Raw genomic sequence first — 121,896 nt, 5'->3', positions numbered from 1 at the left:
GTCGTGTCATCAGCGAACTTAATGATGTGGTTCGAACTGTGTGTTGCTACACAGTCGTGAGTCAGCAGTGTGAACAGCAGGGGACGGAGCACACAACCTTGTGGGGCCCCAGTGCTCAGTGTGGTGGTGCTGGAAGTGCAGTTCCCGATCCGTACTGACTGAGGCCTACCGGTCAGAAAGTCCAGGATCCAGTTGCAGAGGGAGGTGTTCAGGCCCAACAGGTTCAGCTTCCCAATCAGCTTCCCAATCAGGGGATGATAGTGTTGAATGCTGAGCTGAAATCTATGTACAGCATTTGAACATATGTGTCCTTCTTGTCCAAGTGTGTGAGGGCAAGATGTAGTGTAGTGGAGATGGCGTCGTCCGTTCAGCGGTTAGGACGGTACGCAAATTGCAGTGGGTCCAGTGAGGAGGCCAGCAGGGTCTTGCTGTGTCTCATGACGAGCCGGTCAAAGCACTTCATGATGGTGGGTGTGAGTGCAACGGGACGGTAGTCATTAAGACAGGACACAGTAGACTTCTTGGGCACGGGGACGATGGTGGTGGCCTTGAAGCACGTGGGAACGACGGCGCTGCTCAGAGAGATGTTAAAGATGTCGGTGAGAACATCTGCCAGCTGTTCAGCACATTCTCTGAGCACTCTGCCTGGGATGTTGTCTGGCAGAGTAGCTGAGTCAATTTTATCATGTTTATTTTGGGTGAACATTCTCGAAACTGCCTGTTTTTGTTATGGAAATTGTTTTTATTTTGTATATTCTATTTAATTTAAGGTGAATGTGATAAACCTATTTTTGTACAACAGTTCCAGACTACCTGTTGTATCAGGGGGCCATTAATTAAAGTAAAACACGTTAAACACATGCGTGGTGTAATAGTGAATTCCTGGCAGAAGCAGGAAGGCGCTGTTACAGGTGAGACGTTTCCTGATGCTCTCTGTCCTTATTGTAAGTTATTAAGTTTAAAGTCATGTATTTCATATCAAACTACATGAAAGCTAAACGCCATGCTGCTGCTGACGTGGCTCTAGCACGTGACAGAGATTTAGCCTCATTAGCATGTTGTCTGGCCTGCTACAGGACACTGGGAGGAAGCATGGTGCCATGTGCATGTACTGATTGGGGCTCTTTGCTGATTTTTTTTATAAAATAAATGAGAGAAATCAGAGATTGGTGAATCCAGCTTTTATCACAAAGATCAACAACCGTTTTAAAATCCTTAGCGGTCTGCGTTACCACCGGAGGGATGAATGGCATTTTTTTTTGTTCATCATGAAAAGAGCTTAAAATGCTCCGTCACTTTTGACATACACATAAGTGTAGTACATTATTTAAATCAGTAAAGGGTCGACTTTTATTTATGTACACTCAATATTAAGAAAACATCGTGTTTTTATAAAATAAATAAACAGGGTGCGCTTTCAGCCGTCTCAGTCTCCGACAATATCTTTCTGAAACGCGCCGCTAAAATGAACTGAAACTCAGTGAATACTGCACACACACACGAGAAATATATCTATAGAAAGATTAATGTGTCTACTTTTAAACTAATCAATTTAAAACAAATATAAATATTCTAAGTTTGTGATCCGTATAAATCCAAGGAGAGGTACAGTCTTTCTGTCTTACTTTATTATCTGATAATGACCTGAGACAGGACACGCCCACTTTATTATCTGATAATGACCTGAGACAGGACACGCCCACACACTATTCACAGGGAAACAGTCTGTGTAATCTACATACAGAGGGTTTATTACTCAATCTTAACACATTTACAGTAACCTCTGTAGCTTTCACCCTGTTCTCAGAGTCTCTGTGTAACGATACGAATCAACACGGCAGCTTTAATTATCTGATACTTTAAGTGTCAACAATCACCTACAAGTAATCAAGTAATCACCTACACCAACAAACATAAAATCAGAATGGAAAAAAGCTTTAGGCATGAAAATAACCTCATACAACCCCAACTCTATTAATGGTGCAGCTCCACTGGTCATAATGTTTTGTGTTATAATGTTATGACTGATTGGTGCAACTGCTCAAGAAATGATATAAATATTACTGTTCAGGTAATTAAAGTTGATTTCTCTCAGCTAGTGCATTTTTACAAACAGCTAGAGAAGTAGAGAAGTCCTGACATGTTGTAGACCATCTGATTATCACTGAATGAGAAAAGGAAGACATCAGTTTCAGCTCTCACAGATGTTCTTCAAAAGCTTTGGACTGTAAGAGTTTATCCTCATCATCCTCTATGTGAGACTCAGATCAGAACTAAAACCTCCTGATTCTGTAAAGAAAGAGAAAAGGACAAGGTGATCTAATTTAATCAGAATCAGTCATCAGATTCCTTACAAGAAACATCAGTGTCACACACACACACACACACACACACACACACACACACACACACACAATAACAGATTCAAGTGTACAAAAAAAAAATAATCTCCTCTGAAGTGTATAAAGAGATATTAAACCCCATAATCACTGTTACTGTGTGTGTGTGTGTGTGTGTGTGTGTGTGTGTGTGTGTGTGTGTGTGTGTGTGTGTGTGTGAGTAACTCACTCTAGTTTATCCAGTGTACAGTGTGGATCCTTCAGTAGAACAGAGAGCAGCTTCACTCCTGATTTTCCTGGTTTATTGTTGTTCAGATTCAGTTCTCTCAGGTGTGATGAGGGGTTTGACCTCAGAGCTGAAACCAGAGCAGCACAACCTTCACCTGTAATTCTGCAGTGTTCCAGACTGTAGAGAGATCAACAATTATAGATACAGACACACACAGGCAATTTGGTAATTCCATTTATCCTAATCTGCATGTCTTTGGGAAGAAAACTGGAGACCCAGAGGAAACCCACCAAAAACATACAAACTCCACACACACAGACCCGAGGCAGAAATTGAAGCCTAGAGGCACAAGGCCACAGTTCTAACCACTACATCACCAAACTGTATTCAAAATTTCATTAGTATTTGAAAGGTTTAAATAATAAAGTGTTTAATATTTTCTCAGTCTCTTGTTATACATCAGACTTGTTGCTCTACATTTTACTATTATTAGGTTTATACTATAATAATGACAATCAGATGAACAGAATGTGAAAGTGATGATCTGACCTGAGTGTCTCCAGTGTACAGTGTAGATTTTCCAGTCCTGCAGAGAGCAGCTTCAATCCTGAATCGTGCAGGTTATTGAGACTCAGGTCCAGTTCTCTCAGACTGGAGGAGTTTGAGCTGAGAACTGAGGACAGAACTCTACAGCTTTCATCTGTGAGATCACACCCACAGAGCCTGGGAGAGAAATGATGATACATCAGAACACTGACATCTCTCTCTTTCACACACACACAGAAGAAAGGGAGAGAGCGCTGTGACAAAATGGATCATGAAAAAAGAAATTATTAAAAGGGAAAATTCTGAACTCCCCACCCTCTCTCTTTCTCTCTGTCTCTAAGTGTGTGTGTGCAATAACTTCAACCAAACATTTCCTGTAGTTGCCGATCAGATCTGCACAACAATCTGGAGTAATTTTGGACCATTCCTCTTCACAAAACTGTTTCAGTGTAGCAATATTCTTGGGATGTCTGGTGTAAATCGCTCTCTTACGGTCATGCCACAGCTTTTCACTCGGGTTGAGATTGGGCCACGCCAGAAGGCGTATTTTGTTCTGTTGAAGCCATTGTTTTGTGAATTACTTGTATACTTTGGGTCATTGTCTTGTTGCATCCTCCATCCTCTTTAGAGCTTTAGTTGGTGGACAGATGGTCTGATGTTTTCCTGCAAAATGTCTTGATAAACTCTGGAATTCATTTTTTCATTAATGACAACAATCCGTCCAGTCGCTGAGGCAGCAAAGCCCCAAACCAAATGCTCCCTCCGACATGTTTTACAGTGGGGATGAGGTTTTGATGTTGGCGTGCTGTGCCTTTTTTTTCTCCAAACATAGTGTTGTGTGTTTTTTCCAAATAACTCAATTTTGGTTTCATCTGTCCACAGAATATTTTGCCAGTAATGCAGTAAAACATCCAGGTGCTCTTTTGCAAACTTCAAACGTGCTGCAGTATTTTTTTTGCACAGCAATGGATTTTCCTTATTGTAGATGTGTAAATATGTTAGCATGTGCCAGAGATTTCTGTAAGTCTTCAGCTGACACCCTAGGATTCTTCTTTACCTCTTTAAGCATTCTGCGCTGTGCTCTTGCAGTCATCTTCACAGGATGACCACGCCTAGGGAGAGAAGCAACAGTGCTGAACTTTCTCCATTTGTAGTCAGTCTGACTTAACGTGGACACATGAACATCAAGGCTTTTGGAGATACTTTTGTAACCCTTTCCAGCTTCATGCAAGTCAATAATTCTTGATCGTAGGGCTTCTGAGAGCTCTTTTCTGTAAGGCATGGTTCACATCAGGCAGTGCTTCTTGAAACCAGTAAACACAAAACTGGTGTGTGTTTTTAAAGGGGAGGACAGCTTTCAGCAACACATTCAATATCCTCACACTGATTGGACTTAAGTTTGGCTCACCCCTGGATCCCATTAGCTCTTGGAGAAGTCATTAGGCTAGGGGTTCACATACTTTTTCCACGTTTTCCATGTTTACATGTTATGTTTAATAAAAACATAAAAACATATAATTCTTGTGTAGTATTTTTTTGAGCAGACTGTGTTTTTCTATTGTTGTGACTTAGATGAAGATCAAAGAATTCATGCAAAACTCCACGTAATCCCATAGGGTTCACATACTGTTTCTTGCAACTGTAGGGAACTAAACCTAAGGGCTAATCACACTGAACAAGGAAGAGGTCAGGTGATCAGCACACAGGTATTAACTAGACAATGTAAAAGAGGAAATAATATGCACAACAGAGGTCTAAATAGTAAGATACACAACCATCACACAGTATATATATATATACATACATATACACACACACACGTGGTGGTCACACACATACTGTATAAGTACATACAGTGGGGGAAATAAGTATTGAAATACAACTTAATTCATAACATTTGTATCATGTGCTTTTTCTGGATTTTTGGTTGATATTCTGTCTTAATCCTTTACCATAAACCTATGATAAAAAATTATAGACCTTTCATTTCTTTGTAAGTGTGCAAACTTAGAAAATCTGTAGGGGATCAAATACTTATTTCCCCCACTGTACATATGCAACATGCATCAGTGCAATAATACCAAATATTTTATTTTTATTTTTTTATATAACATTATATAAAATGATTTTTGTACCAGCAAATAACATCCACAATTATCTGTAAAACTGCCCTCAGAAACAGAATGGCAGTGGCCTCTATTCTATAAATTATTTATATACATTTTAATTAGTTGTGCAAAACAACAGTGCAATAGAACTTAAACTGTAAACAATACAGCCTATGCAGCTTTAGGAAACAGTTGTGCAGTGATACACACATTTTAATGTAACTGCTCTGCACACAGAAAACTGAACTGCTGTTTATTTAAGCAAACGTGGCAGGTTTTTCTTTAAAAACCAAAGTTGCTCAGCTTTTTGTCTGGAGAGACGGTTCCTCTTCTCATTAAGAACATAAGACACTGCACTAAATAGTCTCTCAATGTCTGTGCTGGTGCTTGGGGCAGATAAATACCTGCGTGTAACCCGTATAAGCAATGGAAAGTGGTCTTTGTTCGAGCGCCAGTAGTCAAGGGGATTTTCACTTCTGGCAATGTGTACAATAGTTCAGCAGGATAACTTTCTAGTTATGAAGAACATTCAGACCAAAAGACTCGAGAGGTAACTACTCATTTCTGTTTCCTCTACATGACCTACGGAGGTTTTGTGATAATTTGCGCATGCATGCCCAGTAGAAAACGAACGAATCACTCTCAGAGACGACTCGTTCTTTTGAGTCACGTTAAAGACTCGTTCAAAAAGAACAAATCGTTCATGAACGACGATCCAGTGTTGCCAACTTAGCGACTTTGTCGCTAAATTTAGTGACTTTTTAGACCCCCTTGACGACTTTTTTCAAAAAAGCGCCTAGCAACAAATCTAACAAATCGTAACAAATATGTAATGTAATTGATACGTTTTATATTGGACACGTGAGGATGGATTAGGGAAAACACGCAGAATGCAAATACGACGTAATTATGTCATCAATATGCAAATATACGCATGATGTCATCTAACAACATTTGCCGACTTTTCGAACAGACTTTAACTACTTTTCATTTAAAGTAGTTGGCAACACTGCAACCATCCCTATTAGAAATACACACACTCATGTGGTGAAGCCGCAGCTCCGTGTGTTGTGTGTTTTTTCAATAATATCTTCACTCATCAGGCAGTCAAGGTGTTACACATACAGAACACACGCACACACTTACACGTATGCGCGTGCACACACATGCACAAGTGCACACACAAACACACACAAAATGCTGGCTGAATAAACTAAGTAGTGTGTATATAACTGTAAAATGATAACACACAGCAGAGGTCTAAGTACGCTCTAAAAATTATTCTTGTAAATTTCACAATAATAAAAAGGTTATGTTCCCTTAATAAGATCTCTGAAAATCACCTAATTGATTATTTGAGTTTGTGTTACGTTTCACGTATGTTTGTGTGTTGTGTGTTTATTATTTCTTCTTCCCTCTTGCTCTTTTGCCTTTTGTGTTCATTCCCCACACTTAGGTCCGAGGTTATTGGCTGACTGGGATGTCAATCATCGTTAACATCATGACACTCTCCCAATCTGCGATGTGCTGAAAGTATTTGAGGTGTGTGTGTGTGTGCGCGCGTGCCTTGCCAGCGTGCCATGTGCTTCAATAAGCTCAACCATGCATGTCTGACTTCCAGTTGTGTTTTGTTTCATAATGTTGTTTATGGTTTGGTTGTGTGATTGGATATTTCTCTAGAGTTCTTTTGAACTGTGTGTTTACACAAAGTGTGTTGGAGTTTGGTTTAGCCAAGTAAATGGCAAGCTTAACCCCAGTGTTAGGAAGCATGTTAATGCTTTGTTTTATTTCTTATTGAGTTAGTCAATTGTTAGCGTAGGTTGATTGTTGCACCAACCCTGTACTTTTGTTCTCTTATGTTAAGGAAGTTAGTTAGAGCGTCGCATGCGCTGAAGATTTCAGGTTTATTTTGTATTTCTTTTGTTAGTTAGTTCAGGATTTAGTAATAGGGTTTGTTTGTTTTGATTCTTTCTTTGATTTGGGGTGACACTCTCATTTAAATTCCATTTAATTTGATAACGTGATTAAATGACTTTATAAAAGCACTCCTGTTCCACTACTCTCTCTTCGTCTGTTTTACACCTCGCTGCAATCGTCCCCCAAATGTGGCAGTTCTCATCCAACGTGACATCAAGCACGTAACATTTATTGGTGGCAGCGGTAGGATGAATTGATACCGATAAACGGATATTTCCCTTATTAGGATGAGGTGAGACATATTGCTGCTGGTGTGATAACAGATCAATCTATTATTGACAGAGTATTGTTTGAATGGTGATTTGAAGACTTTTTGTGTCGAACGAAATCAGTATGGCCAACATTGATTTGGATACTTTTGTCAGTGCACCAAGTGTTGAACAATTAGATGCGTGTAAAAAGGATAATTTTGAGAGTTGCCAAGCACTTTCAAATTACAGTAAGCAGACAGCAGTTAAAACGGGATATTAAGACTGTCGTCATGCAGCATTTACGGGAAGCTGGTGTGCTGGTGATGGCTGATAGTCCACCTGACGCTGATGCTCGCTCTTCTGGGGCAGGCGAAGGGGAAGCGAGTGGAGCTGCCGAGGCGGAGGTGTTCAAAGCCAAAACTGCTTTACCGTTCCTTGAGCCATTTTCTCCGACTGCGTCTGAGTCTGGAGGTGACACACGCTTCAAAGTGCGTCTTGCGAGACACACACACACACACGTGGTGGTCACACACATATAAGTACATACAGTGGGGGAAATGCACTGTTAAAGTTTATCTGCATCACATTTATTTAAAATCAGATTCGTTCAAGTGTGTGACAAATTGTTAGAAGTTTTTAACAAACCTGAGTCTACATCTGTAGATGATTTGTCAGAAAAGTTTGCAGAAGTGTTTCCTGTCTGTGAAATTAATTACGCATGCTCAACCTTGTAAATTTGCTGATGCAGATGAGCTAGTCTCTACTTTAATGGCCCCTATGTTTGCAAATGATTTGTTGATGATTGATAATAAAATTGAAGGAAAGTCTGATTTAAATTAAGACAATTTACAATTGCATGTAACACGTGATAACCTAATTGCTGCTCTGACTTCACTTTGCCTAAATGTTTTTCTTCTGTTGTTTCCCTAGAGTGTAAGGGACTGCCCCTAGAGGGCACTGTGTTTGTCATAAATTTTTGTTTGTAGTTTTGTTGGAAGACCCAGTTTCCCAGAAGGCACCTCGGTCTGGTGAAGAAGGAGCTCACCTGAGGCAGCCAATTAGAGACGTTAATACTGTCTGGTGGGTCTTTTGTTTTGTTTATAGTCAAATTTGTTGACCTGGCTCTGAAGGCTTGTTTTTTGTGTTGAATGTACTTTCAACACTCAATTTTATTGAGTTTATCTTTGGGTTTACCTGTGTTTATGTAAGTATTGTGGAGTGCGATTAGTGTCTTATTATTTCCAGTTACTCCTGTTGATTTCTTCCTCGTGTCTCTAGTGTGTCTCCTTGTCGTTAGTCAAAGCTCTAAGCCTGTGTATGTTCTACGAGTGTGTGTTGTTCATAGGTGTGAGTGTGTTGCTCATAGGAGCGAGTGTGGGAGTGTGTTGCTCATAGGAGCGAGTGTGAGAGTGTGTTGCGAGGGCGTGTGTATCGTTCATAGGAGCGTGTGCATTGTGAGAGCGTGTGTATCGCTCATAGAAGCGTGTGTGTGAGAGCGTGTGTATCGCTCATAGAAGCGTGTGTGTGAGAGCGTGTGTATCGCTCATAGAAGCGTGTGTGTGAGAGCGTGTGTATCGCTCATAGAAGCGTGTGTGTGAGAGCGTGTGTATCGCTCATAGAAGCGTGTGTGAGAGCGTGTGTATCGCTCATAGAAGCGTGTGTGTGAGAGCGTGTGTATCGCTCATAGAAGCGTGTGTGTGAGAGCGTGTGTATCGCTCATAGAAGCGTGTGTGTGCGAGTGTGTGTATCGCTCGTAGGAGCGTGTGTGTGCGAGTGTGTGTATCGCTCGTAGGAGCGTGTGTGTGTATCGCTTATAGAAACGTGTGTGCGAGTGTGTGTATCGCTCGTAGGAGCGTGTGTGTGTATCGCTTATAGAAACGTGTGTGCGAGTGTCTGGATCGCTCGTAGGAGCGTGTGTGTGAGCGTGTGTATCGCTCGTAGGAGCGTGTGTGTGGGAGAGCGTGTGTATTGCTCATAGGAGTGTATGTAGACTGTCTCATATAAAAGTGTGTGCGTGTGTGTATCGCTCGTAGGAGCATAGGTTTTATTCCATCTGAAAGAGCTTAACTTATTTGTCCAATGTATGTGAGCTTGTATGTGTTAAAACTAGGGTCACAAAATAGTGCTTTTGTTAAGTGTCCCAGGTAACACTAAACAGCTGAACAACTTCACTTTTCTGTTTACCTCTGAGGAAAAAAAGCTGTATTTTGTTTGTTTATATCTAAAAAAATTTATAACAGTTGCTGCCCGTGCAGTTAGTGGCGGACTGGCCATCTGGAGTACAGGGAGTTTTCCCGGTGGTCCGGCTCAGTCAGTATGCAAATATATACAGGTCCTTCTCAAGACCAGTGCCGGGTGCCTCTCTTTACTCTCTTTACTGAATACAGCCGCACCATTTGATCCATAACATCAACGCCAACTTTAGTGCTGTTGTAGTAGGAAATTGTTTCAGGCAGTTTCTTTTCATCATTAAAAGTTGAAGCTGCCTGATGCATTGTGCTCAAAACGCATACATTTTTCTTTTGTTTAATTGGTAAATCGTGAGCGATATATTTCGTCCTTTCCCCAGGAAAAGCTCCACAATACGCATTACAACGGTGTCTGATTACCGCTGACCAGCCGCCCTACTGTCGTCCTTCCCTAGATAGGGAATTGCGTTCATGTATTTTGTAACTTGTTAGCAAACTTTTCTGGTTTATTGGCCATGTACTGCGTGAAACGGCAGCGTGGTTTAGTAGGGAACCACCACCCCCACCCCAACAAAATTCCTAGACGACCATTATTGTAACATTGTCACGAACCCCGTTTACTCCTCTCTTTTGTTTTGGTTTGTTGTTGTTTTTTTCCCCACGCGGTCAGATTTCTCTACACGCGGTCATGTTTTCTCTAGACTGTCACGTCTCTTCCCACGCCTCCGTACCGCCCCTCCCACACACACCGGTTCCCCATTCACAAATAATTTCTCCCGGCATTTAAGGAAGCGCAGCGCGCTTCCTTACTGCCGAATTATTGCGTGCTCCACAGCCCAGTTTTTCTCGCGGTTATTTTTCTAGGATTCATGTGTATTTCGACCAAGTGTTTTGTTTAACGGTTTTCGCTTATCGCTCTTCGCTTTGGATTTGTTAGACCTGATATCTGCTTCACAGACACCAATTCACGCTTCGCCCCTTGACTTTTGCTATCGTCCCTCGCTTCGGATTTGTTTGATCTGGCTCTGATTGCTCTCACGGATACCGACTCACGCTTTGCCCCTCGACTACGCTATTGTTATCACTTCCGGATTCCACACACTTCAAGACACCAACAGGTGAAACGACTCTGCTCTTCTCTATTTCTGCCCTGTGTGGATCTGCATCCAATTCTGTTTCCTCCTCTGCATAAACGACATCCAGCAGCCATCATCAAACATCAGAGCCTTACTGCAGAGCTGCACCTCTACGCTCCATTACAGTTCCACATTCAGTTGTATCCGTGATAAAGTGACACCAAGCACTACCCCCCCCCCCCCCCCCCCATCTCCTACACTTTCATTATTAAAGGTTTTCAAGTGTCATTCCACAGTGGTGTCTGCACTTGGGTCCTATCAGCCTGCCTGACCTCGCTCGGTACCCTGACAGAATAATTTGGCCAGACAATGGACCCAGCGGACCTTGGCCGTTTGAAGGCCGCACTGGAGAATCAGGGCGCTCTCCTTGGTTCACACCAGCGTGATCTCCAGTCAGTCACTCAGACTCTGACATCGGTTTCCGAATCCCTTGCTAAGCTCACGACCCAAGTACAACAGCTCCATACAACCTCCTCTCTGGCTGCCACTGTCATCCCACCACCTAAACCACGCCTTCCTCCGCCACAGGCTTATGATGGTGAACCAGGCACTTGCCGCTCCTTCCTTTCCCAGTGCTCGCTGGTGCTGGAACTGCAGGCCTCAACCTTTCCCACAGAACGTTCGAAAGTGGCTTATGTCATTACTCTGCTGACTGGGAGAGCAAGGGAGTGGGGAACAGCAGTATGGGATGCTCAGGATGCCTGCTGCTCTACCTTTGACAGGTTCACTAAGGAGATGAGGAGAGTCTTCGACCACTCATCCTCTGGCCGAGAGGCGGCTGGGAGAATACTAAGGCTTCGCCAAGGACCTCGTTCGGCTTACGACTATGCCATTGAGTTTCGCACCCTGGCGGCCTCCTGCAATTGGGACGAACAGGCCTTGTTTGATGCCTTTCTCGAAGGACTTTCCAAAACCCTCAAGGACGAGCTTGTCTCCCGGGAGTTACCATCTGATCTGGACAAGCTCATGGACCTCGCCGGACGGGTCGATGCTCGTATTCGCCTCCGACGCGATCGAACACAGACAGTCAGGAGTTCTCCTTCTCCTCCTACCACTCCACGCCCACCTACTTCTCCACGCCCACCTACTCCTCCATGCCCACCCTCTCGTCCATGCCCGCACTCTTCTCCTGAGGTACCCATGCAGATAGGTCGGACCCACATCTCCTTAGAAGAGCGGCAGCGGCGACGAACAGAGAGAGCGTGCTTTTATTGTGGACAAGCGGGCCATTTTCTCAAGGACTGCCCGCTAAAAAGGTAAGCCCTCCAGTTAAACTGGGAGTTCTGGAGGGCTCCACTCACAAAAGCCTCCCTGACACACGTTCATGTTTTACTGTTACCCTCATCCATGACAAGGAACCCCATGCCATGCAAGCCCTGATTGATTCCGGGGCGGATCGGAACCTGATCAGCCTCAACACAGTCAGAGATTTGGGAATCCCTTTACATTCTTTGAACCCATCCTTCTCTGTGCGAGCCCTAGATGGCAGCAGCCTCTCTCCCATTACACACCAGACGACTCCAGTGACTCTACGTATTTCTGGGAACCATGTGGAGGACATATCCCTCTTTGTCGTTGACAGCCCTTATTCCTCGATCGTTCTTGGCCGCCCCTGGCTTACTCTCCACAATCCCCACATTGACTGGGTTTAGAACATTATCCTGGGCTGGAGTCCCTCATGCCTCGCATCCTGCCTTCGTTCGGCTGCTACCCATTCTCCACCCCCCACCATGGTCGACGAACATCTTGATTACTCTGACCTCAAACTGGTCTTTAGCAAAGCACGAGCACTTTCACTTCCTCCTCACCGACCTTATGATTGCGCAATAGACCTCCTCCCAGGCACCACACCCCCCAAGGGGCGACTCTATTCACTTAGCCCACCAGAGAGAGAGGCCATGACCCATTACATCACAGAGTCCCTCGCCGCGGGCATCATTCGACCGTCCTCCTCACCTGCAGGCGCTGGATTTTTCTTTGTCAAGAAAGACAATTCCCTTCGGCCCTGCATTGATTATAGAGGCCTTAATGAAATTACTGTCAAGAACCGGTATCCGCTCCCACTCATGACCACGGCTTTTGAAATCCTTCAAGGGGCCAAAGTATTCACAAAGCTGGATCTACGAAATGCTTACCACCTTGTCCGAATAAGGGAAGGGGATGAATGGAAGACAGCATTTAACACCCCTACAGGACACTATGAGTACCTCGTGGTTCCTTTCGGCCTTACCAACGCCCCGGCAGTTTTTCAGGCCGTAGATAATGATGTTCTCAGGGATTTTCTGAATCTTTGTTTTCGTCTACCTAGATGATATTTTAATTTTTTTCACATTCCCTTGAAGAACATACAAACCATGTGCGCCTAGTACTGCGAAGGCTCCTCGAAAATAAATTATTCGTTAAAGCCGAGAAGTGTACATTTCATCAGAATTCTATCACTTTCCTTGGTTTCATTATCTCACCATCCATGATCCAGATGGATGGTAAAAGCTGTCACTGATTGGCCTACCCCCACTTCTAGACGTGATCAACGGTTTCTGGGGTTTGCTAATTTTTACAGACGGTTTATAAGAAACTACAGCGCCATTGCTGCCCCACTCACAACCCTAACCTCCTCAAGACTCCGTTTCCATTGGAACGAACAGGCAGAGGAGGCTTTCCAAAAACTCAAAGACAAGTTCACATCGGCCCCTATCCTTACTGTTCCTGATCCCGCCATACAATTTGTCGTGGAAGTCGATGCCTCTGAAACAGGGGTGGGGGCAGTACTGTCTCGGAGAACTCCCAAGGACAACAAGCTGCACCCCTGTTCTTGTTTTTTCTCATCGCCTTTCGCCTGCTGAGAGGAACAATGACATTGGAGACCAAGAGTTGCTAGCGGTAAAATTAGCCTTAGAGGAGTGGAGACATTGGCTAGAGGGAACTGAACACCCCTTTCTCGTCTGGACCGATCACAAGAACCTAGAGTATCTGAAAACAGCTAAGAGACTTAACGCCCGACAGGCCAGGTGGTCCTTGTTTTTCTCCAGGTTTAATTTCACCCTATCTTACCGCCCTGGAGCCAAGAATTCAAAGCCAGATGCCCTGTCCCGGCAGTTTTCTTCAGACCAAGTCTCCTCGCCCCAAGAGACCATTCTCCACCCTCGCTGCTTAGTGGCAGCCACATTACTACGCATCGAGAAACAGGTAAAACAAGCCCATGCCCAAGGCCCTACCCCAAGTAATGTTCCCCAAGGTCGTCTCTTTGTTCAGCAACCATGCGCACTCAGGTCTTGGAATGGGGACACAGCTCCAAGCTTGCTTGCCATCCTGGGGGCAAACGTACCCAGTTTATGATTCAACAATGTTTCTGGTGGCCCACATTAAAGGATGATGTCATCAGGTATGTGGCAGCCTGCGACTCCTGTACCAGGAACAAAGGCAGCAATAGGCCCCCGGCGGGCCTCCTTAGACCACTCCCAGTCCCTCACCACCCTTGGTCCCGCATTGCCATTGACTTTGTTACTGGACTACCCAACTCCAATAATGACAATTGCATCCTGACCATCGTCGACCGCTTTTCCAAAGCTGCCCACTTCGTGCCGCTCCCTGGACTCCCTTCCGCCAAAGAGACGGCAGAGTTACTTATTCTTCACGTTTTTCGCCTTCATGGTCTCCCAACGGACATTGTCTCAGATCGAGGTCCACAATTCACAGCAAAATTTTGGGAAGCGTTCTGCAAACTCATTGGAGCCACTCCAAGTCTATCCTCAGGCTATCATCCACAGACAAACGGCCAAACAGAGAGAATGAATCAAGAGTTGGAGGCAACTCTGCAGTGCATGACCTCTCAGAACCCAACCTCTTGGAGCAAATTTCTCCCGTGGGTCGAATACGCCCACAACTCTCTCCCAACTTCCTCAACGGGCTTGTCCCTGTTCCATTGCTGCCTGGGCTATCAGCCACCTTTGTTTCCTTCTCAGGAGGAAGAGGTAACAGTTCCTTCTGCCCAGCTTTTTGTTCGCCGTTGCAAAAGAACCTGGCTACAAGCCAGAAGACAACTCTTCCGGTCTGTCAAAAGATATAAGAAACAAGCGGACCGACGTCGCTCTGCAGCCCCAAGAGTCATGTTGTCCACAAGGGATGTACCTATAAAAACGATCTCTCGTAAACTCTTACCCAGATTCATTGGACCATTCACCATAGTTAAGATCATTAATCCCTCTTCTGTAAGATTAGCTCTACCTTCCACCATGCGTCGCATCAATCCAACTTTTCACGTATCCCAAATCAAACGTCTGATTCCCAATCCGCAGAGGCACCTCTACGCTCCATTACAGTTCCACATTCACGATTCAGTTGTATCCGTGATAAAGTGACACCAAGCACTACCCCCCCCCCCCCCATCTCCTACACTTTCATTATTAAAGGTTTTCAAGTGTCATTCCACAGTGGTGTCTGCACTTGGGTCCTATCAGCCTGCCTGACCTCGCTCGGTACCCTGACACATGTATGCACATATCAGAAATAATAATACTTATGTTTCAATTTAATCCAATGAACACAAAAATATGACAAAATGGTCATCTCTAAGCTTTTATTTTTTATTGATCATATGATTTGTTCTCTTTTCGTGGCATTAGACTTTAGTGTGTTCACACTGTAAGGTGTAAATGTGTAAATTTAACTAAGGTAAATGAAGCATGTCTTGAAACATAATGCAATAATGCAGATCAAACATAATACACCTGTCCATAAATAAAAAGGAATATTTAGAGCTTTATACAAACTATTTTTCACTTAAATACACAGATTAAAACAAGGAAAGAAAGGTGATGTGGACAAATGGAAGGAGGAAGGAAACGGAGACATCAGTTTTCGTTATTTTACAAAATCTGAATATATTCAGTAAATGTATGAATTATACTCAAATTATCAAATCCAACTATGAAGCCTGATTTAATTGGTACCATCTAACATTTTATTTTCAATTTATTTTATGTTTTGCTGGCAAAATACATTTTAGGCAGAGACGTCAACTCGGTCTTATTTTGTTTTAAAACCTTCAATACAGCCAATTCCACCATCAGCGAAACCGGTTTGATAACTTCACACCTATCGTGAATGAAAGGTGAGAAGAGGCATAACAGTAACTGGAGGGTTCTGTGGGGGTCCACCTCGGAGCGCGCTGTCACGTTGTATTCAGCGAATAGACTACAGGTCCTTCTCAAAAAATTAGCATATTGTGATAAAGTTCATTATTTTCTGTAATGTATTGATAAACATTAGACTTTCATATAATTTAGATTCATTACAATGGGAGCCACGTCAAACAGCCGCTTGGAGCATGATAGGTCCATGACAGGACCGTGACAGGACCATGCTCGATCTGTGCACGGAATGTGATCCCCCGCGATGACTTAGTTAACGATGCCCCGCCCCATAAACGCCCCCATGCGCTTTCTAAAAAGATGGTTGCAATGCTGTATAATTCCGCCAGATGGAGCATTGACTGCTTCAGTTAACTACAGTGTCCAAGCAGCCGGTTACTATCTTTAATATATAGAACATAACTTACGTCAACATAGTTTCATAAATAGATGATGTGGGGAAAAAAACGATTCATAAAACAAATTTAAATCACGCAATACACAACCCATGATGCTTATGCTATTTTTAATTGATTAAATAATAAAACTACTTATTGCAATATTTTTCACGACATCCTTAATAATACTTAAAGACACGGTAACATTTGTAATTTATTTATACCAGTCGTTGTAGGTACGGAATACAAATGCGGCCTATGTATAGTATTTTACATTACGGTGTATTTTATCTATTTCCATTTAATACACTGGTAGATAATATTTTGCTGCAAAGTAAAGATTAAATTTTAACTCCTGCTTGAGTTTGTTTTCGTTATATTTTTGATGTTTTCGCTGATGTTTTTTTTTCGCTGATAGTCAAAAATTGGCATAACAAATCGATTAATAACGCATAATATCTGGAACAAATATCTGTCCATACGGATTAGTATGTCTTTAGTCATTTAACCAGCATAACGTCTCCTACATCACAGATCTGATGGGACATTACTCACTTATCACTACAGTGAATAGATGCGGCAGCAGAGACAGATTAAAAACATTTACACTTGAACACAATACCAACAGAACTAAACAGTTCCAGAGGGTCAGTGCCTGTTATCAGGACAGGAATATTTTCCTGGTATATAATACCATATTTTCATTTGGTTTCACACGATTTCATGTGTTATTTGTTTGTGTGTGTGTGAGAGAGAAAGTGTGAGAAAGCGCGAGATTGTGATTTATCCAAGGTTACTAAAGCCTGGCTTACTACTACTAATAAAAATGATTTCAATGTAACCCATGGGTCTCAATCACAAAACCAGCCAACGCTGTAAACAGATGACACGACAAATTATATACTCTGAAACGTTTATTTGAACATTAAAAAATAAAAATATATATATATATATATATATATATATATATATATATATATATATAAACAATCGACTATTATTGTCAGGGTCAAGTTTACGGGGCTTCTCAGTCTTTCGTTAATTTTACTTCTAACCCGAAACCAATGTGGCTTATTCAAGATGCACTGTTTTATTGGACATGGCTGTTTTGTAATGTTCTGCAAAATAAACCCTGTCTATGGTTCGAATATACTGTGAACGTCTTAAAGTCACGTGTCTTCAGATCCTTCTGCGCTAATGTTATCATGGTGTAAGTTATTAACATATCGATATATTTCACTTGTGGACAAAATAGACCATGTCCAATAAGGAAAGTAATTTGTCACTACTCTTCTCTTACGCAGCACGGCTAAAAAGATAATAGAAATTACACCAATCCTGCTATGCTACCCTGTCCATACACAACACTGGCTGGGGAGATGAACTCAGACTTACTATTATTTCTTGAGATGAAATTAAGCTAGGATGAAGAGAACAGAAGTGAACAATATCTAAGTAAAGTATAACTGGAGCAGCCACAAAATGCCCCCGTGTAACTCTGATTAGGAAAAGCTCACAGACACCAAACCTGCAGCACTTTGGTGTAATTTTTATTATCTTTTTAGCCATGCTGCATAAGAGAAGAGTAGTTTCAATAACGTGATGTTTGATTGGATATTATATCATTTTCAAGTTTGATAGTGTTGATTTTAAAGTGCATTATACATGCGATGCGAAAAGGAAGTAAATAAACACGTAGGAATGCAAAGAGAACAGAGCTGCGAAATATTTAATGGTTGTTGCTGCTTTTCTTTGAAGATAGCGATTGTGTAATGGGGAGCAATCCGTAGCAGGGGTGCGTTTTAGGGCATAACACACCTCTGAAAGTCTTTTGTCTCTGTAAATGATTATCTTCGTTCACCTTCCAATCCCCCACAGCGCACACACTCTGTACATTGTTGCTATTTGTTGGGACACTTGGTTATACACAGCACTTTAATGTATGAAACACTTACTTCCTGGTTTGTTTTATTTTAAATATTGCTTATTACCTTTTCCCACAAAATAAACAATGTTATCATTGTGTAAATTATTAACATATTGGTGTCTTTTAATTAGGGACAAAAACAGACCCTGCGCTTGTGTTTAGGACTGATGCTAAACAGCTGTGTTTATAGGTTTATAAGATTTATAAGACAACAGTTAAAGCGTTTGTGGAGAGGTGTGCGTGTGCGCGCACGCTCCTGCATTTCTCCGTTGGTTTAACACGAACATTTGCAAGTCTAAAAAACCCCTCCCCCTTAAACACAAACTAGCACAGATACATATGATCAAGTGTTTAACTGTTGTTTTCATTTGTTTCTATGACCAGTAATAATATAATTATTATTATTAACAATAATAATAATTTATTATTATTATTATCATTATTATTATTAGCCCAACTCTTTGACTATTTAAAACAACGTTGGTTCCCATTTTTTGCACATTGAAGTTGTTGGTTCAAGTAAATGTATTTTTAAATACCCAAACAATCCCCAACAATTAAAACACGCATACATGACTTTAAAAAATAAAATGTATTCTTCCAAAACTAGTCAAAGGTAAAACAGTAATTTGTATAAAACAGGTAAATACATGTTTAATTTTTGCTTAAAGGTCATTAAAATACCCGGATAACACCAGCTGCATTTCATGCTCTATCTGGTTCTTTTATATTTAAATATATATATTTTTTAATATTAAAGATGGAACTGTTTAATTCTTTGTTTTCCCTCTAAAGTATCAGACGTTTTGCAATTTTATGTTCAGAATATACAGTAGACCTGACCAAACATCATTCTAAAGCTGTTGCACTGTGACGTCATCTCTCCTACAGCTCCCTCAACAGCTTGTTCAGGCTCCTCCAGTAGCTCCAAAAGGCCAACCATCATCCGTCTGACCCCCCAATCCTCCACAGCAGAGCTCTGATTAAAGACAACAGGAGAATTTAGTGAAGACAAAGATAAATAAACATTACAGAATATCTAGTTGTAATAAATATAAAAAATTATTAGTAAACCTACACCACAGAGTCTGTAAAATACTGTTTTTTTTGTTTTTTTTTTCGGGAATTCTGGAATGTAAATAAACTGCCTGTGCTAACTTTAACCAGTGAACTTTGTTAACGTTAACCACTGTCTGTCTGTATTATCGTCTGCATTAAATTAACCGAAAATTTACTTAATGCGCTTTTCATACAAATAAGTTAAGCGATATAACACTTGTATATATTAGTTCATCTCTGAAGCCAAACTATAACTTTCCGAGTACTGAAGCCCCCCACACCTCCCCACACACCTTCCCTCCCCCACTCCTTAACTGAAACACCTCAGAGTTTTTATCCAGCTCGTTTACTAAGCGCTCGCGCTACCGCGCAAAGTCACAGCCAAACTGAGAAAAATATAAACCCGGTTATGAGCATTTAGCTCGCTAGCTCCTGTACATCTATCCTCAGCTTGTGTCCTTCATAAACTGCATCACATTATATTCACAGAAATAACCTGCAGATTAACTCTTACCCAAAGAATAAATAAATGCTGAATTTATTCAGACAACACGCGGTCAGACTCTAAAGGCATTTTTATAGAGTACAAACACTCTTCATCCAGTAGTGCAGCCTTTGTAATAGGGGCATTTAATAGTATTTTCGAAGCTTTAGTGTCTTTTTTAGTTAAAGATAAGTGACATTGTGAGTTTGTGACACTGACAGTAAGCTGTAATGTTAACTCCAGACTTGGTAAACAGATCATTAAGTTATCTAAGGTCACATCTGACCGCTGCTGGTGCTGCCAGTAATTTTCAAAACGGCCAATAAAAAACTAAACAGAGAAATAAACTGTAAACTAATCCCAAAAAAATATATAAATTAAAACACCACTTACCGCGAATAGTCCAATCTTCATTCTCTAGTGCAGTTTGGTAGCGTCAGTTCGGAGGGGGTGGGTTGTTAAAATAACGTGATTGCAACTCAGTGCAGCTAAATTGCTGGCTTGTGTTAACGTGTCCTTGAGAACGAAGAACCAGGTAAATGCATAAATAGGGCTTGAATGGGCATGTTTACTGTGAAATCTTGACACGCCTTTCTCGAAGGAAAAGGAGGGGGGATTACGGCGTGCATAGGGCAGCCATACGCCATTCGCACGCCATTCGCACGGTCGCGGCTATTTGGCGTGGCTCCATCTGTACACACAACTGAAGTAGTTCAAGCCTTTTAATTATTTTAATATCATTAAAACCCAAGGGCAGGGTTAATATCGGAGAGACTGAGGAGGAGCTTCTTCCCGCAGGCGATAAGGTCTCTCAACCACAACCACAGCACTATGCAGAACTAACACAATCTTTTCATAATTGACCAAATCAATCAATCTTTTTACATCCATGGACACTATGGACAATTACACGCACACCTTCCTTCATATCTACACTACATGTTGTACGTTTACATCCTGGACCATTGCACAAAGACACTTTAATAACTTTGCACTCCTACCTTCACAACTACACTACATGTTTACGTTTACATCCTGGACCAGTGCACAAAGACACTTTAATAACCTCTGCACAAAGACACTTTGTTCTATGCATATTTGCACACCCAGTACAGTATATTTCAAATTGTACAGTATATTTCTATTTTTATGTACATCATATTTCTATTTTTATTTTTAGTTCTATTTTTCCTAGTTTAATTTAATTTTTCTATTTAATTTTCTATCGTATTTCTTTTATTCATATTTATTTCTTATTTGTAAACTTTAATTCTCTTTTAGGGTCACTGGCAGTCGTATAAGCATTTCACTACATTTCGTACTGTGTATGACTGTGTATGTGACAAATAAAATTTGAATTTGAATGAATATTTCATTTTTCAGCATGACCTGGCTGCTGCTCACAGTGCCAAAACCACAGGTAAATGGTTTACTGACTATGGTATTACTGTGCTCAATTGGCCGGCCAACTCTCCCGACCTGAACCCCATTGAGAATCTGTGGGATATTGTGAAGAGAAAGTTGAGAGACGCAAGACCCAACACTCTGGATGAGCATCCTGGGCCTCCATAACACCTCAGCAGTGCCACAGGCTGATTGCCTCCATGCCACGCCGCATTGAAGCAGTCATTCCCAAATGTTCCCAAAAATTCCCAAAAAGTATTGAGTGCATAACTGAACATAATTATTTGAAGGTTGACTTTTTTTTGTATTAAAAACACTTTTCTTTTATTGGTCGGATGAAATATGCAAATTTTTTGAGATAGGACTTTTGGGTTTTCATGAGCTGTATGCCAAAATCATCAATATTAAAACAATTAAAAGGCTTGAACTACTTCAGTTGTGTGTAATGAATCTAAAATATATGAAAGTCTAATGTTTATCAGTACATTACAGAAAATAATGAACTTTATCACAATATGCAAATTTTTTGAGAAGGACCTGTATGTATACTCAGCAAAAAAAGAAATGTCCTCTGACTTTCAACTGTTTTTACTTTCAGTAAACTTAATGTGTAAATATTTGTATGAACACTAAAAGAGTCAACACCATAAGACATAAACTAAAAATGTTTTACAATGTGTCCCTGAATGAAGGGAGGCTCAAAATCAAAAGTACCAGTCAGTATCTGGTGTGGCCACCAGCTGCAACTGGTGTGAAGTACTGCAACTCTTCTTCTCATGGACTGCCTATTGCGGACAGTCTGAGCACTGATGGAGGGATTGTGTGTTCCTGGTGTGACTCGGGCAGTTGTTGTGGCCATCCTGTACCTGTCACGCAGGTGTGATATTTGGATGTACCGATCCTGTGCAGGTGTTGTTACTTGTGGTTTTCCACTGCGAGGATGATCAGCTGTCCTTCCTGTCTCCCCGTAGCGCCGTCTTAGGCGTCTCAAGGTGCGGACATGGCGATTTATCGCCCTAGCCACATCAGCAGTCCTCATGCCTCCCTGCAGCATGCCTAATGCACGTTCACGCAGATGAGCAGAGACCCTGGGCATCTTTCTTTGGGTGTTTTTCACAGTCGGTAGACAAGTCTCTTTAGTGTCCTGCGTTTTTAGAACTGTGACCTTAAATTGCTACTTTCTGTAAGCTGTTAAGGTCTTAACGACCATTCCACAGGTGCATGTTAATTAATTGATTATGGCTAGTTGAACATGCATGAAAAACATTGTTTAAACCCTTTACAATGAAGATCTGTAAAGTTATTTGGATTTTTACATTATTGTTGAAATACACAGTCCTGAAAAAGGGACATTTCTTTTTTTGCTAAATATATATTAATTGTTGCATTTCAGAGGGAGTATGTCTGCAGTTTTATCAATAAATCTGCTCATATCTGCATGCGCTTTTATCAGCCTTTTGATCAACAGCACGCACTTTTACTTTGCAAAAGGCAGCGTTTATTGTTTACTGTATATTTAAAGTGCATACACACACTTGTCATGAGAGTTCTTTTTTTTATCTAAAATTAACCTGAAACTTTAAAAATTACCTGTTTTTTTTTTTTTTTTTATGAATTACTGTAAATAAACTACATATGTAGTTGATTTACCAGAAAGGGTTTTTTTTTTTGTTTTTTGTGTGCTAAACTAAACTTCAGGGTCAAGTAATAGCGATTTTATTTGAAAAGTATTTCATATATATATATATATATATATATATATATATATATATATATAAACAGTGGTGTGAAAAACTTTTTGCCCCCTTCCTGATTTCTTATTCTTTTGCATGTTTGTCACACTTAAATGTTTCTGCTCATCAAAAACCGTTAACTATTAGTCAAAGATAACATAATTGAACACAAAATGCAGTTTTTAAATGAAGGTTTACGTTATTAAGGGAGAAAAAAAACTCCAAACCTACATGGCCCTGTGTGAAAAAGTGATTGCCCCCCTTGTTAAAAAATAACTTAACTGTGGTTTATCACACCTGAGTTCAATTTCTGCAGTCATCCCCAGGCCTGATTACTGCCACACCTGTTTCAATCAAGAAATCACTTAAATAGGAGCTACCTGACACAGAGAAGTAGACCAAAAGCACCTTAAAAGCTAGACATCATGCCAAGATCCAAAGGAACAAATGAGAACAAAATTAATTGAGATCTGTCAGTCTGGTAAAGGTTATAAAGCCATTTCTAAAGCTTTGGGACTCCAGCGAACCACAGTGAGAGCCATTATCCACAAATGGCAAAAACATGGAACAGTGGTGAACCTTCCCAGGAGTGGCCGGCCGACCAAAATTACCCCGAGAGCGCAGAGACAACTCATCCGAGAGGCCACAAAAGACTCCAGGACAACATCTAAAGAACTGCAGGCCTCACTTGCCTCAATTAAGGTCAGTGTTCACGACTCCACCATAAGAAAGAGACTGGGCAAAAACGGCCTACATGGCAGATTTCCAAGGCGCAAACACTTTTAAGCAAAAAGAACATTAAGGCTCGTCTCAATTTTGCTAAAAAAACATCTCAATGATTGCCAAGACTTTTGGGAAAATACCTTGTGGACCGACGAGACAAAAGTTGAACTTTTTGGAAGGTGCGTGTCCCGTTACATCTGGCGTAAAAGTAACACAGCATTTCAAAAAAAGAACATCATACCAACAGTAAAATATGGTGGTGGTAGTGTGATGGTCTGGGGTTGTTTTGCTGCTTCAGGACCTGGAAGGCTTGCTGTGATAGATGGAACCATGAATTCTACTGTCTACCAAAAAATCCTGAAGGAGAATGTCCGGCCATCTGTTCGTCAACTCAAGCTGAAGCGATCTTGGGTGCTGCAGCAGGACAATGACCCAAAACACACCAGCAAATCCACCTCTGAATGGCTGAAGAAAAACAAAATGAAGACTTTGGAGTGGCCTAGTCAAAGTCCTGACCTGAATCCTATTGAGATGTTGTGGCATGACCTTAAAAGGGCGGTTCATGCCAGAAAACCCTCAAATAAAGCTGAATTACAACAATTCTGAAAAGATAAGTGGGCCAGAATTCCTCCAGAGCGCTGTAAAAGACTCGTTGCAAGTTATCGCAAACGCTTGATTGCAGTTATTGCTGCTAAGGGTGGCCCAACCAGTTATTAGGTTCAGGGGGCAATTACTTTTTCACACAGGGCCATGTAGGTTTGGATTTTTTTTCTCCCTAAATAATAAAAACTAGGGATGCACCGAAATGAAAATTCTGGGCCGAAAACGAAACCGAAATTTTTGGATGCACTTGGCCGAAAACCGATACCGAAACCGAAAATGGCTTCATTAAAAAACAAATTTAAAATATTTTCTTTTTGTTTGTATTAAAAAAACTACAAATTAATTAAGCAATCAAACTTTTATTGATAATAAATAACAGTAATAAGGCTGTTTAACAATAACAAAACTTGCTTCCAAGTGCTTCCAAACCGCCGACATACTCCGTGTTTGATGCGTAATGACAGCGCGAACGAGACGGGAGGATGGGAGAGGCGTGGCGACAATTTCGGCTTTTTTTTCGGCGCTTTCTTACGTTTCGGCCGAAACCGATATGCTATTTCGGCCGAAAATTTTCGGCGGCCGAAATTTCGGTGCATCCCTAATAAAAACCATCATTTAAAAACTGCATTTTGTGTTTACTTGTGTTATCTTTGACTAATAGTTAAATGTGTTTGATTATCAAAACATTTTGTGTGACAAACATGCAAAAGAATAAGAAATCAGGAAGGGGGCAAATAGTTTTTCACACCGCTGTGTATATATATATATATATATATATATATATATATGAGTGTATATGACTATCATCACAAGTCCCATTTTGAATTGAACACCAATCGTATTATGATGTATATTGGTCCAGAAAGTATGCCTGCTATGCTTTATAGTAACAGTCACACTTGAACTTACTTGTATACCATTGTTCCCTTTCAAAGGCTACACTCGATGCTGCGTGAAAACGCTATGGGAATATCTTTTCGTGTTGCCGGTTGTGAAGCATGTGTGTACAAAACACGCCAAATTTTGGCTTATATAACCTCGGTCAGGTGACGTCATCTGATTAGATGCACCTGCAGGTTATAAATAGGAGTGAGCCGGCAACATTCCTCAGATCTTTTTTTTTCACCGCATTGTGCGCGTGTGTGTCAGCAAGCATAACAAAAATAAGCAGAATTAAATCTATAAAACTCACCAGTTATTATGGCGGAGTTTAGAACTAGATGTCCCCCTCCTTGTGAAAATTTCCTTTCGGAGGGCGATATGCACACATTCTGCTTCGAATGTTTGGGTGAAAAGCACGCTCTCAAAGGGCTTAATGGAGAGTGTGAGCACTGTGATCTTCTCCCCATGAAGCTTCTTCGCGCGCGTCTCACGTTCTTTAGGGAACCACGAGCCGCGCTGCACTCATGGGGATCACAAGCAGATCTGGCCGAGGAGCGAGAGACGGAGTCCCTCCTTTCTCTCGCCCTCTCCCCCGATCCCGATGTCTCTCCTTCCACTTCACGAGCGCACTCCGGTGCTTCTCGCGGGTGTGTTGAAGAGACTCGTTCTCCTGCTTCTGTGGAAATGGAAGTTGCTTCCTCAGAACGCTCCTCAAAAGATGAAAGAGAATATGAGGAATTGCTCGAAGTTATAACGCGTGCAGTCGAACGACTGCATATTGACTGGCCACAGGAGCAGGTTCACCCAAAACAATCTAAATTAGATGACAGATTTCTGTCGGGTGGCCAGGAGATGGGGCCAAAACACCGCTCTCTCCCATTTTTTGATGACCTCCACAACGAGTTATCTCGTTCTTGGAGAAATCCTTTTTCTTCCCGTATTTTTGTACAATCGACTTCGTTTTATTCGAACATCGTTGATGCAAAAGCACGAGGTTATGTGGTGATGCCCCAGATAGAAGAGACGCTTGCGGGCTATCTCTCTCCTGGAACATCATCCTCATTAAAGAAACCAACACTTCCCTCCAAGCCGTGTAGAACTTCTTCTACCCTGGTAGGGAAAGCGTTCCAAGCAGCAGGTCAGGCCGGCGCTTCCTTGCACACCATGGCGGTTTTGCAGGCGTATCAGGCTGATCTGCTGAAAGATTTGAGCACGAGCGGCACACTGAATCATGACGCATTCAATGAATTACGCCGGGCTACTGATTTATCCCTGCGTGCGACTAAACAGACAGCCCGTGCAATCGGCCGTTCCATGGCCTCCTTGGTGACCGCTGAAAGGCACCTGTGGTTAAACCTGACAGGCATCAAGGACAAGGATAGAAGATTCCTCCTTGATGCCCCTGTCTCACCTTCCAGCCTATCTGGCGACGCTGTGCATTCCGTCGCCACTAGGTTCCGAGAAGCTAAATTGTATGAACAGGCTTTTGGGAAATTTCTCCCACGCCGTGCTCAAGAGTCGAGGCCCTCGGCCACCCAGCCTCGGCCAGATCTGAATCTCACCAGGCGAGAGGCACAGAAAGAGAGCGTCAGCAGCCGGGCACCCCCCCGTAAGGACTGGGGTACGGCTCGTCGCCCCCAACAGGCTGCTCCAAAAGATCAGATCGCCGCACTGTCTTCTTTTCAAAGACTAAGTCCTGAAGCCTACGTGCCCAGGACTGTGGGGGTGATCCCCCCCGGGGAACGGCACTCAACTCTCTTTCCTATAAGAGCATGCCCCCCCGGACACCCCCAGGGGGTCGGTGTTCAGTTTCCGCCGCCTCTGGTGTTTCGGACCTCACCGACCTCCAGAGATATGTTAGTGCCTCGGTTTTATCCTGCTATATTCCAGGATGCCGAACCACTAACACCCCCCCGCGCACTAAAACTTGTACCCCTTTCGGAGAAACTGGCAGCGTGGAAGCTACTGCCAGGCATATCTCGCTGGGTGCTAAAAACTGTAGAGAAAGGCTACAGGATTCAGTTTGCTCATCGCCCTCCGCGTTTCAACGGCGTGGTCTACACTTCCATGATACCGGAGAGAGCGCATCTGCTAAACTCCGAACTCCAGGCGTTGCTGGAGAAGGAAGCCATAGAACAGGTTCCTCCTCCAGACAGGGAGTCAGGCTACTACAGTCGCTACTTTCTGGTTCCCAAGAAAGGCGGGGGGCTGCGTCCGATTTTGGATCTTCGCGGGTTGAACCGCTATCTCAAAAAGTACAGATTCAAGATGTTAACCATCAATATGATTGTCTCGCAAATCCAACCAGAAGATTGGTTCGTGACGATAGATTTAAAGGACGCATACTTCCACATAAAAGTTTTGCCACAACACAGGAAGTTCCTGAGGTTCGCTTTCGGGGGAGAAGCTTACCAGTATCAGGTTCTTCCATTCGGTCTAGCTCTGTCAACCCGCACATATACAAAATGTATGGATGCTGTCCTGGCTCCCTTGCGACTCCAGGGCATCCGTATTCTCAATTACATAGACGACTGGCTAATCCTGTCCCAGTCTCAGCAGCTAGCGCTCCCACATCGCGATGTCGTCCTAGCTCATCTTCATTTGCTGGGATTGAGACTCAACGCTACCAAAAACGTTCTCGTTCCGGCTCAGAGGACAACATACTTGGGTGTCAGATGGGATTCGATCACTATGCGGGCACAATTGTCTTAGACTAGACCAGGAAGTGACTTTATCACTTTCAAAAATGTTTAGGCCTCATGGCAGCTGCATCCACGGTGATACCTTTGGGCCTTCTGCACATGAGAGCTTTTCAGTTGTGGCTAAGAGCCAGGGGATTTCATACAAGGGCCAATCACCGAAGGCGAATAAGGGTTACGCTCGAAGGACATCGTACCCTTTCTATGTGGTTCAGACCCCAGTTTCTCACCTTGGGTCCCACTCTAGGTCCGTCTTGTCGTCGCAAAATGCTAACGACAGATGCTTCCCTTACCGGCTGGGGTGCGGTCTTGGATGGCCGTCCAGCTCAAGGGCGCTGGAGAGGTCATCTTCTCGCATGGCACATCAATTGCCTCGAAATGATGGCTTTATTTTTGGCCCTACAGCACTTCCTCCAGCAGCTGAGAGGCTACCATGTTCTAGTGCGGGTGGACAATACATCGGTAGTCTCCTACATAAATCGCCAGGGCGGACTGCACTCATGCCGCTTGAACGAGCTAGCGCATCAGGTTCTGTTTTGGGCACAGGACAAGTTCCTGTCCCTCAGGGCGATTTACATTCCAGGGCACATGAATGTGGGAGCAGATTTACTGTCCAGACAAGCTGTGATAAATGGGGAATGGAAACTTCACCCCGACATAGTCAGCCAAATCTGGGAAAGATTCTTTACAGCAGAGGTGGACCTCTTTGCCTCCCAAGAGACAGCACAATGTCCTCTCTACTACTCTCTGACTCATCCAGCTCCCCTGGGTCTGGACGCAATGGCCCATACGTGGCCCAATTTACGTCTTTATGCGTTTCCACCAATATCTCTGCTCCCGGGAGTCTTGGCGAGGGTCCGTCAACACGGTTTGCGCCTCTTACTGATAGCGCCCCGTTGGCCGGCCAGAGTATGGTTCTCCGATCTAATATCTCTCCTCGATGGCTCACCTTGGATGATTCCAGTCAGGAGGGATCTTCTGTCTCAGGCGCAGGGGACAATATTTCATCCCCGACCGGAGCTTTGGAACCTTCACGTTTGGCTAAGTCAACTAAGTCAAGCTGGTCTCCCAGCCAGCGTTATTGACACTATTCTAGCCGCTAGAGCTCCCTCCACTAGAAAAGCTTATGCCCTCAAATGGAATGTTTTTGAAAGTTGGTGCATGACGAAGCAGGTAGACCTAGTCCACTGCCAAATTGTTTCAGTGCTGAAGTTCCTGCAAGATAAGTTGTCCTCGGGCTTGTGCCCTAGTACCCTTAGGACGTAAGTGGCCGCTATCTCAGCCTGCCACGTTCCAATCGAGGGGATTACTGTGGGAAAACACCCTTTAGTTGCCCGTTTTATTCGTGGAGCTAAACGGTTGAGGCCACCCACTAGAGCCACGACCCCTTCATGGGATTTATCTATCGTGCTCGAAGGTCTAATTGACACTCCTTTCGAACCACTAGAGTCAGCGCCGGACAGGCTTCTGACTCTTAAGATGGTTTTTCTTATGGCCATTACCTCTCTCAAGAGGATTGGGGATCTGTGCGCCTTGTCAGTCTCCCCATCCTGCCTGGACTTTGCCCCTGGGCTAGTCAAGGCCATTCTGCATCCTCACCCGAACTATCTTCCGAAAGTTCCATTTTCAAACATGCACCCTGTTGTTCTTGAAGCCTTCTGTCCTCCGCCTTTTACAGCTTCGGAGCAGGAGAAACTTCACCTATTATGTCCAGTACGTGCTCTTCGGATTTACGTCCACCGCACCTGCCAGTGGCGTAGATCAGAGCAGCTCTTTATTTGCTATGGAGGCCGCAACCGGGGGGCGGCCGCTACTACGCAGACCATGTCACATTGGGTGAGAGATGCTATTGCTCTCTCCTATGAGGCGCGTGGGCTCACTTCGCCTCTAGGAATCAGGGCTCATTCAACCAGGGGGATTGCTTCATCTATTGCACTAGCAAGAGGTATTCCCCTGCAACAAGTGTGTGACGCGGCGGGCTGGTCATCTCCGCACACATTTATTAGATTTTATAGTCTGGATGTTCCTGTCACTCCGGGCTCACGGGTCCTCGAGTCAGCTTCCCAGACATAGTTCTGAGACCTCTCAGCCTTGTGCGCACACGCTACACAATGCGGGGTCCAGCCACTCGCAGTGCTGCGACGTTGGTACTCTCGTTCCCATAGCGTTTTCACGCAGCATCGAGTGTAGCCTTTGAAAGGGAACGTCTCGGGTTACTTTGTTGTAACCCTGTTCCCTGAAAAGGCGGGAACGAGATGCTGCGTCCCAATGCCGCACTGCCCACGTGACCGGACGTCCGTTCAGACAATCAATCTGAGGAATGTTGCCGGCTCACTCCTATTTATAACCTGCAGGTGCATCTAATCAGATGACGTCACCTGACCGAGGTTATATAAGCCAAAATTTGGCGTGTTTGGTACACACATGCTTCACAACCGGCAACACGAAAAGATATTCCCATAGCGTTTTCACGCAGCATTTCGTTCCCGCCTTTTCAGGGAACAGGGTTACAACAAAATAACCCGAGACGTTCCTCTTTTAGGTGCCTGCTGATGGGATGGCAGTGTAAGCTCTGCACATTTGTCACATCATCAAAAGGAATTTCAATCATTATGGAGTGAAACATGGTACCTTTGGTCATGGATATTCAGTGTCCTGTCTTCATTTAGACTTTCTTTGCTCCTTTAAGACCTAAGAAGGCCTGTACACACACTTGTATGGATCCCACAGTTTGCAGGAAACGGAAAAGTGTGAAGGTGTGCAATCTTTCAGATGTAAAATGTGACTCAGTAGATTCTAATACAAAAGTCTACATTCCACATATTAACTGTATAATGCCTGTGTGAGATGTATTGATTGGGTATTGATTGTGAGACTGTTTACTAATAAAATCAATTCAGCTCACTGTTTTTATGATCTTGTTACGTGTGATTTGCAAAGTAAACCAGGTTGAGTTTAGACTTTATGTCTTGTTAAATTTGGCAAATGAATGTTTAATTTAAATGGTAACGTTTGTATTGATGCTTTGTTTATATTTTGATGTGATATAGATAGACTCCTCGAGTAAAGGGTAAATATAGTTTAAAAATAAACTAAGTGTAACATGTTAATGTGATAGAGCAGTATGAATTAGTAAACCACAGTTTTATTTTTTTTTTTAGAGTGTAGAGTCCAGTTTTGTTAATTGAGGCTCAAGTAAAATGTAGGAAATTCTAGTCTTGAACTATTGAGCGACTGCAGTCACAAACCCTCAAGGACAGATAACCAAAACTCCACAAACTAACCAGATACACAACCAACAAAGAGCACACACACTCACTCACTCTCTCACACACACACACACACACACACTTACACACACACACACACTTTAAATAAATAAAACTTTGCCTCCTCTAGTGTGTTTCCTGAGATTTGGGATTCTCTTGACGAGACATTACACATGTGGACCTGACCGCTGGTTAATTATTTTAAGTAGTTATTTAAGGATTTAGTATTTTACACCTAAGTGTATAAATTAATCTACAGACATCCCACAATGCACCTGTAGAGGGGTACATACACTCTATTTGATCTTCTGTACCCAGAATGCATTTTCAGGTAAAATAAATAAAACATGTGAGTTAATTGTGTAGTTTAACCTGATTATTAACAATTAGAACATTAGAACAGAATTAAATGTATCACTGATCATTAAATTTATATTTAAAATGTTTAATATTTTCTCAGTCTCTTGTTCTACATCAGACTTGTTGCTCTACATTTGACTATTATTAGGTTTATACTATAATAATGACAATCAGATAAACAGAATGTGAAAGTGATGATCTGACCTCAGTGTCTCCAGTGTACAGTGTGGATTCTCCAGTCCAGCAGAGAGCAGCTTCACTCCTGAATCCTGCAGGTTATTGTAACTCAGGTCCAGTTCTCTCAAACTGGAGGAGTTTGAGCTGAGAACTGAGGACAGAAATCTACAGCTTTCATCTGTCAGACCACACCAACACAGTCTGGGAGAGAAATGATGATACATCAGAACACTGACATCTCTCTCACTCTCTCTCTCTCACACACACACACACACACACACACAGTTTACATAAAAAGAAAATCAGACAAATTATCACAAGATTTAGTTTATTTTGGACCGGGGTAAAGAAATCATTAAAAAGGAAAATTTTGCTGCAGTGTTCATGGTCATGATGTGAATCTCTGACTGTAACATTGTGTGTGTGTGTGTGTGTGTGTGTGTGTGTGTGTGTGTGTGTGTGTGTGTAAAGTTTAAAAGTTTCGTATTTAAATAAACGAGTCTCTTGGTTTGTCCGCTGTGCTCGATAATCTTACTGACTCCAGGAAAGACACAGTCATATACGTACACACACAAACACACACTTTGTTTGTCAGAAAGGTAAAGACTTTGAGTATTTATATGTTTAGCCAAACGCCTGGTGGTATGAACCTCTGATCCCAAAAAGGACATGAACCATTTTAACACGTCCTGGTGAAATCCTGAAGAACAAAGAGTGGAAGTTGTACAGATGTTCATCCAGAGACGAACCAGGAGGTGTTAGAGAGAGAGACAGAGAGAGAGTTTTATACACTCTTTATTGTGAGATTATAGATATATATACAAATTATTAATATACAAATTACTGTCTCTGTTCTCCTAAGTGACAGTGGACTTTTTTTTTTCTCCGTACTTTGTAGTAGTGTTTTTACTAAGCGTCTTTTTTTTTTACTTCCGGCATCTGCAAGTGATTTAGTTGCTCCAAGAAAAAGGGGTTTGCTTGTTCCTCAATGTCCATAGGGGTGTGTGTGTGTGTGTGTGTGTTTGCTGCTCCCTCACTATCCTGTGCTGCTGCACTCAGAGTCTCACTTTGTGTTTTCTCTTGGTGATGGTGGTAGTGGGTTCATTAGTATGTTCTGTAGTGGGAGTCTCCTCTCTTTTTTTTCTGGGTTTAGCTGCAGTGTTTTCTGTCTGTGTTTCTTTGGGTGTCGATGGAGATGTGCTGGTCTGTTGCTCCTGTTTCTCTCCATTGCAGACATTGTGGGCGGAGTCAGCATTAGGGACAGGGTCACTGTCAGTGGTGGATTCTGTACTTGCACTGTTTAGAGTGGTGTCAGTGTTGGTGTCAGCGCCGGGTGCGGTGTGTTCAGGGTGTTCGACCCTCAGGTTCAAGCACAGCTCCGTGTGGACAGTTTAGCCTTCTATGTCCTACGTCCCCATACTCAAAACACCTCAGCCACTTCTTGGTGGCAATGACTGCTGTTCCCCTCTTTACACTTAAAAACTCTACATTTAATGTCTGTTCTTGGTTATTTAAAACCATTAAAATTTGTGTCCCAAAATGTGTCTCATGTTGGAGCTCTTACACCTGAGTGGGATAGCTCTCATAGGACAGACGAACTTTCCAAAGTGGGTCAGCTCCTTCATTATTGCCTTGCCTTAATAAATGGGGGCACGTTAGAGATCATCACTCACGACGCAGGGACAGACAGCGGGGTAACTGTGTACCGTGGATCCTCTCACACTAATTCCAGTCTTTATTATCGAGCTCACAAGATTCATATTTGTGAGAAACACAATCATTGCCTTGTTTATCTCGGAGGCAGAGTAGATACTCCCACACCCGACCTGCTCTCCCACCACTAACAGCACCTCCTCTACCTGTACACCGTCCCCCAGCACACACCTAACGCCATATCGGAGAGACAAAGTCTCCACACTAAACTCAGAGGCCATGGTGCCCTGCCCACTCTCTCTCACGCCAATCTATTAGCTCCATTTTGCTAACAACATTCACTAAGAAAAGAAAAGTGGTGAAAAAATGGACAGTCTGTCTAAACTCGGCAAGACGCCAAACAGTCTTACACACGTCTCATCACACCCAGCGCATGTAGAGAGAGAGAGAGAGGGAGAGTTAGCACCTTAAGATCATATTCAAGAGGAAGAGAGTAGAATTAACTTAGTGTACAGATGTTACTCAAGCGGTATTCTGGTTTTACTGCGGCGCTTGGCGGCATTTGGGTTTGTGCGTTTGCTGGCTTTTACTGCTGAGTGGCGCTATATAACTATAGAATGACTCCTCGGGCATCAGTTCATTCTCTGCAGGATTAATGAGCCGCAGCTCCTTTAGAGCTGCACGTAGTAGCGGATAAAAATCAAGTGAAACATTGTAGTTAAACGAATTCATAATCACAGAACTAAAATTACAGTACAAATGTAGAATTTTAATTCAATTATATCTTATTAGGATAAAATTTAATCGAAGTAAGTGTTAACATGGGAGCCATTAGATTTTATCATGTGTAAATGAAATTAGAAATGCTACGCATGTAGGTTTTCTTTTTGTCATCTTATATTTTTGTGTTCATTAAATTTGTAGTAGATTTATTACCTAAAATAAACGAAAATTAATTACCATAAAATTAAAACATTGTCAGGCCGTGCTACTGCGTCAGCAGATGTCGATGTGTTTTTGCCTTATTATAAGAATTAAATGCAGTAGGCTGTTATGATCATCATAATTCTAATTAATAAATAATAAAAACATTTTAACAAATTACATTTTCACATCCCAGCACCCCCGTTGCGCTGTATCACCGCCGCCAAAAACCTTATAAAATACAAGTAAAACATTAAACGAATTTATCATCACAGTACTAAAATTACAGTACAAATTTAGAACTTTAATATAGGGGTTTCTTAGTTTCATCGAATTTAAGCAAAGTAAATGTTAACACAGTGAGCCTTTATATTTTATTATGTGTAACACTCGCGTAACCAGAAAACTCTGGCTGTGTGTATCAGGAAATGTGGGTGAGTCACAGGTGTTGTCAGATTAATGGGCAAAAACTATATAATTAACCTATATAAGCTACATAGCCTTTATAAGACTTTACTTTTATTTAAGTGCACGCACAATGATGACAAAACGTTATGATGTTGTAAAATAATGAAAGCAAACAGGGATACAGCGCTATTCTGTATCGGTTTCAGTGAACTTAAGCGCGTCAGAAAATAAACCGAAACGCCGTGTATACTCGCCTCACAGACGTGAAAAATATATACTTACAGAAAGCAAAATGTCTGCTTTAATATAAACTAATGGAAAAATATTATGTTTTATGTAATTATGGATTATGTAATTCATAGGAAACGTGAATGACTGGCGCATCCACTGCTGCGGAGATGACGAGATGACATGATCACCTTCATAGCCCCCTCACTTTACTTCACTTCACTTTCTTAACCCTACCTCCGTTAAAACGGCGTGTTTAGAGAAAGGCTCGCCCGCGAGAGGCTATGCACGCGCGGTCCACTACACAGCAAAAATATGTTAGTATATTATGACTGAAATAAAGCGTACGTTTCACATCGCTTATTTAGCGAGTATAAATTTGATTTGTGTTTGTTGTATTTCTCGGGATGGATTGCGCGCGTTCGTCTGCATTTTGATCAAAACTCGGCAAAGTGAAAGAGCGCACACGCACACCGTGGGTTCACGCGAACATTTTACATTCGCTAAAAGGCTTATTCACAACCACATTTCAGCCATTCACACACATGCATTGTGCCGTGTTGTTGTTTGTAATCAGAGTATTTTATGAATAAAATGTAACTGCTGTTTTTGGTTCACGCTTTCATTTTGCACTTTTCATCTCTCTGCCGCTAAGAGCCGATAGGAGCAGCTTTGTTTCAGTCATAATATTCATCTATCATAAAGAGGGGCGACTTTTGCAAAGCAAACAAAATGTAAAATCAGTACCCCAGGAAAACAACAGAGCACAAATATATACTTGCTGTATAAACACTTCAGTTTTTAAAAGTAAAAGCGCACGCGATGTGAGGAGCTTTATTTCAGCCATTCATGATCAAATAATTATTCAATGCTGGACACAAACAGCAAAAAAAGCATAATTATTATTCTGGTTATTATTATAATGCTTTTATGCTGTTTGTGTTCAGCATTGAATGATTATTTAAAACTGAAGAGTCATTTTATCATAGAAAGATTATTACGTTGTGCTTGGACCACTGACCTTCTGTGGATTCCAAAATTGACATTGTTACTGTTTTTTAATGACTGGAATGGAAGAAATGGAAAGTTTCCATATTATACCATATTATAAGGAAATATTGTTTTTAATCACTCGATACACAACCCATGATTTTTATGCTTTTTTACAAATGGAAAATACAAATGGAATCATTTTATTTGGTTTCTTCTTCTTCTTTTTCTTCTTATTATATATTTTTAGATAAAATCTCAAATTAAAACATTTTATAAGCATACCAAAGAAACTTATTGTGTGTAGAGGTAACGTATGTTATGATAAGGAAAATCACAATTTCTTCCATTCCATGAATTAAATACGTTAACAATGTCAATTTTAGGATCTAGAATCCAGAAGATTTAAAATTTACACAAATTTAAGAAGAGGCCTGGAGCACTGCAGTTCTTTAGAAGAGCCTCAGATCCAAGAGGGTCTTCAAGTGGGGAGAGGTTCATTTCAGTTTCTCTGAATGTATAGACGAGAACAGCTGATTCACACCTGGGGGGTGAATTATTTGCATTTAATTGTTGTCTGAGATTGTAAAGCACACACAGTAACACTAAAAGAAAAACATCCCAGGATAAGTAGGAATAAGAGCCCCTGATTATACGGCATAAATATTATTTAGTACAACAAAATTCCTCCGCACTCTCAAAAAGCGCTGATTAGACTACGTAGGAAATTAAAGAGAAGAATTACGGTGGCAGCTCAATCCCGAGCCCAAACCTGATTTAAATTAAATAAACAAATATTGTAGATAAACAAAAATAGCCCACAATTAATAAAGCATTTTTTCAGTCTTATAATGCCCACATGACATTAAGCATTCCCCATCTTAATATTTTTTAACTATTTAAACCATTAAACTATTTATTTTACTGTTTTACCTATTATGATTTCATTTACTTTAATATAAATTTAAGAACAAGAACAATTAAACATTTTTTTTATATTATTGATTATTAAAATGTGGGCTGAAAAAACTGTTGTTTTCAAAAATTTAACAGATGAGGACAAAACATGACAAAATCAGTATGCTGGAGAAACTCCCAGGTGGGAAGACACTGCCTTGTCTAGGTAACATCAAAGAAAAAAAAAGAAAAAAAACTTTAAAATAAACATCAACATCCACCAAAGAGTCTGGAATGCAGAGTACAGGATGCGTCACACAGCCGCGATATTATACTATAACCGTAATATACCAAAGAAGATTAGAAATAACCAAAATATAATACCTTCGCTGTTTTAACAATTACAGACATCACAGCTAGCGGCAGTTTTCAGAAAATCTTTCCGCGATGAGGCTGCGTTAGGCCGGTACATAAGGCATGTACATGGGCATCGCCAAATCTCCGAAAACGTTGGGACCTTTTTTTTCTAAACAGACGCTATGTTTAATAACCGATGGAGCTTGTGAGCTGTAAACACATACATTCTCGCCTAAACAACTCTTAAAACTACACTTTGTGACACAGTAACAGTAATATTTTTAACATTTTACAGGCTGTTTGGAGAAACCAAAGAATAAAAAATAAAACTGTTGTTGGGTCAAAATACCCCAACCAGGTGTTTACAGAAACAACACAGTATTTTTTAGAGTGTATTCTTTAACTTATTCTGATGTTCTATTCTGAAAGTCTATTTTTCCAGTTATTTCTATATTTTAAGGTTGATGTCTTCAAATGTAACATTTTTCAAAAAATAATAACAATAAACCAGTTAATTCTTCGTACAAATGAAACTGTTAGCTAGTGAACATGTCTGTTTAAACAACATTTAACCATTTTTTGAACTCATTATTGTACAAATGTCAATAGACGTGGTGCTGATGTTTGTTGTATAAAGTACTTTAATATGAAAATTACCATCACTAGTATTTCTCGATACAACATATAATTTTTTAATAACTTAAGCTCAAATCATATATAAAAACTGTGTCAAATGAAAATGTCACTTTCTGCCACCTGGTGGTCGTTTCATGAATGACACGAAATGCGACTGATTTATTTTGGCCTTTGCCGTTTTGCCGCGACAGAGAGCGCGGCAGTAATAGACATTCACCTTGACTACCTACTGTATTTAAAAAATATCTTACAGAGTGTGTGTGTGTGTGTCAGTAACTCACTCTAGTTTCTCCAGTGTACAGTGTGGATCCTTCAGTAGATCGGAGAGCAGCTTCACTCCTGATTCTCCTGGTCGACTGTTGTTCAGATTCAGTTCTCTCAGGTGTGATGAGGGGTTTGACCTCAGAGCTGAAACCAGAGTAGCACAACCTTCACCTGTAATACTGCAGCGTATCAGCCTGTAGAGAGATCAACAATTATAGATACACACACACGTGTCCGTTCACTTACACACCCTGGTGTATGTATTATATGTTCTGTGTGTGTTAGTCCAAGTCTATATTAAACATTTATGTCCTGATGGTTGTTACAGTTTCGATTCTGTGTCTGTTTTTCAGATTCCTGCTCCTGTCTCACCCTGATGATGTTGTTCGCTGATCACCTGAACTTTACCTGTTTTTATATATATATATATATATATATATATATATATATATATATATATATATATATATATATATATTAACTATGTGATGATTAAGGGCAGAAATATACTTGATTTTAATTAAGTGTACACACACACACACACACACACACACCTCTAATGGCTGTTTCACACATCCTGTGTAAGTTTTGTGTTGAGCTTGTGAACGTCCTCAAAAATTAACATGACATAACATGAAGATACAATATGGATGTAAACAGTAGGGATATGGATGAAGTCAGCAGGAACATCAAAATGGTGGAAAGTTTAGAACAGAAGTTGTGTGACCAGGATAAACAAGTAAAATAAATGAAACATTTTTGTTATTTTGTTCAGTTTATCCTATTTATTAACCGTCCCAACATTAGTATAGAGCAGGAGTCGGCAGCCCTCGGCTCCGGAGCCGCATGTGTCTCTTTCATCCCTCTGCTGCGGCTCCCTGTGGCTTTGGAAAATAAATAATGAATATTTCATTTCAATTAAGTTTATTTTTGTTTCTTAGTTTGTTTTAATGTTAGTCTAAATTTCAAGATTAAGGTGATCTTTTAACAAAATCTGCGTCACAACCACCGATGTGTGACTCCCGCCGGTACACGATTTATTGAGCTTTTCGAGTCCCAGTTTTATTCAGATTGACACTGACTGCACGCTCCAGTACACGCCATAAAAGGGTGACGGCACACAGACACAGGACAACTTTTGATTGCTGCAGGTGGATTGTTTGTGGAAGTTTGACTTTTTATTTCATAAATACGAGGAGGAAAAATAGACATTCAGTATTTTATTTGAAAATAACCTTCAACTCAGCGTTTTTTTTTTTGTTTTTCTTTCTTTCAAAATGTTTTTGTTGCAGAAATAAGATTGTTTTTTCTCTGTAGCAGTTCATTAATATAACAGTTCATAAATAATTTTATACGTAAAATAAAGGTAAAAATAATTATATATTCAGTGTTATCTTCATTTTAGGTGTCAAAAGTATGGCGCCCCCCGGGGGTCATGTGGTAAAACAAAACACAACCGAACAAACTGTGCTCACTGATTACTAAACTAAACCCCATCGACATGCGTTTCTCTTAGCCCCGCCCCTGTGAAAACGGCGTATTCAAAGAAATGCACAGTTTATTAATCCACGCGCTCAGTTTAGTATTATTTATTTTACCACATGACCCCTGGGGGGCTTCATACAAAAAGGTTTTGTGTCTTCCGGTGTTTTGTTTTCATTTAAGGTTGCCGACCCCTGGTATAGAGTGAAATGTATCACTGATAATTATTATTAATTTATTAGTTTTCTATAGTGTTTATGCTGAGGGTGCCAATACACCACATGGCGCGCACACACACACACACACACACACACACAAAGTGTTTAATATTTTCTCAGTTTCTTGTTATACATCAGACTTGCTGCTCTACATTTGACTATTATTAGGTTTATACTATAATAATGACAATCAGATAAACAGAATAAACAGAAAAGTGATTATCTGACCTGAGTGTCTCCAGTGTACAGTGTGGATTCTCCAGTCCAGCAGAGAGCAGCTTCACTCCTGAATCCTGCAGGTTATTGTCACTCAGGTCCAGTTCTCTCAGACTGGAGGAGTTTGAGCTGAGAACTGAGGACAGAACTCTACAGCTTTCATCTGTAAGATTACACCAACACAGCCTGGGAGAGAAATGATGATACATCAGAACACTGACATCTCTCTCTCTCTCTCTCTCTCTCTCTCTCACACACACACACACGTACAGTCTGAATCTGCAGTTAAACATCTGAATATTTGGTTTGTATTAATGAAATCAACTGTAAATATTGACTAATTATGTATTAACATGTTTAATGGATGGAAAAACAACCTGAAATCTAACTTTTCTCATATATTTTCATATACATTTATGCACATTTAACTGTTTTTTTTATTGTGTGTGTGTGTGTGTGTGTCTTAAAATTTGTATCAATGAGTGTGGAAGAATTTGCAAGTTACAGAAACTAAAATTTTTCACTAAATCTGAAATTTAAATGTAAAAATGTAGAAAATAAACACTAAAACAGAAAAAAAAGAGTTATTTAATAAACAATGCTCTCTATTTAGTAAACACTCTCATTAGATTCATCCAAGATGTCGCCGGTGAGGTCGGCTGCTGTCACAACTGCTCCGGCCACCTTTTCTTTGTTTTTGTTTTTTAAGTTAGTTTTCAGTGTTTTAAAATCGGAAAACTTACCACCATGGAGTACATTAGTTATGATAAAGACACCCTTGTTTTTATTGGTATACAACGTACTCACAATTCAACGTTTTTAACTCCGGGTCCGAGCTGGCCGAGTGAGATCCTGAGAAAGAACAAAGGACGCGACGTGAAGCGGCGGACTCGAGAGATACAAGCCGGCGTCAGGAACAGGCTGAGAGCCCGTGCACACTGCACACCTCTGCCTAGCATCCTGCTCGCCAACGTCCAGTCACTGGGGAACAAGCTTAATGACCTCAGGGCCAGGGTAAAGTTCCAGAGAGACATACGGGACTGCAATCTCCTCTGCTTCACCGAGACATGGCTGAACCCATGCCATCCAGCCGGCCATGGTCTTCTCGGTTCACCGCATGGACAGGACGCAGGACTCGGGGAAGTCAAGGGGAGGCGGCGTGTGTTTAATGGTGAACAGCAGCTGGTGCAACAGCACGAGCATTGTTCCTCTTACACACTCCTGCACACCAAATCTGGAACTATTGTCCATCATGTGTCGTCCTTTTTATCTACCTCGGGAGTTTACATCGGTCATAATCAGCGCCGTTTATATTCCACCACAAGCGGACACGGACACTGCCTTATGCGAGCTGCAGAACCAGACACAGCACCGAGATGCTGCGCTTATTGTGGCGGGGGACTTTAACAGTGCCAACCTCAAATGCGCAGCGCCGAACTTTCATCAGCACATCACCTGCCCCACCAGGGGCGAAAGGACACTGGACCACTGTTACACGACAGTCAAGGACGGCTACAAGGCACAATCTCGCCCTCTGTTTGGTAAATCCGACCACGCCACCATCTTCCTCATGCCAAAATACAAACAAAGGCTGAAACAGGAAGTTCCGGTTCAGAGGGAGTTCGCGCGCTGGACAGACCAATCGGTGGCCGCGTTACAGGACGCACTCGAAGACTGAGACATGTTCAGAAACAGCTCCGATGACGACGTCAGCGTGTTTACGGAAGCGGTTGTGGGATTCATTGGAAAACTAGCGGACGATACCGTAGAGAAAAAGACTATCGGAACGTTTCGCAACCAGAAGCCGTGAGTGAATAAAACCATCCGCGACGCTATGAGATCTCGCACCGCTGCCTACAACACGGAACTCACGTCGGGGGACATGAAATCCGTACAAGGCAGCGTCATACAGCGTCTGGAAGGCGGTGAAAGAGGCGAAGCAGCGATACAGGAGAAAACAGCTCCAACAGAGTGACTCTAGGAGCCTGTGGCAGGGATTAAGGACAATAACAAACTATAAAACACCAACAACCGGTATGACGAACTGAACAACTTCTATGCTCGCTTCGAGGCTGCAGCTAAAGACGCTAGCGATGCTAATGCTAGCTGTGCTAATGCTAGCGGCGCTAACGGCTGCAGACAGGAAGACACTGCCAGCACCGGAAACGCGTTCATCTTCACCATTTATCTCTAAGATTCTGGAAAAGATAGTAGCGGAGCAGCTATGCTCAGATCTAGATAGAAATGGCATACATGAACTGTATCAGTCAGGATTTAGGCCTCATCACAGCACAGAGACAGCACTCGTTAAAGTAGTAAATGACATCCTATTGGCCTTTGATCAGGGTTGTGTAACTATGCTTGTATTACTCGACCTCAGTGCAGCTTTCGACACCATTGATCACGCTATTCTTCACAGATTAGAAAATGTAGTAGGAATTAAGGGTACAGCCCTCTCCTGGCTTAGATCCTATCTGACCCATCGTTATCAGTATGTAGACTTAAATGGTGATTATTCTGCATTTTCTCTAGTTGAGTTTGGCGTTCCGCAGGGTTCAGTTTTAGGTCCACTGCTTTTTTCCCTTTACATGCTTACTCTGGCCAACATAATCCGTAAGCATGGTATTAGTTTTCATTGTTATGCTGACGATACACAGTTATATGTCTCAGCAAAACCTACCAAGAAAAAACAGCTTACTATAATTGAGCAATGTGTGCAGGACATAAAAATTGGATGCTAATTAACTTTCTTTAGATCACACCGTAACTTTAGATGGCCTTTCTGTTCCATCAAGTGCAACAGTGAAAGACCTTGGTGTGATTATTGATTCCAGCCTTTCATTTGAAGCTCATGTAGATAACATTACCAGAATGGCATTCTTTTACCTCAGAAATATTGCCAGGATAAGAAATTTATTGTCGCTAAACGATGCAGAAAAACTAGTTCATGCTTTTATCACCTCTAGGTTGGACTATTGTAATGCCTTACTGTCTGGTTGTTCAGCTAGATGCATAAATAAGCTTCAGCTAGTCCAGAATGCAGCAGCGAGATTCCTCACTAGAACCAGAAGATATGAGCACATCACCCCTATCTTATCTTCACTGCATTGGCTCCCTGTGAAATTGCGCATTGATTTTAAAATACTACTCTTGACATATAAATCATTAAATGGTCTCGTGCCGCAGTACCTGAGCGAACTGCTAGTGTCTTACGAAGCGCCACGCCTACTTCGATCAAAGGATGCAGGCTGCTTGTCAGTACCGCGTTTTATGAAAAATACAGCTGAGGGCAGAGCTTTTTCTTACAAAGCCCCAAAATTATGGAATAGTCTTCCAAATAGTGTTCGGGACTCAAACACAGTCTCAGTGTTTAAGTCCAGGCTAAAAACCTATATATTTAGCCAAGCATTTTTATAAATAGATTTGCCATAGGTAAAGGAGCAGATCTGGGGGACTCATGGACGTAGAGTATTATGGTGAACTGGTATGTTTGGATGCTGTCTTCCTCACTCTCATTGATCACTCAGGTTTGCTGACGGTGAGGTGATTGTTTGCTTTACATCTCAGGAAGCCCTCATGTTTGGTTTCCTTCTGGCTCTCCCTTTTAGTTATGCTGTCATAGTTAGTCCTGCCGGAGTCTCTGCTTGCACTCTACAGTTAATATACATTCACATTATACATTGTGTGACTGTGACCATACCTAACTGCCATCTCTCCTCTTCTTCTCTTTCTCCCCCTCTTTCTCTTTCCTCTCTCCTCCTGTCTCCCCCTTTCACTCTTTCTCGCTCTCTGTCGAGCTACACATGTCGTTCCAGAGCTGCCAGTTATCCAGACTCCCTCTGCCCTCCGGACCTGACCGACCCATCCTGGTACCACGCTTCTGGTTGAAGATCTCGTCACATGGATGCCCCGTGTGTCTCTCTGAGATGCGTCAGGTGTCTGGGGATGATTCTCTCTACCTAGAAGATGGTTCTGGCTTTGACTGGTGTTGGCAACTGTTTCTCTGGGGACTTGACAGTTCGATAGTTCAGGACTGGAACTTCCTACAAGTCTACCTGGGTCTTCAATAACTACCTGGACTCCATATTAACATCAGTTAACATCAGCTATTATAGCTGAACTGCCTGCCACCTAACACACTGTATAAATGCAGATTATTTACTGCTTTCTGTTTCACCCAAATGAGGATGGGTTCCCTGTTGAGTCTGCTTCCTCTCAAGGTTTCTTCTTATTACCATCTTCCTTGCCACTGTCGCCCTTGGCTTGCTCACCGGGGACAAACTGACCATTTTGATTTATACAAATTCACATTTCATAAAAACGTAAATAATTTTTTTGATTGTGTAAAGCTGCTTTGCGGCAATGAAAATTGCTAAAAGCGCTATACAAATAAAATTGAATTGAATCACCGAGCATGACGTGAGGAGAGCCTTCAAGAAAGTGAACACCAGGAAAGCAGCAGGACCAGACAGCATCTCAGGTCGTATTCTCAGAGCCTGAGCAGACCAGCTAGCACCTGTGTTCACTGAGATATTCAACATCTCTTTATCTCAGTCGGTGATCCCCACATGCTTCAAAGAATCCATCATTGTTCCTGTTCCGAAGAAACCTCATCCTGCTTCTCTCAACGATTATCGCCCTGCAGCCCTCACCTCAGTAGTGATAAAGTGCTTTGAACGCCTGGTCAGAGACTTCATTTTTTCACTACCGGACACACTCGACTCACTACAGTTTGCATACCGCCAGAACCATTCCACAGATGATGCAATCTCTTATCTCCTCCACACATCATTTACTTACCTGGGGCCTCATGTACAAAGACTTGCGTTGAATTCATACTAAAACATTGCGTACAGACAAAGCTGTAAATGTGCGTACGCAGTAAAAAAAATCTGATGTATGAAACACTGCGTACGCAGAATCCCATACATATTCTCTTTGTACATCCGAATTAACGTGAAATTGAGCACACGTGCACGAGCACAAAACCCCTCCCTGCCTCCTCCTCCGTATAAATATGTTAATGATCCCACTTTGGCAAAATCAAACAAAAAAGCAATGTCAAAAACAAGCAAAAAGAGAAACTTCACAGAATGTGAATTGGAGGTGCTCCTATCAGAGGTAGACCGGAGAAAAACTGTGTTATTTGGAAGTTTGTCCTCCGGAAATAATAACAAAATAAAAAAAACTTAGCTGGAATAATATCTTTAAATACATCATTCACCAAGAAGCCACCCATCACGCACCCTGCCACCCTGGAGCCTCATCCCAACTATGCTGTTTGTGAGGATGAATGAATCATGGGTTGTCCCAGGCCACCTTGCCACAATATTTGTTAGGCGTATTTGAGCATCACATATTATTTGCACATTTATTAGTTGGAAATGTTTCCGATTCACGTATGCAAATTTGTCTTCAGATGGCGCCTTTATAGTAATGTGCGTGCAGTCGATCTCTCCGATTACATTAGAAAAACAGGCGATCGCTGCAAATTGCGCTTTAATGTTTGGCTGGTCAACTGCATGGTATGGTAACCTTATATAGGCTACCTACTAGACATGCGGATGATCCTGTCCCATACAGCTGGCATTGCACGGCTCAAAGACGACTGGCTTAACCCCGAGTGGTCTGCCTTTGGAAAGAACCAGTTGCCAGGAAACCAAGCATTGTCAGCACCCGTAAGGGAACGGGTAATGCATGGCTCCTCGCTGTCTCTTTTTCCGAATTTGAACCCAACTCAGCACAGAGCTCCAAGAGGATATCTCTTGGAAATCTAAAACTGATAATAAGCCAGTCATCATCGTGGGCCAGAAAATCACTGTGATCCCTAAAAACGTGTTCCCTTCGAATTCGGCCACTGACAATGTCCTCTAATAAGGCCAACACTGCCATTGCCATAGACTTAGGATTGTATAAATTGGCAAATGCTTTTATATGGTTTAAATCACATAATTGGTAGAAAAATATTGTCACTTTGTGTTAAATATTGTGTCACCCATTGTATCAATTATAAATTAATAGCAATGTTTTTCACGTGTTGGTGCGATACTTTGTAGTGTGCAATTTAACATAATTGCCTCTAGGAGTCGCCAACGGAAATAAAACAAACACACACAAGAAATACACGTACGTGTCAGGATGAACTAACCTAGGCGACCAGATGACTTAGCTTTAGCGATTAGCCCAATGTAGCGTGGATGGTAAAGTGCCAGTCGCGATTGAGTGGGCATGACAGTACGCCAGACATGAAGTTGGCGTGGAAGAACGCACATTCTCACATTAATTTTACTGTTAGTAAATCCGACCGTGAGCGTGAAAACTGGCGTAAGCAAAGTTTTTGTGCGTACGCAGCGTTGATACATGAGGCCCCTGGACACTAGGAAAGGGAATTATGTTAAAATGCTCTTCATCGACTACAGCTCTGCATTTAATACCATAATTTCCTTCACACTCACCACCAAGCTGGAGCACCTGGGACTCAGCTCATCAATGTGTCAGTGGATCTTCAATTTTCTGACTGGCAGACCACAGGCAGCATGGGCGGACATGTCTCAGCCTTACTCACTCTCAGCACTGGAGCCCCCCAGGGTTGTGTTCTGAGCCCCCTGCTGTACTCTTTGTACACCCACGACTGCGTGGCCACTACCAACTCCACCGCCATCATCAAGTTTGCTGACGACACTGTAATGGTGGGCCTGATCACCAACAATGATGAGTCGGCTTACCTAGAGGGGATTGTAAATCTGGAGAATTGGTGCCAGAGGAACAATCTCCTCCTGAACGTCAGCAAGACAAAGAAGCTGATAGTGGACTTTAGTACAAAGCAGGAGAGGAACTACCAGACTACCATCATCAACAGGAGCCCAGTGGAGAGAGTGGACAGCTTCCGATACTTCGGTGTTCACGCAGGACCTGTCATGGTCCTGTCACATCAACACCGTGGTGAAAAAGGCCCGGCAGTGTCTCTACCACCTCAGACGCTTGAGAGACTTTAGACTGCCCTCTAAGGTGCTCAGGAATTTCTACTCCTGTACCATGGAGAGCATCCTGACGGGAAACATTACATTTACATTTACATTTAGGCATTTGGCAGACGCTCTTATCCAGAGCGACTTACATTTTTATCTCATTATACATCTGAGCAGTTGAGGGTTAAGGGCCTTGCTCAAGGGCCCAACAGTGGCAACTTGGTGGTTGTGGGGTTTGAACCTGGGATCTTCCGAACCGTAGTCCAATGCCTTAACCACTGAGCTACCCCTATTACAGCTATTACGACCTGGTTTGGAAACAGCACCATGCAGAACAGACGAGCTCTACAGAGGGAGGTGCGATCAGCTGAGCGCATCATCCGCACCGAGCTCCCTGACCTGCACTTGATCTACAGCAAGCGGTGCTGAACCAAGGCCGATCGTGAAGGACCTCAGCCATCCCAACAATGGACTGTTCTCTCTGTTGCGGTCTGGGAAGCGATTCCCCTCCCTGAAGGCCAACACAGAGAGACTGAATAGGAGCTTCTTCCCGCAGGCGATAAGGTCTCTCAATTACAATCACACCACACAGGAGTAATATCTTTTAAACATTGACACTGACTGGACAATCATGGACACATTCATGCAATACATATTTACATATCTGAAGCCACTGCACATGTCACTTTTCATAAGTCACTTTATTCAATACATGTTTATCTGACATTGCACATGACACTTTGACACTTTAAAACATTTTAATGCCACTTTAAAACATTAAAAAAATAATAATATAATATTATATATATATATACATATATATATATATTATACCCATATTCCTATATTTCTATATTTCGTGATATTTTTTTTACATGCCCTTATTTGTACAGTTTGTTTATTTTACTAGTTACATTTATTTTCCTTTGTATTTTATTTCTTTTTTATTAATATTTATTCCTTATATATAGCTTTTATTTTCTTTTTAAGGTCACCGGCGGTCGTACAAGCATTTTACTGCATATCGTACTGTGTATGACTGTGTATGTGACAAATAAAATTTGAATTACTCCATGTTAGAGAAATACATGAATAAATAAATAAATAAATAAATAAATAAAGTTCATGTAGTTAGTAATACAGTTATTAAATCATTTCAAAATGTGATATTTATAAATGATTATAAAATGACTCACTCAGCTTTTCTGGATGCTTTGACGACTGGCAGCAGCTTCAGAAGACATTTATCTGATCTGTCATATTTACTTAAATTAAACACATCCAGATTTTCTTCTGAGTTCAGCAACACAAACACCAGAGCTGACCACTGAGCAGGAGAGAGACTGACTTCACTGAGACACCAGTGATCTCCTTTGTTTAGGTAATGTTGTACTTCCTGCACTAGAGAATGATCATGTAGTTCATTCAGACAGTGGAACAGATTGATGGATTTCTCTGGAGATGGATTCTCTCTGATCTTCTTCTTGATGTACTCGACTGTTTTCTGTTTGCTGTGAGAGCTGCTTCCTGTCTGGGGCAGTAGGTCTCGTAAGAGAATCTGATTGGACTCTAGTGAGAGACCCAGGAGGAAGCGGAGGAAAAGGTCCAGGTGTCCATTCTCACTCTGTAAGGCCTTGTCCACTGCACCCTTCAGGAAATCAGACATGTTTGATTTGTAAAAAAGATCAGACAGATCAGTGGTTTGTTGTTTTGTAGTCTTTTTGTTGATGAAGGAGAGAAATGTGTATGAAGCAGCCAGAAACTCCTGAACACTCAGATGTACAAAGCTAAACACCTTCCCCAGGTGAAGCCCAAACTCCTCTCTGAAGATTTGGGTACACACTCCTGAGTACAATGACGCTTCTCTGACATCAATGCCACACTCGCTCAGGTCTTCCTTATAGAAGATCAGGTTTCCTTTCTCCAGCTGCTGGAAAGCCAGTTTTCCCAGTGCCAGGATACTCTTTCTGGTCTGCAGAAGATCGGGGTCACATTTCTGATCGTACTTTTGGTCCTTGTGTTTGATCTGAAAGATCAGGAAGTGTGTAAACATTTGAGTCAGAGTCTTGGGGATCTCTCCACTCTTTGTTCCTCCCAACATTCTCTCTAGAACAGTGGCTGAGATCCAGCAGAAGACTGGGATGTGACACATGATGTAGAGGCTTCTTGAAGACTTCATGTGTAAGATGATTTTATTGGCCAGGCTCTGATCATTCATCCTCTTCCTGAAGTACTCCTCTTTCTGAGGATCACTGAACCCTCGTACCTCTGTTACCCGGTCTACACACTCAGGAGGGATCTGATTGGCTGCTCCTGGTCGAGAGGTGATCCAGAGGAGAGCAAAGGGAAGCAGATTCCCCTTGATGAGGTTTGTCAGCAGCACATCCACTGAGGCTAACTCTGTCACATCACACAATTTCTCATTCTGGAAATTTAGAGGAAGTCGACACTCATCCAGACCATCAAAGATGAACAGAACTTTGTTGACCTTACAGTCTATTAATTTTAATTCTTTGATTTCTGGGAAAAAGTAATGAAGAAGATCCATTAAACTGAGATGTTTCTGCTTCATCAGATTCAGCTCTCTAAAGGGAAGTGAAAACATGAAGGTCACGTCCTGATTTGCTTTTCCTTCAGCCCAGTCCAGAATAAACTTCTGCACAGAGACTGTTTTTCCAATTCCAGCAACTCCTTTAGTCAGCACACTTCTAATGGAGTTGTCTTTAAAGAGCTCATTACATTTAATGGATGTCTCCTGTGTTGCTGGTCTCCTGGACGCTGTCTCAATCTGTCTCACCTCATGTTCATTATTGATGTCTCCACTCCACCCCTTTGTGATGTAGAGCTCTGTGTAGATCTCATTCAAAAGTGCTGAGCTTCCATGCTGTAAGATTCCTTCATTAATTCTTTTACATTTATCACTCAGTTTGGATTTAAGGTTTCGCCGGTACACAGAGACGAGTCCTGATAAAAAGAAGGATAAAATGTAAACTCTATGATCATCTCTGTTGACTATTGATATTTTCATATCTGTATATCACATGTAATGTCAGTACTGATCCGTTATTATATTCTGTTGATAAAAGCACATCATTATGATATGTTTGTTTGTTTGTTAGTCTTTCGGCTGCTCCCGGCAAGGGGTCGCCACGAGATGTTTTTAATAAATTTACAGCGGTTTCCTTCCTCTAAAGTTAAATCAGTGGTTCTCAAACATTTTCTGTCATTCCCCACTTAAGGGGGTGGGCGAATTTTCAAGCCCCACTTGTCAACAAAATGATAACGAAATCGGCCAAGTTTACTATTTATTGAAATATCAATTTCTTAACCAATAAGATCAAATAACACCAAGTTCAAAACAAATAAAATACATGTGTAATTGTTATAACAGACTTACTTCGTCACTTATCTAGAGCTTTCTTTCAAAGAAGTCGAGTGGCTTATTAACGTGACTGGGGTGTGTTGTCAATAGCTGCGTAAATAAACCTGCAAATAAGATACCCACATATATTTCCTCTCTACATTGTCTTCAAGCTACAGCCGCCTTAAATTATACCGGAACCTAGAAATGCCAAACTAGTACTGCCTGATAAAATATTAATTTTTAACAAAAATACAGAAACATCAGCATACACATTGGAATACAGTAAATGAAATTACATATAAAATACCAAATGTTTCCTTATATATTGTTCCTCTGCAATTAACATGCCGACGTTAAACCGTTATTGTTACACTATGGTTCCACTTTTTCACTGATGTTATTTTACACTCAACAAAAATATAAACGCAACACCTTTGTTTCTTCTCCGATTTTTCATGGGATGGACTTAAAGATCTAAAATTCATTCCAGATACACAATATTACCATTTCTTTCAAACATTGTTCACAAATCAGTCTAAATGTGTGATAGTGAGCACTTCTGCTTTGCTGAGATAATCCATCCCACCTCACAGGTGTGCCACATCAAGATGCTGATCTGATATCATGAGTAGTGCACAGGTGTACCTTATACTGCCCACAATAAAAGGCCACCCTGGAATGTGCAGTTTTTTGCTTTATTGGGGGTCTGGGGACTCAGAACCGGTCAGTATCTGGTGTGACCACCATTTGCCTCATGCAGTGCAACACATCTTCTTCGCATAGATTTTATCAGATTGTCAATTGTGGCCTGTGGAATGTTGGTCCATTCCTTTTCAATGGCTGTGCGAAGTTGTTGGATATTAGTGGGAACTGGTACACGCTGTCGTATACGCCGGTCAAGCACATCCCAAACATGCTCAACGGGTGACATGTCCGGTGAGTATACTGGCCATGCAAGAACTGGGACATTTTCAGCTTCCAAGAACTGTGTACAGATCCTTGCAACATGGGGCTGTGCATTATCTTGCTGAAACATGAGGTGATGTTCATGGATATATGGCACAACAATGGGCCTCAGGATCTCAGTGCATTCAAAATGCCATCAATAAAATGTACCTGTGTTCTTCGTCCATAACAGATGCCTGCCCATACCATAACCCCACCACCACCACTCGATCCACAACATTGACATCAGTAAAGCGCTCACCCACAGGACGCCACACACGTTGTCTGTATCTGCCCTGAACAATGTAAACCGAGATTCATCCGTGAAGAGAACATCTCTCCAACGTGCCAGACGCCATCGAATGTGAGCATTTGCCCACTCAAGTCTGTTACGGCGACGAGCTGAAGTCAGGTCAAGACCCCGATGAGGACGACGAGCATGCAGTTGAGCTTCCCTGAGACGGTTTCTGACAGTTTGTGCAGAAATTGTCTGGTTATGCAAACCAATTGTTTCAGCAGCTGTCTGAGTGGCTGGTCTCAGACAATCTTGGAGGTGAACCTGCTGGATGTGGAGGTCCTGGGCTGGTGTGGAATGCACAAGCAACAGATCTGGTTGACATTCCTGCTGTCAGCATGCCAATTGCACGCTCCCTCAATGCTTGTGGCATCTGTAGCATTTTGCTGTGAGACAAAACTGCACATTCCAGGGTGGCCTTTGATTGTGGGCAGTATAAGGTACACCTGTGCACTACTCATGATGTCAGATCAGCATCTTGATGTGGCACACCTGTGACGTGGGATGGATTATCTCAGCAAAGCAGAAGTGCTCACTATCACACATTTAGACTGATTTATGAACAATGTTTAAGAGAAATGGTAATATTGTGTATCTGGAATGTTTTTTAGATCTTTAAGTCCATCTTATAAAAAATCGGAGCAGAAACAAAGGTGTTGCGTTTATATTTTTGTTGAGGGTAATTTACTTGTATTAATAATCGATTTCTTTACGTGTGATTGTTTAGTTTCGAGTTTCCGATCTTTATTGTCAATAAAGAAAAGCATGAATTAGAATAGGTACTTTCCTATTATTTTCCACTAATTCCCTCCCGTTCATTGCGCCCACCTGTCATGTCTGTATTCCCCACTAGAGGGGCGCCACACACTTTGAGAACCACTGAGTTAAAGTGATGTTATAAGCCCATGAGCTCTTACTGTTCTGCAGTGTGTTAGCGAGATCTGTGTGGTTCATGTTCTTCAGGACGTCCAGTGTGATCTTCAGCGCTGACACTCTGACACTGCTCTGATCCTCCTCATTCTCCACCTTCCTCTCAGAGCATGCTGGGTAATCTGGACTTAGGAGCTTCTTAAATCTCTTCAGCTCATTCTTTAACAGAGTGACGACTTTGTGCTCCAGCTCCTGATTAGAAACAGAAAGAAAAAAAAAAAAAACTTTATGATGTCATAAGAGTGTGTGTTTATTACTAAGTGTTAAATGTCTTTGTTGTCTGATTAAGCGCTGGGATTTTAAAATGCTGTATTTTATTCTAATCCTGTACAGTAGGTGTCCAGCTCCCGATTAGGGCGTAAATAACAAACAAAAACATACAGGTGAGTCAGTGAACATTTCTGTGTGCTTGAACCCAGTGAATACACTCGTGATCTCTCTTAGTGTTCTGTCACATTACAGTGAGAGTGGAATATATGTAATGATTACTCACATCACAGGCAGCTGACAGGTAGCGATATTACACACACACACACACACACACACACACACACACCTCAAATATCTCCTCTAACTGACTCTTCTCAGTGATGTTTGGTTTATTCTTCTGTGGTCTATGAAGAAACAAAACACTAGTTAAAAGTTTAACAAGGACTATAAATCATATTCATAACTACAAACACACACCCGTTAATACACAGATATCTGAGAGATGTTTGATTATGTGAGAGTGTGATTGATAAAACACTGCACTCATACATTAAACTGTTCTCACCTCAGATCAGTAACACAGTCTGTGTCTCTAAAAGATATTATCCGACCCATTGACTGGTCACTCTTCATGGACACACAGCTGGGTTCAGGTGAGTCTGATCTCTCACCCTGAATCAGACTAAACACACACACACACACACTGCATCATTACTACTGTTCTGTAGCAACACTGAATAATTAAACTAAGAATATTTAGTACTGATTTTTTCAAAATTCTTTACACAGCGAGCAAACAGAATTCTGTGAACTAAACTGTCAACACTTTTCCTTTCTATTGTCACAAATTATGATCATAATGTACAAACACACACAAACATGATTCACACACACATGAAAAACTGTTTACAACAGACTTTTCACAGATACACACCCGAGTCTGATCTGTTTAGTTTTTCACACCCTTCACTCACCTCTCGTCTTTCTTTGTGTTCTGTTCCCCACACACACTCATTTTGAGGTCGTATCCCCCAGGATTACACTCTAAGTTACACACACAGAGAAAGTGAGACCAAGAGAGGGAACAACAAATTGGTTCATCAGATATCATTTAGAAAGTTTTATATTATTATATTTATTTATAAATAAATAAAGGTTTAATGTGTGTGATATCGACTCACAAGGTTATAAAATCACATCTATCTGAATAAACCCAAACTGAGTATAAAGGAATCGGCTCTGGTACTGGTCCATTTTATAAAATAAATTATGAAATTAAAATATTCTATCAAAATGTACCAAAGAAAATGATTCAGTTTATAAAATATAATAATATATCCTTTTTTGCCCAATTTCCTGTTTTGTCCCCTTCTCTTCCCTTTTCCTGATGAAACTGTATGGAAGAGAAAACAAGTGCAATTCTCACTTAAAGGCTGTTTGTTCCTTTATGTGTCACAGAAAGAAGAGATTAAATGCTTCCAGTGTTCCAGTAAACCGCAATCTGTGTCTCGTATCTGATTCACACAACGCAGACTAAAGTCTAACTGGAGTGACCGGTTACACCTGAGCCGTTTACACTGGGGCGAGGCTAAGAGGAACACATTTAGATGGGGAAACCGAATTCCTCACACCAACACACACCATGTCCATGTCCACTCACACACACACCATGTCCATGTCCACTCACACACACACACACACACGCCATGTCCACTCACACACACACACACACGCCATGTCCACTCACACACACACACACACACCATGTCCACACACACACACACACACACACACCATGTCCACTCACACACACACACACACACCATGTCCACTCACACACACACACACACACACCATGTCCACTCACACACACACACACACACACCATGTCCACTCACACACACACACACACACCATGTCCACTCACACACACACACCATGTCCACTCACACACACACACACACACACACACACACCATGTCTCACACACACACACCATGTCCACTCACACCATGTCCACTCACACACACACACACACACACACACACACACCATGTCCACTCACACACACACACACACACACACACCATGTCCACTCACACACACACACACACACACACACCATGTCCACTCACACACACCATGTCCACTCACACACACACACACACACACACACATACCATGTCCACTCACACACACACACACACACACACACACACACACCATGTCCACTCACACACACACACACACACACACACACACACACACCATGTCCACTCACACACACACACACACACACACACACACACACCATTTCCACTCACACACACACACACACACACACACACCATGTCCACTCACACACACACCACGTCCACTCACACACACACACACACACACACACACACACACCATGTCCACTCACACACACACACACACACACACACACACACACACACACACACATACACATACACCCCATGTCCACACACACACACACACACCCCATGTCCACACACCACATACACACACACACACACACACACCATGTCCACACACACACACACACACCCCATGTCCACTCACACACACACACACACACACACCATCTCCACTTACACACACACACACACACACCATGTCCACTCACACACACACACACACACCATGTCCACTCACTCACACACACACACACAATGTCCACTCACTCACACACACACACACACACCATGTCCACTCACTCACACACACACACACACACCATGTCCACTCACACACACACCATGTCCACTCACACACACACACACACACACACACACACACACACACACACACACACACACACACCATGTCCACTCACACACACACACACCATGTCCACACACACACACACACACACACACACACAGCATGTCCACTGTCCCTCCCTGTCAGACACTAGAGGAGACATGGAGCGGATTTCTCCTGTAGTCCATGATGTAGTTTAGTGACGGTGTTACAGCTCAGTCATACCGTTTTACACCCATTAGAATTGTAAGGGTTCACACTGGCGCTTCATTTAATAAACATGTAGACAGTCTGAAATAACTCTCCTTACAGAAGGAACAAACAGCTAAGAAACATTTATTATCGTCTTATTGATCACAATTCCACTTACTAACAGCTGATTAACGAGGTTTAGCTTTAGCTTTAGATACTCACTGTGTTTCTCTCCTGTAGATGCGCTGCTCCCTGTCTTTATAAAAATAGACCCAAGTTTCAGTTACTTACTTTTAAGCTAGTCGAGCGTCACCTGTGGGCAGAGAGGGGCAGGTCAAACCAGCAGGTATCTTTACACCTGGGCCTCATTACTCAAATCTGTGTTTATTTTAGTTGACAGTGTGAGAGACCGAGCACAACACCTCACCGTCACAGACAGTTTATTATCTCTTAGTTTTATTTTTACATATTCGGATATCAGTTGTTTTTCAGTGCAATACTGTTTCCCCCAATGTTCCCTGGTCACACGCTGATTCGGATAATGACGTCATCTTGTGAGTGAACAAGCTTTGATTATGGTAAACAAAAAAAAAAAATTAATGAATTAATGTGTTTAATTTTTTCCCTTTTTCTGTATTTTTAAACAGAACTGTGAAGTTTTAAATTGCTGGTAATAAATGGTTTCCTGGGCAAATCCAGTTAACACAACTACTTTTTAATTCTTCATGTCTATTAGCTTTGTGTGACAATAGATGTGATATTGATTTATTCTAATTATATTTAAATTATACTTTATAACTGATTTTAACATTGTGCTCAAATTGTGAAAGACTGGTTCAGAGAGCATGAGATATGATGTCACACATAGATCGGCCTCCGCAGATTTCAGACCCTGACCCTATTGAGAATCTGTGGAATGTGCTGGAGAAAGCTTCACACAGCGGTCTGACTCTCCTGTCATCAATACAAGATCTTGGAAAGAAATTAACGCAACTCTGGATGGAAATGAAACAGATGCTGTGAGAGTGCATAAACTTATCGCAACAATACCATAGCAAATGAGTAATGTAATAATTTTTATTATTATTTTTAATTATTAGAGTTACACATGTAAAACCAATTGTACTATTATCCAGTCTATTATTGCTGCTAACCAACTATTGCAAAAAAAAAAAAAAATTCTATATTCAAATTCAATAGCTTTTTGTTTATTGAAGTTACACATATAAAACCAAATGCACTATGGTCCAGCAACTACAACAATTTTAATAATTATTTACTTATTTACATAAACAGTCACATGTGTTACGGAAGGACCGACACAACAAACAGAGTGAAGAGGAAAAACCCGGTCGGGTACTTTTATTTAGAATAATAAACTGTAGAGATGGTGATAGTGACTGATAGAATGATAGAATAAACCGGAAAGTCTTATCTGTGATCTTGATGGAGCTGGCGGGCGGAGGCGCAGGTAGGGTAGACGGGGCAGACAGGGTGTGGATTCTGGAGGAACACAGAGACGATTAGACGAGGAGATTAGCTTTTTAGCTTTCGGCGTAGGCAGTGTAGAGTCCTTGTCCGTATTGGAGTCCAGACAATGATTGAAGGGAAGTGACGTGTATATGTACGTGCGTAAGTGATGAGGTGCAGGTATGTGATCAGTATTCAGGAGATTGTGAACGTTGAATGTGGACGGAGCCTGGTGTGTCCGTGACAACATGTGTACCATCTATAGAAAAAAAATTTTTTGAATTTTTATTATTTATTTATGTGATACTTCTCGTAACAGAATCTATCTAAGTGCATTTGGATTTATTCATATAAAGTATTTCCAATAAAATTTTTTAAAAACAATAATTTATTAATTAATTTATTAAAAGACTGACTATGTTTGTTATGGTGTGAAGTGGGTCTCTGTAATCAAGGTAGAACCTTAACCTACGTCATTCACTTATTAGACGGTCAGTAAGTGACTCCATCACTATAAAGCAGAAATAAACTGTTTCTGAAAGATTAACTCCAGCAGGATTTAACAGAAGAGAATGTAAAAATATATTTAATTGTATTTGTTCTCTGTCCTTCCAGAGTAAAAGGATATGTGTTTTGTCATTTTTGTGTTTGAGTGTTTATTTCTTTAAAATCAGAAAATATAATCCTGAATGTGTAGTATACAATATGTTCCTGTAGTTTTCTGTTTTGTTTTTGTTAGTTTTTTTAATAAAGGAGATGTGCATTAATATTCAGTGATGGTCTGGTTCATGATCTAAAATAGATATGCCACAAAGTTTAAGGTAAAAAGCTGGAATCATTAAAAAAATAAAAAAGCAGTACCTGATTTGTCCAGTGTACAATTTATCTGTTACATAATGGTATAAACAACTCAACTACATGTAATGTTTTGTCTTTTGTAACAGATAAATTGTCAGGCACACCATTATCAACCACAACAAATCAGTGCATATTTTTTGCTGATATTGATGATAAAATAAAGAAAAGTGATCTTCCTTTTAATGTGTGTGCAGTTAATTTAGGAACCATGTGAGTGTGACCGAGACTGAGAACAAAAGCATTCAGACTGTCAGTCTTGAGTTAATAATAAAAATATGCAGACAAAGCAGTAACGTCTAGTGGCACGATGTGTCAAAGGCCTTAACATTAAAGCATAATTACATGGCTGTTACTCCGACCCTGATACTCCAGTTAACTGAAGGAGTTACTGCTCCCTCTGGTAGAAATATGCAGTATTGCAACCAGTATCCTATTACAGCACAAGTGAGCATTAACTGGGTGGGGTTACATTCACTGCATCATTAAAGATAATCACGTTCCAATGGGGCGGACAGGGACTCATCATGGATCTGTCTGGGTCCTCTCATGGAGCAGCTGCTTATTTAAAATCATTACATCTGTGATTGGACAGAATTATATGTAAGTAATATAGTAATGAGAGCAGCAGCAGAGAGAGAGAGACAGAGAGAAACAAAAAGAAGAAGAAAGAAAGAGAGAAAGGCAGACAGAGAGAGAGAGAGACCCTGGGTTGAGCATTCCAGCACACAGATCAGAGAGGATGTACAGAACACATCAGCTGGGTCAATGTATCTTTTCTCAGAACTGCTCAGGTCCAGGATTGGTTCCAACATTACCCACTATTTTTAGTTCAATATCTCCAATAATACTCTCTGTTCAATTACACAGTTAAAGAGATTCTATTAGCATGACGGTGGAATGTTTATGAACACCAACCCTATATAAGCATCTCCTTATTTAGCCCATGCAGGAGCTTCAGACACGTTGCATCCCTTTTCCCTGGCTTGTAAATAAAGCCTGTTTGCTGCTTAGTCCTTAGTTCTGTTTGTACATTTGGTTAATGCCAGATTTATAAATGTTCCTCTGTAGCAGGAGCTGTATATAATTATTTACCAGAGGTTACATGTTTGGTCGGGATTTGCTAGGCACTTTTAGTGGTGTTCCAGGTTATTGCCACAGTGCATCTGGGTTGTTTTTATATAATACCATGGTCTGGTATTCTACATAGTTGCTAGTATGTTGATAGGCTAGCATGATTTAGGTGTTGGTTAGGGTGTTTGGGGAACTTCTACTGTAGGTGGTTCACTAAATTATACCAGTTGGTTGCTAGAATGTACAGTAGGTAGACAACCAAAATGCCTATTACTGTCTCGCTTACCGCCGTGGAAAAACGGCAGCAGCCAAGGTGGCACAAAGTGACATTCTTTCACTACGCAGTTTTAAATAGAATTAAGTCATAAAAAAGTCATAACAATATGTTGTATCAAAGAGATACTACAGTGATTGTAATTTTCACATCTGAGAACTTTATACAACAAAAATGAAAAATCTGAACCAGAGATATTGATATTTATTGTATAATAATGAGTCAAAAAAAACAAACATTGGTTAAATGTTGTTTTGACAGACGATCAAGTTCACTAGCTGATAATTATATTTGTACAAAGAATGAACTGTTATAGAGCCTGTCTCTGTTTGTATCTGTTTATTGTTATTTTAAAAAATAAATTTAAAAATACATCAAACTTTAAATATAGAAATAACTGGTAAAATAGCCTTTCAGAATAAAACATTATAATAACTCAAAAAAGAAGCACTAAAAATGCTGTGTTGTTTCTGTAAACACATCGTTGGGTGGTTTATGCTGGGTCAAAATTCTGGGTTATTTCGGGTACTTTAAACACATTGTTGTGTTGCTCATGTTGGGTCAAATGAGATGTAGTGAGTCATTTACAAATGAACACCTGGTTGGGTTATTTTGACCCAACAACTGGTTTATTCTTTATTCTCTGGTTTCTCCAAACGGCAGCCTGCAAAATGTTTGAAATATTACTGTTATTGTGTCACAATGTGTAGTTTTCGGAGATTTGAGCTTTAGGAAATCTCCCGGCGCTCTGCGCATAACACCGGCCCAACGCAGCCTCTGAAAGAATTTCTAAACGTGGGCTATTGTTTATTTACAATATTTGTTAATTTAATTTAAATGAGGTTTGGCCTCGGGGTTTGGTATCTGTAACGGGTTCGAGCCTATTTGCACGGGTGGCACCATGAAGCACGGACACGAGGCGAGGTCTTACAAAAAAAGGGATTATTTATTTAGGTAAAATAGGTAAGGAAAGGGTTAAAGGAGAGAGGATAAAAAGAAAGGGGAAGGGATGAAGTGCACGCGCAGGTCCGGGGGCTGTGCCATGCTGGCAAGCGGGCACACAGCTGGCGAAAGGTGGCGGTGGGCGGAGTGGCAGAACGGAGCACGCGGAGGCAGCGCGCCTGCAAGGAGTGAAGGCGCCGCGGGAGGGCAAGGATTGAAGAGCGGAATTCCAGTGTCCTGTTTATAGTCCCTGGGGCGCGTCACATCGCTCCACTCACATGCCACTCTGTCCTGCTCCACCGCATTACGTACTTCCCGGACTCAACTCAACTCAACTCAATTAGACTATGAGTTTTGTGCAGAACCTCATCCTTGCTAGGTTGGAGGTCACTCACGTGTGTGTGTGAGAGAGACAGAGAGAGAGAGAGAGAGAAAGAGGGAGAATTGCTAATAAAAGACTGTATATAACAATAATAATAATTAAGAATAATTTTTATCAAGGTTATTCGCTTCCATGCAAGTTACTGTGGTTTAATGTTTGAAACAAAACAGTGAGCGCATATATCCTTTGATCTGCCCTCCGGACCTGTCTGACCCATCCTGGTGCCGCGCTTCTGGTTGGAGATCTCGTGACATGGATACCCCCGTGTCTCTTTGGGATGCGTCTTGTGTCTGGGGATGGTTCTCTCTACTAGAAGACAGTTCTGGCCTCGACTGGTGTTGGCAGCTGTTTCTCTGAGGACTTGACTGTTCGATAGTTCAGGACTGGAACTTCATAGAACACAAGTCTACCTGAGTTTTCAATAACTACCTTGCCTCCATATTAACATCAATTAACATCAACTGAACTGCCTGCCAACTAACACCCAGTATAAATGCAGATCAATTCCTGCTCTCTGTTTCAGCTAAATGAGGATGGGTTCCCTGTTGAGTCTGGTTCCTCTCAAGGTTTCTTCCTACTTCTATCTCAGGGAGTTTTTCCTTGCCACTGTCGCCCTCGGTTTGCCCACCTGGGACTATCTGACCATTTTGATTCATACACATTCAAATTCCATACAAACTTTAATCATTCTTTTGATTGTGTATAGCTGCTTTGGGACAAAGCCAAATGAATTGAATTGAATTGAATGTGTCATATGCCTCAGCATATTGTTTAAATAATCATGGTGGGCTGTTATGGCCAAAAATGCCAGGGCTTTTTTTGGTCCCAGTCCAGCCCTGTGCGTGCAGCTGAGCGCTGATTAGACTACGTAGGTAGTCTATACTTGCAGATTAAACACTGCATTTGTTTTAAAGTAAAAGCGCGGGCGATGTGAGTAGCTTTAATTATTGATAATTAAATAATTATTAAATGGTGGACATCAACAGCAAAAAGAACAATATCATTCTTTTGATTATTATTATGTTCTTTTGTTGTTTGGGTTCAGCGTTGAATGATTATTTGAAACTGAAGTGCTTCGTGTAGATTTATGCCACGAGTCATTTTATCATACAAAGATTATTACGTTGTGCTCGAACCACTAAGCGTCTGTGGATTCCAAAATTGAAATTTTTACCGTTTTTTAATCACTGGAATGGACGAGATAGAAAGTATCCTTATCATAACATGCCTTGTATTGTTTTTAATAGCTCGATACACAAATCATCATTTTTAATGCTATTTTACAAGGGGGAAAATACAAATGGAATAATTATTTGGTTTATTTATTTATTTTTTAAATAAAATCTAAAATTTAAACTTTGTAGAGTGATTAATAACAATACAATGCATGTAATGATAAGAAAAATCGCATTCCAGGGATTAAAAACGGTAACAATGTTAATTTTAGAATGTAGAATCCAGGAGATTTTAAATTTACACAAATTAGAGAAGAGGCCTAAAGCAAGATCCAAGATCCTCCACTTTGCTGAAACCATGCACAGTGGAGAGGGGTGCATTTTAGTTCCTCCGCATGTATAAGGTAAGAACAGCCGATTCACACCTGGGGAGGGTGTATTATTTGCATTTAAATGTTGTCTGACATTGCAAAGCGCACACAGTAACACTGCAGAAACAACAACCTAAAGTAAATAGAAATTAGAGGTCCTGATTATACTGCATAGATATTATTTAGTAAAAAAAATTCCTCCGCGCTCTCGAAAACTTTGTGTGCGGTTGAGCGCTGATTAGACTACGTAGGAAGTTAAAGAGGAGCATTATGATGCCGGATCAAACTTTTTAAAAATATTATTGATTAAGTGTGTGCTGAAAAAACTGTTGTTACCAAAAATGTAACAGATGAGGACTCATGTCCATCAATCTGATATACAGTATATGCTGGAGAAACTCCCAGGTGGGAAGACACAGCTTTGTGTAGTTAACATCAAAGACAAAAAATAAATAAATAAAATAAACATCAACAACTTGCACTAAAGAGTCTGGAACGCAGAGTACAGGATGCGTCACACAGCCGCGATATATTATACTATAACCCTATTATACCAAAGATAGATGTGTATTTGAATGTTCTATTCTGTAGGTCTATTTTCCCAGTTATTTCTATATTTAAATTTTTATGTCTTTAAATGTATTTTTTTTATAATAACAATAAACTGATACAAACAGTAGCTATATAACAGTTCATTCTTTGTACAAATAAAATAGTTAGCTATTGACTTAATTAGCTAGTCTAAGTAATATTTTTTTACAACCCCTTGAGCTGTTGTTATTGCTTGTTTGGCCAGTCAGTTTTCTTGCTGTTTTCCCCGACGCATTTATAATCATTAGTCTACTTCTGCTGGTGCGGTGTTTCTTAACCCCACCCCCATTAAAACGGCGTATTCAGAGGCTCGCCCGCGAGAGGTTGTGCGCGCGCGGTCCACTACAAAGCAAAAATATGTTAGTATATTATGACTGAACAGCACCACTGTTACACTTGTCTCTGGTCTAGGGTCAGAGAGGAGGTAACAAAGAAATCGACAAAAGCAAACTCTTAGGGGAAAAAAAAAACAATATCAAACAAATTAACTGTTTCTCCCCAGTCCCAGCACTCCAGCAAAAGACCACACTAACTTGGTAATTAACAAAAGAGTTTTATTTAAGAAGTTCAATGATGAAGGGGAGCGAATCATACTTCAGGAGGGGAACCAGGCCAAAATAACAAACATAACAGAGCTAACTTAACAGAGGGACACTATCTAGTCTCACAAAGAAATTAAAACAACAGAAGTCTTACCTTACTCCCTTTCTAACCAAAAACAGGAGAAAACTTGGGTCAAAAACAAATGGCATCCACCTCCCTACTGCTCCAACAAAGTAAACCAGTTTAATATTATAAAGAGAAGTCTTAGATTTTTGGCAATCTTTGGTAAGGTCATACAGAGTGAAATTACAACAAGGACACTGCAACACCTCTAGAAGTCCCAACGCAGGGGAACACACAAACAACAAACCAACCACTAGCACGCACACTAAGCTCAGGGGCAGGAGAAGAAACAGTCTCTGGTGGCAGGGCGGCACAGAGTAGGCAGGAGAAAGCGCTTCACACAAAGTCTCCAGCTTTATTTCCAAAGTCTCTTCTTCAGTAGCCAATCAGGAATCAGGACAAGCCAATGGTGGATGATGGCAATTACCAACAGCTGAACTTCATTAAGCTTTGCAGTAAGGTGGACGAGAGAAAAGAGAATGAGAGAGAAAACCAAAACACGGCAAAACTCAGATTACATATACACACAATATTACAAATAAAAATAATTACGTCTTGGAACGTAACACCCCCATCACCAAATTTACAACTTATGGCTTGTAAATACTTTTCAGTGTATCGTAATGCAAAGTAACTTCTCAATCACCATCACACTCACAGGCCCTAGAGAGTGCATCCGCCACCACATTCTCTGAACCCTTCTTGTGTTGAATGTCTATGTTATATTCTTGTAGGAAAAGTGACCAGCGCATCAAACGCTGATTAAGGTTGCACATACGAGAGAGAAATCAGAGGGTTATGGTCAGTATAGACAACAAGAGGCATACAACTTCCACCCACATAAACCTCAAAATGTTTGAGAGCCAACACCAAGGCAAGAGCCTCTTTTTCAATTGTACTGTAGTTCCGTTGATTCTTGGAGAACTTCTTAGAGAAGTAACAGACAGGATGGTCCATTCCTGCACAATCCTCCTGTAACAGGACAGCACCCGCTCCTACAGCACTTGCATCTACTTGTAGCTTAAATGGAGAAGAAAAGTTAGGGGCAGAGAGAACTGGAGCATTGCAGAGAAGGTCTTTGGCAGCAAGAAAAGCACTCTCACACTAAGGGCTCCAGACAAATTTTTTCACAGTGCTAAGGAGGTCAGTTAAGGGAGACACTACTGTTGCAAAGTTTTTACAAAAACCCCGATAGTACCCCACCATTCCCAAAAACCAGCGCAACTGACGTTTGGTAAGGGGAGTTGGGAATTCAACAACAGCAGCCACCTTGGCTGTCACAGGCCTTATACAGCCTTGGCCCACCTTTTTTCCAAGGTAAGTTACTACTGCTTTAGCAAACTCACACTTCGCTAGATTGAGAATTAAATTAGCATTGCTCAGTCTGTCAAATACCCTCTCTAAGTTGTTTAGGTGGCCTTCCCAATCATGTGAGTAGACCACAATGTCATCCAAATAAGCGTCACAGCCACCCAACCCGGACAAAACTTTCTGCATAAGCCTTTGGAAGGTCGCTGGGGCATTCCGCATCCCAAACGCCATACAGTTGTATTGGAGGAAGTTATCCGGGGTGACAAATGCAGAGATTTCACACGCACGTGCAGTTAGAGGGACCTGCCAATAACCTTTTAATAGGTCTAACTTTGTCACAAACTTTGAAGCACCAACCTTATCCACGCAATCTTCCATTCTGGGTAAGGAAAAGGAATCAGGCTTGGTGACACTGTTTACCTTCCTATAATCAGTGCAAAAACTAAAAGTGGAATCAGGCTTTGGGACTAGCAGGCATGGTGAACTCCAAGGACTTTGGCTGTGTACCGCAAGGTGATTTTGGAGCAAGTAATCAACCTTAGACTTCATGATCTCCCGCTTTACAGGATTTACTCTGTACGGGTGTTGTTTGATAGGGAGAGAGTTACCTACGTCAATATCATGAAACAACATTGTTGTTCTTCCTGGAACATCAGAGAACAATGCCGGATAGCTTTGTATCAGCTTCACAACATCTTTCAGCTGATCTTTGGGCAAGTAGGACAAATGCGAGTATATATTACCTAAAATAGCAGAATTGTTCAGACGCACACCAGGAGACTGAGGTTCTTCCAGTATCACATCTCCACCAACAGGAACACAGTCCACTGTAACACAGGGTTTACACTGAGACACAGAGATTGCAGAGGCAGGCACTTCACGTACAACATAGGGCTTTAACATGTTAATATGACATACCCTCTTCTTACGCCTGCGCTCGGGAGTAGCTACAACGTAATCGGTTTCTGTTCAATAACATAAGGCCCTGAAAATTTAGCTTGTAGTGGTGAGCCAGGAACAGGGAGAAGGACAAGAACAGATTCACCCGGCTGAAAACTGCGCTGCACTGTTTTTCTGTCGAAGCGTGTTTTCATTTTAGACTGTGACACAGAAAGATGAGACCTAGCCAGGCTGCAAGCATTATGTAAACGTTCACGGAAGGAACTTACATAGTCTAGAACAGAAATGGGTGTACTCTCTTTACCCTTTAACTGCTACTTTAACAACTTCAAGGGGCCACGAACTGTGTGAGCAAACACAAGCTCAGCAGGACTAAACCCAAGTGACTCTTGTACAGATTCTCTGACGGCAAACATAAGTAATGGCAAACCATCTACCCAGTCTCTTCCAGTCTCACTACAGAAGGTGCGAAGCAAAGTTTTCAGGGTCTGATGAAAGCGCTCCAGTACGCCCTGCGACTCTGGATGGTAGGCACTAGACATCTTGTGCGATACTCCCAACTCTTAACATTTGCCCAAACACCTTAGAGGTAAAATTTGACCCCTGGTCGGTTTGAATAACTCTGGGGAGGCCAAATGTGGTGCAAAACTTCACAATCTCCTTTAGTACTACCTGTGCTTTTAATGTGCGGAGTGGTATGGCTTCAGGGTAACGGGTAGCAGCACACAATTGTCAAAATATACTGGTGCCCATGTTTCGACTTAGGGAGGGGACCTACACAGTCAATCACCAGCCTTTCAAAAGGCTCCCCAACAACAGGAATCGGGTGAAGCGGGGCCTTTGGAATAGTTTGGTTGGGCTTTCCAGCACGTTGACAGATGTCACATGATCGACAAAACCGGGAAACCTCAGTTTTTACTCCAGGCCAGAAGAAATGTTTTACAATTCGTTGAAACGTTTTTGTGACACCCAGGTGACCAGCAAGAACATTTTCGTGTGCCAACTTCAACACATGAGATCGGTAACTGGAAGGCAAAACAATTTGAAATACGGTTTGCCAGTCATCACCTTCTTTTGGCTGCCACTTGCGCATCAGAATTCCATCGTCCCAAAAATATCCCACCTTTGCCAACGAATGGTTACGACTGGCCTCAGCAGCATTACGACAGTTTGTCAGTGTTGGGTCTAACTTCTGGGCAGCACCCAGATGTTCCTTACCCACAAGGGACTCACTTTCAAAAGGAAGCATGGAATTCTCCTCAGGGACCACATCATTCTCAATAGACAGTCTGCACTCTACCTGCTTAAGTGGCACATTCAGAAAAGAATCAGACAAATCAACAACATCTTGAAAACTTTTTGACTGCGACCGTGTAACAGCACAGGCTGGAAAAGCTAGAGGAAACATGACAGAGATCAGGGACATCGAAGGCTACAGGCTTGCTTACCACTAACGGACTGGGAAAAACTGCACCACCAGCAAGGTCATTTCCCAGTATTATACTGACATTATCAACGGGCAATTTCTTACAGACACCCATTTGGACTAGGCCTGTAACCAGGTCTGACTTTATTTTGAGGGTGTGTAGTGGAATGCTAATGCAGCCCATCTCAATACCACGTACCAGAGCATTTGCTCCTGCATATGATGCATCAGAAAAAGGTAAAACATCCTCCAACACGAGGGACTGGGCCGACCCAGTGTCCCTTAAAATCTGTACGCACCTATCTGCAGAGTCTTCTGCCAGTGACACATAACCCGATAGTAGAAAAGGACTATAGGAGGAAGTGTCAACCGTGAACGAATCAAGAACAGCTTGTACAGCCACAATGCTTTTAGGTTTTGTGTACGTGGCCTTTCGCTTCCACGCCTTACAATCAGAAATCATATGACCAGGATCAAGGCAGTAGAAACAAACCCTCCTTTTCTCCGTGCCGTTCAAAACAGACTTCCCACCACCACCAGACATACTGACATTAGCTTTAGGCACAATGCGAGCGACAGTTTTTGTAACGAGAGGAGTTTTAGACGGACGCCTAGAGGAGAAGACAGTTCGGTGAGTAAGTGCAAATTCGTCTGCAAGCACTGCCGCATCAGTAAGCTTTAATACTTTTTGTTCATTTAGATGGACAACAACGTTTTCCGGTAAGCAAGTTTTAAAATCTTCAAGTAAAATTAACTCCTGCAATTCTTCATACGTGGTAACCTTACTAGCAAGACACCACTTCTCAAAAAGAGTATTTTTCTCTTGTGAACTCCACATGTGTTTGTTTGGCTTGCTTTAAACACGCTCGAAACTTTTGTCGATAGGCTTCTGGGACTAACTCGTATGCCCTCAACACGACTGCTTTCACAGCATCATAGTCCAATGACTCCTCAATTGGTAAGGCAGCACATACCTCCTGTGCCTTGCCAACAAGGTTACACTGCAGCAATAAGGCCCACATGTCCTTTGGCCAATTTAATTTCGCGGCAACACGCTCAAAAGCAACAAAATAGGAGTCTACCTCAGACTCACGAAAGGGTGGCACTAACTTGACATATTTGCTAACATCAAACTCAGACCCTGATACCACACCATCACCAGAAGAGGGCGGCCTCACACGAGGCACCGGAATTGGGCGACTACGCAGCGTTTGCACCTCTAACTCAAGCTTGCGCAATTTAATATCACGATCAGCTTGAATTTCAAGAGCTTTCAGCCGAAGCACTTGTGTCTCATACTCCTGCTTCTTTAACGCAAGATCAAGCTCTTTTAATTTCAAAGCTACCTGAGGATCTACAGAAGCTACACTTTTACCGCTAGTAACCGAATTTGAGTCACTTTCTGCGCCAACATCTGCCTCATCCCTTTGCTCTAATGTTTGTTCTGGAAAGATGCCAGCCTCTACTAACTTAATATATATATCTCATTTTTATTTGCGTGTTTCCGTGCACTTCTAGAAACTGAAATGTTGTAAAAATCTGCTATTAACAGGAGATCTACTTTTCGACAATTATTAAATTCTTCAAAAGAAGGAGACAGAGTAAACTTTAATAAGTCGAAGTCCATATTGTCACTAATATAGGAATCCCTTACCTACCAAAGTTTAAAGCAGCCAAACAAACTTTGTATTTTAAACAATAAGGGAAAAAACTTTTTTTTTGTGATTTTGTAATAAGGAAAAATCACAACGCGGACGAGCCCCCAATTGTTACACTTGTCTCTGGTCTAGGGTCAGAGAGGAGGTAACAAAGAAATCGACAAAAGCAAACTCTTAGGGAAAAAAAAAAACAATATCAAAACAAATTAACTGTTTCTCCCCAGTCCCAGCACTCCAGCAAAAGACCACACTAACTTGGTAATTAACAAAAGAGAGTTTTATTTAAGAAGTTCAATGATAAAGGGGAGCGAATCATACTTCAGGAGGGGAACCAGGCCAAAATAACAAACATAACAGAGCTAACTTAACAGAGGGACACTATCTAGTCTCACAAAGAAATTAAAACAAACAACAGAAGTCTTACCTTACTCCCTTTCTAACCAAAAACAGGAGAAAACTTGGGTCAAAAACAAATGGCATCCACCTCCCTACTGCTCCAACAAAGTAAACCAGTTTAATATTATAAAGAGAAGTCTTAGATTTTTGGCAATCTTTGGTAAGGTCATACAGAGTGAAATTACAACAAGGACACTGCAACACCTCTAGAAGTCCCAACGCAGGGGAACACACAAACAACAAACCAACCACTAGCACGCACACTAAGCTCAGGGGCAGGAGAAGAAACAGTCTCTGGTGGCAGGGCGGCACAGCGTAGGCAGGAGAGAGCGCTTCACACAAAGTCTCCAGCTTTATTTCCAAAGTCTCTTCTTCAGTAGCCAATCAGGAATCAGGACAAGCCAATGGTGGATGATGGCAATTACCAACAGCTGAACTTCATTAAGCTTTGCAGTAAGGTGGACGAGAGAAAAGAGAATGAGAGAGAAAACCAAAACACGGCAAAACTCAGATTACATATACACACAATATTACAAATAAAAATAATTACGTCTTGGAACGTAACACCACTAAGACAGCGCTTATTTAACACGTATAAATGTGTGTTTGTGAAACTCACTCTGACCATTTTAATAATTAATTGATAAATTAGTGATTTCTTTGGTTTCGGCTGTGCTGATGGTGATTACGTCATCTCGCCGTCTCCACACCAGTGGACGCGCCTACAATTCACTTTTCATACGAATTACATAATATAATAATTTGTTTTTCATTATTTTATATGTTTTTGTTGGTGTTTTGGCTGCTCCCCACAAGGGGTCGCCACAGCGGAATACCCAGTCCGCACTACAACTTGGCACAGGTTTTAAGCCGGATGCCCTTCCTGACGCAACCCCCCCATTTTATCCAGGCTTGGGACCGGCACTGCGTCAAGTAACTGGGGTTTAAGCACTGGCTGGGAATCGAACCCGGGCCTTCGATGAGCAATCTGAGGACGACGGTGAAAAATAAAAATTTAATTGAAGTCTCCTGCTACAGGACAAGCCTGGTCATATTTTTTTTTCTCTATTTGACTCTTTCTCTACCATCTTTTTATTTGTATTGACTGTATTGCTGCTGATTTTTTTTACTGATATCTTTCTAAACTTTGCCCACTTTCTCAAATCCAACGTTAATGAAACTTTGATTTGACCACATTTTTATTATAAAAAAAACACTGACATTGCTTTGACATTGCAAAATAAAAAAGGATGTTTTTAAGTATTTCATAATAATAATAATAATAATAAAACCCTCACCTAACATACAGTATGTATAACTAGGCAAACAATAAATAATTATACACTAGCCGAGATTTTGTGGACACCTGAGTGTGTTGGAGTTCTCCAAACTGTTTCGAATGTCACTGTATGCTGTTGCATTAAAATTTACCTGCAATGGAACTTAAAAGGCCCAAATTTTCACAATGCAAGACACAGGAACACATAGTTTTCCAAATTTTGAGTGGAACAACTCAAGTCCTGACCTCAAACCCACTGAACACTTTTGATGAACTGGAACACTGAACCCGGGGCCTCCTAACCTTCCTAATGCTCTTGTGGCTGAATGATCAAAAATCACAGCAAAAAAGTGAAAATCCTTTCCAGAACAGTGAGGGTAAAAGAATGTTTAATATGCATGTATGGCTGTGATTTCCAGGTCTCCACAAACACTTGGCAATGTAGTGTATTTAAACTGTTTAGGGATGCACTAAAATTTCAACCAAAAAATTATTTCAGCTAAAAAAAGGTCAGTTCAGATAAAAATAATTAATTGAGCTTACAATGACCTCAAATATAACACACTTAAATTTGATCCTAAAAATATTTTAATTAATTTTAATTATAAATTTGTACTGTAATGTTACTACTGTGATTATGAATCCGTTTAATTACAATGTTTCACTTGATTTTATCTTCAACTACGTGCGGCTCTAGACGAGCTTAAATATTTGAACTTTAAAAAGTAAATATTTGACTTTAAAAAGCAACATCTTTAAATTCATGTGCTCTAAATGTCACATGAAATTCTCAACAGTCCATTTCAAGCTGTGAAAGTTCCAAGTCTTGATTTCAATCTAAATTTAGTTTAATATTCTGAAATTCATATAGATAAATTCAAGCTGGGATATTCAAGAAGTAAAATTCAATACAGGAAATCAATCGAGCCAGAACGGAATCCATCCGTCAGTCACGTGACCCAGGGAAGCTAAGTTTCCCCCCTCTCAGCATGCTTTACCAGACTTTTACTGCAGCTTGTTTGTGGGTCTGCCTTCAGTCCTTGTCTTCACTAAGTGAAAATCATGTTCTACCTTTATTTACTTGCTTAGTCATGCTACACCTGGCCATGCAACTACTTCTTAGCCATTTGTTTCATTATTTATGAGCCCCAACCCAACTTTTGTGACAGTTTTAAATTTCTGGACAAACATTTAACCTAACAGTTACTGTAAGATCACAGCTACTTTTCATGCAGCCGAGTGACAAACTCTGAAGTGTCATTTCAGCCCCCAATTACAGACTTTCTCCTTTTTAAATGACCACAAGTGCTATCCATTTTCCAGTGACTTTTGGTCTTACTGAACATAGTTTTTCTGTCCCATAAATACTTGCATTAGCCATATTCACGTGAACGTGACTCATTTCAGAATCATAATTATTAATTATTAACCTAGACATTTTCAGTGAAATAATGCTAGTACATCACACCCTAAACTAATAATAATTTTCTCAGTGCTGAAGAACCTTTTAAACCACAGCAGGATTAAAATAACAAATTTACTACAGACATTCACAATTCACTTGAGAATTCCTGAGTTTTAGGCATTTGATACAGAGGTCGACAGTCCTGCCACTCATTTGTTCCATCAATTAACTAAAGCGGCTGATTATAATTAACATGACTCTTCCGTCAGACCCGAACTAATTAGTGACATCACCTGTTTTGTGCACAGAGAGAACTAATACATGGCGTATGCTGTCCTAATACATTTGGCCAACACTGTGTATCTCTCTCTCATGTGTGTGTAACAAATATCAGTCTGGGTCTCATGTTAGCTATCTTTACTTTAACTAAACTTTGAGTAAATTCTTTTATCACAAAATGACAAGAATATCTGATAGCATATAATAAAGTTTATAAAGTGTAACACACTGCAGGTGCACTGACCAGCAATGGCTCGTTTGCTTTTCCTGTATTGAAATTTACTCCTTAATTCAAAGATATTGCTTTTTATTTAATATCTCATTTTAATAAATTAGTATTTAAATTCCAAAACTAATGATTCAACAGTGATTAAAGACTGTCGAAGGCTGATATAATTTAAATAATTATGATGCTAATTTGCTTCTGTACTGCTTAGAATCGTAGTAAAGTTAATCGTTTACTGTCACTCTTCCTCATTAACATTATGGTGAAAACTGTAATAAACCAATTAAACAATATTCAGAGTCCAATTGTTATATAAATTAACTTATGGCCTCTGTGATGCTTTAGTGTGGATGTGATGGATTGTCAGAGAGAGCAGGAAGACTAACAGGAAGTGACGTCATCACATGAAATAAAATCATATTAATTGTAACAAATGAGGTGGATAAAGCACAATAATAATAAACTTTACATTTTTATTTCAGAATATGTAACAAAAAATATTCAAAGTAGATATTTGAAAGTAAATTTTCTTAATGGAAAACACAAACAGTCTGTGTAATCCAAATACAAGGCCACGCCCCCAACACACGCACGCGCGTGCACACAGATTCTGTGAGTTTCCTGCGCGTGTGGAAGATGTCACGTGCTGTACATGTTTCTGAAGCTCTACAGAATGTTCTGGACAGTGGGAGGAGTTTATCTTTACCTCAGAACAGCACTGAAAGTCGGACAGAGAACAGAGGACGAGAATCCAGCAATCTGTTACCATGAGTGAGTTATTAAGTCTCATATAATCCTTATTCTGATCATATAAAACTTATATTATTTTATTTTTCCTCATTTTGACCAGCTTTGGCCAGATTATATGTAACATTGTCTTGTTAGCATGTAGATAACACTTCTAATCATGCTAACATGCTGCCTTATGTAGCTTAGCACAAACATGTTAGCTCCCAGTGGCTAAGCTAATGCCTTATGGAGATTACAGATGAGTGACACAGATGTGTGAGTCTGTATATGGGGGTAAGAGTCGGCTTTTACAAACCTAACACCCTTATTTCATGTTGCACTGTTTTACCCTGAATGTGTGTTTTTACACGGTTTTGTCATGAATGTGTTTCTGTACCATCACATGTTTTATGTGTAAATTTAAGTCTGGTGTATAAGATCATCCGTGTCCCTCTGTCCTCAATCCTGGACATTTTTTATTTTTTTTTTGGATAACCATGCATAACTGTTATTTTCTCTAAATACAATTTTACACACATACTCTGCTCCCATATTACTGTAGCCCAGAATACAGTGTAATCAGACTTAAGACATTCAAATGTCTAAAGTCTTTATAAGTAACGGAAGAATACACAAATATCAGGACATGTCAGAACTTCTTTAGGGCCTCAAAACACCTGCAGACTCCGAATTGTTTTAATTTGTACATCACAAAAAGGATTTTATGTCTTGCATCTCATGAACACGTAACACCATAGCAGTTCAAAATATTTTAAGTTAAGCTTCACACCCCTTTGAGTATTTATTATTAGTTGAATAAAGCTAGTAATATTGATGAAGACTGTCATGGTGTTGTGTTTGAGTCGAGGATGTAACGTCTAATTCTGGAACTTCAAACACAAAGTTAAATTTCAAATTCAAATTTTATTTGTCACATACACAGTCATACACAGTACGATATGCAGTGAAATGCTTAGACAACTGCTCGTGACCTTAAAATAAAAGACTGAATAGGAAATAAATATGAAAAAGTAAATAGAAGGTAAATTTAACCAAGAAAGACTAAAATAAAATATACAATTAAAATAAAATAACTGTACAGTACAAAATATACAATATAAGAAAATATATAAAAAATATAGAAGATTAAGAAAAACAGTTGTACAATGTAGAAATATAGAATTTATTAAATTTTTGTGTGGGAATGAAGTTTACATTTACATTTACATTTAGGCATTTGGCAGACGCTCTTATCCAGAGCGACTTACAAAAAGTGCTTTAAAGTTTACATCATTGAATACATACTTACACTGGGTTAACTAGGTTAATAACTAAGTGCCATTAGTCCAACACAACTGGGAAGAGGGTTTTTAAAAAAAAAAATTTTTAGTTCAAGTACTGGAGAAACAGATGCGTCTTGAGTCGTCTTTTAAAGATAGTCAAAGTCTCAGCTGTACGGACATGTAGAGGAAGTTCATTCCACCACCTAGGTGCCAGAACAGAAAAGAGCCTGGATGAATGCCACCCTCGATCCCTGAGAGATGGTGGAATGAGGCGAGCAGTGCTGGAGGATCGGAGGGAACGTGGTGCAGTGCGTGGTGTGATTAGAGCAGAGAAGTAAGTGGGTGCTGGGTAATTTTTAGTTTTGTAGGCAAGCATCAACGTTTTGAATTTAATGCGGGCAGCTACAGGAAGCCAGTGCAGGGAGCGGAGGAGTGGGGTGGTGTGGGAGAACTTGGGAAGGTTAAAAACGAGACGTGCTGCTGCATTCTGGATCAGTTGCAGAGGACGAATCGTGGACAGAGGCAGGCCTGCCAGGAGTGAGTTGCAGTAGTCCAGTCTTGAAATAACAAGGGACTGAACAAGCACCTGAGTAGCCTGTGAAGAAAGAAATGGGCGAATTCTTCTGATATTGTAAAGAAGAAATCTACAAGAGCGAGTAAGGTTAGCGATGTGTGGGGAAAATGACAGATGATTGTGCACGGTTACCTCAAGATTGCGGGCAGTGGTTGAAGGAGTGATTTGGTTGTTGTCCAGGGATATCACAAGGTCTTGACATGGGGATGAGTCACAAGGGATAAACAACAGTTCTGTTTTACTGAGATTGAGCTTCAGCTGATGAGCAGCCATCCAGGATGAGATGTCTGCCAGACATGCTGAGATCCGGGTGGAAACCTGAGTGTCAGAGGGAGGAAAGGAGAGAGTAAGTTGGGTGTCATTTGCATAACAATGGTATGAAAATCCATGCGATGATATGACCTTACCAAGAGACCGGGTATAGAGGAAGAACAGAAGAGGACCAGGTACTAAGCCCTGTGGAACACCAGTAGAGAGTCTACGTGGGGCAGATGTAGATCCCCTCCATGTTACCTCATATGACCTATCTTCTAGGTAAGAAGCAAACCATTGCCACACTGTTCCACAAATTCCAAGGCTTGTAAAAATAGATAATAGAATCTTGTGGTTCACCGTGTCAAATGCAGCTGACAGGTCCAGGAGAATGAGGACAGATGATAGTTTAGCAGATCTAGCAGCATGGAACTTCTCAGTGACTGACAGAAGGGCAGTCTCTGTAGAATGTGCCACTTTGAATCCAGATTGGTTGGGATCATTAAGGTTGTTCTGTGAGAGATAAAGAGACATTTGGTTATAAACAGTTCTTTTAAGAATTTTCGAAATAAAAGAGAGAAGTGATACCGGGCGATAATTGTTAACTTCTGATGGGTCCAGGCAGGGTTTCTTGAGGATGGGAATAACCCTTGCCTTCTTAAAAGCAGCAGGAACATGACAAGATGATATGGAATGGTTGATGATGGTTGTGGTGAAGGGAAGGAGGTCTTGCGAGATGGCCTGGAGCATTGTGGAAGGGATTGGGTCTAACGAACAGGTGGTGGGGTTAGATGACGAGATGATCTGCTGAACCTCATCAGATGACAGGTTGGAGAATTCTGCTAAGGGAGGGAAGGGAAGGTCCTGAGGTTCTGCTGTAGGAGTTTGATTGGGAGCGAAGGACTGGCGGATTGCTGCAATCTTCCCATCGTTGAATGTGGCAAAATCGTCAGCAGTCAAAGAGGAAGGGGCAGGAGGAGTGGGTGGATTAAGTAGTGAGGAGAAAATGTTGTGGAGTTTGCCAGGATCATGTGCAGAGGCTTCCAGCTTTTCTCTGAAGAAGGTAGTTTTGGTAGAAGTCACGTCATATGAGAATTTGGAGAGAAGAGTCTGGTAAGAGGTGAGATCTGCATCAAGTTGCAATTTCTTCCATCTTCTCTCCGCAGTTCTTAATTCTCTCCTGTTGTTGCGCAGTTGGATATAAGTTGGATATATAATGGAAATAAAAATGGAAATCCTGCATGGTGCTGCTCCCGAACCAGGTTGAGATGTTTTCCATCAGGATGCTCTCTATGGTGCAGGAGTAAAAGTTCCTGAGCACCTTGTAGGGCAGTCTGAATTCTCTCAAGCGTCTGAGGTGGTAGAGAAGCTGTTTGGCACCACAGTGTTGATGTGACAGGACCATGATAGGTCCTGCGTGATGATAATATGTGGAGGTGAAAGAGTTTAATCAACAGCAGAGGACAAAGAAAAATATTAACGATTGTTAGGTTGAATTTACACGTCTTCCTGTGCTTGGTGGGTTTCCTCCAGGTACTCCGGTTTCCTCCCACAGTCCAAAGACATGCAGACTAGACATGCTATTGTCCATAGTCCCGCAGAGGCCAGTTGTGTATAGATGGAACTCAGTGACAGACAATGACTCTGACTCTGAAACTGACTCTTGGACCTGAGCAGTTGATGTGTTTAGTGCATTCTCTCTGATCTGTCTGCTGGAATGCTTAACCCAGGGTCTTTCTCTCTCTCTCTCTCTCTCTCTCTCTCTCTGTTTCTCTCTCCATGTCTCATTTTTTTTCTTTGTCTGTCTTTCTTTCTCTCTCTGTCTTCTTTCTTACACCTGGTCAAGTGCAGTCTTATTAATTTGGGGACACACCTACTAGTGACCCAAGTGGAAACCCAGATACCATAGTTCCACGCACCCAATTGCAAACTTCTTTGGGTTACCATGAGCCCTGTATAACTCAGTAATTTCAGAACAGCCCTGAGCTATTGGATGTGTCGCTGCTATCATTACTATATTACTTACCTATTATGTTGTCTAAACACAGATGGAAGGATTTTAAATCCTTAGCTGGTCCATGAGAGGACCCAGGCAGATCACAAACACATATCCTCTTACTCTGAAAGAACAGAGAACAAATACAATTTTTACACCATAACAAGTCTTATAATAAATTAATTAATAAATTGTTTTTTTTATTGTAAATATATGCATAAAGCCAAATACACTTTGATACAGTCTGTTACGAGAATTATGACATAAATAAATAATAAAAATTCAAAAACATTTTTCATATAGAAGATACACATGTATTTGTTTATGTAATTAAGTAAATAATTATTAAAATTGTTGTAGTTGCTGGACCATAGTGCAATTGGTTTTATATGTGTAACTCCAATAAACAAAAAGCAATAAAAAAATTTATATATATTTTTTTTGCAATAGTTCGTTAGTAGCAATAATAGACTGGATAATAGTACAATTGGTTTTACATGTGTAACTCCAATAATTAAAAAAATAAAATAAAAATTGATTACATCACTCATTTGCCATGGTATTGATGTGATGAGCTTATGCACCCTCACAGCATCTGTTTCATTTCCATCCAGAGTTGTTAGTTATTTTTAAAGTCATGTTTGTGTGTTTTAATTGGGGGATTGTTTGAGCATTAAGAAAAAAAAAAAAAAAATTTATTGAACCAACTACTTCAATGGGCAAAAACTGGGAGACAACTTTGTTTTAAATAGTCAAAGAGTTGCACTAATAATAATAATTATTAATAATATTATTATTGGTCATAGAAACAAATTAAAACAACAGTTAAAGACTTGATCATATGTATTTGTGCTAGTTTGTGTTTGTGATTATGTGACCCACATTAGGGCGGGGCGATTTGACCTAAAATCAAAATCTCGATTCATTGAACATTTTAACTCTTATGATTAATGAACGATTATTCTATTTATTTCTTTATTTTTGTCCTCATAGTTCACTGACAAGTTTTGTACAGTAAATATGCTCACATATTACAAGTGAGAGATTTTTGAATGAAGGGTGCATTACTTGATTTTAAAATAATTGAAGGAAACACACACTATCTACTTTCTATGATTATTTATTGAACATCAATGTTGAACAACTGAAATTAAAGCACACATTGCCTAAAACGAACAGTCACTTTGTTCTTATAAAAAAGTAAAAATAAATAACTTGCACTTTTGGAAACAAAATAAATTATTTTCAATGTTTTTCTAATTAAAAGTAAAAAATAAGCAGTTTCTCTTCTAAATAAAATAACTCTTGTATATCCTGTAAATAATATTTCTTTCCATCTCCTTGAACTCTTCTCATACTGTGTGGTATTTGTGAACGCTTGTGTTATCGACATCTGCTTTGCGGAGGCACTTGTTGCTGGGTGCTTGTCGATCTCTTTTTGCTTTTTTTTGAGCCATGCACTGTTCATATTCAGTAACGTGATTGTGCTTCAAGTGTTTAAACAAATTGGTGCTGTTACCTTTGGCCGTCTGTACTGTTTTTCTGCAGTGTCTACATCTGACTTCATTTTGTTCTATGTCATCCTTACTGAAGCCAAAATGTGTCCAAATAATGGAGACTGCGTTTTTCTTTGGTACAAGCTGCTCTTGTTGCTCAGTTGTCTCAGTGTTTAAGCTCTCCATGCTCCACATGTCGGCGGAATAACGTAATGTAACAGAGCGGGGTCACGTGACCCCACACGCGGTGGTGTTCTTAAAGAGAAAGTAAGCAAAATAATCGACCTGGGAAAATTTGTTCTATTATAGGTTCTGAATGTCGCCCAGCCCTAACCCATAATCATTTTTTTTAGTATAAATAATTTTTTAGGTTTTACGAACTTCATCAAAAGAGCAAAGGCAAACTTGGAAGGAGTGGAAGGTGAGAAACCTCAATGGAGAATACTGACTATGACATGGTGCTAATTGCTCTCCGTGTGTGTGTGTTTTTTTTTTTTTTTTTTGCGGGGGGATGGGTTCTTTAGACCTATCTGTGCGCAAATGTGTTTGTGTTTAAGCCAACAGAGAAATGCAGGAGCTCGCACAGGCACCTCTCCATCCACAAATGCTTTAACTGTTATCTTGTAAATCATTAATTAACCCTCTGAGGTCCGGGGTGATTTTGGGGCCCTTGAGATGTTTGGACATGCTCTGATATTTGTGCTTTTTTCAGCTACTTATAATATATTATTGACCAACCTGTATTTTTCTTGTAATCAGCACGAACTGTTCTACAATAATACATGACCAGAATGTATGTGTTTGCATTTTTTAGCAAAAAAATATTATGCATGATTAGTAAGTTTTGTGAAAATAAAAGTAGCTGAAATAAGGCCATGAAACTCATACAGAACATTTGTTCACAAGACTTTTTGAGAACTGGGCTGGTGGACTTGTGTTTTTGCTTCAAAATGATGTGAAAATAATCTTTTTTACTTGCTCACAGAAAACAATATAGTGATTAACATCTTTTAAGTCACTTTTTGAGTGTAAAGGCTCTATGCGAGAAGGCGTGAACTATCATTACTAATGCAGTGATTCACACCTGAGAAGAAAAAGGCCTGCATACTGATCTGCATAATGAGCCATCAGACAGGTATGTGACTAAGAGAGGAGAGTTACAAGAAAGAATCTGAGGACAAAATAAGTTTTATATTTTCAGTGTTTAGGTTATTTGAGAATGTATTTGACACAAAAAAACGTAAGATTTACTTGTGAGTTCAGTTAAACAGTTTATTAGGCCTAAACAATTAAAGTTGACTTTTTAGCTGCATTACTGCAGTCACTATAACAGAAAATATAGCTATCACAAATTACACATAAATTACGTGTTAAAATATAAAAGTGTAAGAAGAGTGCAAAAAAAAAAAACACTGACGCCAATAAGAACTTAAATTACACTTTCAGTTTTAATCGTACAGACAAGATCTATATATTAATTGAATCTGTAAAGTGTCAATTTTTTTTGTATGCACACATGTTAAAAATAAAACAAACCGGGAAGTAAGTGTTTCATACATTAAAGTGCTGTGTATAACCAAGTGCCCTAACAAACATAGCAACAGTGTACAGAGTGTGTGTGTGCTGGGGGGATTGGAAGGTGAATGAGGATAATCATTTACAAGACAAAAGACGGTCAGAGGTGTGAAGGCGCTTCTCTTCGGTGTTTGTGTGTGTGTGTGTTTTAGGTTCCTAGGGGTGCATTCTTAAATTCAGTCTGTCTAAATCTTTAAAAAAACGGCAAGTTGGGAAAATCATGTTTGAGAAAACGACAATTAAACACTTGATTATTTGCGTCTGTGCTATTTTGTGCTTAAGTGACCCAAAATTATTTTTTTTTCTTAGTTTAAAAAATGCTTTGGGTTTTAATAACTTCATTAAAAGACAAACTTGGGAGGAGTGGAATGTGAGAAAGGTAAGGTGAGAAATCTCAGTGGAGAATGTATTGACTCCGCCCACTACTGACTGTTAGATGGTGCTAAGATGGTTTCTTTCGACCTGTCGGCGTGCAAATGTGTTTGTGTTAAAGTCAGTTCAGACAAACCTGACGAATTCAGGAGCACACACACACACACACCTCCGTGGCACTTTAACCGTTAGTGCGTCAACGTTGTCTTGTAAATATCTGATTAAACCTATGAACACAGCTGTTTAAAGGAAATATGAAACAGACACATGGTCTATTTTTGTCTTTATTAAAAGACATCAATACGTTAATAATTTACACAATGATATCGTTGATTCACAGTTGTGATAAGTGATTAATGGTCCATCAGATCTTTGATGGGGGAACGTTATGCTGGTTACAGTTGGTGGACAAGCGGTATGTGACTTTTAATGTCACAGCGCACGGCGACTGCATTTGGGTTTGTGCGTTTGCTTGCTTTTACCGCTGACTGGCGCTATATAACTACAGACTGACGCCTCAGGCCTTAGTTCGTTCTCTCCAGGATTAATGAGCCGCAGCTCCTCTAGAGCTGCACGTAGTTGCAGATAAAATCATGGAAAACATTGTAATTAAACGGATTCATAATCACAGTATTAACATTACAGTACAAATTTATAATTAAAATTAAATTAAATATTTTTAGGATCGAATTTAAGCAACATAAAATTAAAACAGTGAGCCTTTAGATTTTATTATGTGTAATTAGAAAAGCTACGTGTGTAGGGTCTTGTGTCATCTTATATTTTGTGTTCTTTAAATTTGTAGTAGATTTATTAACTGAAATAAATGAAACTAAATGACCATAAAATTAAAACATTGTCAGATTAATGTGCAAAAACTATTATATATTATATAAATTGCTTTTATATAAACTAATGAAAAACTAATTCTTAAATTATGTAATTCGTATGAAAAGTGAATTATAGTCGCGTCCACTGGTGCGGAGACGAGATGACATGATCACTATCAGCACAGTTGAAAACCAAAGAAATCACTAAGTCATCAATTATAATATAAATATGTTATTAAAATGGTCAGAGTGAATTTCCTTGCTGTTTTCCCGACGCATTCATAGTCATTACTCTACTTCTGCTCGTGCACTCTGGAATACTTCATGCGTACGGTTGAGCGCTGATTAGACTACGTACGAAATTAAAGAGGAGGATCACGATGCTCAACGCCCCGAGCCCAAACCTAATTTAAACTAAATTAACAAATATTTGAAGTAGATAACAATAGCCCACATTTATAAAAGCATTTTTTATTTAGACTTGATGATCCTGCATTTATTTTTAGGTGTGCTCGCTGCCACAGTTCTTATACGGCTCTTGATCGGTATAAATCATTCAGTAACAAGCCTATAACTTTCCATGTAAAACAGGTACATCTGTATAAATAAATTGTTTAAATGTATGTATCATGAGCTATTGATCAGTGACTTATGTAAACGACTCAGTTTAGATGTATAGACGTTTGGTCTGCTTTCTTTGCGTTTTTGTTGTGTGTGTTTGTGTGTGTGTGTGTGTGTTGAGACATGGATTGTTCAGTGAAACAGAAGCTCTGCTGAAAAAAAGTTAGGCACATCAGTCACTTTACCCTAAAAAAAAGAGGGTAAAATTAATATACCGAGATGCATGTTTCTTAGCCCCACCCCCGTGAACACAGCGTAGTCAGAGAAAAGCGCGCCAGCGAGAGGTTGTGCTTGGACATTGGCTTTGTTACCGTTTTTAATCGTTGGAATGGAAGAAATAGAAAGTTTCCTTATCATAACATGCCTTGTGTTGTTTTTAATCACTCTATACACAACCCGTGATTTTTATGCTCTTTTAGAGATGGAAAATACAAATGGAATCTTTTTTGTTTTTTCTTTTCAATATTTTATAAGAATACCAAAGAAAAGTATTGTGTATAGAGTGATTACAACCAATACAATTTATGTTATGATAAGGAAAATCTCCATTTCTTCTATTTCTGTGTATTCATTCACAGGATGCAGCGCATGCACAGGGAAATTTGGAGACTGTTGTTTTAGAGTAGATTGGAGAGAAGAGAGCTGTTCATTTACTATAAAAATATATATACAGGTCCTTCTTAGTAAATTAGCATATTGTGATAAAGTTCATTATTTTCTGTAATGTACCGATAAACATTAGACTTTCATATATTTTAGATTAATTACACACAACTGAAGTAGGTTAAGCCTTTTATTGTTTTAATATTGATGATTTTGGCATACAGCTCATGATAACCCAAAATTCCTATCTCAAAAAATTAGCATATTTCATCCGACCAATAAAAGAAAAGTGTTTTTAATACAAAATAAGTCAACCTTCAAATAATTATGTTCGGTTATGCACTCAATACTTGGTCGGGAATCCTTTTGCAGAAATGACTGCTTCAATGCGGCGTGGCATGGAGGCAATCAGCCTGTGGCACTGCTGAGGTGTTATGGAGGCCCAGGATGCTTCGATAGTGGCCTTAAGCTCATCCAGAGTGTTGGGTCTTGCGTCTCTCAACTTTCTCTTCACAATATCCCACAGATTCTCTATGGGGTTCAGGTCAGGAGAGTTGGCAGGCCAATTGAGCACAGTAATACCATGGTCAGTAAACCATTTACCAGTGGTTTTGGCGCTGTGAGCAGGTGCCAGGTCGTGCTGAAATCTTCATCTTCATAAAGCTTTTCAGCAGATGGAAGCATAAAGTGCTCCAAAATCTCCTGATAGTTAGCTGCATTGACCCTGCCCTTGATAAAACACAGTGGACCAACACCAGCAGCTGACATGGCATCCCAGACCATCACTGACTGTGGGTACTTGACACTGGACTTTTGGCATTTTGGCATTTCCCTCTCCCCAGTCTTCCTCCAGACTCTGGCAACTTGATTTCCGAATGACATGCAAAAGTTGCTTTCATCCGAAAAAAGTAGTTTGGACCACTGAGCAACAGTCTAGTGCTGCTTCTCTGTAGCCCAGGTCAGGCGCTTCTGCCGCTGTTTCTGGTTCTAAAGTGGCTGGACCTGGGGAATGCGGCATCTGAAGCCCATTTCGTGCACACGCCTGTACACGGTGGCTATGGATGTTTCTACTCCAGACTCAGTCCACTGCTTCCGCAGGTCCCCCAAGGTCTGGAATCGGTCCTTCTCCACAATCTTCCTCAGGGTCCGGTCACCTCAGGGTCCGGTCACCTCTTCTCGTTTCTGCCACACTTTTTCCTTCCCACAGACTTCCCACTGAGGTGCCTTGAAACAGCACTCTGGGAACAGCCTATTCATTCAGAGATTTCTTTCTGTGTCTTACCCTCTTGCTTGAGGGTGTCAATGATGGCCTTCTGGACAGCTTTCAGGTCGGCAGTCTTACCCATGATTGCGGTTTTGAGTAATAACCCAGGCTGGGAGTTTTTAAAAGCCTCAGGAATCTTTTGCAGGTGTTTAGAGTTAATTAGTTGATTCAGATGATTAGGTTAATAGCTCGTTTAGAGAACCTTTTCATGATATGCTAATTTTTTGAGATAGGAATTTTGGGTTTTCATGAGCTGTATGCCAAAATCATCAATATTAAAACAATTAAAAGGCTTGAACTACTTCAGTTGTGTGTAATGAATCTAAAATATGAAGTCTAATGTTTATCAGTACATTACAGAAAATAATGAACTTTATCACAATATGCTAATTTATTGAGAAGGACCTGTATGTATGTATGTATGTATGTATGTATATATATATATATATATATATATATATATATATATATATATATATAGTGTTGTCATGTGTGATATTAGAAAAAGGGGTGCTGACTCCTTTAAGAGTTGTAACTTGCTGATGATGTCATTAATATAGGACCAGCTTTAGTCTATTGCATGGAAGAGAGCAGTTATTGTGTTTTTTTCCATCTTAAGCCATCTGCTACAGTTCTTGTCTTTCGGGAGTATCGTTGGTATGTGAGTTTACGTTAAGTGTAATTAAACTATATTTGATAGTATTATGTGTTAAGTACAAACTTTGATTTTTTATACAGGTGTGTGTCACCATGTGTTTATTGGTTATACACAAGTGTTATATTACTTATGTTACGGGTACATTTTGTTATTTTGGTGCAGTATGTTGCTATTTATTTAGTATACAGTTTGAAATGTAAAACATTTCAGATACTTTATTTACAGTTAGTGTTTATTTCATATGCATCAGTGCAGACTTATGTGCAGTGTTGTTGCATACATGCTTATGGTACACTTGTAATTATACAGTATGTGAAATATTTCTTTTCTTTCAATGTACTTAGATTTAATTTGTTCTTTTTAGTTTTACCCTACTTCCAGTCATCCATTAAACGGAGTGAACAGAATATCTGCTTTAGCGTGGTGATTGGTAGAGGAGTTATCTGTCACATATGCAGGGCGCATTGGGTGGCAGAACATATATATATAAAAAATATATAAAACATAATATGATCTGTTCTATAGCGCTATCTATCTGCTTTAACGTAGTTTTTTTATTATTCATAAGACAACCTTTCAGTTTTGTAAATATTCTAGTTGCTCAACTGCCATTGTAAAGCACACACAGTAACACTAAAAAAACAACATCCCAGGACAAGAGCCCCTGCATAAATATTATTTAGGAGAACAAAATTTTTCTGTGCTCGGGAAAACTTTGTGTGCAGTTGTGCACTGATTAGACTGTTTAGAAAAGCAGTTTTATTTAGACTATAAAAAATAATCCTGCATCTATTTTTAGGCGTCACAATGATGAAAAAACAATGATTTGAAAATGGTCAGAGTCAGTCTCCTTGCTGTTTTTTCCCCCAACGCATTTTTTTTTTAAAATTTATGCGTGCAGCTGAATGCTGATTAGACTCCGTAAAGACGAGGATCACGACATGTCACGGCGCGCGGCTGTGATGGGCATGTGCCCAAATCTACTATCGCTCCTCGCTCACTCCGTAGCGTGGCACAGCCCCCAGACCTGCATATGCATTTCATCCCTTCCCCTTTCTTTCCGTCCTCCCTTCTTTAACCCTTTCCTTCTCTATTTTACCTAAATAAATTGTCCCTTTTCCCGTTAGACCTCGCCTCGTGTCCGTGCTTCAATGTGCCGCCCGTGGAAATAGGCTCGAACCCGGTACAGATACCAAATCAAAATCCCGAGCCCAAACCTCATTTAAATTAAATTAACAAATATTGTAAGTAAATAACAATAGCCCACGTTTAGAAAACGTTTAGAAATTCTTTCCCAAGCTGCGTTGGGCCGGTGTTATGCGCAGAGCGCCGGGAGATGTACTGAAACTCAAATCTCCGAAAACTACACTTGTGACACAATAACAGTAATATTTCAAACATTTTGCAGGCTGCCGTTTGGAGAAACCAGAGAATAAAGAATAAACCAGTTGTTGGCTCAAAATAACCCAACCAGGTGTTCATTTGTAAATGACTCACTACATCTCATTTGACCCAACATGAGCAACACAACAATGTGTTTAAAGTACCCAGAATAACCCAGTATTTTGACCCAGCATAAACCACCCAACAATGTGTTTACAGAAACAACACAGCATTTTAGTGCGTCTTTTTTGAGGTATTGTAATGTTTTATTCTGAAAGTCTATTTTACCAGTTATTTCTATATTTAAAGTTTTATGTATTCTGAATGTATTTTTTAAAATAACAATAAACAGATACAAACAGAGACAGGCTATATAACAGTTAATTCTTTGTACAAATAAACTTATCAGCTAGTGAACTTGATCGTCTGTCATTTAACATTTAACAAATGTTTGTTTTTTTGACTCAATATTATACAATAAATATCAATATCTCTGGTTCAGATTTTCCATTTTTGTATAAAGTTCTCAGATGTGGAAATTACAATCACTGTAGTATTTCTTTGATACAACATATTGTTATGACTTTATGACTTAATTATCTTTAAAACGGCGTAGAGTGAAAAATGTCACTTTGCGCCACCTGGCGGTCATTTCACGAATGACTTTAAAATGCAACTAATTTATTTTGGCTGCTGCTGTTTTTCCACGACGGTTAAACGCGACGGTAATAGGCATTCTGGTTGTCTACCTACTGTAAGAGTGGAGGCAGAAGCACTCAGGTAGACTACATATTGTGTCGACGTTGTAATCTGAAAGAGATCAGTGACTGCAAAGTGTTGGTAGGGAAGAGTGTAGCCAGACAACACAGAATGGTGGTGTGTAAAATAACCCTGGTGGTGAGGAAGGTGAAGAGAACAAAGGCAGAGCAGAGGACGAAGTGGTGGAAGCTGAGAAAGGAAGAATGTTGTGAAGTCTTTAGGGAGGAGTTGAGACAGGCTATGGGTGGTCAGGAGGTGCTTTCAGTTGACTGGACAACTACAGCCAATGTGATCAGGGAGACAGGTAGGAGGGTACTTGGTGTATCATCAGGTAAGGGAAAAGTGGACAAGGAGACTTGGTGGTGGAATGAGGATGTTCAGGAGTGTCTACAGGGAAAGAGGCTAGCTAAGAAGAAGTGGGACACTGAGAGGACTGAAGAGAGTAGACAGGAGTACAGGGAGATGCAGCGTAAGGTGAAGGTAGAGGTGGCAAAGGCCAAACAAAGAGCATATGATGACTTGTATGCTAGGTTGGACAGTTAGGAGGGAGAGGTGGATCTGTACAGTTTGGCGAGGCAAAGAGATAGAGATGGAAAGGATGTGCAGCATGTTAGAGTGATTAAAGATAGGGACGAAAATGTACTGATAGGTGCCAGGAGGGTGATGAGAAGATGGAAGGAGTACTTTGAAGAGGTGATGAATGAAGAAAATGAATGAGAACCAAAGACTAGAAGAGGTGACTGTTGTGGAGCAGGAAGTAGCAAAAATCAGTAAGAGTGAGGTGAGGAGGGCATTGAAGAGGATGAAGAGTGGAAAGGCAGTCGGTCCTGATGACATACCTGTTGAAGTATGGAAGTGCTTAGGAGAGGTTGCAGTAGAGTTTCTGACTAGAGAAACAAGATCTTGGAGCATGAGAGAATTGCAGAGAAATGAAGGAGAAGTGTATTAGTGTTGATCTTTAGGAACAAGGGGGATGTGCTGAGCTGTGACAACTACAGAGGAATAAAGCTGATGAGCTATTCAATAAAGCTTTGGTAAAGAGTAGTGGAAGCTAGGTTAAGGGCAGAGGTGAGCATTTGTGAGAAGCAATATGGGTTCATGCTTAGGAAGTGTACAACAGATGCAGTATTTGCTTTGAGGATGCTGATGGAGACATACCGAGAAGGTAATAGATAATAGTTGCATTGTGTCTTTGTAGATTTAGAGAATGTGTACTGTATGAGAGGGTGCCGAGAGAGGAGCTGTGGTATTGTATGAGAAGGTCTGGAGTGGCAGAGAAGTATGTTAGAGTGGTGCAGGACATGTATGAGAGCTGTAAGACAGTGGTGAGATGAGTTGTAGGTGTGATAGAAGAGTTCAAGGTGGAGGTGGGTCTGCATCAAGGATCGGCTCTGAGCCACTTCTTGTTTGCTATGGTGAGGGACAGGATGACAGATGAAGTTAGGCAGGAGTCTCCATAGACAATAATGTTTGCATTGCGCTCTGTAGTAAGAGCAGGGAACAGGCGGAGGAAAATCTAGAGAGGTTGAGGTGTGCTCTGGAAAGCAGAGGAATTAAAGTTGGCTGTAGCAAGACAGAATACGTGTGTGTGAATGGGAAGGGACCAAGTGGAATGGTGAGGCTACAGGAAGCATAGGTAAAGAAGGTAAAGGACTTTAAGTACTCAGGGTCAACAGTCCAGAGCACTGGTGAGTGGGGAAAGGACATAAAGAGGCGGGTACAGGCAGGTTGGAACAGGTGGAGAAAAGTGTCAGGTGTTGTAACCCATGTTAGATGTTTTGAAGATAAAGTCAGAGAGGCCAGATTGAGGTGGTTTGGACATGTTCAGAGGAGAGATTGTGAGTATATTGGTAGAAGGATGCTGAGGTTGGAACTGCCAGGCAGGAGATCTAAAGGAAGACCAAAAAGGAGATTAATGGATGCAGTGAAAGGAGACATAAAGTAAGTTGGGGTGAAAGAAGAGGATGCAAAGGAGAGGGTTAGATGGAGACAGATGATTCACTGTGGCGACCTCTGAAAGACAAAGAAGAAGAAGTTGAAGGGAAATATGTCAATGTCACATTTTGAAGCCCACCTTCAATTTGTCCTGCTTACTCTGCACCAGTCTTGAACTCAAGTCCTGGGTGGAGGCAGCATGGTGAGCCACGCTGCTTTGTGTGGAACCCAGTTTAATGTGTAGATGGTCCTAAACATGCACACACACAAGTCAGAAAACAGTTGGGATTATTGGGTATTTTAAAAAGAGTGGGACATAAAACTTTAGAGCATCCAGTATAATATTATATATGTATATTCAATATCAATCTGCAGTGGAAATTCTGATTTCTAATTGTGTGGCTGTTCTATATAGTATGCATAAAATAAAAAAAATAACTGTTTGTTTATTTAGAATTAATAATTAAAAAAATTCACATTAGTGCTGAAATCATCCAAAACCGTTCCCAGAGTATATTGTTGCCCACACATGTACATGTCCATCTTGAATTGCAATCCCAATCACAACAGTTCATTACCTGTGCACAGTTATCTGACTATGCACACATTACTTTGCGTCAGGAGAGCAGCCCAAGAAGGAATAGTAAAGGAACATCTTCACCTGGTCAAGTTTGACTTCAAGGTAACCACAAATGCATATGCACACAAGCACCCACACAGCACTGTTTCTGTGTGTGCATCAGGCTCATTATCCTTAAGTAACACTTTCATGCAAAACATCTAGCAAGTTCTTAAACTTGAATATTCAAGTGACTGAGGACAAAGATAGGTAAATTCTTACGTTCTCGTCAGTCAGAAATCAAATTTTCTCCTTCAGTTCCGCAGAGAAACTTTCTTTGTTCTCCTCAGCCATTCTCTAAAGCAGCCAAACCTACAATGTGTTACTTTGTCTAGTCACAGCGTCTCCATAAACACAAAACCGATGCCATGGGTTACACACACAAACTACATATGCAGTTGTTCCTTACATAAAAGCTTCTAAATTTCAATATAAATAGAATCTTCTCAAACTGTTATCAATATTTTATCAATAACTGAAAAAAAAAACATTAATATGTTATAGTCAACCGGGTAAAATTGTATAACTACATCAGACCAGTCCCCCCCACTGATTATAAAATTAACAAAACATTACCAATTTGTTTGTGCACTTTTACTACACCTCCCCCAACCCTAATTTCATAAAATGTTCCAAATTTGTCTTTGTTTGTACAACCATTCTGCATAATGAACTTGTTTGCACCTCCAGTGTCATCTAAAAAAACTTCTGCATTTCACACAATATTGTCCACATATCCATTTCACTCCTACATTTATTGAATCGAAACCTGTATCATTACACTGTTTACTTACAAGAAAGTATTGTAACATTTAGATTAATATTTTAGAAAAGTTTCTGTGAAACTGAACTGTTCTTTATCTAGGGTAGATGCATAACATTCACGTATTAAAGCTTTAGATTTAAATACTTACTGTGTGTCTCTTGTAAATGTTTTGCTTTTATTTTTACAAATTCTAATTTCACATTTATGAAAATTGAGAGTAAACTCAAATTCAGAGAATACCTGTTCCAGAAAATGTATCCCCTTGAGCAGAGTCATGGCACTTTCACCTTGTTCCCTGTTTTCCCTTCAGTGTGAGCAACACTGTGTGTGATAGTTTATAGTGCAACTATTTTCCTTTCATTATCATAAGGTAATTTTCAAATTTTTTATCAGTAATTTGTAATTAAATATATATTTTAAACTTTACATTGCATTGACAAAGGATTTATTATGCAGTCATTTAACACATAACCTAGATTTCTCAGAGTTTTCAGTCCCTGTAAAACAGATTACCATGTGAAGTTTATATTGATGCCTCATGCGATGAGTCCCCTTGGTTTTAGGCTTTCCATGTCCTGTACAAAATGAGTGGTATAGAAAATAAGTGAGAGTGGGAATTAATAAGTTTATTTTAAATAAAACAATAAATTCCGATTCATTGACTTCAATTAAATTCAGTTTTATTTATATAGTGCTTTTGACAATTGACATTGTGGCAAAGCAGCTTTACACAATCGAAAGAATTATTTAAGGTTGTATGAGATGTGAACGTGTATGAATCAAAATGATAAGACTGTCACTGATGAGCAAGCTGAGGACGGTGGCGACAGTGGCAAGGAAAAACTCCCTGAGATGGTAATAGGAAGAAACCTTGAGAGGAACCAGACTCAACAGGGAACCCATCCTCATCTGGGTGATAACGGATAGCAGGGATTGATCCGCAGTCATACTGTGTGTTAGGATGATGGAAGTTCAGTATAACAGGAGATGTGTTTAAGTTAAAATCCAGTTCATTATCGAAGGCTCAGGTAGACTGTAGGAAACTACAGTCCTGAACTATCAAGTGACTGAAGTCACAAGTCCTCAGAGAACAGCTGTCTGCATCAGCTAAGGACAGGACCGTCTTCATGGAAAAGTGGAACTGTCCCCAGTCACCACACGCATCCCAGGCAGACCACAGGTTGTGACGAGATCTCCAACCAGAAGCAGGACACTAGGACGAGTCAAACAGCTCCAGGGGGCAGAGGGGGTCTGGATCACTGGCAGCTCAGAAGCAGCAGTATAGCTCGACAGAGAGACAGGTAGAGGGAAAGAGAGAGAGAGAGAGAAGAGGAGAGAGCAGAAGAGAAGGAGAGATTGTAGTTAGGTATGGTCACAGTCGAACAATGTATAAGGTAAATGTGTATTTAGTGCAGAGTGCAAGCAGAGACTCCGGCAGGACTAACTATGACAGCATAACTAAAAGGGAGAGCCAAAAGGAAACACAGACATGAGGGGGAACTGAGATGTAAAGCAACTAATCACCTCACTGTCAACAAACCTGAGTGATCAATGAGAGTGAGGAAGACAGCATCTAAACATACCAGTTCACCATAATACTCTACGTCCATGAGTCCCCCAGATCTGCTCCTTTACCTAAGGCTAATCTATTTATAAAAATGCTTGGCTAAATAAATAGGTTTTTAGCCTGGACTTAAACACTGAGACTGTGTCTGAGTCCCGAAGATTAATTGGAAGACTATTCCATAACTTTGGGGCTTTGTAAGAAAAAGCTCTGCCCCCTGTTGTTGGTTTCCAAATACCTGGTACTGACAAGCAGCCTGCATCCTTTGATCGAAGTAGGCGTGGCGGATTGTAAGACACTAGCAGTTCACTCAGATACTGCGGCGCGAGACCATTTAATGCTTTATACGTCAATAGTAGTACTTTAAAATCAATGCGAAATTTCACAGGGAGCCATTGCAATGTGGATAAGATAGGGGTGATGTGCTTCGTATCACTGATTTTCTAAAGTGCATACAACACTTTAGAAAATCAGTGCATTATTCAGTGCATTATTTCAAACTTCCACTTATGTCAGTAGTTTTTTACTCAGCTTTAGATAGATATTGTGTGTAGCATAGTCTGTATATTGTATTGTGGTTGTTTTCTTCCTATAGATTTTATACAGATTTTATTTAGATTTATTCTTTTTTATTTAATTTTATTTAATATTGTTTTTGTGTCTCTGTGTCTTTGTGTGTTATGGCAGTCATCACATAAGCAATTTCCTGCGGGATCAATGAAATTTTCTGATTATGATTCTGGTTCTAGTGAGGACTCTCGCTGCTGCATTCTGGACTAGCTGAAGCTTATTTATGCACCTTGTTGAACAACCAGACAGTAAGGCATTACAATAGTCCAACCTAGAGGTGATAAAAGCATGAACTAATTTTTCTACATCGTTTAGCGACATTATATTTCTTATCTTGGTAATATTTCTAAGGTGAAAGAATGCTCTCCTGGTAATATTATCTACATGAGCTTCAAATGAAAGGCTGGAATTAATAATCACACCGAGGTCTTTCACTGTTGCACTTCATCGAACAGAAAGGCCATCTGAAGTTACGGTGTGATTAAAAAGCTTTTTTCTAGCTGCTTGTGGTCGTAAGTTCTGATGTGAATTTTTTGCCTAATATTTATAATTTTGTCATTGAAAAAAGTTCATGAAATCCTCACTACTGTATGATGTTGTTGTGGAGATTTCTGCAGTGGTCTTGTTTCTAGTTAATTTAGCTACGATATTAAATAAAGATTTAGGATTATTTTTGTTATTTTCAATAAGAGTGGAGAGATACATTGATCTAGCATCACTGAGAGCTTTTTCATAGGAGCGAGTTTCTTATCTCTAATCATTTTCCTTTTAACTGGAGCTACATTATCTAAGGTATAACAGAACGTCGAGTCTAAATGTTCAGTCGCCTGATCGAGTTCTGTGGAGTCAGATGGCGATCCAATCAAAGTTGATAACTCTGGCAGATTATTTATAAAGCTCTGTGTGGTTTTTGATGTGAATCTATGTTTAATGTGGTGGCGCGCCACTGTGTGTACATTATTACTATAACACACTTTAATCGAGACAAGACAGTGATGTGAGATAACTTCAGACTGTGGAATTGTGGTTATATTTCTTATACTTAATCCAAAGGACAATATTAAACCTAAAATGTGACCTGTTTTATGAGTGGGTCCTTACTACACACTGATTTACTACTGAGTCCAGTTAGCCAAGGCTGGTGTATGTAGCTGTATCCAGGAGGACTAGCTTCATTTAGAGCTACATACTCGTTCTCTTTAATCCATGTTTCTTTAAACATAAAATATCAAACTTCTGGTCTGTGATACAGTAGTTTCATTAACAATAACTGTTTTAGAGGCGAGAGATCTAATAATTAACATTATAATAATTATCCTAGCTTTAGATCAGAGGTGCTGGCTGTGTAATTTGTTGTCTGTATATAAATAAAATTACTAAAACAGACTTTCCAAGTCTTTCTACATTTTTGCTTAGCTCGGGGAACAGACACAGTCTCAATATAGCGAACCCCGAGTGACGACTGTCTGTCTGCTTCCTGGGCTGGGCTTGGCTTTGGATTGTCACAGATTAACTAGGCCTATTCTGAGACTATGTGCTATAGTACAGGAAATAAGTGCGGCACCTTCCCGAGTGGGATGGACTCCGCCCCACCCTAACAGGCCAGCTTTGCCCTCAAAGGTCTTCCACTTGTCTATGAAGCCCACATTATTTTCAAAGCACCACTTGGACAACCAGCGGTTCAGCGACCATAACCTGCTGTAAGCTATGTCGTTAGGTCTCATTGGGATGGGACCAGAGCATACTTCTTCATCAGACATCGCTTTCACTAATTTAAACACCTCTGTAAAATTACCCTGACTAATCTCTTGCTGACGAAGGCGTATATCGTTAGCTCCAGCATGTACCACCATCTTGGAGAACCTGTGCTGTCCTAGAGCCCTAAGATTACCTCTATGTCCGGTGCTCTGGCTTCCGGGATACACCTAACCACTGCCGCTGGTGCCGCTAAAGGCCTGGCTAATTTCACATGTCTCAGTATAGAGTCTCCTATAACCAGAGCTCTTTCAGGTTTCTCAAAGGGTGCATCACCGAGGAGAGCAAACCTGTTGGACACGTGAATGAGATATGTGCGTTCCCTAAAAAAAGCGGAAAAATCCAGTAGTATTAGAACATAAAACTAGTTAATTTTGTTATTTAGTATAAACAAAAAATGTGACATGTGACAAGGAAACAAGTGATCATTCATGCTCTAGAACTGTAAGAGTTCAACAACCAGATTTAAAACATGGTATCACTCCTTTGGCCGACATATTCTGGTACTGTGGCAGGGCCTCAGTTAGACAGACCTTACCAGGGGAGAGATTTAATTGTAATAAGACTGTGTAGCGAAGAAATGTTCGAGAAGCAACATGAGGTAAGGTTTCTGAAAAAGTTGATCAGAATGAATTAAAGGTATGGGAGGAATTTGATAGAGAGGAGTCATAACAGTGTGCTGGGATGGCACCCCAGTTGGCATGACAACTGAACATGAGGTTGTGAACAGGGTAGCAGCAGGATTTACAACATTCTTTCTTCCATGGGTCTAAATTGCTAAAAACGCAAGATGGATAAATCTCCTGTGGTATAATTAGCGGAGATTTTGGAATGACACAATAAATGTTTTTGCGACTGGTATAGAAACAGTTGTATAGAACCACATTGATGGCTATGCAAAGTAGATTTGCTTCAGACACAAAGTTGGCACTTTAAAAAGGAGTATGTAGTTGACATGGGAAGAATGCTGCACATACATTCCAAGACACTCTGCCCGAGATGGTAACATAAGCAGGATTTTACGTGCCATGAGGAAACTGAGGGATGAACTGAAGGATGAACATTGTCAAATCACTCAGGTCAAAAAGACTGCTGAATGTACTTCATGGTTTCGCTGGCTCTTGCCTGCAACCTGGTATGGATTGCCAGTGAAACTGGCACAATAATCTTGATAGTATTGGGAGTATTGATCATCTTATCATGTTGTGTTATCTCAATGCCCAAAGCTAGTGTTCAGAAAATTATAGGATGTGGTGGTTATGGAACTTCATGAGCAGATGACACAATATTAGGAAACTGAGTTGGACGAGAGATCCTCTCTCTTTGTATCAGAAAGCAGGAATTCTGTTAGCGTGTGTGTGTGTGTGCGCGCGAGTGTCATTAGAGAGCTTCCATGACACTCGCGCGTGGGCATACACACAAACAGAATTACTGCTGTAAAAGGTAAAAATAAAACAAATTCTCCTGCACTTTACCTTTGAATTGCGACAGAACAGTGTTTGCATTAGAGGCTGTGTGTGAGCACACACACACACACACACACACATCTGCCGGTATTCTTTTCAATAGTGAAGTGCTAGTTAATTTGTTTTATTTTTATTTTACAGCAGTGTTTATGCACGCACTCAAGTGTTAGAGAGGTTCCTTGTTAAAGAAGTTTCCTGACAAACCAATGTTTCTGTTAGTGTGAAAGTCTCTCTCTCTCTCACACACACACACACACACACACACACACACACACACACACACACACACACAGTGAGTGCATGCACTGCACTTTACCTTTGATCTTCAATATTAGGCAAAAATATAAGGCTTTGAAACCAGATAACTTAAGTGATACAGATGAAAAACTAACCACATCACATCAGAACCTAAAATACTTTACTCCTCTTAAAGAGAATGATTTTTCACTCATTTCTTCTGCAAATTCATCAACCTGTGAATTAGATCCTGTACCGACACATTTTCTTAAACAGATAGTACCAGCAATAACAGAACCCCTGTTGAGAATAATTAATTCTTCACTCAGCATTGGTTATGTTTCAAAATCCTTTAAATTAGCAGTTATTAAACCGCTAATTAAGAAACCTGACCTCGACCCCTGTCAGCTGTCCAGTTACAGGCCGATATCAAACCTCCCCTTTATCTCTAAGATTCTGGAAAAGATAGTAATGCAGCAGCTATGTTCATACCTACATAGAAATAGCATACATGAACTGTATCAGTCAGGATTTAGGCCTCATCACAGCATTTGTTAAAGTTAGAATAAGGCTGTGACATAACAAAATGTGGAAAAAGTGATGCGCTGTGAATACTTTCCGGATGCACTGTACACGCATACACAGTGCCTGCGCACACAAACGGAAACACTTATCTGTCGGGATTTATTTTTCCTTTTTTAAAGTAAAGTGCAGGTTCATTTGTTTTATTTTTACTTTATATTTTGTGTTAATTATTTTTATGTATTTATTTTTGGGGCTGTGGAATGAATAATTTGAGTTTCCATTATTATTAAGCAGAAGGAAATTAATTAACATCCAATCTCTTACTGTATGTCCTGCACACATTGCTCAACTTTAGTAAACTGGTTTTGCTGAAACGTATAATTGTGTGTCATCATCATAACAATGAAAACTAATATCATGTTTACGAATTATGTTGCCCAGAGGAAGCATGTAAAGGGAAAAAAGCAGTGGGCCTAAAACTGAATCCTGTGGAACACCAAACTCCACTTGAGAACATGAGGAATGGTCACCATCTAAATCTACATACTGATAACGATCGGTCAAATAGGATCTAAGCCATAATTCCTACTACATTTTCTAATCTGTGAAGGAGAATACTATGATCAATAGTGTCAAAAGGGGTCAAAAGAGGTCGAGTAACACAAGTATAGTGACAACCCTGATCAGAGGCCAATAGGAAGTCATTTACTACTTTAACGAGTGCTGTCTCTGTGCTGTGATGAGGCCTAAATCCTGACTGATACAGTTTGTTTATGCTATTTCTATGTAGATATGAACATAGTTGCTGTGCTACTATCTTTTCCAGAATCTTAGAGATAAAGGGGAGGTTTGATATCGGCCTGTAATTGGAAAGCTGACAGGGGTCAAGGTCAGGTTTCTTAATTAGCGGTTTAATAACTGCTAATTTAAGGGATTTAGGAACATACCCACTGCTGAGTGAACAGTTAATTACTTTCAACAGGGGTTCTGTTATTGCTGGAACTATCTGCTTAAGAAAATGTGTCGGTATAGGATCTAATTCACAGGTTGACGATTTTGAAGAGGAGATGAGTGAAATTAGTTCTCTCTCTTCAAGGGGAGTAAAGTATTCTAGGTTCTGATGTGATGTGATGAATTTATCATCTGTATCACTTAAATTGTCTGGTTTCAAAGCCTGAATTTTTTGCTTAATATTTATGATTTTGTTATTGAAAAAGTTCATGAAATCCTCACTACTGTATGTTGTTGTTGTGGAGATTTCTGCAGTGGTCTTGTTTTTAGTTAATTTAGCTATGGTATTAAATAAAAATCTAGGATTATTTTTGTTATTTTCTATAAGAGTGGAGAGATACGTTGATCTAGCTACACTAAGAGCTTTTCTATAGTTCAGGATGCTCTCCTTCCATGCTATTTGGAATACTAACAATTTAGTTTGACGCCATTTGCGTTCTAATTTCCAAGCGGTCTGTTTTAAAGTACGTGTGTGGTCATTATACCAAGGAGCGAGTTTCTTATCTCTAATCATTTTCCTTTTAACTGGAGCTACATTATCTAAGGTATAACGGAACGTGGACTCTAAATATTCAGTCGCCTGATCGAGTTCTGTGGGGTCAGACGGTGATCTAATTAAAGTTGATAACTCTGGGAGATTATTTATGAAGCTCTGTGTGGTACAGTAGTTGATGTGAATGTATGTTTAATGTGGTAGCACAGTGCTGTGCGTACATTATTACTATAACACACTTTAATCGAGACAAGACAGTGATCTGAGATAACTTCAGACTGTGGAATTGTAATTATGTTTCTTATACTTAATCCGAAGGATATTATTAAATCTAAAGTGTGACCTGCTTTATGAGTGGGTCCTACTACACACTGATTTACTCCTACTGAGTCCAGTTTGGACATAAATGCTGTTCTCAGAGGGTCTTCTGGATTCTCAAAATGAATATTAAAGTCTCCAGCAACTAACGCTTAAAAAAATGGAAAGGGAAGTTTGGGGTTCTCTGCTGGAACTGCTACCCACGCGACCCGACTTTGGATAAGCGGTTGAAGATGGATGGATGGCATTTCAAATATTTTTTGACCCAAACATGTAGGTGAAGCCACAAAATCTAATTAAAAAACAAAACCTTTTCTTTATTGAGAATGGAATTACACAAATTGGCTATTGGATCATTAAAGCTATCAGTCATTTTGAAAACTCCCGTGTTAAACTAAATCCTTCATTTTCATCGTGCCGCCGCTGAGAGGATTTGTGCGTATGTATCATATCTTCAGTTCTCTTCTTTTTGAAATAGATCAAAAGCTGTTAAGAGGTTAGTAGCAAATTCACAATATAAGGAGATAACACTTAAATGGCAGGAGTTCAGATAGTTTGAGACAGTCTTAAGTATCTCTTATCATGATAAGTTAACTCAAATAAGTAAAAAACAAACAAAAAAAATCACGAGTATTCTAGTTTATTTAAATTTAGTTAGAACATGGTATAAGGAGTATCATGTTTACATAATGCAAAATAATAATGGAGGAGGAGAAGTTATTGGAAATGAAAGTCCATTTAATCAATAATTAAACAGCAGTTATTAGAAGACCTATAGTTAGCTAGACAATACAATTAAAATAAATATTATTGTCAATTTTGTAACAACTGTCATTTTTCTCTGCTATAGAAAGATTAGATAGAATAGATAGATAGAATGCAGTGTCTGATTAGAGTGGGTTCATAATGAAGGTTTGGGGTGGGGGTCAAGATGTATAGGTGTTTTAGAGGATGTAGAATGTGTGATCTGGCAGTTTATTGGAGCTGATGATGTTTATGCTGAACTGTGATCATACATAAAATATGTTATTCAAATTTATTCCAAAACCTAACTGAGAGTTTCTATTAAAATATTGTAGGGTTCACATTGATCAGACTTCTACCATGACATAAGACATCTAAAGTAAAGAATGCCATGGTGGTGAAGGGGCACAGAACACCCCCAGAGGACTTGTGGAGAAGAGCCAGAAAGGGCCAGAGCTTTCCTTGGTGGGACAAGGGGAACCTACAAAATACTGGACATGATGTTTTGTATTAAAATGTTCTTGCTGATTGGTGCACACTGCTCAATAAATGATATAAATATTACTGTTCAAGTAATTAAAGTTGATTTCTCTCAGCTAGTGCATTTTTACAAACAGCTAGAGAAGTAGAGAAGTCCTGACATGTTGTAGACCATCTGATTATCACTGAATGAGAAAAGGAAGACATCAGTTTCAGCTGAATCTGCAAAGAAAGAGACATTACAAGAAACATCAGTGTCACACAACACACAGAATAACAGATTCAAGTGCACAAATTACAAAAACATAAATATCATGGTCAGAGGTGGAAAGTAATGAATTACATTTACTCGCGTTACTGTAATTGAGTAGATTTTTTGTGTACTTTTTGTGTTTTTTTAAAGTAGTTTTTAAAATCTGTAATTTTACTTTTACTTAAGTATGTTTTGTTTAAAGTATTGTACTTCACTACATTTCAAATCATATTTGCTACCGAGTAAAAAATAAATGAATAAAAATGAAAAATAATACAAATAATACAACGGGGAAGGAAAAAAATTGCACGCCGGAAACCACTGCACTGATTGATTGACGGAGAACAAACACGCTAAATTCACAAGAACGATAGAGACGGACAAAACAGATGCCAGTGATGCAGACACAGCTGAGAGTGAAATACCAACAAATTCTTATGAAGCAAACCCCTGAGCATATTTAAGCGACCACTTTGATTTCAAGCACAACAAAGGGAACAGATTTATTATGCAAGTGTGTTCCATCCCCCACCCCACCCCCGCTGATTAAAAAAAAAAAAGTAACTCGGTAACTTTTTTTTTTTACTCGGTAAAAAAGTAACTTTTACTCTGAGTAAATTTTTTATGAGCTACTTTTTACTTTTACTTGAGTAGATTTTTATAATGGTTACTTTACTTGTACTTCAGTAAAAGGTCACTGAAGTAACAGTACTTTTAATTGAGTACAAAATTTTATTACTCTTTCCACCTCTAATCATGGTTTAGGTTTAGTTTATTTATATAGCACATTTACAATAGCCACGAGACTGACCAAAGTGCTGTACATTTAGAAACATCATCATTAAATAAAAGTACACGATTACAGCCTAAAAAAAAGGAACAAAACAAACACATTTTTAAAAAATGCAAAAACAGATGGGTTTTTAAAAGGGATTTAAAAATAGTCAGACTAGGAGCCAATCGGATTTCAACTGGCAAGTCATTCCAAAGACGAGGCCCAATTACCGAAAAAGCACGGTCACCTCTACGCTTGAGTCTGGAGTGTGGGATTAAGAGGAGGTTCTGGTCACTGGATCTCAAACTTCTCAGGGGGGTTTATTGGTGCAGCAATTCAGATAAATAGATAGGTGCTTGCTGGTTTAACGATTTAAAACCAAATAATAAAATTTAAAAATGTATTCTAAATTGAACAGGCAACCAATGAAGTCACGTGATCTTTTTTCTTTTTTAAGAGAAATTTAGCAGCGGCGTTCTGGACCAATTGGACACAGAAATTTGGAATTACAGATGCCATCATAAAGAGAATTGCATAAAAATCATAAAAATGTAAATAATCCGGGAATATTAGGGGGAGAAGCCACTATTTATGGGTGAAACACACTGTGGCCTGATACAGTGACCAGGTTTATTACTGTACAAACACATTAAGATACAGAATCTCCTCTGAAGTGTATAAAGAGATATTAAACCCCCAAATCACTGTTACTCTTTGAGTGTGTGTGTGTGTGTGCGTGCGTGCGTGCGTGCGTGCGTGCGTGCGTGCGTGCGTGCGTGCGTGCGTGCGTGCGTGGTGTGTGTGTGTCAGTAACTCACTCTAGTTTCTCCAGTGTACAGTGTGGATCCTTCAGTAGATCAGTGAGCAGCTTCACTCCTGATTTTCCTGGTTTATTGTTGTTCAGATTCAGTTCTCTCAGGTGTGATGAGGGGTTTAACCTCAGAGCTGAAACCAGAGCAGCACAACCTTCACCTGTAATACTGCAGAGTTCCAGCCTGTAGAGAGATCAACAGTTATAGATCAACACACACACACACACACACACACACACAGGCAGTTTGGTAATTCCATTTATTCTAATCTGCATGTCTTTGTTAGGAAACTGGAGACCCAGAGGAAACCCACCAAGAACATACAAACTCCACACACACAGACCCGAGGCGGAATTTGAACCCTCAAGCCTACAGGTACAAGATCACAGTTCTAACCATTACATCACCAAACTGTACTCAAAATTTAATTAGTACTTTAAAGGTTTAAATAGTAAAATTTATAATATTGTCTCTTGTTATACATCAGACTTGTTGCTCTACATTTTACTATTATTAGGTTTATACTATAATAATGACAATCAGATAAACAGAATGTGAAAGTGATGATCTGACCTCAGTGTCTCCAGTGTACAGTGTGGATTCTCCAGTCCAGCAGAGAGCAGCTTCACTCCTGAATCCTGCAGGTTATTGAGACTCAGGTCCAGTTCTCTCAGACTGGAGGAGTTTGAGCTGAGAACTGAGGACAGAACTCTACAGCTTTCATCTGTGAGATCACACCGACACAGCCTGGGAGAGAAATGATGATACATCAGAACACTGACATCTCTCTCTCTCACACACACACACACACACACACACAGTTTAAATAAAAAGAAAATCAGACAAATTATCACAAGATTTAGTTTATTTCGGACCGGCTCAAAGAAATCATTATTGTTCATGATCATGATGTGAACCTCTGACTGCAACTTTGTGTGTGTGTGTGTGTGTGTGTGTGTGTGTGTGTGTGTGTGTGTGTGTGTGTGTGTGTAAAGTTTTAAAGTTTCGTATTTAAATAAACGAGTCTCTTGGTCTGTCCGCTGTGCTCGATAATCTTACTGACTCCAGGAAAGACACAGTCATATACGCACACACACACACACACACACACACACACACACACACACACACACACACTTTGTCAGAAAGGTCTCTGTTTATTAACAATAAAAGACTTTGAGTATTTATATGTTTAGCCAAACGCCTGGTGGTATGAACATCTGATCCCAAAAAGGACACGAACCATTTTAACACGTCCTGGTGAAATCCTGAAGAACAAAGAGTGGAAGTTGTACAGATGTTCATCCAGAGACGAACCAGGAGGTGTTAGAGAGAGAGACAGAGAGAGAGAGTTTTATACACTCTTTCTTGTGAGATTATAGATATATATACAAATTATTAATATACAAATTACTGTCTCTGTTCTCCTAAGTGACAGTGGACTTTTTTTTTCTCTGTACTTTGTAGTAGTGTTTTTACTAGGCGTCTTTTTTTTACTTCCGGCATCTGCAAGTGATTTAGTTGCTCTGAGAAAAAGGGGTTTGCTTGTTCCTCAATGTCCATAGGGGTGTCTCTCTGTGTGTGTGTGTGTGTGTGTGTGTGTGTGTGTGTGTGTGTGTGTGTGTGTGTCTGTGTGTGTGTGTGTGTGTGTGTGTGTGTGTGTGTGTGTGCGCGCGCTGCTCCCTCACTATCCTGTGCTGCTGCACTCAGAGTCTCACTTTGTGTTTTCCTCTTGGTGATGGTAGTAGTGAGTTCGTTAGTGGGAGTCTCCTCTCTTTTTTTCCTGGGTTCAGCTGCAGTGTTTTCTGTCTGTGTTTCTTTGGGTGTCGGTGGTGGTCTGATGGTCTGTTGCTCCTGTATCTCTCCATTGCAGACATTGTGGGTGGAGTCAGTATTAGGGACAGGGTCACTGTCAGTGGTGGATTCTGTACTCGCACTGTTTACAGTGGTGTCAGTGTTGGTGTCAGCGCCGGGTGCGGTGTGTTCAGGGTGTTCGAGCCTCAGGTTCAAGCACAGCTCCGTGTGGACAGTTTAGCCTTTTATGTCCTACATCCCCATACTCGAAAAACCTAAGCCACTCCCTGGTGGCAATGACTGCTGTTCCCCTCTTTACACTTAAAAAATCTACATTTAATGTCTGTTCTTGGTTATTTAAAACCATTAAAATTTTCCGGTTGTAAAGACAGGATGTGTCTCATGTTGGAGCTCTTACACCTGAGCGGGACAGCTCTCATAGGACAGACGAACTTTCCAAAGCGGGTCAGCTCCTTCATTATTGCCTCGTCCTTAATAAACGGGGGCACGTTAGAGAGGGGCAGACAGCGGGGTAACTGTGTACCGGGGATCCTCACACACTAATTCCAGTCTTTATTATCGAGCTCACAAGATTCATATTTGTGAGAAACACCATCATCACCTTGTTTATCTGGGAGGCAGAGTAGATACTCTCACACCCGACCTGCTCTCCCACCGCTAACAGCACCTCCTCTACCTGTACACCGTCCTCCAGCACACACCTAACGCCATGTCGGAGAGACAAAGTCTCCACACCGGACTCACAGGCCATGGTGCCCCGCCCACTCTCTCTCACGCTAATCTATTAGCTCCATTTTGCTAACAACATTCACTAAGAAAAGAAAAGTGGTGAAAAAATGGACAGTCTGTCTAAACTCGGTAAGACCCAAACAGTCTTACACACGTCTTATCACACCCAGTGTATGTGGAGAGAGAGAGAGAGAGAAGAAGAGGGAGAGAGAGAGGGAGAGTTAGCACCTTAAGATCATATTCAAGAGGAAGAGAGTAGAATTAACTTAGTGTACAGATGTTACTTAAGCGGTATTCTGATTTTACCGCGGCGCTCGGCGGCAGCATTTGGGTTTGTGCGTTTGCTGGCTTTTACCGCTGAGTGGCGCTATATAACTATAGACAGACGCCTCATGCCTTAGTTCATTCTCTGCTGGATTAATGAGCCGCAGCTCCTTTAGAGCTGCACGTAGTAGCGGATAAAAATCAAGTGAAACATTGTAGTTAAAAGAATTCATAATGTAGAATTTTAATTAAATTAAATCTTATTAGAATCAAATTTAATCAAAGTAAGTGTTAAAATGGGAGCCTTTAGATTTTATCATGTGTAATTAGAAAAGCTACATATGTAGGTTTTCTTTTTTGTCATCTTATATTTTTGTGTTCTTTAAATTTGTAGTAGATTTATTACCTGAAATGAATATAAAATACAATTGAAACACTAAACGAATTTACAATCACAGTACTAAAATTACAGTACAAATTTAGAATTTATATTAAATATAAGAGTTTCTTATTTGCATCGAATTTAAGCAAAGTAAATGTTAACAGAGTGAGCCTTTATATTTTATCATGTGTAACACTCGCGTAGCCAGAAAACTCTGGGTGTGTGTATCAGAAAATGTGGGTGAGTCACAGGTGTTGTCAAATTAATGGGCAAAAACTATATAATTAACCTATATAAGATACATAGCCTTTATAAGACTTTACTTTTATTTAAGTGCACGCACAATGACGACAAAACGTTGTGATGTTGTAAAATAATAAAAGTAAACAGAGATACAGCGCTATTCCCGATCGGTTGAGCGAACTTGAGCGCGTCAGAAAATGAACCGAAACTCTGTGTATACTAGCCTCACAGACGTGAAAAATATATACTTACAGAAAGCGAAATGTCTGCTTTTATATAAACTAATGGAAAACAAATTGCAGATTATGTAATTCATAGGAAACGTGAATGACTGGCGCATCCACTGCTGCGGAGATGAGGAGATGACATGATCACCTTCATAGCCCCCTCACTTCACTTCACTTCACTTTCTTAACCCCACCCCCGTTAAAACGGCGTGTTTAGAGAAAGGCTCTCCCGCGAGAGGCTATGCACGCGCGGTCCACTACACAGCAAAAATATGTTAGTATATTATGACTAAAATAAAGCGTACGTTTCACACAGTGTTTATTTAGCGAGTATAAATTTGATTTGTGTTTGTTGTATTTCTCGGGATGGATTGCGCGTGTTCGTCTGCATTTTGATTAAAACTCGGCAAAGTGAAAGAGCGCACACGCACACCGTGGGTTCACGCGAACATTTTACATTCGCTAAAAGGCTTATTCACAACCACATTTCAGCCATTCACACACACGCATTGTGCCGTGTTGGTGTTTGTAATCAGGGTATTTTATGAATAAAATGTAACTGCTGTTTTTGGTTCACGCTTTCATTTTGCACTTTTCATCTCTCTGCCGCTAAGAGCCGATAGGAGCAGCTTTGTTTCAGTCATAATATTCATCTATCATAAAGAGGGGCGACTTCTGCAAAGCAAACAAAAACTGTAAAATCAGTACCCCAGAAAAACAACAGAGCATAAATATATACTTGCTGATTAAACACTGCATTTTTTAAAAGTGAAAGCGCGCGCGATGTGAGGAGCTTTATTTCAGCCATTCATGATCAAATAATTATTCAATGCTGGACACAAACAGCACAAAAAGCATAATTATTATTCTGGTTATTATTATAATGCTTTTATGCTGTTTGTGTTCAGCATTGAATGATTATTTAAAACTAAAGCGTGCCACGAGTCATTTTATCATAGAAAGATTATTACGTTGTGCTTGGACCACTGACCTTCTGTGGATTCCAAAATTGACATTGTTACTGTTTTTTAATGACTGGAATGGAAGAAATGGAAAGTTTCCATATTATACCATGTCTTATATTGTTTTTAATCACTCGATACACAACCCATGATTTTTATGCCTTTTTACAAATGGAAAATACAAATGGAATCATTTTATTTGGTTTCTTCTTCTTATTATTATTATTATTATTATTATTATTATTATTATTATTATTATTATTATATATTTTTAGATAAAATGTCAAATTAAAACATTTTATAAGCATACTGTACCAAAGAAAATTATTGTGTGTAGAGGTAACGTATGTTATGATAAGGAAAATCACAATTTCTTCCATTCCATGAATTAAATACGTTAACAATGTCAATTTTAGAATCTAGAATCCAGAAGATTTTAAATTTACACAAATTTAAGAAGAGGCCTGGAGCACTGCAGTTCTTCAGAAGAGCCTCAGATCCAAGAGGGTCCTAAAGTGGGAAGGGGGGCATTTCAGTTTCTCTGAATGTATAGGTGAAAACAGCTGATTCACACCTGGGGGGTGAATTATTTGCATTTGAATGTTGTCTGACATTGTAAAGCACACACAGTAACACTAAAAGAACAACATCCCAGGATAAATAGGAATAAGAGCCCCTGATTATACGGCATAAATATTATTTAGTACAACAAAATTCCTCCGCGCTCTCAAAAAGCGCTGATTAGACTACGTAGGAAATTAAAGAGAAGAATTACGGTGGCGGCTCAATCCCGAGCCCAAACCTCATTTAAATTAAATAAACAAATATTGTAGATAAACAAAAATAGCCCACAATTAATAAAGCATTTTTTCAGTCTTATAATGCCCACATGACATCAAGTATTCCCCATCTTAATATATATTAACTATTTAAACTATTAAACTATTTATTTTACTGTTTTACCTATTATGATATAAATTTAAGAACAAGAACAATTAAACATTTTTTTAAATATTATTGATTATTAAAACGTGGGCTGAAAAAACTGTTGTTTTCAAAAATTTAACAGATGAGGACTTATGTCCATCAATCTGACATGACAAAATCAGTATGCTGGAGAAACTCCCAGGTGGGAAGACACTGCCTTGTCTAGGTAACATCAAAGAAAAAAAAACAAAAAAAACTTTAAAATAAACATCAACATCCACCAAAGAGTCTGGAATGCAGAGTACAGGATGCGTCACACAGCTGCGATATTATACTATAACCGTATTATACCAAAGAAGATTAGAAATAACCAAAATATAATACCTTCGCTGTTTTAACAATTACAGACATCACAGCCAGCGGCAGTTTTTCAGAAAATCTTTCCGCTGTGAGGCTGCGTTAGGCCGGTACATAAGGCATGTACATGGGCATCGCCAAATCTCCGAAAACGTTGGGACATTTTTTTTCTAAACAGACGCTATGTTTAATAACCGATGGAGCTTGTGAGCTGTAAACACATACATTCTCGCCTAAACAACTCTTAAAACTACACTTTGTGACACAGTAACAGTAATATTTTTAACATTTTACAAGCTGTTTGGAGAAACCAAAGAATAAAGAATAAAACTGTTGTTGGGTCAAAATAACCCAACCAGGTGTTTACAGAAACAACACAGTATTTTTTAGAGTGTATTCTTTAACTTATTCTGAAGTTCTATTCTGAAAGTCTATTTTTCCAGTTATTTCTATATTTTAAGTTTGATGTCTTCAAATGTAACATTTTTCAAAAAATAATAACAATAAACCAGTTAATTCTTCGTACAAATGAAACTGTTAGCTAGTGAACATGTCTGTTTAAACAACATTTAACCATTTTTTGAACTCATTATTGTACAAATGTCAATAGACGTGGTGCTGATGTTTGTTGTATAAAGTACTTTGATGTGGAAATTACCATCACTAGTATTTCTCGATACAACATATGATTTTTTTTATGACTTAAGCTCAAATCATATTTAAAAACTGCGTCAAATGGCAGTAATAGACATTCCCCTTGACTACCTACTGTATTTAAAAAATATCTTACAGAGTGTGTGTGTGTGTGTGTGTGTGTGTGTGTGTGTGTCAGTAACTCACTCTAGTTTCTCCAGTGTACAGTGTGGATCCTTCAGTAGATCAGTGAGCAGCTTCACACCTGATTTTCCAGGTTGATTGTAGTTTAGGTTCAGTTCTCTCAGGTGTGATGAGGGGTTTGACCTCAGAGCTGAAACCAGAGCAGCACAACCTACACCTGTAATACTGCAGTGTATCAGCCTGTAGAGAGATCAACAGTTATAGATCAACACACACACACACATACGTTCACTTACACACCCTGGTGTATGTATTATATGTTCTGTGTGTGTTAGTCCCAGTCTATATTAAACATTTATGTCCTGATGGTTTTTACAGTTTTGATCCTGTTTCTGTTTTTCAGATTTCTGCTCCTGTCTCACCCTGATGATGTTCGCTGATCACCTGAACTTTACCTGATTTTTTTAAATATATTTTTTTATTAACTATGTGATGATTAAGGGCAGAAATATACTTGCTTTTAATTAAGTGTACACACACACACACACACACACACACACACACGCCTCTGATGGCTGTTTCACATATCCTGTGTTAGTTTTGTGTTGAGCTTGTGAACGTCCTCAGAAATTACCATGACATAACATGAAGATACAATATGGATGTAAACAGTAGGGAGATGGATGAAGTCAGCAGGAACATAAAAAATGGTGGAAAGTTTTGAACAGAAGTCATGTGACCAGGATAAACAAGTAAAATAAATGAAACATTTTTGTTATTTTTTTCAGTTTATCCTATTTATTAACCGTCCCAACATTAGTATAGAGCAGGAGTCGGCGGTCCTCGGCTCCGGAGCCGCATGTGTCTCTTTCATCCCTCTGCTGCGGCTCCCTGTGGCTTTGGAACATAAATAATGAGTATTTCATTTAAATGTATTTTATTTTAGTTTCTTAGTTTGTTTTAATGTAAGTCTAAATTTCAAGATTATGGTGATCTTGTAACATTAAAATAAAAGGTGTTAAATTTTTTTTCACTTAGAATATGCGTCACAACCACCGATGTGTGACTCCCGCCGGTACACGATTTATTGAGCTTTTCGAGTCCCGGGTTTATTCAGATTGACACTGACTGCACGCTCCAGTACACGCCATAAAAGGATGACGGCACACGGACACAGGACAACTTATGGTTGCTGCAGGTGGATAATTTAGGGTTGACTTTTTATTTCATAAATACGAGGAGGACAAATAGACATTCAGTATTTTATTTGAAAATAACCTTCAACTCAACGTTTTTTTTTCGGAGTAGAAAATGTTTTTGTCTCAGAAATAAGATTGTGTTTTCTCTGTAGCAGTTCATTGGCTTCATAAATGAAATAATTTTATATGTAGAATAAAGATAAAAATAATTATATAGTCAGTGTTATCTTCATTTTAGATGTCAGAAGTACAGCGCCCCCAGGGGTCATGTGGTAAATCAAAACACAACCGAACAAACTGTGCTCACTGATTACTAAACTGAGCCACTGATTAGTTTACTGGTGTTGTGTTGATGTTCCCCCATCAAGATGCGTTTCTCTTAGCCCCGCCCCTGTGAAAACGGCGTATTCAGAGAAATGCACAGTTTATTAATCCACGCGCTCAGTTTAGTATTCAGTGTTATTAGTGTTATTTATTTTACCACATGACCCCTGGGGGGCTTCATACGAAAGGGTTTTGTGGCTTCCGGTGTTTCCTTTTCATTTAAGGTTGCCGACCCCTGGTATAGAGTGAAAAGTATCACTGATCATTATTATTAATTTATTAGTTTTCTATAGTGTTTATCCTGTACAGGGTCATGAGAAGCTTGGAGTCTATCACAGGAGACTTAGGACAGGAGGTGGAGTCACACTGGACAGGGTGTCAATCCACCACATGGCGCGCACACACACACACACATACACACACACACACACACACACACACACACACACACACACACACAAAGTGTTTCATATTTTCTCAGTCTCTTGTTTTACATCAGACTTGTTGCTCTACATTTGACTATTATTAGGTTTATACTATAATAATGACAATCAGATAAACAGAATGTGAAAGTGATGATCTGACCTGAGTGTCTCCAGTGTACAGTGTGGATTCTCCAGTCCAGCAGAGAGCAGCTTCACTCCTGAATCCTGCAGGTTATTGAGACTCAGGTTCAGTTCTCTCAGACTGGAGGAGTTTGAGCTGAGAACTGAGGACAGAAATCTACAGCTTTCCTCTGTAAGATCACATTCACACAGCCTGGGAGAGAAATGATGATACATCAGAACACTGATATCTCTCTCTCTCTCTCTCTCTCTCTCTCTCACACACACACACACACGTACAGTCTGAATCTGCAGTTAAACATCTTAATATTTGTGTTTGTATTTATTAAATCAACTGTAAATATTGACTAATTATGTATTAACATGTTTAATGGATGGAAAAACAACCTGAAATCTGACTTTTCTCATATATTTTCATATACATTTATGCACATTTTATGTTTTTTTATTGTGTGTGTGTGTGTGTGTGTGTCTTAAAATTAATATCAATGAGTGTGGAATAATTTGCAAGTTACAGAAACTTAAATTTTTCACTAAATCTGAAATTTTAATGTAAAAATGTAAAAAATAAACACTAAAACAGAAAAAAAAGAGTTATTTAGTAAACATTCTTATTACTCCATGTTAGAGAAATACATGAATAAATAAAGTTCATGTAGTTAGTAATACAGTTAATAAATCATTTTAAACTGTGATATTTATAAATGATTATAAAATGACTCACTCAGCTTTTCTGGATGCTTTGACGACTGGCAGCAGCTTCAGAAGACATTCATCTGATCTGTCAAATTTACTCAAATTAAACACATCCAGATTCTCTTCTGAGTTCAGCAACACAAACACCAGAGCTGACCACTGAGCAGGAGAGAGACTGACTCCACTGAGACACCTGTGATCTCCTCTGTTCAGGTAATGTTGTACCTCCTGCACTAGAGAATGATCATTCAGTTCATTTAGACAGTGGAACAGATTGATGGATTTCTCTGGAGATGGATTCTCCCTGATCTTTTTCTTGATGTACTTGTCTGTTTTCTGTTTGCTGTGAGACCTCCTTCCTGTCTGGGGCAGTAGGTCTCGTAAGAGAGTCTGATTGGACTCGAGTGAGAGACCCAGAAGGAAGCGAATGAAAAGGTCCAGGTGTCCATTCTCACTCTGTAAGGCCTTGTCCACTGCACCCTTCAGGAAATCAGACATGTTTGATTTGGAGAAAAGATCAGACAGATCAGTGGTTTGTTGTTTTGTAATATTTTTGTTGATGAAAGAGAGAAATGTGTATAAAGCAGCCAGAAACTCCTGAACACTCAAATGTACAAAGCTAAACACCTTCCCCTGGTGAAGCCCAAACTCCTCTCTGAAGATTTGGGTACACACTCCTGAGTACACGGACACTTCTCTGACATCAATGCCACACTCTCTCAGGTCTTCCTCATAGAAGATCAGGTTTCCTTTCTCCAGCTGCTGGAAAGCCAGTTTTCCCAGTGCCAGGATACTCTCTCTTGTCTGCTGAGGATCAGGGTCACATTTCTGATGGTACTTTTGGTCCTTGTGTTTGATCTGAAAGATCAGGAAGTGTGTGAACATTTGAGTCAGAGTCTTGGGGATCTCTCCACTCTCTGTTCCTCCCAACATTCTCTCTAGAACAGTGGCTGAGATCCAGCAGAAGACTGGGATGTGGCACATGATGTAGAGGCTTCTGGAAGACTTCATGTGTGAGATGATTTTATTGGCCAGGCTCTGATCACTGATCCTCTTCCTGAAGTACTCGTCTTTCTGAGGATCACTGAAGCCTCGTACCTCTGTTACCTGGTCTACACACTCAGGGGGGATCTGATTGGCTGCTCCTGGTCGAGAGGTGATCCAAAGGAGAGCAGAGGAAAGCAGGTTCCCCTTGATAAGGTTTGTCAGCAGCACATCCACTGAGGCTGACTCTGTCACATCACACAATCTCTCATTCTGGAAATTTAGAGGAAGTCGACACTCATCCAGACCATCAAAGATGAACAGAACTTTGTTGATCTCACAGTCTATTAATTTTAATCCTTTGATTTCTGGGAAAAAGTGATGAAGAAGGTCCATTAGACTGAGATGTTTCTGCTTCATCAGATTCAGCTCTCTAAAGGGAAGTGGAAACATGAAGGTGACATCCTGATTTGCTTTTCCTTCAGCCCAGTCCAGAATGAACTTCTGCACAGAGACTGTTTTTCCAATTCCAGCAACTCCTTTAGTCAGCACACTTCTGATGGACTTGTCTTTAAAGAGATCATTACATTTGATGGATGTCTCCTGTGTCGGTGGTCTCCTAGACGCTGTCTCAATCTGTCTCACCTCATGTTCATTATTAATGTCTCCACTCCACCCCTCTGTGATGTAGAGCTCTGTGTAGATCTCATTCAGAAGTGCTGAGCTTCCATGCTGTGAGATTCCTTCATTTATTCTTTTACATTTCTCACTCAGTTTGGATTTAAGGTTTCGCCGGTACACAGAGACGAGTCCTGATAAAAAGAAGAATGAAATGTAAACTCTATGATCATCTCTGTTGACTATTTATATTTTTATATCTGTATATCATATGTAATGTCAGTACTGATCTGTTATTATATTATGTAGATAAAAGCACATCATTATGATGAGATGTTTGTTTGTTTGTTGGTCTTTCGGCTGCTCCCGGCAAGGGGTCGCCACGAGATGTGTTTAATAAATTTACAGCAGTTTCCTTCCTCTAAAGTTAAATCAGTGGTTCTCAAACATTTTCTGTCATTCCCCACTTAAGGGGGTGGGCGAATTTTCAAGCCCAACTTGTCAACAAAAGTTTACTGTTTATTCAAATATCAATTTCTAGACTAATAAGATCAAATAACACCAAGTTCAAAACAGATAAAATACACGTGCAATTGTTATAACAGACTTACTTCGTCACTTATCTAGAGCTTTCTTTCAAATAAGTCGAGTGGCTTATTAACGTGACTGGGGTGTGTTGTCTCTGTTTTCATATTTTTTTTCGGTCTCGTGCTGTCTGCTGCCAGCGGTTTAAGACACAAAACACACACGGGTCTCTCCTCTGCCCCACCATCACCACCATGAATCCAAGCGCAACATACAGTAGGCTTCATCATGTTTTCCTTTCGGCTGGCTTTTGGTTGATTAGGCTGATAGTGCTGAATCACCTGCTTTTTTGTGGTCCATGTAACAAATGTATCCATTGACGTTATTATGCTCACTACATACAGTACAGTACGCTACTGACCCGGTTTGTGTCCGCGGTAAAGTTAGTTTGATATTCGCATCTCCGAATTCAATAGCTGCGTAAATAAACCCGCAAATAAGATACCCACATATATTTCCTCTCTACATTGTCTTTAAGCTACAGCCGCCTTAAATTATACATGTTTTTACTTGTTTTAATTACACTATTATTCTCTACGGCGCAACAAATGATTTAGGGCTCATTGTAAAATGCCGCACACCAACAAAAAGCGTAGAACAATATTGATCTTCCCTTCTGCTCAGCGCCTGAAGGATCAAAAAGCAACTTTGTTGCCACACCGGAAACTAGAAATGCCAGACTAGTACTGCCTGATAAAACACAGAAACATCAGCATACACATTGGAATAAATGAAATGACATATATAATACCGAATGTTTCCTTATATATTGTTTCTCTGCAATTAACATGCCGACGTTAAACCGTTATTGTTGCACTATGGTTCCACTTTTTCTCTCATGTTATTTGAATTTACTTGTATTAATGATATAGTCCTTACGTGTGATTGTTTAGTTTCGAGTGTCCGATCTTTATTGTCAATAAAGAAAAGCATGAATTAGAATAGGTACTTTCCTATTATTTTCCACTAATTCCCTTCCGTTCATTGCGCCCCATCTGTCATGTCTGTATTCCCCACTAGAGGGGCGCCCCACACTTTTAGAACCACTGAGTTAAAGTGATGTTATGAGCCCATGAGCTCTTACTGTCCTGCAGTGTGTTAGCGAGATCTGTGTGGTTCATGTTCTTCAGGACGTGCAGTGTGATCTTCAGCGCTGACACTCTGACACTGCTCTGATCCTCCTCATCCTCCACCTCCCTCTCAGAGCATGCTGGGTAATCTGGACTCAGGAGCTTCTTAAATCTCTTCAGCTCATTCTTTAACAGAGTGATGACTTTGTGCTCCAGCTCCTGATTAGAAACAAAAAGAAAAAAATTCAAAAACATTATGATGTCATAAGAGTGTGTGTTTATTACTGAATGTAAAACTTCTTTGATGTCTGATTAAGCGCTGGAATTTTAAAATACTGCATTTTATTCTAATCCTGTACAGAAGGTGTCCAGCTCCAGATTAGGGCGTAAATAAACAAACAAAAACATGCAGGTGAGTCAGTGAACATTTCTGTGTGTTTGAACCCAATGAATACACTCGTGATCTCTCTTAGTGTTCTGTCACATTACAGTGAGAGTGGAATAGATGTAATGATTACTCACATCACAGGCAGCTGACAGGTAGCAATATTACACACACACACACACACACACACCTTAAATATCTCCTCTAACTGACTCGTCTCAGTGATGTTTGGTTTATTCTTCTGTGGTCTATAAAACAAACAAAACACAAGTTAAAAGTTTAACAAGGACTATAAATCATATTCATAACTACAATCACACACCCGTTAATACACAGATATCTGAGAGATGTTTGATTATGTGAGAGTGTGATTGATAAAACACTGCACTCATACATTAAACTGTTCTCACCTCAGATCAGTAACACAGTCTGTGTCTCTAAAGGTTATTATCTGTTCCATTGACTGGTCACTCTTCATGGACACACAGCTGGGTTCAGGTGAGTCTGATCTCTTACCCTGAATCAGACTAAACACACACACACTGCATCATTACTACTGTTCTGTAGCAACACTGAATAAATAAACTAAGAAGAATATTTAGTACAGATTTTTTCAAAACTCTTTACACAGCGAGCGAACAGAATTCTGTGGACTAAACTGTCAACACTTTTCCTTTCTATTGTCACAAATTATGATCATAATGTACAAACACACACACACATGATTCACACACACATGAGAAACTGTTCACAAGTGACTTTTCCCAGATACACACCAGAGTCTGATCTGTTTAGTTTTTCACACCCTTCACTCACCTCTCGTCTTTCTTTGTGTCCTGTTCCCCACACACACTCATTTTGAGGTCGTATCCCCCAGGATTACACTGTAAGTTACACACACACAGAAAGTAAGACAAAGAGAGGGAACAACAAATGGGTTCATCAGATTTATATTATATTTATTTATAAATAAATAAAGGGTTAATGTGTGTGATATCGACTCACAAGGTTATAAAATCACATCTATCTGAATAAACCCAAACTGAGTATAAAGGAATCAGCTCTGGTACTGGTCCATTTTATAAAATATAATATGACATTAAAATATTCTATCAAAATGTACCAAAGAAAATGATTCAGTTTATAAAATATAATAAATAAATCATGGGTTGTGTATAAAGTGATTAAAATAAAACAACACAACGCATGTTATGAGTTTCGTTTTCCAGGCGCGTGAAAGTCTCCGTCTCTTCCATTCCAGAGATTAAAAACAGGAACAAAGTCACTTTTACACTCTGTAGAGTCTCAGTGGTGCGCGCGCAACCTCTCGGGGGCGAGCCTTTCTCTGAATGCGCGCTCACTGTGTAACAGGTATAGAAATGAACCTGTTAAATTGTTAGAATGTACACAAAAATTGTTCATTTCATGTACCTGATATAAGTGCCTGATTGAGATGAGACCTTTCCCCTAAAATCCTGTGATGTCACCTAAAGCCACCACAATTTCCTGTTTTGTCCCCTCCTCTTCCCTTTTCCTGATGGAACTGTATGGAAGAGAAAACATGGGCAATTCTCACTCAGAGGCTGTTTGTTCCTTTATGTGTCACAGAAAGAAGAGATTAAATGCTTCCAGTGTTCCAGTGAACCGCCACCTGTGTCTCGTGTCTGATTCACACAACACAGAGTAAAGTTTAACTGGAGTGACCGGTTACACCTGAGCCGTTTACACGGGGGTGGGGCTAAGAGGAACACATCTCGATGGGGAAACCGAATTCCTCACACACACATACACACACACACACACCATGTCCAACACCCCCCCCCCCCCCCCCATATCCACTGTCCCTCCCTGTCAGACACTAGAGGAGACATGGAGCGGATTTCTCCTGTAGTCCATGATGTAGTTTAGTGACGGTGTTACAGCTCAGTCATACCGTTTTACACCCATTAGAATTGTAAGGGTTCACACTGGCGCTTCATTTAATAAACATGTAGACAGTCTGAAATAACTCTCCTTACAGAAGGAACAAACAGCTAAGAAACATTTATTATCGTCTTATTGATCACAATTCCACTTACTAACAGCTGATTAACGAGGTTTAGCTTTAGCTTTAGATACTCACTGTGTTTCTCTCCTGTAGATGCGCGCCTCCCTGTCTTTATAAAAATAGACCCAAGTTTCACTATCAGTTTTAAGGTAGTCGAGCGTCACCTGTGAGCAGAGAGGGGCAGGTCAAACCAGCAGGTAACTTTACACCTGGGCCTCATCACTCAGTTTTGTGTGTTTTTAGTTGACAGAGTGTGAGAGACCGAGCACAACACCTCACTGTCACAGCCAGTTTATTATCTCTTAGTTTTAGTTTCACATATTCGGATTTCAGGTTCCCGGGAAATACTGTTTCCCCAATGTTCCCTGATTGCACAGACCGATTCGGATAATGACGTCATCTTGTGGGCGAACAAGCTTTGATTATGGTAAACAAACAAACAAATTAATTATTGAATGTTTTTAATTGTAATTGTAAATACATGAGTCTATTATGTATATATTAATCTATGAATCATAATAGTCTATTATGGGTGCAAAGTGTGACATAATTAAATAACTTTTCGAACTTCTTGAATTAAACAAATAATCTATACAAAATAGATTCGAATCGAATACCTTTTCTCTTTTTCTCTATTTTTTTAAGATAACTGTGAAGTTTTAAATCGCTGGTAATAAATGGTTTTCTGGGCAAATACAGTCAACACAACTACTTTTTAAGACTTCATGTCTATTAGCTTTGTGTGACAATAGATGTGATATTGATTTATTCTAATTATATATACATTATACTTTATAACTGATTTTAACATTGTGCTCAAATTGTGAAAGACTGGTTCAGAGAGCATGAGATATGATGTCACACATAGATCGGCCTCCGCGGATTTCAGACCCTGAGCCTATTGAGAATCTTTGGAATGTGCTGGAGAAAGCTTTACACAGCGGTCTGACTCTCCTGTCATCAATACAAGATCTTGGAGAGAAATTAATGCAACTCTGGATGAAAATGAAACAGATGCTGTGACAGTGCATAAGCTTATTGCAACAATACCATAGCAAATGAGTGATGTAATCAATTATATAATTTTTTAATTATTGGAGTTACAAATGTAAAACCAATTGTACTATTATCCAGTCTATTATTGCTACTAACCAACTATTGCAAAAAAATCTATATTAAAATTCAATATATTTTTGTTTATTGGAGTTATAAAACCAAATGCACTATGGTCCAGCAACTACAACAGTTTTTGTAAGGGCCATATTTCATTCTTGTGATTTGTTGTTGTGTTTATCTTTATTCTATTAGTTAAACATTATACATTAAGTTTATTAGTTAAGCATTTAGTATTATACTCATAAGTTGTATTGTGACATCATTTCATAAGTTGTTCTGTGACATCATCCAACAGTTGTGTAGCTGCATGTCTATCACGCCCGTTAGTTGTTAGTTGTTGTTAAGATGCGGGAGTGTGGAGAACACAAGCTTTTGACCGCAATTAAAAAACCGTATTCTGCTATAGTATCGTAAGCTGAAAGATATAGCAAATAAGTTGTTGTAACAATAATTCAAGACCGTAAGCTACAGAACACAGCAAACGACTTGTCGTGACCACAGTGGATTTATGCAAGAAACTGTAAGAACTGTTGAACTTTGATGTTGAAAATAAAACAAGAGACAAAGAAATCAACAATGTGTAACAAGAAAGATACGCGTCAGAACTTGTGAATAACATGCCCGTACAGTTTTAATAATTATTTACTTAATTACATAAACAGTTACATGTGTATCTTCTATAGAAAATTTTTTTTTTTGAATTTTAATTATTTATTTATGTCATACTTCTCATAACAGACCGTATCAAAATGCATTTGGCTTTATGCATATGTTTACAATAAAGATAAAAATAAAAATAATTAATTTATTTATTTATTAAAAGACTGACTATGTTTGTTATGGTGTGAAGTCGGCCTCTGTAATCAAGGTAGAATCTTAAATGGTTGTCTACGTCATTCACTTATTAGACGGTCAGTTAGTGACTCCATCACTATAACACAGAAATAAGCTGTTTCTGAAAGATTAGCTCCAGCAGAATTTAACAGAAGAGGATGTAAAAATATGTTCAATTGTATTTGTTCTCTGTCCTTCCAGAGTAAGAGGATATGTGTTTTGTCATTTTTGTGTGTTTATTTCTTTAAAATTAGAAAAGATAATCTTAAATGTGTAGTATACAATATGTCCCTGTAGTTTTAAATAAAGGAGATACAGTACAGAGTACAGTAATATCCAGTGATGGTCTGGTTCATGATGTAGAATAGATTTTTAAGGTAAAAAGCTGGAAGTGAATAAAAGAAAAAAGCAGTACCTAGTTTGTCCAGTGTGTAATTTATCTGTTACAAAAGACAAAACATTACATGCGATTGAGTTGTTTATTACAATTTATATAACATGTCAGACACACCATTATCAACTACAACAACCCAGTGTATATTTTTAGCTGATATTGATGATAAAATGAGGAAAAGTGATTTTAATTTGTGCAGACAGGGACTGATCATGGATCTGCCTGGGTCCTCTCATGGACCAGCTGCCCATTTAAAATCGTTACATCTGTGTTTACACAACATAATAAGTAAGTAGTATAGTAATGATAGCAGCTGCACAGCCAATAGCTCAGGGCTGTTCTGAGATCACTGAGGTATACAGGGCTCATGGTAAACCCAAAGAAGTTTGCAATTGTGTGCATGGTACTATGGTATCTGGGTTTTCACTTGGGACACTAGTAGGTGTCTCCACAAATGAATAAGACTGCAGCAACTGCAGTTGACCAGGTGAAAGAGAGACAGAGAGAGAGAGAGAGAGAGAGACCCTGGGTTGACCGTCCAGCACACAGATCAGCACAGAACACATCAGCTGGGTCAATGTACAGTATCTTTCCTCAGAACTGCTCAGGTTCAAGAGTGGTTCCAACATTATCCACTATTTTCAGTTCAATATCTCCAAATTTAAGAAACCTCAAACAATAGACACAGGACACAGACATATGCAAACAATCTGCTCCTGGTCGCTGCATAAGCCATGGTACCATCTAAGTTCAGTTTATATCTACAATTTGTGGTGTTACTATACACTCACCTAAAGGATTATTAGGAACACCTATTCAATTTCTCATTAATGCAATTATCTAATCAACCAATCACATGGCAGTTGCTTCAATGCATTTAGGGGTGTGGTCCTGGTCAAGACAATCTCCTGAACTCCAAACTGAATGTCAGAATGAATAAGAAAGGTAATTTAAGCAATTTTGAGCGTGGCATGGTTGTTGGTGCCAGACGGGCCGGTCTGAGTATTTCACAATCTGCTCAGTTACTGGGATTTTCACGCACAACCATCTCTAGGGTTTACAAAGAATGGTGTGAAAAGGGAAAAACATCCAGTATGCGGCAGTCCTGTGGGTGAAAATGCCTTGTTGATGCTAGAGGTCAGAGGAGAATGGGCCGACTGATTCAAGCTGATAGAAGAGCAACTTTGACTGAAATAACCACTTGTTACAACCGAGGTATGCAGCAAAGCATTTGTGAAGCCACAACACGCACAACCTTGAGGCGGATGGGCTACAACAGCAGAAGACCCCACCGGGTACCTCTCATCTCCACTATAAAAAGGAAAAAGAGGCTACAATTTGCAGGATCTCACCAAAATTGGACAGTTGAAGACTGGAAAAATGTTGCCTGGTCTGATGAGTCTCGATTTCTGTTGAGACATTCAAATGGTAGAGTCAGAATTTGGCGTAAACAGAATGAGAACATGGATCCATCATGCCTCGTTACCACTGTGCAGGCTGGTGGTGGTGGTGTAATGGTGTGGGGGATGTTTTCTTGGCACACTTTAGTCCCCTTAGTGCCAATTGGGCATTGTTTAAATGCCACGGGCTACCTGAGCATTGTTTCTGACCATGTCTGTCCCTTTATGACCACCATGTACCCATCCTCTGATGGCTACTTCCAGCAGGATAATGCACCATGTCACAAAGCTCGAATCATTTCAAATTGGTTTCTTGAACATGACAATGAGTTCACTGTACTAAAATGGCCCCCACAGTCACCAGATCTCAACCCAATAGAGCATCTTTGGGATGTGGAGGAACGGGAGCTTTGTGCCCTGGATGTGCATCCCACAAATCTCCATCAACTGCAAAATGCTCTCCTATCAATATGGGCCAACATTTTTAAAGAATGCTTTCAGCACCTTGTTCAATCAATGCCACGTAGAATTAAGGCAGTTCTGAAGGCGAAAGGGGGTCAAACACCCTATTAGTGTGGTGTTCCTAATAATCCTTTAGGTGAGTGTATGTGTCTACATATTCTGTGAATGTCCATACGCTGCTCGGCAAAAAACATGGCATTTATATTTCAATTAAGAAATTCTTATGAGCTTTTAATAGGATAATTACTGCAGTGATGAATATGTTTTAGCTGCAACAATTATTTTAACCCTAACTGATTCAGTGAGGAGCTTCTCATTTCTTAAACAACCATCAGGGAACACATATCCTATGGTCATGGAAAAGATGTAACTGTGTTTCAGAAGAGTCAAGTTACTGGCCTGCATCAAGCAAAACTACTAAGGAGAGTGCAAAAATGACTGAACTTGGGATAAGAGCTGTATCAATACCTAAAAGCAAATTTGTAGAAGAAATGAGGTCATAAAAAATATCATCACCAGAGAACATTTAAATGCTTGGAGAAGTTAATAGTGAAACTGAGAGCATTTCCACACAGACACACACACACACACAATGTGATTGACAGGAAACTGATAGGATTGGGACTAAACAGCTGTGTGGCAATAAGACTATGTCTCATTAAAAAGGCTCATCAGAAAAAAAAACTTCAGGTTTCTCAGGTCTAGGAACTGGCACACTGGCGATAAACATGCATCAGAGGACTTTAAAAAAAAATGTTTCAAGACTTTATGTGCTGTTGGACCATTGGACCAGAATCCATCATATGCTAGCTAAGACCTGGAATCTACAGTACTGTGGTGTGCATTGTGATTTATCCTCGTTTTTTTTTTTACTAGCATCCAATAACTACGAACATATTCTATGTCTTCAAAGAGAAAGATATTTGTCAAAAGAATTATATATAATGGTCTTTAAAAGAGTATCGTACAAGGATACAGTACATAGACAGTATAGTTAATTATATGAGAACATTCAGGTCTAAAGAGGTTAAACAGCTCAGCTGTGGAAAAGTTTTTAACCAGTTTGTCGGTGGTTTTGATGCCATCAAGGCCTTCATGGCTGAAAAAGGCCAAGACTACCCAGAACTTGAGGATGAAAAGTAAATTGCAGCATTCTTATATAGTACCGTTTGATACTTTTTGACTTTTACTCTGAATGCAATACATGTGAATGAGTTACTTTTTGACAGAAATTATAGTGTTATACTTAAATGGAAATGTAATATTGGCTAATTAACAAGAACATTTCAAACTGACACTTCATGTTACAAAGCTTGTCGACCCCTGTGCTAGAGTGTTGCTATGTAGTTGTATTGGTGCTCAAGGTGATTGCTGTGGTGTTGCTATGTGGTTGGGTGTTACAGGGTCGCTATAGTGGTGGCGACAGTACTCACTCTCACACATACACACACACACACACACACCATCTATACCGCTTTTATTCTGTATTCACGGTCGCGGGGGGCCTGGAGCCTATCCCAGGAGACTTAGGGCACGAGGCGGGGTACACCCTGGACGGGGTGCCAATCCATCGCAGGGCACACACACATACACACACTCACATGCTTAC

The 121,896-nt window shown here is 40.1% G+C and overlaps 2 protein-coding genes across 5 annotated transcripts; both read right to left on the bottom strand.

Moving 5' to 3' along the window:
• Positions 1 to 2,262: 2,262 nt before the first annotated feature.
• Positions 2,263 to 55,754, bottom strand: LOC128520719 (NACHT, LRR and PYD domains-containing protein 3-like). Of its 4 annotated transcripts, XM_053495084.1 has the most exons (12): positions 55,749 to 55,754; positions 53,522 to 53,591; positions 53,113 to 53,229; positions 52,894 to 52,951; positions 52,325 to 52,529; positions 48,000 to 49,767; positions 39,848 to 40,021; positions 37,937 to 38,113; positions 31,590 to 31,763; positions 3,118 to 3,291; positions 2,569 to 2,745; positions 2,263 to 2,289 (listed from the first exon to the last, which is right to left on the bottom strand). In XM_053495084.1, the coding sequence occupies exons 2-12, from the start codon at positions 53,560 to 53,562 to the stop codon at positions 2,274 to 2,276; spliced, it is 3,081 nt and encodes a 1,026-aa protein (XP_053351059.1). In that variant the 5' UTR covers positions 53,563 to 53,591; positions 55,749 to 55,754; the 3' UTR covers positions 2,263 to 2,273. The 4 variants fall into 4 exon arrangements, with proteins under 4 accessions (XP_053351059.1, XP_053351060.1, XP_053351061.1 ...); XM_053495085.1 differs by lacking the exons at positions 3,118 to 3,291; positions 55,749 to 55,754 and adding an exon at positions 53,729 to 53,804; XM_053495086.1 differs by lacking the exons at positions 3,118 to 3,291; positions 37,937 to 38,113; positions 55,749 to 55,754 and adding an exon at positions 53,729 to 53,804.
• Positions 55,755 to 100,926: 45,172 nt separating this feature from the next.
• Positions 100,927 to 116,164, bottom strand: LOC128520724 (NACHT, LRR and PYD domains-containing protein 3-like). The gene is made up of 10 exons (XM_053495091.1): positions 116,157 to 116,164; positions 114,851 to 114,918; positions 114,445 to 114,561; positions 114,225 to 114,282; positions 113,664 to 113,868; positions 110,421 to 112,188; positions 109,716 to 109,889; positions 107,671 to 107,847; positions 101,498 to 101,671; positions 100,927 to 101,107 (listed from the first exon to the last, which is right to left on the bottom strand). Exons 2-10 carry the CDS (start codon positions 114,889 to 114,891, stop codon positions 100,927 to 100,929), a joined length of 2,895 nt encoding a protein of 964 aa, XP_053351066.1. The 5' UTR covers positions 114,892 to 114,918; positions 116,157 to 116,164.
• Between the last annotated feature and the right edge of the window lie 5,732 nt (positions 116,165 to 121,896).

This window comes from Clarias gariepinus, chromosome 4 (assembly GCF_024256425.1).
Source record: "Clarias gariepinus isolate MV-2021 ecotype Netherlands chromosome 4, CGAR_prim_01v2, whole genome shotgun sequence".
In the NCBI taxonomy this organism is placed as follows: domain Eukaryota; kingdom Metazoa; phylum Chordata; class Actinopteri; order Siluriformes; family Clariidae; genus Clarias; species Clarias gariepinus.
Note: the sequence above shows the minus strand (reverse complement) of the source record. Positions and strands in the feature narration are given on the sequence as shown.

What these genes read in the sequence shown, in the direction of transcription:
- LOC128520719 (XM_053495084.1), bottom strand. Translation starts at nt 53,562, where the DNA reads ATGAGTGTGTGTGGGGAACAGAACACAAAGAAAGACGAGAG. An exon ending in GACTGTGTTACTGATCTGAG is followed by an intron (nt 52,952 to 53,112) that starts GTGAGAACAGTT and finishes GTTTCTTCATAG; the next exon opens with ACCACAGAAGAATAAACCAA. An exon ending in TGTACACTGGAGACACTCAG is followed by an intron (nt 38,114 to 39,847) that starts GTCAGATAATCA and finishes ATCTCTCTACAG; the next exon opens with GCTGATACGCTGCAGTATTA.
- LOC128520724 (XM_053495091.1), bottom strand. Translation starts at nt 114,891, where the DNA reads ATGAGTGTGTGTGGGGAACAGGACACAAAGAAAGACGAGAG. An exon ending in GACTGTGTTACTGATCTGAG is followed by an intron (nt 114,283 to 114,444) that starts GTGAGAACAGTT and finishes TTTGTTTTATAG; the next exon opens with ACCACAGAAGAATAAACCAA. An exon ending in CGCTAACACACTGCAGGACA is followed by an intron (nt 112,189 to 113,663) that starts GTAAGAGCTCAT and finishes TCTTTTTATCAG; the next exon opens with GACTCGTCTCTGTGTACCGG.